Here is a 144,179-nt window from a genome sequence, read left to right on the forward strand (position 1 = left end):
TGGAAGACTACAACTCTGCATCCTGGTCTGAACTCTGGGTTGTCATGCTTTAGGAGTTCTAATAAAATCAGCCATATTTCTAGAAATGAGAGCTGCACCAGCCAAAGTGGGATGGATGCCGTCTCTCCTAATCAGACCAGGTTTTCCCCAGAAAGAGCTCCAATTGTCTATAAAGCCAACGTCGTTTGCAGTACACCACGTAGACGACCAGCGGCGAAACGATGCCATACGGCTAAACATATCATCGCTTGTCAGATCAGGCAGGGGTCCAGAGAAAACTACGGAGTCCGACATGGTTTTGGCAAAGTTACACACCGATGCCACACTAACTTTGGTGACCTCCGATTGGCGTAACCGGGTGTCATTACCGCCGACATGAATAACAATCTTACTGTATTTACGATTATCTTTAGCCAGCAGTTTCAAATTTGCTTCTATGTCGCCCGCTCTGGCTCCTGGGAGGCATTTTACTATGGTCGCTGGTGTCGCTAGCTTCACGTTTCTGACTACGGAGCTGCCAATGATCAGAGTTGGTTTCTCAGCGGGTGTGTCATTGAGTGGGGAAAAACGATTAGAAACGTGAAGCGGTTTGTGGTGTGCCGGGACAGCGGGCTTGAGCTTAGGACTACGTTTCCTACGAACTGTCACCCAGCTACCCTGACTTCCCGGCTGCTCGGGAGCTGCTAGGGTACGGCTAGCAGAAGCTACACTAGCAGCTATATTATTGCGGTCCGCACCGGCTAAGGGAGCCTGGCTAACAGCTAGCGGGGTGTTTTCCATGGTGCGGAGCCGCGCTTCCAATTCAGAGAGCCTTGCCTCCAAAGCTACAAACAGAGTGCATTTATTACAGGTATCATTATCACTAAAGGAGGCAGAGGAGTAACTAAACATGTGACACACTGAGCAGGAAAGAGAAGGAGAGGAAGAGGGAGAACCCATGCTAACTGCTAAGTGCTAGGCTAGCGGACAGAGATAACAGATTAACTTAGAATTAAGTACTGAGAGGGTGCGTGAAGAAAACGAGTGTATGTTACGATTCAAATATTACCGCTACACACAGATTTAATGAATATCAAATTAGATGGAGTGAATAAGCTACAACAGTCACGGAACACAACACAGCGCTACAACAGGAAGTGACGCAATACGCTCACCGTAACGTCAGACGTCAGCAGGGAGAAAAAAGTCTCTCCACATTATTTATGCAGTTTATTGTGAAAAGTCCTGAGTAACCTAAGTGACAATAAAACATTACAAAGCTTTACTTCTTTCTTGTGTTGAGATATTTTGGTCTGCACCAAACTGGAAGACCTAAACATCACCCAAAACCACGACTTGGAGACTCCCTCTGTGAAAATCTATTCTTTAAAATCTTGTTAGCATATTCATATAGCATTTATTTTGTGCTGAAAAACACATCATGGGGAAGATAAGTGGTCATGGTTGAGTTTTTCTGCTTTAAAACTGCAGTTTACTAACAGTAGAAAAAACAAAAACACAGAATCCGACTTCAAGGTTTTCACACAAAACAAACCAAAGGAACCAAATCCAGTCAACCTATAGGATGGACCTTTCTGTTTCCATATTCTGGTTCAGGATCAGTTCAGTGCAAACATGTTCACCTGAAATCCTCCAACAATACAACATACCACTGTGTGGGGTAAAGTACTTTCACAGTGTTTGAGTTCTAGGTGAGCTGGTGTGCTGGACCTGCATCTAGAGGGGATGAGTGTGTGGAAAGAGAAAGACGTGGACTTCCTTAAGGAAGCAACCCTAACCCTACTAACCCTACTAACCCTAAGAGTGCCGAGTTATCTAAGCTTATTTAAGGCAGTAAGGCATTTATTTTCATGTGAAGACTAAACGTCTGAATGTCTGAGTCTGATGAACAAAGATGAGTTTTTAGAGGCTTAATCAGTGAGTGGAGACACTTTAACCTGGCAGGTGTTCTATCTAAACCCTAAGTGTTCTCACCTGAAGGGTAATTCACATATTCAGGGGTTCAGGTGATGTACCTTTCATCATCTACCTCCTCTCTGGACGGACTGTCTGCACATCTGCCAAGAAAACAAATGATGTCCAAAACATTTGCTTGTAATGTAAGACAATAATCAGTCTGTATGTTTGTAATGTTGAGACACCAAGCAGAGAGGTCCACACCTTCAGACTTCATCATGAAAGCAGCTGTAACTGAATTAGACACTGGCAGACTTTGGTTTCTACAAACTTTCCATTGATGGAACAAACACAACAGGGGGCTCTGAATTCTCCAGAAATCCTGTGTTGTGTTTGCTCACAGTGCTGGGAATATTCATACAGCCAGCTAAAGCTTTTTAAAATGCAAAGTCACAGTTTTGCCTTCAGAAACCTCCTGAGGAGCCATGCATGTTTTCTTGTGTTTAATATGAGGGAATGCCACCGTGTGATGTGTGACTAACAATAGAACCACATGGACGTCACCTTCCAAAGAAACCTTGGATTGGCCTTTAGAAATTCCTGGGAATTATTTACATCTATTTTCTCTTGAACTGATGTTGTGGGTTTATCTCCTACAGCAGACTGTCATGGCTCTAAGACCATGTCTTCAGTCTGACTAACAAGAAGCAGCAAATTCTTACAGTTTATCAGGTGTAACCGGCTTTACCCGACAGCAAATCAAGAGAATTATGAATAAACTAATCATGGAATCAGTTAATTGGTAATTTGTGCTTGATCTGGCCTGTTCTGTTCCAGTTCTTTCTGATTCCTTTGCATAAGGACTGACTGTTCCTGATGACATGAAGCCAACTCTTTCTGAACCTCGTTGTGAATTTAACATATTCTTAAATGACATATTTAATGTACTGACAGAAACCAGAAAACGTCGTGTTCTTCAGTGTTTCGTGTCTTTAACGCTCCATTTCATTCCACAGCCTGGACGCCTGGTTTACTCCAAACACCTCTCTAAGTGTTCACAGATGGTGAGGAGCTGGCAGCAGGACAGTCTTCACCCAAATACCTTCTGAGAACCTGAGGAACTTCATGAGACGCTTTTTAAACATTCAGCAGCAGACATGGAGGAAATACTTCCAATATATTCATCTGTAAGGAATACAGTATGTCTTTGAGTGTCTCTCTGCTTCACTCCACCCTCTGTCTGTCTGTCTGTCTTTCTTTCTCTCCCTTCCTGTCTTTCTCTCTCTTAACAAGTTACTGAAAAAAATGTGTTTCCAATTAAGGCTGAGGGAAAAGAACAGCTCTAAGCTCTACTAGAAAATCTTCGCTTGGAGGACATTTGCATGGTTTCTAGTTTTACCCTCCACAAGATAAGTGAGAAAAGTATGTCAAGTGGTGGAGAAAAGTGCACTTGTTGCACATAAAGAGTCACCTGTTTGCACTGATAAGAGATCCAAGGACAAACTGCAGTTTTAACGATAAAGACGCTCTTAGCGCGTTTTTAGCAGCAAAGGACACATTTCTGATTCAAATAGCATCTATGTGCTGTGTGTGTGTGCGTGTGCGTGTGTGTGTGTGTGCACGCTGGTGTGTGCGTGTGCGTGACGTCATGCGCAGACAAAGGTCCCGTCCCGGGCAGTGTGTGCGGCAGTGGGTCGGTCAGAGGGAGCGGAGACGGAGCAGGACGCACCGAGTCAGCGTCTGGAGGGAAATTAGAGAAACTTATCGATTAAAAAACAACAAGAACAACGAAAAACAGCGACGTTCTGGTTGGAAAAAACTCCGCAGCAGTGTTTTTCTGCACGGACATACAATGAAAGGGTTACCTGGCGGCTGCTCGGATCTGGAGTCTCTTTTTGCGCCGCTGCGACTTTGACACTTTGAGAGTCTCTATGAGTTTTCTCTTTGGAGGAGTTTCAGGCAATCAGAACTTGAGTTGGACATTCAGGGAAGCAGTCAGGGAGTAAAACTAAAGCACCGAACCCACTGGAAGCAGGACACTGTAAGTATTTCATTTCTTATCCTCCTTCATTCAGTGATTCTTATAAACTCACATTAGGTGAAAAACGATCTTTTCCTCCCAGTGCATGCCTGATGTTGGCATCTTTACATAATCACAGTATACCTGCCACGTAGACGGTTAGAGGAGAGCATTGTGTCAGATAAAGCTCTGATGGCATTAGCAGATGGAGCTCTGAGCACCGTTATCCAGCAGGAGACGCGGTTTGTGCGCCGCAGGGTGAGAACTGGAATGAACCGAGTTTTATCCAACTCTAACGGGACTTTAGAAGGGAGAGAGGAAAAAAACACTCCAGCAGGCCGTGGGTCTGGGAGTGAAGAAAAAAAGTTGACATCTGTGTTGATTTTCCACGCTGATCTACAGAGAGAAGGAGCTCTGTCCGTTCCACAGAGTTGTACAAACATCTCATCCATCATCCAGCATCACTTCTCCAACAGGAAACACTGGTTGTTGACCAGAGCAGCAGCATAGAGATGGTCCTCAGACACCTCTTAGTGTTGGGATCTGCCCAGAGTCTTGAAGCTGTCTAGAGCTGGCACAAGTCAATCTTCTGCTGAGTTTTGGACTCCAGCCCTGAAATTCAGTGTTTCTCATGAACTTCTGGCTGCAGTCTGAGCAGCTGTGACTCTGGAAAAGTTGTAAAAGAAGATAAAGAATTGTAGATGCAGAGGTTTCAGACAGACAATGAGGTTAACCTGCATCACCTGCACCAAGGATGGAGTAAAGAACTCAGATCTGATCATAGTTTCCTAATGTCTCCAAGCAGACAGCTAAAGGGGTGATAAAGGAGAGACAAGAATTATCTTTGAGTTGTCATCATCTAATTCTTTATCATTTATTCCAAAAAGACATCATGTTCTCAGGTGGAAAGTCAGTCAAAGGTTCTAATCTCTTGTAAAAAAAAGTTTTCTTCTGGTTAGTTTCTGAGTAAACATCTGAGAGAACTCCTCAGTGTTAACCAGAGGTGTGACCTCTCCTTTACTGACACCTTTAGGACAAATATTTACCTCCAGTAAACACAAAAACACACCAAGTGGCCAGATTAACTTCAGATGTGCTCCAGACAGCCAGTTTGGTAACACTTGTTTCTTTTTCCACCTAAGATGCAGAATAAGACAACAAGCTGCCTTTAGTCTCCATCCTCCTGAACTGATGGTGAAAGTCCTAAAACTCCATCTGCTGCCTCCATCGGCCTTTTGATGTCTCCTCATTAACACTCATCTGGTGTGTGTGTGTGTGTGTGTGTGTGTGTGTGTGTGTGTGTGTGTGTGTGTGTGTTTATTAGTGTATTCACCACTATCTACCCCCACCTCCAGACCTCAGGGGGTCTCTGATGCTTCAGGGCAGCGGTAGTTCCTTTAACACTCCAGTAAATAGATCAGGTCAGCAGCTTCTCTGTAAAGACGTCACATTTGTTGACCTTTGACTGCAGTAAAGTCACTTTTTCTGGAGTTAAAGCATGAAAGCTGGAGAACACTTCTCATTTTTAGGCTTGTTTTCATGAGAGTGTCTCTAATCTGATGCATGTTAACGTAAGATAAACCCAACAGCTGCTGCTGGAGGTATGATAAGGTCAGCAAATATAAGAAACTTCACCTTTCACCTGAACCAAGGCCAGAGTGCTGCTTAAATATGTATTTCTTAACTCAGTCATTCTCACCACTTTTATCCAAAACACAATCACAAATGTGTAAGTGCACATATTAGAGACAATAAAACCATAAAATCCATTAAAATGGAAGTAATAAAGTTAAAAATCTGGTCAACCTGACGAGGTTTGACTTAAACAACAACTTAGCTTCATTTAAAATGATTCTTTTAAAACCCTAATAATAATAATAATAATAATAATAATAATAATAATAATAATAATAATACCTGCAGTTTCTCTGCAGTTTAGCTGCAACTTTCAGATGTCTGTTATGCAGCATTTAGTTCCAGTGGAAGGTCATCAAGGAGGAAATCTGTGAGAGACGGTTTTAATGAGACAAAACAAGAACAGAAACGCTCCTTATAGTTGCCCTCACATTCAAAACAACAGATAGTGGAGTAAACTGATAAAAACTGAGCTTCTTCTTCAACTATAGTTTACTTTAAGTGCAGAATGACCTTTATTTTTCTAAACTGTCCTAGCTGATTTAGCCAGAGGGAAGCCGTAATCTATCACCATGGATAGGACACCCCAGCCCTTCAGATATGAGAACAGGATGGTTCTCAGCAGCTCTGTGGTCTCCACAGCAACCAGGACTGTTAGTCCCTGAGGTTCTCTGGATATGAAGCGATTCCGCAACCTGTGGGACGCTAGACGTGAAGCTAAATATAAGAGAGTAGTGTCTGATTGCTGACCGTCTTCATTAAACTAAATAAACTCGTCTCCCCTGAAGATGACTGCTTTATGTTTCCCTCCATGAGCTCTGACATCCGTCAAAGAAGAGGTCCTTGAAACATCTGTTGTGATTTCTCTCCTCCCCCTCGTCTAAGGCCTGCATTCCTCCCATTCTTACGCCAAACGTCCAGATTGCTTCCACATTCATGCAGGTAGCAGAGCCACATTCTGCAGAGTTATTGAAATTAGATTTCTTTCAAATGCACGCGAGCATAGAAAAGGCAAGAAATCTACCTGTTCAGATATAAATATATACAAGATTGAATAAATGCTTTGCTCTGCATTCATGTCATTGATTATAGAAGTAGAACCGCTGCCCTCCTCAATGTTAAACCTGCATCACGTCTGTGGAAGTTATTTTCTTCCGTTTCTTCTGCCTGCTGATGTGAGTTTGTGGTTAAACCTCTACTTCACGGTTCAGCTGATCACGCTGGATGTTTAAAGCGTGATGAACCTCAGAGTCTCCAGCTCCGAGTCACACTGTTGGTTTGCTGGTTGCACACAGAGTCACTAAATGTCAGCTAAAATCCATCTGATGCTCTCAGTAGCAGAAACCAGTCAGAACGCTGCTGACTGACAGTAAATCTCCTCCGACTGGGTCCTTTCTGTAGATGAAGCATCTCTGGGTGGTCTGGAACAACCATCCTGAGGCTTTCCTAAATTTTATTTTGTCACGGAGAGTTCAGATGCGATGGGCCACACTCCAGAATAGTTTTATGATTTTAATCACGATGAATTACTGCTGTCTGCTTTTATAATAGCCCAACCCTCTGGGAACTGAAAAAAGCAACTAACAGATAAAACAAGAAAAACTGAGGAGAGATCTGCACCAATGTGGTAACAGCACAATGGAGAGAAAATACTGCAGACATCTGGAATAAAACCTGACTCATCTAATCAGAATGTGTAAACAAAACTCTAAAATTTAGATTTTTTTTCTAAAAAGCTGACTTCAGTAACTTCATTAGTCTCTAATGCAGCATCTAAAGTGTCCCAGTTTTCTTCACATACTGAATATTTTCTGTATTTAGTTGTGTTTTCTGTTGCTGAGGTTTTAATTAATGGTCTTTGCTTGTAACTGACCATTAGCAGTCAGTTTTCTGTTTTTCATTCATAAACTGTGTGTTCTGCTCCTGCACCACTAGATAAATCTGCAGTAAGAGACTTTCTGATGTTATCCTTTATTAGTTTATCTACTTTAAAGAGAAATCCAGTATTACAATGACATGTTTAGAAGCTGTTCCACATGCTGCATTTCAAGGTGCTTCATTTCAGGTATTAGAGGATATGTGAAGGAGCTGTTGGTGAGCTGGCCGTCAGAAAGTTGTGTTATTTCTGAATGCCCTGTGAGATCCACGTCTCACATCTGTTGGGTGTATTAAAGATCTCCAGATGGCTGCAGAAATGCAGACAGACGCTGAGAAACTCCAAAGACTATGAGAAAGAATAGAGGAGAGGAACAGGAAGTGAGAGAAGCGAGGAGGCCCTCATGTACACAGCTTTATAGCCATTCACAAATCTGCCTGTAAGGTCTGTTCTGAGGGCCGTTTGCTCCTCAGACTGTTTACTGCTGTCAGATATCAGAGTTAACATTACACTGTACTGCTGTGAATACTGCTGACGGATCTACAGAAAGCACAGCAGATATCCACTCAGAACATTTTATCAATGAAACACAGAATCATTTTAGTGCATCGGAAATGAACAAACAGTTCACTGCAGGGTCTTTAGTGGGAAACAATAATGAAATAATAATGTCTTTAAAGCATTTATTCCCAGAAACAGACCAGCGACTCCAGCTGTGTTCTGTATGGAACCTTCAGTCATCATGGAAAGATAAAGAGACTTTATTGTCACTGGGCAGAAGTGACAATACACTGATTCTGTTCTGCTTTACAAAATTTTTCATGGCCAAGCTCCCCCTGCGCTACAAGAATTTGTAAAGAAAAATTCCAGCAGATCAACCAGAGCAGGTCTAGAGGTAATTGTGTTGTACCTTTTAGGAAAAGTGCTCTTGGGCAGTCAGTTTTCTCTTTTCGTGCATCACAAACCTGGAATACTACACCAAGTGCCATTCGTGAACAACCACACCTCACCTCATTTACTAAACATCTCAAAGCATGGCTATTGGAAAATCAGATCTGTGATCATAATACTGTGTAAATTTGTTCGCCATTGATTGGGCTCGTCCCTGAAGACTCTGTGTAATTTGTTTTAAATGTGTAGACGTGAGCTTCGGGCAATATAGCCATGTGTAATAGTGCTTAAGGATTATGAGCGATGGTGATAATGGGATATGTGCAACAGTGTTAGATGGGACATGTATAGGGTAATTATATGTTATGTAGACGGGGATATGTGCAATAGTGACTAAGAGAAATGTGCAATATTATTATGTGCAATAGTGGCAATGGGAAATGTGCAATACAATTAAATGTAACAGTGTCAGAGGGATATATATAGCGGACCCTTATGTTATAGTGACAGAGGGATAAGTGTAGTATGACAATGTGCAATAATGTAGAGGGATATGTGCAATAGCAACAAAGAGATATTTGCAATATAATCATGTGTAAATGTTAATTAATTAGTGCTTGGTAGCTGCCTCGATATCTCAGCTTTTGTCTGTTATGTCCACTAAGTGTTATCGTTTTCTTTTTCATTTTATATATATATTAATGTGTTTTTGTTCTTCTTTGGTCTTATGTTGTTCTCTAATTTTGATCTGCCAATGGGACTTGAGATGGAAATTAGCCGTATGGCTACAATCTATCGTATTTACATGGAAATGTACATTAATACGAATTGTCCCATTTTAAAAAGAAATAAATGAATGAATGAATGAAAGTACAACGAAATTTGTCTGGAAGAACACGACAATTAGCAGCAGTATGTTTATATGATATTGAAACCAGATAAAGAAGCATAAAGAGGGTAGACCATGTTGGTCAGAGCGGCCAGAAGTTTCTATCAGGTGTCAGTCACACGGCGTGTGTGTGTGTGTGTGTGTGTGTGTGTGTGTGCGTGTGCGTGCGTGCGTGCATGAGGTGGATGTAGGTTAAAATCATTCAAAGTCAGTCATGTGAAAGACAGAAAGAGGAACCAGAGTCTGAACGAGGAAACCGTTTTCTAACTGTCAGTAATCATAAATCCGTATCTGAGTTCTGGATTATTGTAGTTTTTTGAAGCAGAAAATGAAACGATGACAGTAACAGAATATTTCTCCACTAAGGTCCGCTGGTGGAAACTTTTTTCTCCTGTAAATGTTGAGTAATGTAAAACTAGTTCCTCAATCAGCTGTTTTCTGCTTCCAGACTACTTTAGGGCAGCTTGAACCTTTTTCCACATTACTGTCAGGAGTTGATCCTGATTGGTTAAACTCAGAGAAGACAAGATGCAGCATTTTTAAGAAACCTCTCACCGTCTTCTCCTTTCATACATTTCCATCAACAATGTGAGATTCACCAAAGAGGCTAAAGCAGCACTCATCTCTCTCAGCATCACTGCTATCGTTGTTTTGGTGTCCCTAGAATGGACATTTTAGTTCAAACTCTTTAACTCCACTAACTCCTGAATGCTCCTCATGAATCAGATGCTGAAAGGCTGATTAGGGTTCAGTGTCTGGTACATTTACTCCACCTGTAGTGGAAAAGGTACCTATAAAGTAGCCCTATTCAATTAGCAGCCCGCGGGCCACATGCGGCCCGAAAGCAACCCTCGAGTGGCCCTAAAGCAACTGCCGAGTGATTGGCACTTGGGTCCGAGAAAAACAGAAAAACATCTTTCAGTAACACTGACAAGTTCTTACAAAAATTCCAACATTATTGCAAACATTGAATGCAACAATTACCGTAACCTAGCAATTATACCCACAATGCATTGTGTTGAGGAGACGCGTTTGAAAAGTTAACATTAGCAGTTCTATACAGGCGAAAATAGCAGCGTGTCTTTTTCTATCCTGAAACGACAAATCGGCGAGGAAAACCGTCGGTTTAATCCTGCGTGGACTGACAAGTATTTATTTATTTACCACCAAGTCCGAACGCCAAAACAATGCCTTTACTCTGCAACGAGTGCTTTGCAGCGCTGAAAGATTAGAATGTCCGAAGACACCACGTTGAAAAAACATGCCGCGTTTCGGACAAACTTTCCTCAGGGATGTCATGAGAGAGCGGCTATAATTCAGAGTTTGACTGCATCTTACAACCGGAGCTGTACTACAATGAAGCGGACCTGCACAGCTCAGGAAAGGGCCACGAAAAAGAGGCTGTTCACAGACTCAGAAACTGTGAAGGACTGCATGTTGGCTGTCGTGGATGAAGTTTTAACGGACGATAAAGTTAAGACGAGTGTGACATCTGCTATCAAACAGGTCTGACACGTCAAACATTCTCGCCACAGATGTCTTCGAGACATGGTAAGTGCAACAAAGCAGCGTGCTGTAGCAGACACTAAAGGTAGTTTTATGTATTTATGTGACTATTTTATGTTCACTTATTATAAGTTTAATATTTAAGAAAGACATTTTGTTTTGACAGTTATTTCACTTAGTTGCACTTTATTATGCACTTTGATGTCAGCTTTATTTCGTTTCAAAGGGATAGTAACTATCACTGTGCCTACTGTTTATTTTTTTGATTATATGCACTGAAGATGTGACTGTCTCAGATGAGACCAAATATGGACAGGGACAAACTCTGTTTTTTGTTATTTCAAAAGAAGAAAAATGTCTCAAGTTCTGAAAAGTTACTGTTAAGCAAGTTACTTTTTAATGCACTTTGAGATGTGACCAAAACAAAAGATGGTGTTTCTAATCGGCACTTAGTTTTTATGTTCACCTTAACCTGTGCTTATATTTACCTATCAAAATGTGTTGAAGTTGTGTGTTTGAAATGTAAAATTTAAAGAAGCAGTATTTCAGCACAGGTTTAGACTAAGTACTGCTCTTCTATTGTGTTTATGTCCTTTTGGATGTGGCAATACGTTAATAAACATCCAGTGTGTTTGTTATCTTATCTGTTTGTGTTTATTTTAAATGGTTAACTTTGCTCACTGTCTGCTAAAAACGTCCAGCCCAGCTCATGTTCTTAGTCTGAAAATCCGGCCCGAGTCCATTTTTAAATGAATAGCCCTGCTATAAAGGGATACACTGGGCCTATTTCACACTGAAATGTGTCATAGATTTAATTTAAAATGCACTTTTTTACCAATTAATCCAGAATCTAAATCCATTAATGACAAAGCATAATCATGTTTTTCCAAATGAGTGTATGAAACCTTTCATTTTAAAAAACTTCCTCAGTCCAATGAGGCAAAATGCAGCCAAACATCCCATAAAAAGGTTCAGATTGTACAGAAGCTTTGACTGGATGAAGGTTCCTCTATCAGACAACCAGTATTCAGCGCAGGACAAAGCTGGAATGGTTTTGGTTGGCCTGCTAAAGATCTCCAACCACTGAGAAACGTTAGTTCAGACCTGAGGATGAAGTTTAGACTCTGAGTCTGGATCATTGAAGTAACGGCACAAAGTTTACAGACTTTACAAAGATTTCAAAATGCAAATGCTGCCACAGGTGTTTCTACAAAGTACTGAATGAAATGAATTCTTTAACAAAAGAGATTTCAGTTTTCTATAAATCAAAATGCAGATCTGGTTTAGCTGTGATGGGTTGTTGAGTGGAGAATTATAATACAACAGAAATCTGAATCTATTTAGTATCTATCTGACATTATTCATTAAACTGTAAAGCGCTCCGTAGTCAGAGATCTCCCTTCCTCCTCCTTAAAGCTCCCAGTATCTCCTGTTTAAGTGCAGAATAAATAAATCTGTCGTGCTTTCTGCATGTTCTCTGGTCTGTAGCAATGAAAAGGACTCAGCTGGATGGAGAACGTTCCTCTGGCTGACTGTAGAACCTCCTGGGTTGTCTTCTCTGTTTTTAGTATCGTTCCACTGCGTTGTTCTCTAACCGAGGAGTGGGCAATAAGAAAGGAAAGAACGGGGCATCAACTGGTCTCCTGACCTCAACCTACAGCTAAAAACCTGAACTTGACCTCGTAGTTCTTCTTTTACTACAACTAAACTACAACAGCTACAAATAAAAACAGGATTCCTACAGACTGAAGGCATCACCAGAGCTTTAGAGTCAAGCTCTGAAACCTCTGAGGACCAAACTGATGTAATACAGATTCCATCTGAGCAGCGGTGATGTAATCTCAGGATCTGTCTCTAATAGTGATTTCATCAGAGAACATGTGAACACGCCCAGCATGAAGCTGCAGGCAGAGCTGACGGTGGAGGACGTTTATCTGGACTCATTTCTGGAGAGTTTTAGAATAATAATCACTCTGTAATCAGTTTCTACTCAGATTTAAATACATTAAAGCAGCTGCTACTGACTGGATCTTTCTAGGAAACATGAACATGAAACATGAACATGAAACATGAACATGAAAGTCCCTGATTCTTCCTCCTGCGTCACGTTGTGGTTTTTCTGAATGAAAACTGCTGATAACATCCACATTTAAGCAGGTGTTCTACATGTTTGGTTTCTCAGTTCCTCGGCTTTTGGGTTTCCTCTCATCACCTCCAGAGGGTTTGATGGTTAAAGAAGGTGATCATGTTGACGTGTTCATGTTACCATGTTCATGTTAATGTGATCATGTTAACATGTTCATGTTAGCGTGTTCATTTTAACGGACACTAGAATCAGTTTTCAGAAGGTTCTTCTTTATTTGCTTCATGTTTCTGAACTGATCCATTTCTGAAATGCTAGCATGTTGTTTTTAACATGTTCATAAGGGTGTTGCACAGTGGTTTAGTGGTTAGCACTGTCACTTTGCAGCTAGAAGATCCCCAGTCCGTGTCCTGGCCTTCCTGGGATCTTTCTGCATGGAGTCTCCATGTTCTCCTGTGCATGTGTGGGTTCTCTCCAGGTTCTCCTATCCTTTTGGGATAGACTCCACCCCCCACGACCCTGATGAGGATTAACCGGTGTGTAGATGATGGATGGATGGAAGGATGGACGGATGATGGATGGATGGATGGATGGATGGATGGACGGACGGATGGATGGATGTCCATGAGGGGTTTATATATACAGAAAGACAAATCATGAGCAAAGGAAGCAGTTGGTGTCATCACTGAACATTTCCACCTTAAAACTGCAGTTTAGGATCAGGATTAGTGTTTGGTTTAGGAATAGGAATGGGGTTAGGGTTAGGATTAGGGTTCGGGTTAGGATTAGGATTAGGACTAGGGTCAGACTTCCAGGGTTAGGGTTTGGATCAGAGAGTTAGGATTGGGGTTAGGAAATAGGGTCAGACTTCCAGGGTTTCATTCTTTACACATCTAAAGAACCAATCCTGTCAGCTTGCAGAGATTGATTTCCGTATTCTCCTTCAGAATCAGGTTCTGATGTTTGCCATGTTTGCTGAATCATTCTTAATCATGGCTTAGCGTAGTTTAGTTTTATGGTCAGAGATGAGCTGGAGTGCTGTAGGTGCAGTGTGTCGGGTGAAAGTGGGGAAATCTGTACATTCTAGAGGATAGAAAAGTGTGGAACTACATCTAAGCCATTTTAAGGTTGGAGGAGATTTAATTTTCATGGAAGAAGCATCTGAATATGAAACACACACATGAGTTTTTAGGAGTTTAATGAATGACTCTGTTGGGGAACCTTCATGTACAGCACTAAAAAATATTCTAGCGAGTTGTCAGGACAGCTCTACCAATCACTGGAAGTTTACCTGAAATATGTTAAATGTTAAATTATACCTACATTACTCATTGGTTGTCACAACTGTAGTATAAAAATTATCATAAAATACACCCCTAGATATGGATATTATTAATATTTAAAGCAGTAAGTGTTCATGTCAAGCTAAACCTCCCTGAAAAGGTGTTTACTTCTTCATAAAGGTTTACTATCAATAGTAATGAAGTTGGCTGGTAGTTTATCAGCAAACCTTATGGATGTGACCTAAAGAGTTAGAGTCATGTTGTTCTTGGTTGTTCTGTGTTTTTCCGTTCTGTTTATAGTTTAGTTCATGAGTGTGTTAATGACAATCCCCATGTTAGTCCAGATACAGTTAGATGCTCTCCTGACTGTTTAAAAGAAGCTATAAAGTTAAACTGAAGCTTTTCTCTCTGATCTCTATCAGGATGAGTCACCGCTCGCCTCAGTATTTTAATTATCACATTTATTATTGAGGACGGTTCAGTAATCGCTGAATATTAGACTTGACTGAATTCTGTGACCTAATATACTTAATATGACTCACTTTTTAGAAATAATTAGTAATGTCATATTTTAGCTGTTAATTTTAGGTCCTTTTCACTCAGCAGATGAAATCTATCCAAACAAACTGAGTGACGACTTTTTATCCGTTTAATTCACTAGATTCGTTCTCTAGGGTTCTTTACAGATTAAATAATCTCACATCACCTGCAGCCCTTTCATTTAACACATGCGTGTAACATGTTTTACTGATCATATATTCATCTATGTTGTAATAAAAACAAGATGCAAATGAAGCTGGGGTGGAACCTATAAATGTTTAGGGCACTTCTGTTCTAAACCTGCTGCATTTCTCAGAGCTTTCCAAGGATTAATATCATGTTTGTTCCTTGTTCTGCAGTTTAGCCTGAAAACCTGCTTTACCTAAACATGTGGAACAGATCATAGCAGAAAGTCCTGAAAGCAAAGAAGCTTATTCAAAGGACATTAGGAAAAAAAAGAAATAAAGGGTGCGTTACGCAGCTCCACGGATACTAATGATCTGGATTTTAGTTGTCAGTACGCTTTCCCAAGACACGATCCCTGGAAGAATTTATAGCCAAATTAAAATGGTTTTTCCATGTTGTTTAGGATTCCTGTTGGTATTTACACATCTTCCTCTGTAGATTTAGTCAGACCAGAAGCTGCTGAGAAACTTGATGGTCTGTAAATTCAGTCGACTCCTTCTCATTGGGGAAACACAGCATTATTTTACAGTAAACGCTCACAAAGTGCTGCTGTTGGTGGGCGATGATACGCCGCTTCTTGAACTGGCTGCACTGTGGTTCCCCATCAGTTAGAGTGAATATTATAGACGCAGTCATGGTCCGGTCACTTGGTGTTTTTGGCTTTTTCTGAAAGTAATACTGAGGACAAATTAAAGCTCTATTCTGTCCAAATACTGCCTGGATTCTAACACTAACCTCTCTATTCTACTGTCCTCTCAGTCACCAAACTTAATGACAGTTCAGGGCTTTGTGTGCAGAGAGGGAAGTGTTTAAGTGGTTGGAGGGGTATCATCCACCGACGATCCGTGAATCAGAACCACACGGCTGCAGTCATACATGACTCAACACCAGCTCTCAATCAGCCCTTGTCCTGAGCCCTGCTGGTGCACGGCAACTGTTGGTGTGTGTTAGTGTGTGTTCGTGTGTGTTAGTGAGTGTTAATGTGTGTGCATGTTAGTGTGTTTGCACTCGGCCGTGATTTTAAAGAGAAAATTCAGAGAATGAGAGCCTATGTGAGCGTTCCTGTTCTCTGGGCTGCAGAAGTCGTGTTTCTCTGCTTTCTGGGGTGAGAGTGAGGAAACAATGGGCACATTGTGTGGAGAGCTGGCAAAGACCAGAGAGGAGGAGGAGGAGGAGGAGGAGGAGACAGGGGAGGAAAGGAAAAGGAGAGATGACAGAAGATGAGTCCATGGGAGAGAGGAGAGGGTTTAAAGGGGGAAGGAGGAGGAATGGAAGGATCATTTAAAGTTCTAAGTCCCCTCAGTTTCACTCGACATACTTCTAAGATCCTCGCTGCCACTGCAGAGCCAATCTGTGGCTCAGACTCCTTCATTTAAACCTCTGTATGCTGCTGCAGAGCCAATCTGTGGCTCAGACTCCTTCATTTAAACCTCTATATCCTGGTTGCAACAGAGCAGAGCTCATAAATAATCTGAGGCTGCAGTGAGATGCGGGAAGTTGAACTTGATGAACAAACGTGAGTTACTCTGACAGCTTCAAACAACTGGAGGAACCGAGTCAGGACCATCAACCTATAGATCATGATCAGTTATTAAGCCTTTTAGTCAGTCAGTGGATGGTAGCCAGTCAAAAAATCACATATGCATGGGTTTCTAATATACTGTCAAACAAAGTTGAGGCAAACTTTTGGAATATTGCAATAAAGAAAAAGCAAATTAGACTCCGTTCCATTAACTGCATTGGAGTGAGTAAACTAGGATAGTAATGTACTAGTATTAGTAATGTACTAGTACTAGTAGTGTAGTAGTACTAGTGGTGTACTAGTATCAGTGGTGTACTAGTATTAGAGGTGTACTAGTATTAGTGGTGTACTAGTACTAGCAGTGTACTAGTATTAGTGTTTACTAGTATTAGTGGTGTCCTAGTACTAGCAGTGTACTACTATTAGTGGTGTACTAGTACTAGCGGTGTACTAGTATTAGCAGTGTACTAATATTAGTGGTGTACTAGTATTAGTGTTGTACTAGTACTAGAAGTGTACTAGTATTAGCGGTGTACTAGTATTAGTTGTGTACTAGTATTGGAGGTGTAATAGTATTAGTGGTGTACTAATACTAGCGGTGTACTAGTATTAGTGGTGTACTAGTATTAGCAGTGTACTAGTATTAGAGGTGTACTAGTATTAGTGGTGTACTAGTACTAGCGGTGTACTAGTATTAGTGGTGTACTAGTATTAGCAGTGTACTAGTATTAGAGGTGTAATAGTATTTGTGGTGTACTAGTACTAGCAGTGTACTAGTATGAGTGGTGTACTAGTACTAGCAGTGTAGTAGTACTAGTTACTAGTAGTGTGGCAGTATATAGGCCACAGAAAACAAAGCAGAAGAAGCAGCAAACAGACCATTTTTCATCGACTACAAAACTTTAAGACAGAAAATGGAGAGAAGTCTGCAGGAAGTGTTTTCAATCAGGCAGGTTGTAATTATTCTTGTTCAGTCCTAGATGAAGACAGCAATAGAAACAGATCGTCATGGTCATGTAGGATTTTTTGAACTAATACATGAGTGACTTTCTATTCTGCTTACAAACTGCTGAAGACTCCAAACGTGCAGTAAGTTGACATTTATGGATGTTGTGGATGAATATTACTGCCCAGCATGTAAACTATGTCCTCCTAGTGTAGCTGCAGTTCATGTAGATGCAAATGTTTGGCTGCACATGGAAGATTTTGGACAGATTCTCATGGACTTGAGAAAATGATTGAATTTACAGACCTCAGTGGGCTGGTATGCTGGTGGACGGGCAGCACTGGCCTTAGGAGACTTAAAGTGGGTCAGAAGTGACATAGAGCAGGTGTAATGTGAGGATCAAGCACTAGTTCTCTTTGTTTAAAGCCAATCCAAACCATACTGGCTTTAAATATTTATAAAAATATTATGACTCTGTTATTATAAAAAAGTGTGACGGTAAAGTTTAACTAAAAGCTGAGCTGCAGGCAGATTCCACTCATCCAGAGAAGACTTTCTATCACTTTCACGTTTTCACTTCAAATTCTTAAAAATGCTCTGGATTGATTCCATCTACCAGAAATAGTTCTACATCATACCCCAGCTGTGCTCTTTGGGGATCTTTTTTCTCTAATTTATGCATTGCTGCAATCACTCCTGCATGCTTCGTGACTTTTTATGAAAATGAATAATTCTTTCAAAGCTAGAAAAACCCCAAAGCCCAGAGCTTACAGCTGCTGATAAACTGACCTTTTCCTTTGGATAATAAAACATCTGCATCTTCGTGTGATCTTCAAAACATAAATGAGCTTCATATGATCAGAGTTTTTCTGAATCCTAAAGCCAGTAGATGCATGTTTTTCTCCATAAAATCCATCATGGAAACTCCCTGTGAAACTCTCCATCAGCTCACAGCTTGGAGTGCTTTTATTGAGCAGAGAATGGATTTGTGGACTAAAATAATTAATTTACAGGCTTTAATGCACCAGTGAGTTGTAGATCAATGTCTTATCAGTTCAGAAAGGCTAACAGTGCTACGCTTGGAGAGTTATCTAGCATTCGGTCAGTTATGTAGAGCTTTTTCTCAGCTCTCTGTGGGATGTAGCTCAGCAGAGAATCATGTGTCAGACTCACTAATAAATGCTCTCTAATACAGACTAAACTCTCTTTTAGTGTAAGAATAACATGTCAGCCAGGGGTGTTCCACTTAGAACTTCATTCCTCTTAAGACTGTATTAACCAGAGGAAGATGATGGATCACTGGGAGGCTGGAAGGATGGAAGGATGGGAGGCTGAGAGGATGGGAGGATGGGAGGCTGGGAGGATGGAAGGATGGGAGGCTGAGAGGATGGGAGGCTGGGAGGATGGAAGGATGGGAGGCTGAGAGGATGGGAGGCTGGGAGGATGGGAGGCTGGAAGGATGGGAGGCTGAGAGGATGAAAGGATGGGAGGCTGGAAGGATGGGAGGATGGAAGGAGGGGAGGCTGAGAGGATGGGAGGATGGGAGGCTGAGAGGATGGAAGGATGGGAGGCTGAGAGGATGGGAGGATGGGAGGCTGAGAGGATGGGAGGCTGAGAGGATGGAAGGATGGGAGGCTGGTGGGCGGCTGGTGGGAAGTGGGGAAGGATGGGAGGATGGGAGGATGGAAGGATGGGAGGCTGGGAGGATGGAAGGATGGGAGGCTGAGAGGATGAAAGGATGGGAGGCTGGAAGGATGGGAGGATGGGAGGATGGAAGGATGGGAGGATGGAAGGATGGGAGGCTGAGAGGATGGGAGGCTGAGAGGATGGAAGGATGGGAGGATGGGAGGATGGGAGGCTGGTGGGCGGCTGGTGGGAAGTGGGGAAGGATGGGAGGATGGGAGGATGGAAGGATGGGAGGATGGAAGGATGGGAGGCTGGAAGGATGGGAGGCTGGAAGGATGGAAGGATGGGAGGATGGGAGGATGGGAGGCTGGAAGGATGGGAGGCTGAGAGGATGAAAGGATGGGAGGCTGGAAGGATGGGAGGATGGAAGGATGGGAGGCTGAGAGGATGGGAGGATGGGAGGCTGAGAGGATGGAAGGATGGGAGGCTGAGAGGATGGGAGGATGGGAGGCTGAGAGGATGGGAGGCTGAGAGGATGGAAGGATGGGAGGCTGGTGGGCGGCTGGTGGGAAGTGGGGAAGGATGGGAGGATGGGAGGATGGAAGGATGGGAGGCTGAGAGGATGAAAGGATGGGAGGCTGGAAGGATGGGAGGATGGGAGGATGGAAGGATGGGAGGATGGAAGGATGGGAGGCTGAGAGGATGGGAGGCTGAGAGGATGGGAGGCTGAGAGGATGGAAGGATGGGAGGATGGGAGGATGGGAGGCTGGTGGGCGGCTGGTGGGAAGTGGGGAAGGATGGGAGGATGGAAGGATGGGAGGATGGAAGGATGGGAGGCTGGAAGGATGGGAGGCTGGAAGGATGGAAGGATGGGAGGATCGGAGGATGGGAGGCTGGTGGGCGGCTGGTGGGAAGTGGGGAAGGATGGGAGGATGGGAGGATGGAAGGATGGGAGGCTGGAAGGATGGGAGGCTGGGAGGATGGGAGGCTGGAAGGATGGGAGGATGGGAGGCTGGTGGGCGGCTGGTGGGAAGTGGGGAAGGATGGGAGGATGGAAGGATGGGAGGCTGGAAGGATGGGAGGCTGGAAGGATGGGAGGATGGGAGGCTGGAAGGATGGGAGGCTGGAAGGATGGGAGGATGGGAGGCTGGTGGGAAGTGGGGAAGGATGGGAGCAGACCGGGGGTTTGGAACCTGATTAACTTTAGTGAACTTCTTTACTGGACCCAGTCAGTTTATCTCAGCAGGTGTCAAACCAGCGGTAAGAAAACTGGATTTGAACAACATGGTGACTCTGTAACAGTAACAGATGTTTATTTAAAGTGACATGAAGAACAGTGCAGTAACAGGACATGGTATACTGAGGCATGATGAGGCTGAAGGATTGAGACTTAAAGCAGAGTACAGTAAGATCTGCTAACGTTGGGTAGTTCTGCTTCAGTCAGTAGGTAGATGGTGCAACATGTTCTGGAAATAGTAAAAAGATTGTTTGTCCTTTCCCTGCAGAACAACACAGGGTATTTTCTGTGTATTGTGTCTGATGCTCGTACAGGGCAGGACAACACTGTTATTTTTATTTTTTATTTTCTATTTTTCTCACGTGACAGCGCCGTAGTAAAGGTCTGATCAGGTGTATGCACAGAATGATTGTGGTTCATGCTAACAAATACTTTGTCACAATTAGGAAAACACTCTGGTTTGGTTGGTATTACATTTGATGGTTGGTGGTTGTGTGTAGTTGGACGTATGTTCCTCTGCTGATGGTTGAGTAATGACCTCACCGCTGTGGATTCCAGGGTGGTCCTTTCATAGCCCGTTACTGACACTTCCACACACACAAACACACTTTCACTCTCCCTCCACGCTGCCAGACTTTATCGCACATCGCTAACAAGCATGAAAAGAGTGTGTCGACACAGCGAGCATTTTGTTCTCCGTCTTTAACACGCTGTCCACACACACACACACACACACACATTTTAAAAATGAAGGTTAGCCTCTTTGGTGTAGGATTCCCTTTTTGTTTGCTTTATATTAGCTTCAGACAAACTTCAGGGTGAAATTTATGGAAGCTTTATGGAAACTGTGAACATTGTTCCTCTTCTCCTATATTGGAAATGCATCAGGGATGTTCCTGTACTAACAGAAGGAATTAAAACAGCAAACAAAAGCTCATAGAGGCTCCTGACTGTTGTTTTAAACCGTCCTGTAAATGAGGCTTCTCATCTTTACTGGTCTTAGTTAAAAGTTATAAAAATGATTTTAAAAACAGATTTACAAACACAGTAAAACATGCAATGAAATAAAATGTGGAACTGCTGCCATGATTAGAGCTTATTTTCCATGTCTACACTAAACACTAAAACATGAAGCTCCAGTGGTAGCAGTAGTCCAGCTAATAGAACGTTCTGCTGCTATCTGAGAGACTGAAACAACACTTTAACACCTCTACTAACAAACACGGCTGCAGATGGAGTTTCTTATCAGCCACCTCAGGAAACTGAAGAAATAAACAGAATCCAGATTTCTTTATTTAATTGATGAGGATTTCCTTCATTCTGTCAGTGATAGGCATGGATCAGAATGAAAGCATGAATGCAGAGGCTCCAATCCGGTCCTCAAAGTGTAAAAATTCCAGAGAAGACATTAACTGCAGATTGTAAATTAGTAAAACTATAAATTTAAAATACTTTCTAGACCATTCAAATTGTTTTGTTCAGAAAGTAAAATGAATGTTGCTGAAATTTATTTTTCTAAAGAAATTTCAGGTTGTTCATGATGTTTTATGAAAAGATAATTCCTTAAATGTGAACATTTTGCACTAAACCACAGGAACCATCAGGAGTTGTGGTTATTTCTATGTTATTATGCTGTGATTTTACTGGTCTGGTCCACTGGAGATCAGACTGGGCTGAATGTGGAACCTGAACCAGAATTAGTTTGACATCCCTGGTTTAAACCGCTTAGTTTCACTAAGATTACAGCTGAGGTTCAGGAGTCCAAAAAAATTTTAGGAAACGTCATCTTTCATCTCTTCCAACGCTGCTTCACTTCCTGAGAGGATCCCTGATGTTAGAGGTGAAGGTTGTGATAGTTTTATTCTTCTCCAAAACCTCACGTTGAGTGTTGGATTGGATTTTTGCTGAGTCACTGCCGAGAGGAATTTGGATGATCATCATAGAAGGTAAATGAAAGTGGAGGATTTCCAACAAACACCGGCCTCTGACCCCAAACCTCTAATAGCTTTCATTCTCTGTCCTCCTTTTCCCTCTCATTGTCTCTGCTGCTGCCTGAGGTCCTGTTTCCGGTCTGGATGTATGAGAGCGAATGGCCAGCATCTGTGTGGGAATACAGCTTATTACATGCTAACACGCGTGTTCCTGTGAGCAGTCTGTGTGTGTGTGAGTTCATGCTGAGCATCATGTTGCTGCTGTTTCTGCTTAGATTGCTTTTTTTCAGCATAAACTCATAAACCTTCAGCAGATGGAAAAAAACATGTTTCTAGCTTCATATCACAATGAGGTTTACTCACACACGCGCGCGCACACACACACACACACACACACACACACACACACACACACACACACACACACACACACACACACACACACACACACACACACACACACACACACACACACACACACACACACACACACACACACAGATGACTGCCGATCCAGTTGGGTCTAAATCCAAAGGGGATTTTGGTTTCCCATGTTTCAGTCCATGTTTCCTGAAGCAGCGCTTTGTTTTCACTGTTATGAAAGAGAAATATACGAACTTTCCTGAAAAGAGATTAACTCATTCTGGACCAAAGAATAAAAATAGCTCAGAGAGGTGAACACAGAGGCATTTCTGCTCACTACAGACAAGTTTTGTTTGGGCAAATCCATATATATTAAAGGTATAACAAGCTATTTTTAAAGGTGAAATATAGTAATAAATTACCATCTGCTACGTAGACATGTAGTGGCACAACAGCAGTGAGCTCCCACTCCTATATGTGTTGTAATCTGAGTTTCTCTGTTCTGTTTTAGCAGCCATGGCAGCCACAAGTACATGTTAGCTTTTGGAATTGAAGTTTTGGCCCTCTCTGTGTCCCCTAGAAATAAAGGATGTAAAAACCAGATATAAGGTATCTACCTTATTTATGTTGCTCCTCCAGTTGTTCTGCTCCAGTCTTTGTGTTTCTGTTTCCATTCATGGTTCTGCTGCAGTCCGGTGCTCGTGGCTTCGGCTGGATATTTTCTTGTTGTCTCGTACCCAACCTGTCTGTAAATAAAAGATAATGGAGGGGAAGATGTGGCTTATAAGCCTCTGTGTTTTTGTCTGAGATGGTGGTGCGACGGTGGTTCTAAAATGTTGTACAATAGTTAAAATTAAGTGTAAATTTCCTGTGAAAACTGAAGCATTTTCCATCAGTGACCTGTTTTGGGTGAAGTCAGACTGAGCATGGTATTAATGATCGTATTACTGGATAATACTATCAGTCTGAATGTATTGTAGATGTATACTTTATATATATATATATATATATATATATAAACAGAAGGTGGAGCTTTGAGGTGATTAATTTAAAATACTAAATGCAGTTGGGATGAGAGCGCAACCTTCAGGCCTCTGATAGTGTCTTTTCTCCTTCCAGTGAGCACTACCACCACCATGGATGAGGAACAGTGCTACTACAATGAGACCATCGCCTTCTTCTACAACCGCAGCGGCAAATACCTGGCGACTGACTGGAACACTGTCAGCAGGCTGGTGATGGGCCTCGGCATCACCGTGTGCATCTTCATCATGCTGGCCAACCTTCTGGTGATGATCGCCATCTACGTCAACAGGAGGTTCCACTTCCCCATCTACTACCTGATGGCCAACCTGGCAGCTGCTGACTTCTTCGCTGGCTTGGCCTACTTCTACTTGATGTTCAACACGGGTCCGAACACCCGGCGTCTGACTGTTTCTACGTGGCTGCTGCGTCAGGGTCTAATCGACACCAGCCTAACGGCGTCCGTGGCCAACCTGCTCGCCATCGCCATCGAGCGCCACATCACCGTGTTCCGCATGCAGCTCCACACCCGTATGAGCAACCGGCGCGTGGTGGTGGTGATAGTCATCATCTGGACCATGTCCATCGTCATGGGGGCCATCCCCAGCGTGGGCTGGAACTGCATCTGCAGCATTAGATCCTGCTCCAACATGGCCCCGCTGTACAGCAACTCCTACTTGGTCTTCTGGGCGGTCTTTAACCTGGTGACTTTTGTTGTCATGGTGACGCTGTACGCCCACATCTTTGTGTATGTGAGGCAGAGGACCATGAGGATGTCCAGGCACAGCTCTGGACCAAGACGAAACCGAGATACCATGATGTCTTTGCTGAAGACTGTGGTGATTGTGTTGGGTAAGAATCATCTATCTATCTATCTATCTATCTATCTATCTATCTATCTATCTATCTATCTATCTATCTATCTATCTATCTATCTATCTATCTATCTATCCATCTATAGTCTATCTATCTCTCTAGCTATAGTCTATCTATCTATCTATCTATCTATCTATCTATCTATCTATCTATCTATCTATCTATAGTCTATCTATCTATCTATCTATCTATCTATAGTCTATCTATCTATCTATCTATCTATCTATCTATAGTCTATCTATCTATCTAGCTATAGTCTGTCTATCTATCTATCTCTCTAGCTATAGTCTATCTATCTATCTATCTATCTATCTATCTATCTATCTATCTATCTATCTATCTATCTATCTATCTATCTATCTATCTATCTATCTATCTATCTATCTATCTAGCTATAGTCTATCTATCTATCTATCTATGTTTGTAGCAGTGAGTTCAGTTTCTGAAGTCATCAGCAGCAGTAGAACAATGAATGTGTTGATGGTTTATTTGTGAGGCTGTAGCATTCAGGCCCAGCCCAGCATCTGCCTAGCACCACTCCTATCCAGTCCTTCATCTTTACTAGTCAAGATTCAGTCCTATCAGTGGACATAGATGTTTTTAGTGAATATTTCCAGTATATTTAATAATCAGTCCATTTCATTTATGTTTCATCTTGTAGAAACAGGTAGAGAGGAACAGATGCAGTGATTTCTACCTCTCAGCTAGACGGGGTTTGTTGACTTTATGAGATTATGAAAGTCTGAATTAGATCAAATCTTCAGGGAATGAAGGGTGTGCACGTTTAGGTTATCAAAGGCTCAGTGCCTGTACAGAGATGGCTGTAATGTGTACGGTTGTATTTAAAATCCTCCATGTGTTCTCTGAGCACATCATTAGCTGCATGATATCATCCTGAGATCGCTATCTGAGCTGTCGTAATGTTATTTAAGGAACACAAACTGATTCCTCAGTATCTGAAGTTCTGATGAAGGCATTTCTGTGATTCAACACATCAAAAATTGTGAAATATTCTCAGTAAATCCAGTTGTTTCTGATAAAAACCAAGATTATCGGTAATATTTACTGATGCTTGCAGTATGATTCAGGCTGTGGTTTAGATACCATTCCATAATGGACAGATAAAGGCTTTGTTTCAGATTTCAGAGATAGAAATGTAGTTTCTGTAGCTATTAATACACAGCTACGCTGAAACCGGGCCTGTTTAATGTGTGAATTAAACAGTATGTCTGTTCTGGCAGGTTTATATCTGAGCATTGAGTAGAAATATGTTTCCTCTATACATCTCCAGGTCTCTGTGAATAAACAGAGGTATTGCTGTTATTTTCTCTGTACATGGACTGTCAGGACGGAGCTCAGCTGCTGATAAAGAGAGCTGAATTGTGGGAAAAGAGCTTCTTGGTGCCTGGAAGCAGGATGTGTTGGTCCTAGACAAAACACACCAAAGGATTCCATGTGATTTGTCTGCGATGTGCAGTTATCTCATCCTGCTGCCTCTGTTGTCTTTACTGCTCATTGAATTCACAGACTGGACAGCAGAATGTAAAAGTAAAAAACATAGAGATACTCTGATTATTTCTGCTTACTGAACCTCAGAGAGAAACTCTTCTGAGTCTCATCTGCTGACTTTTCCACACCATAAACTAAAAAAATTACTTTTTATGCACCTAATGATGATTATTCTGGGAGGAGAACTTCTAATCTGGTTATCTAATCTGATTGTTGTCACTGCCAGTAGCACTTAAAGATATCTCATGTTTGGGCTTCCTTTCAGCTGTATAATGCTATTAAAGCTCTATAACATGCATTAAGAACACAGTATATCCTCTGCAATGCCTTTTTCTTCCTATAATGGTTGAATGGAAAGTCCTTCTGTTGTTTTGAAATCAGAGTTCTACATACATTAGAGGAACGTCAGTCTCACCCAGTAATACCTGCTGCTATCTTATAAAACGTCTTCTGTGAATCAACACAAATATTTCTAAATGCTGATATGGACTTCATCTGAAAACCACAGAGGCTTATTTAGAAATTAGACAAGTCCTAACTCAAGTGTTCCTGAAATTCAGGTTCTGGCAGTAAGAACCTGGCTGAAGGTGTGACAGGTGAGCAGGATTTATCATCTCTACACCTGTGTGATAAAACCACAGTGATAAGCACCTGCCAGACACTCCTCACCAATAGAAATCAGAATATTGATTGCTGATATGTTTGATAGTTTCAGGTAAATGCATCAGGTGTTCCCTCTCCGGATCATAACGGTCTCTAATACTAAACCTCGGTACTAAAAATCCCCCCGAAATAAATGCTGACATGTTCTAAAAGCTGATGAATGACTTCATCTGAAAACAGCAGAGGATTCTGTAGAAATTAGACCAACCCAAGACTTTCTCTAAGTCAGGTTGTGCCAGTAATGGCCTGGAGTCGATCAGCTTGTTCAACTATTTACAGAAGGCTTATTGTCCCTACAGGAAGCCCAGGAAATAAAAGGATGGAGATAAATACCAGCAAAGGACAATTCATCAATAGAAAGAAGAAAATGTTTGATCGAACAGTCTGACTTAGATCCAACAACCTCCCTGACTCCTAGCAGCCTATCAGTCCTTCATACTGGAATCTCTTCACCCTTCCCTCTCTGCTGGCCTCTGTTCAGGTCTCCCCAGGCATGATAGTCAGCAGCCAGGCCTCTGATCATCTTGGCTGGACCTGAGGTTGGCTGTAAGTGGAAACCAGTGTAGGGTCTGTGTCTGGTGAAACCCAGTTCTGAAATAAAATATTTTGTCATGATAAATGTTTCAGATGTATTACCCGACCCTAATCTAGAAACTGACTTCAGAACAGCTAAACTGCTGCTGTTTGACTTTACAGTTTTTCTCAGTCGCTTTGGTACGTTTCTCGAATCATCCTCCACATTTGCAAAACAGTAAGTGCATTTCTCAAAACAATTCGTACAAATAGAAAAACACCACGGATTACCTGCAAAAGCCAGTCTCTTGATCACAATCCTCAGTTCATCTCTCAAAAGTAAATATTTGTGTCAATGAACATGTCAGTGGATCAGAATGACCAGTCATGGTGTCATTGTGTGGATCAGACAGTCAGATTCCTGAGTCATGTTGTCATTATAACTGTTCTCTGGAGGGATGTTCTGATGGAAACTATGGATAAAGTTTTGATGACAGTTATTGTAAACTGTAAATTCCACCTTAGTGATTCACATTTACGCTTTTACTGTTTGTATTGTAACCTGTTGACAGACCACGTCATTGTGATACAGAAAGGACAACAGCGCTGCATAGCACACAGAAAAAACAAAAAACTAAAGTAGAAATATGAACAGAGGACAATCTCCTGAGGGAAAACTGTACATGCAGCTGTAGGAATTCCAGTCCAGTCTTCCTACACCTCCTGACGTTCCTGTCTGTTGGGACACAAATTCTCATCCACACCACAAATATCTTCTCTTGTGTCTTTGAGCGATTTAACCCTTCACACATTTCCCTTCATTAGAGAAATTCAAGATTCACCTGGGACCAATTTACCAATTCAGGACAAATTTAGAAAAAAGTCTAATGGAAATGTATAGAAACATCCTGACATATTATGACAACTTGTTCAACCATTGTCCATGTAAAGACTGATGTGATGAACTAATGCCTAAATGTTGTGGAGGTGAGAATATTCAACAGAGACCCATTAGAATACATTTAGATCAACAGGACATAAGCAGCTGATAATGGAGGAAACAGCAGAGAATTGGACAGAATCATTCCATGGATGAACCAAAGCATTTGCAACTTGTTCAAAGAAATGAGAAACTGCTGTTTTGATGTGCACAAGTGACACAATGATGTGAAGATTGAACAAATAGTTTTGAGAATTTCAATTCTGATCTGAGAACTGAACCAAAGCGACTGAGAAAAACTAGTCCCAAATATATTCAGCTTCCTGTGGCGATTAAGGAAAGTCCAACAATATATAAAGAAAAGAATGACTAGTTGACTGTGACTGTTGCTTTGTAGTTTCATGTAAGGTGTCTGAAAACCTGTAAAAACAAGATGATTTGAGAGTCATCTTCAAATGTTTTATTATACTTTAATCAGTTTAACAAATCCCTGATATTAATCTGAAATCCTGTTTCTCTGAACCCCACATTTGTTCCTATTTAGCCGAACTTTTAGAGGGTAAAGTAGTCTTCTGAGCGAGGGTGTGATGTGTTTGGATTCTGTCTGGAATCTACTGAATGAGGTCATTCTGAAGCACTGAGGAGGATAGAAAGTACCAGGACCCTCCCTAGATCTCTGCCTCTCTCACAATGCCACAAACAAGCTCTTATTCACATCTTTAACCTCTTCGTATTTAAAAAATAAAAACAGAAAAGGTCAGAAGCTTGCGGTCTCTGGTGGGACAACGTTGCGGTGAAGCGCTGAATTCTGATGATGTGAAAGGTTAGAATGAGTTCAGGATTTGCTGCTTGACCCACAACACTCCCCAGAGCTGCTTCTCCATCTTCTGTCCAGATGATCCTAACTGCTCCCCTGGTTCCACTCTCAGGATAGGGTTAGTCAGAAATGGACGATTTCCTCTCAGAAACACACAATGGGATGGGAAAGACAAAGCTGGTTACGGACATTTGCACATATGCATGAGCAGAGGCAGATATACGTGCACTCATAAAGTCTCTTACAGTGGTAGAAGCCTCCAGGCTGGCTCCATTCACATAAACTCTGGTGCTGATGAGAAAACCACCATCTGGATGTGCTGCTGCTGTTTTTCTCTTTTTCTCTTTTTTTTGATGAAATAAGGACACAAGTGCACCTGAAGTTTGACAGAGACTTCCTTTGTGTACCTCAACAAAACTAAAAGGATAACAGCAGTAATAGGCATCACCAGGGGGTTATGAACCTTATTTATCTCAGATTTTCTTCTCAGGGACGATGTGTGTTCTTACAGAAAGGGCTGTTTAAGACATGATTGGAGAGGAACCAGGTAGTTATAATCGAGAGCTACTGTAATATAAACAGTGTTACTGCAGATGATGCTAAGACAGCAATGCTGCTAGAAAATTTGTAATAATTTAAGTTATTCTACAGAGTTATTCAAAAAGAATGATTACATTATGCAATATTTGAATAAGAAAAAGCAATAGAAAACTCCAGCCAAGTCACCAGTATTCTACTCACAATCAACTTTTATTTCCTGTTTTACAAGTGTTCAAAGTGGCCTCCAAGTGCAGCATCAATGGATCAGAGAATTCCTCCCAGACGTGTATCAGCACGTCACCATCCACTGAGTTTACCGCTGCTGTTATTCCATGTCATTCAATGACCTTAAACATCAAGTTGGTTATGAGAAGAATATTTGTGACATGGCTGGAGTTTTCTCTTCCTTATTAAAATATTGTGTAATGAAATCGGTTCATTCTTTTTGAATAACCCTGCATTTATTTTTCCAGTCAGTTCCCTCTGAATGCATCTTAAATATGTGCACATCCAACCTCTTAAATATTAAACTTCATGCATTTAAACACAACAAACTGTCCCATAATGAAGCATAGGTGGAAATGTCTTGAGTTTTTCTGTCAAATCAAAGTGAAATTAATGTTATTGATTGAATATCCTCATTAATCAACACCAACACACTGATCAGTTTTCTAATCGGAGCTCTGTTAGTTGCAGTAACAGTTAGTATAAAACAGGTTTTATAGCACCAAGGAGCAAAACATATTTATGCATCACCAACTAAAAGCATGTAGGTTCCCATGGCAACACAGTCAGCCTATAGGGAATCAGTAACTCACAGATCAGCAGGTTTGCAGGAGAAACTTTTATTGCTTCATTTTAAAATCTATGTTGCTCACAGAGAATATCATTAAGTATAGAAAAGGTTGATTTAAATCCTGAAATCTGAACAGAACCTCCCCAGAGCAGGTTAGCTGCATATCATAGGTTACCATGGTGATTTAGTCAAGCTAAAGACCTTCATTAACTCAGCATATATTATCATTTTATTAATCTGGTTTCATTGTGCACCTCTTTGGAAACAGCACTGATACACAAACACATACAAATAGGACTTAAATGTTATTTTGGTGCTTCACAGGAAATGTTTGACCATCGTTTTATATCACTGATGGAGCTCAGCTTTTACCATTTCTGTTTCTGAGCTCTTGTCCTGGTGGAGACTCAGACGGCAGCATTTACAGCGTGTCAGCAGAGACAGGGAGAGGACGGCGGCTGCATGGACTTAAACAATGCAGCTGTCAAAATGTTTTTAAAAACAAAAAACAAAAGCAGCTTCACAAATGATTGAGGAGGAAGGAAATGCATTCTTCATGTTTGTCAGACCTCCAAGATCATATTTTAGTGACACTGAAAGTAAACTGAAGCGTTGTTTACATCTGGAAACAGAAAATTTTCCAGAAAAGAACGTTCCGATATTAACTCACCCTTATATTAGACACATTTCAGAAGAGAGACATTTATGCTTTTTTATGTATTTATTCAGCGTTGTATATAGTTTGGAAAAGTTGAATTTGGTAAAAACATCCAAATTCACATACTGATACCTGAAAATCTACAATAATTAGTCTGCATTTCCCACTTCTAAGAAAACATACTGAAAGCTCTCTTTGCTCGATCTGAAGAACCAGAACTGATGTCTAATTTAAATGAGTGTTAGGCGGTTGGCCAGAGCAGGTTTCAGACAATGAAAGGATCATTTTTACACACATTTAGATCATTTCTGACCACTGAGAGTCATTTTGGAGACGTTCTTGTCATTTTGGGAAAAGCTGAATAATTTAGAAGACGTTTCTGATCACTGTGGGTAAGTTTTGGGCTCATTTTGGACATCTTTTGACTCATTTTGTGCAATTTTTGAGTAATTCTGAACAAGTTTAGGGAGAAAAAGGTTCAATCTGAGTAAACTTTAAGGCTCATATCAGCATGTGTGATGGTGGTTGGTCAGAAGAGGTTATAGACAATGAAAGGAGCATTTTTACACATATGGTGCAACTCCTCGTAAATTAGTGACACGGTAATTTCTAATTACTTCAAAAACTGCTGAACGCTGGTCTTCATAATCCTTGAACTTATAAAATAACAGTATCTAGTCTTTTCAAAATAAAATCCCTGGAGCATATCAGGTCTTAGACAGTCTTCCACCACTTGGATGAAAAAAAAAGGTTTGAATGAGCTGAACAGAGGAGCCGTGAGCCGACAGCTCGTCTAACTAAGCGTGACCCATGTTGGTTGTATGAGCGTCTCTGTCAGGTGTTGGCTCATGTTGGCTCTGCTGTGAATGATCTGATTATCTTAAAGCTCATGCTGCTGTATGAGGTCACATAGTCAGACAGCGAGGAGCACCAAGCCATACCATCTCCCAACACATGCACACAGATGAACCATCACCGGATTACACTGGTTCCTGAATAACCGGCAGAGGAATCACTGGTTTCCATATCTGCTGTAGATTTCAGAGGACAGACAGTAATACTGTACAGAAATACACCACTTCACTGTAATTCTACTGAATGTGTTCCTGGCTGAATGGGAGCAGAACCAATCAGTTTGAAACCACAAACCCAACGCTCCAATCAGCTGTCAGTTGAAAACACGCCTGTCGTTGAAACACGCCCGGTATGCAGCTCAGAGTCACCTGTTGTCTGAATCACTAAATGTAGCTTTTCTAATCACTGTGGCTGCATCTGTCCTTAGGAATCCTGCAGCATCAGTTGTTGCTTTCTGACTAACTCCAGCTCTGCTTAAACATTTACAGCGTTATTAAAGATTTCACATCCAAGTCATAGTCCTGTCTGTTTGGCTGAATTTCTCTCTAAGTGTATATTCAAAGAGGGGCGTTGCACCGTTGCACGTCACATTAATTAAATTTTCCAACCATGCTAGTTACTTGTTTGTGCGATAAGGTGACATTTTATCCACAACTCATTATTGCATAGATTTGTTAATGTCTCGATGTGGTAATATCTACAGTATCCAGTGGTATTAATTAATATATCACAAGAAGGAGTGGAACCATGCTGTTCATGACTGAATATCTGACTAATATCTGTTTGTTTCCTGGACTTTCCTGAGTCTTAGTGAATTTATAACCAAAGTAACAGAAGCTGGTGGCACCAAATATCCAAGAAAAGAGGAGAAAGATGGAATCAAACACAGCAAACAGAGCAGACGGGACCATTTTAAAGTCAAATCAATAAACAGCAGAGCCGAAGTGCTGCTTTTAAACAGATTCAATTTGAGCTAATTAGATTCTGCCCATCTGGATCTGATGGAAACCCTTACAGCAACCATGCCTGTTGTTTTGTCTTTTTAAGCCGAGGCAAAGAGAAAAAAAATCCACTTTACGACTTGAAACCTTAAGTCTCAGCACCTGGAAGTGAGTCACTGCTGATATATACCGGCTTCATGTGCTGATAAAGCAAAAGAAAAACAGAAAACATGTCGGCTATTCCACAGAACTCACTGTCCTTCTAGTCGGTGGTTGTTTCTCCAACCATTAGATCAGCTTCACCACAAACCTCTTTATCAAACACTCAGCTACTGAACGTGAACTCTGTCTTATCTCTAGTGTGTTTGGAAGCACTGATGTGGGAAAAAAATAAACATGCAGATAAATGGGAAAGCACTGGGCCATTTCAGAAATCAGCATCGTGACCACAGATGATGGTTGAGGTTTAGGAAGAAGGTAGAGATGGACAGATACAGAGAAACTGAGAGACATGAGGAGGCTGAGGGGAAGGAAGGCTGCAGAAACAATGGAGAAAAAGAAAGAAAATAAGAACTAGAGAGAAACCTGAAGGAGGAGAGGATAAAAAAGACAGATGGAAGAAAGAAGGAGTTAGGAGACAGACAGGAAACCAGAAAGAGATGGAAAGAATAGAGGGATTAACGGGAAAAAGACCTCGAGATGTAGAGAAGAATGAGAGCGGTAATTTAATATCGGAAGTTTAGTCATTTTTAAGGGCCGAGGACAAAAATGAGATTAGTGGAAACTTAAACCAGCTCGATGAGGAGTAATAGTAAATCCAACACAGCAGAAAGTGAAGCTCTCCATGACCAGAGTTTGTTCTACATGTGGAAAACATCAGCAGAGACTCTCCGAGGTGTGAAACCAAACTTACAACGATCTGAGGCTTGTATTTATGTACAGAAATATTTACACTACATCTCTGGTACAATTCTAAACGTTACTTTAAGCCATTCTACTTTTTCTACATTTACAGAACGAGTTATATCTCTTATGTTGTTACGACTCCTCTCTTAGGGAAGAGGTCTGGGTTGGTGGTTGGGCGTAATGAGTGACATCTCCGACTAAATAACATCTTTAACCGTCAGGTTTCACCAAAAAGTTTAATGTCTGGTTCAGACTGTCGGCTGTTGTTGAACTGGGAATGAAAATCACACACAGAAACGTGTAATAGCTACGTTAGTCCACGGTGCAAAACATATTATTTTCACAATAAGGGCTGTAAAATGTGATTGACCTTATGTTTTTATTTGTTCTTCTAGGGGGAGTCGACTCCCTGCAGCATGGGTCACGTTTCCTGAGTATATTTAACCCAAACCAGGACTTCTTTCCAAAACCCAACCAAGCAGTTTGGGATCTAAACTAAACCCAGTATGTTTGGAGCATAAACCAAAGTAAATGAGTGGAATAAATGCAGCAACAGAAAGCTGCAATTCGAAACAAAAGTACACTGAACTGAAAATGCAACAAAATGTAAAAGATAACACCCAGAAAACACGAAATCCCAACAGCAAAACCTCATGTCTGATCAATGCTGCTGACTGTCCAACCTCCAGTGTGAAGTCTGTTAGACTTTTCATGTGCAAAGTCAAAGAAATCTGTTAAAAACTGACAAACGATCTAGGAATCTCACAACTTTACAGTTTTTGTTGTATAAATGAGTTTGTTCTGTACTGTAAAAGAACCTAGCCATCAGGCATTCTGGCATTCAGATCGACATCAGTGGAAATCAACTGATGGAGAATCTGGGATGTCTGATGACGTCCTGATGAAAACATACTTACATGACAGACTTTTACCATGTGAGAATCTCTGGTGAAGTTGAAGAAGAATCCTGTCAAACAGTGACGTTGGTCCCAGAAACCAGATTTTAGTCACCTACTTTAGGGTTAGGATTAGTTGGATGTAGTCTGTTCTGAATTATGGGCAAAGCGACTTCCAATCAGAAAATACTTGAAGGTCATTTTGCATTAGGAAACATCATCCATCCATCCATCCATCCAACCATCCATCCAACCATCCATCCATCCAACCATCCATCCATTCATCTATCCATCCATCCATCCATCCATCCATCCATCCATCCATCAAACCTACATTTGTTCAGTTTGTTTTTCACTGGAATCCGATGGCAGCAGTAAATCAACAGAACATGACTTTCTCATTAAAGAACTAAACATGATCTAACCTGGTATTTATGCAGCTCTGTGGCAGTGAAAGCAACGCAAAAAAGGAAAAGAATAGAAAGAAAAAGAGAAAGTAGAGTCATAAACATCTTAATGATGACAAATGAAGAAACACGACACGTGAGCAATTACAGCCAACGTCTTTCCTCAGGGATCCAGAGAGGAATTAGGAGACAGATCCATTATTTCCTGATGTGAGGGAGGACAGACAGAGAACCCAAATGTCATCCCATAATAATCATTAGAGCGCTGATGGTCAGGCAGAGGAAGCAGAAGAGGAGTTTTATTTCCCAACAGCGTTCCTCCGTCTGTCTTTGTGTCGTGTTGAACTGTTTTGTGTGTTTTACTGGTCTGTGTGTGTCTGCACATGTGAGTCTTTATCGTTGTCTCTCTCTCTGTGTGTGTGTGTGTGTGTGTGTGTGTGTGTGTGTGTGTGTGTGTGTGTGTGTGTGTGTGTGTGTGTGTGTTGCATGCACGGTTGAGTGAGGGTTCATTGTCGTATTCTGGTCTCCATTATTTCCTTATTTTCGTTCCTATAGTCCTCTGTTCGGTCTCTATGGAAGCCCGTTTCCGCCAGAAAAAAAAGAGAAAATAAGAATGAAAGTTGGGAATGATAGTGAAGATAAATACAACTCTGACATTTAAGTGACTTTTTAGTCCAAATATTGAGATATAAATTCAATTCTTTTGTCTATTTTGCCCTTTTACTTTTGGATTTACTAAGGTAGAGTTATGAAATATTTCCCCTCTTTAACGCTGACCAGGAGCATCCTTTAATTTAATTTCTTTCCTTTGCCTTGCTGAAAGGAAAGTCCTCTGTCATTGTATGATGTAACCCAAACATAGGAGACTGAGCAGTCCTGTTTTAACTCAATTTGAAACCTCCTGGATTTATTTAATGTTCATTTTCCCTAGAGACTGAATTGAGTATTTTGGCATTACACCCTTCTGCCTTCAGTGATTATTTACTGCATCTTTGCTGTTGAAACATCATCCAGTATTGTGATGCAACACGCCTCTCATCAGCCTTTAAATCAATATGACAACATGTTGTTTTTTTGCTGTAGTAAGACACAATAATTCCTTTACAGTACATGTGTGTAACTCACTGAGGTAGTTTTCCAAACATTCCCAGGTTTTCCAGGCCTGCTTGTGTTTATTTCCTTTCCTCCAGTGACTTTCCATTTCTGTAGCCTCTTTTCCCTCCATGTGGCATTTTCAACTAGTGACAGGCTGAGAGGATCCAAAAAGCATTTGTTTCTTCCATAAACAGACGTTCTGGTTCATGGTGGGGCAGAAACCCTGCATGGTGGGGTGTTTTTTTATTTTATGGGGGATTCAGTGTGAAGAGGCGATGTTGTGATGAAGGCTGTTATGCAAGCAGCGATATAACTCCTGGATTCAGAGAGGAAATGAAACCTCTCAGGTCAGAGCTTCACATAAAGACGGTTTCCTGCCTCGTTCTGGGGGAAAATCAGGACAAACATCCTAGAAATATACAGATCTACCCTCATTTTAACTGGCTTGTATCACATTTCCATCAGCAGTAATGTAAAAGCAGGAAACACAGCATTTATAATGTTGGGCTGAAGTGTTTTTCTGGTTTTTCTGATTCTGATTAGGATGTTTTTCATTTCGCTGTTGTGTCCTGCTCAGAGTACGATGTTTCACTGGGAGATAAATAGTTGGGATAGTTTCTCTGCCGGGCTGTGAGCTGAAATCTAACGAACTCTGGAGACGCTCACATAGCTGGGAAGTGAGGTCAAGCCTTCTGCAGCTGCTGCCTGAAAACACGAACAGATAACACAACTGCCTGTTGCCCAGTTTCACATCCAGACCTTTTGTTTCGCCGTCTCCAGAGTGCAATGTCCTTCAGTTGTGTTAGAATTAGGACAAACAGCATCTGCCAGCTGAATTCTCAACACTTGAACATGACACTGACTAAGACACTTCATCTAATTGGAGACGTGATGCGCTGTTCTCTCTGCTGAGCTTAGAAAGTTGTAAATATCATGATGTAAGACTACAAATATGGCTGCAATGATGAGCTGGAGCTCAGCTGTCGTCCTGTCTCTGAGTTCCAGTCGGCTCAACTTTAACTGTCATATGAACCTTTTTTAATTTGAACTAATGCAGGAGTCTTAGAGGGCAGAAACAGAAGATCATATTGAACAGAAAAAATGCAGCTGGGAGTCCGTTTCCATCATGTTTCTTTATACAGCATAACTGCATTCTCAGTTACAGTTGTGCTCATAAGTTTACATACCCTGGGAGAGTTTATGATTTCTTGGCCATTTTTCAGAGAATATGAATGATAACACAAAAACCTTTCTTTCACTCATGGTTAGTGTTGTGTTCTAGTTTTTTATTATCAAACAACTGTGTTTATTCTTTTTAAATTATAATGACAATAGAAAGTACCCAAATGGCCCTGATCAAAAGTTTACATACCCTGGAGGTTTGGCCTGATAACAGGCACACAAGTTGACACAAACGGGTTTGAATGGCTACTAAAGGTAACCATCCTCACCTGTGATCTATTTGCTTGTAATCAGTGTGTGTGTATAAAAGGTCAGTGAGTTCATCTTTCATCCAGTGCTGCACTGATGTTTCTGGCTTCTAAATCATGGGGAAAGCAAAAGAATTGTCAAAGGATCTGCGGGAAAAGGTAATTGAACTGTATAAAACAGGAAAGGGATATAAAAAGATATCCATGGATCTGAAAATGCCTATCAGCAGTGTTCAAACATTAATTAAGAAGTGGAAACTCAGGGGTTCTGTTGAAACCAAACCACGGTCAGGTAGACCAACAAAAATTTCAGCCACAGCTGCCAGAAAAATTGATCAGGATGCAAAGAAAAATAGAAAGTGATTAATTCAGCAAAAATGTATTAACAATTATAATTTTAACTTGTTCAAGCTTTTATCCTTATCTGATTTAAAAAAATAAAAATACAGTTAATTTCTGGGTTTCCCATGGAATAAATAGTCTTCAAGTTTAGTTTCTTTTTTTTGTTTATTTTTTCTCAAGGATCCAGCACACAAGACATGCATCAACACCAAAGACATTAACAAGCTTCTCTTCCGAAATGTGGGGCTGGATTGGGTTGAAAGCTGACGAGAAGTCAACAAAAAGCAGCCTGGCATGATTCCTACTACCTTCCAAGTGCTTGTAAGTGAGGTGAAGTAAGGTAGCAGTAGCATCTTGGACACCCCTTTTAGCTCTATAAGCAAACTGAAGAGGGTTTAACAGGCACTCAGATTGTGAGAGTAGCTCTTCTTTGACTAGTTTTTCTAGTTGTTTCATCACCACTGAGGTTAAGGCCACTAGCTGAAAGTCATTCAGAGAAGAGTGGCAGCTTGTTTTAGCAATGGGCACCACTATGGACTTCTTCAATAGGACTGACACTCTCTGCTGGACAAGAGACATTAAAAATATCATAAAAAATGGGGTCTGAAAGCAATAAGTCACTTAGCAGCTTTAGATGTGGTTTTAGAGTGCTGTTGTTGTGTAGTCTGATGGTTTGGAGCTCGTTAAATGATGGTGGTGTGGTTCTAGAGTGACTTTTGTTTGTTTCAGAACAGACCCAGACTCTTTGGCTTCACCTTCATGTTAAATCATCAGTAGCTGTGTTGTGAGATTCATTTTCAGGGACAAAAGACCAATTTGTTTTATCGTGTTGTGTTGTTTTTGCATTTTTGTGGTTCCGTTTAGAGACAGGATGAAGAAACATCTGCCTGCTTCAGACCCTGGATGATCTAAACCAGTAGAAGTGAATCCTTCCTCTGTTGATATATTAGAGTTAAGCAGCTAATCAGGCAGAAATCTGGAATTACACAGAAAAGATCCAATTTTTTCAGGTCATTAGTAGTGAAACTTTGAAACCAAGTGACTCATTATTACTCAACAATGACTCAACAGAATTCACAGGCCAAGTACTGAGTCATGTTAACTGAATCTGCAGGTTCAAGGACGGCCAGGACTCTCCATGAGCTGCAACGCCAAATTCAAACTAGAAAAATACGGCATGTCAGCCTAATGGAAGTCAGCCTGAGATCACATTTCTGTGGAAGTACCTGAACCCTCGGTCCAAACGTGTCATCCAGCACATTAGATGAGGAAATCGGGTTAAATTAAGAACAAGAGCTGGAGTATGGATTAGTAACGAGAAGTCATGAAGACGAGCGAAACATTTAAGAAGGAAAAAGACTAAAAACTACATGAAGACAGACAAGAGTCTGAGCTGCTTTCATTTATGAACCTCTCACTGTTCAGGAGAAAAACTAGGTTTCATGTGGATTTCTGTTAACATGTATGTTGGATTTTATACAGTAAAAAATATCATTTAAAAAAATGCACTTAATAGGAGTGAAATAATTAAACAGAAACAGGATAAGAACTCTCAACATGTTGAATAATTACAGGATACAAGAAAAGCTCTCATAATCGGTGTTTTATGTAGTAGAATGTTAGGATTATTTTGTGGGCACATCAAGCATTAAAACTAGTTTAAATACTGGCTTTATTTATTTAACTCCAGATACACTCGGAGTTTCTGCTGCCATGTGCAGTAAGGAGTCAGTTACCTGTTTGATAGAATCATTTTTCTATTTCTGACCATTTCCTAAAAATAAATGTCCATTATAATTGATATGAAATGTTTTTTTTTTGTCTCAGTTCTTTATCATTTTGGCTGTGATGATGTCCTTCTGGTGAAACCAAAGACTCCCCTATGAATATGCATACAGTTTATAATAGAAACATATTTGTCTTCTATGAACATTAGCCTCTTCTTCTATCCCTGACCAGCAGATACTGACAGTCTTCTCCTTATTTTCCTGATGAACAGATACTGATAGTCTTCTCATTCACCTCCAGGTGCATTCATCATCTGCTGGACCCCCGGCCTGGTCATCCTCCTCCTCGACGTCTTCTGCGCCCACTGCAACGTCCTCACCTACGAGAAGTTCTTCCTGCTTCTCGCTGAGTTCAACTCGGCCATGAACCCCATCATCTACTCCTACCGCGACAAGGAGATGAGCGCCACCTTCAGGCAGATCCTGTGCTGCCAGCGTCAGGAGAACGTCAACGGGACGGCGGCGGAGGGATCCGACCGCTCAGCGTCTTCCATCAACCACACGGTGCTGAGCGGCAGCGGCATGCACCACCACCACCACCACCACAACGAACACTCGGTGGTGTAGATGGACACAGGTGGAGGTCCTGGAGATGAATCCATCTTCCTGAAGAGGTTGTTCTCTGAAGGAGACTAGGAGAAGGTGAATGGAGGTTTGTAAGAATCAGAGGGACATCATTCGGATTAAATTTGAGGATGGAGGTATTAGATGGAGCTGAAGATGAACAGGATCAATGAAGATCAAGAAAGATGGAAAGACTTGATCTGTCTGGCAACCAGTAGAGGAGTCTGATCTTCCAGGAATCTGATAGGCTGTTAGTATTTCTGTTTAGTTGTTTATTATTTTCTATTTGTGTTAAATGTGTTGCTACGGGCGACGATGACATGAACTATTTAAAAGTAATCTGTGAAACGAAGGTGATGCCAGTATAACCCTCGTCTTTCTCCAGGCTTCTCTAACCTTCTGACCTGTAGATCCCATCAGATGTCCTCATGCTAGTGTCCTCTGGACAGACAGCAGGACGCTACTGTCCACATTTCATTCAGTTATTTAAGTCTGATCCCAGATTTAGAACACTATAGCTTCCTCTTCACTTACATTTAGTGGAAAAGACTTCAAATCTGTGGATATTCAAAAAAAAAATGATAAAAATGTGTGACTGAATATTATTTCCTGTAGCTTTAAGTTTTAAAATGAGCCTTTTGGAGGCCTTATTGGATGAAGTTCCAGAGTTTTATATCCTCAAAAGGTTTCATCCAAAGTGAAAAATCCATTAATTATCCAACCAATGCTTCTAAATATAGAAATATCTGCATTTGCTCTGCAAACTACCAAAAACCTCCAGTACTGTTCTACCATTCTACATTTAACACAGTGTTTAAGAAGCCCTTAATTACCAGTGACCGTCCAGACGAGAACTTTACTCTACTGACTATCTTCACTGATTAAAAGGCTTTGGTGAATCCCCTCCAATGGTTTCTTGCTTTCATCCAACTTAAATATTCGAAGGGTCCAAGATTAGCAATAAGCCCTGAGTTGTTTGTTCCCTCTGAGGAGTTAAAGACGAGTAGTTTCAGGATCCAAACAGAAGTAGGATCGGGCTGAAGGTCAGATCTAAGGAGAGTTCATGGATTTACTCTCGCTGTGTCCAGAGGAGGTGAATGTGAAATTAGAACCAGTGTTAATATTTAGTTGTCTTCTGGGACTTTGACATTAAAACTACACATCTGACAAGAAAACAAGAAGAGGAATATTCTCCAGAAAGGTGGTGGCTCCTCTAGATCAACTATTCCATCTTCTCAGTCTGAACATGAAGATAAAATGGATCTTGATGAATGCCATGAAGGATTTCTCAACAAAATCCTCCAGTATGTCTTCTAGCAGCTGTCCAGAGCTGACCTGGGGACAGTTATGTGTAACTACAGTATGCCTCTGGGTCAGTTTAATCAAAAGAAGAACTAGAATGAGTCGTTTGAACTTTATTACAGTTTAGTAATAATCAGACGTCTAGATGACCATGGTGACAACTAGATCAGGAGCTACGGAGGCCTGGCAGTGCTTTAGCATGCTGCTAGCATGGCTCATCCCACAACATAACCTTACCCAACAGCATGTTGTGCAAAAATGATGTCAGAGTTCATCCAAAGCAGCACTCAGATGTACTTTAAGAGAGAAACTACGTCCATTTCAGAAGATGCTGAGTTTCTCTTCTTTCAGGGAGCCGTAAACTAAAGCAGCACAACCTTAAATGTGGCTTTTAAACACTCCAGGGTGTCTGCATCCTTCTATATGTCAGACATTAACTGACATGGACACAGTTTGTTGTTACAGTGTTATTGGTGATATGAAGTACTACAGATGTCCACTGAGAATATGTTTTAATAATGATGTTTACCGCGACATAGCAGGAAGTATTTCTGATAGTTCTTATTCACTGACGTATTATAGTATACGCCGATGATACTACGCTCTCAGTTGGGTGATTTCGTGAGATGTGATCCAGAACCAAGCTGATCCGATGTTGAATGGTGTCACATGTTTGCCTTCTGCCATTAACCAGAGATGTTTTGGTGCCAGCTGAGCATCAGCGTGGTGATGCGATGATGTACATCCTTAAAAACTGTCAGCTGAATGTTTTGTCATGACTCGAATCAAAACACTTTTTGGCCAAAATACATATTCCTGGTTCCAAGCAGCTGACAGCCACCAGAAACACAGCCAGATATTGTTCAGGAAGCCAGATGTTTGTCAGGAGTTTAAGCTGCAGTATGAACATGAAGTCAGCTGTTATTTCCAATGTTTTATCCAGTTTATAAAGCAACACGAGTTGTTTTATCCAGAAGAAGATCACAGCGCCTCCTCCACACCAATCACTCTGCTTTACTCTGTTTTCTGAAGAACTGTGGTCGAGGCTAACTAATAGACCACTGATTTATTTACTGTTTTGGTGCTTTTTAAAAACTTTACATTGTAAAAACAAACAAAAAAAAACCCCAGAGAAAATCTAAAATTTTAAAGAAAGAATCTGCCTTAAAATTCTTCATCTGATAACAGGATCTCAGAGTGTCATCACCAACTCCGGCCTCCTTATTAGACCATATCTTTATGAAGTATTGATTCAGGTTATTATAGCAAACAAACTGAATATTTCTGCCTTTGTGTGTCTCTGTTTACCAGTGTGTCCCTCTTTGTATTCTGTTGTAAGTACCTGTGTACAGTCTGTATATATAAAATATATTATTCAAGTTAATCACCAAAGGGATTTTAACTGTTATACTCTGTCCAGATGTACTGTAGGATTGTGTTTATGGTTGTTTTTTTTAATTAATGTCATTTGTATTGTGACCCTAATTAATGAATTACCTGTAGACACTATTACACCTATTAACACACATGTGAGCTGAACTAAATCTGTGTGAGTGCAGTGCCTTCCAGTAACTTAACACCAGACTGAACAGCAGCTTTCGCTGTTTTTATTTTCAAGTTTGAAGCTTGTTTCCCCACCAAGAGTACTCTAAAAAACAATGCTGCACCTCAACAACAGAACACAAAACACAACAATTTGTGTTAATTCTGTTAGTGTTCAGATAACTTCTAAAGAAATTACGTTCAAACAGTTTGTGCAATTATTTTTTTCCTCTAGAATCAGTAACTTTTAATTAGAATGTATTTATTTATTGGTTGCAGAAACACGGTGATTATTCATGACAATTACGTCATTCCAAATAGTAATTTATAGTGTTATGAACTTAATTACTAAAACTATGAATGCTAGTGACAAACATTTTAAAAATCAGGTCACTCCAATAAGATTTTCCTCAGTAGTGTTTTATTTCTTCATACAAGAAATGAATTCACTCAACATCAGTTTTGTTAATGTTTAGCAAATTATCTTCATATATTTTGTACAACTCTAGAAAGCAAAAACAACAAACACTAAATCTGAATTTAAATTTTAAATTGATGCAATTATTATTAGATCAGCTCTACCTAGCTGAAGTGTAAAAACATTTATCTAAATCAATAAATTAGAGGGTTTTTTTTATCTTGCATTCATGCATTTAAGCAGTAAATTGGTTCTCTGAGTGACTTTTTAGAGTTTATCCATCACTGCAGCACTATTTAAACCACCAGAGATCAGCAGAAACTCCATTTCAGACAGTGTTGAGTTGCTTTTTGAGCTTGTGTGTCACTAACTCAGTTGTCTTCTAACTGCGTTAAAGCAGAACAAACATCAGTGTTAGATATCTCACCACTAAACACCATCAACCTTCGCTTTCTGTAAATCCAGAACTGTCCTGTTTCCCACAGATGACAGAGGCCATTTTTATCACGATATCTCCTCAGATTAGAACATCCTGGCCGCCCTGATCACCTCTTATTTAGTCTCAACGGTGCTCCAGTGTTTAATGTGGCCTTCAGCTGCAGTTCAGGACTGATTTAACCTAAAGCTGTGGGACTACATCTGCACTGTTGGGTTTAAGACTGACTGTTGTTTTTCCAAAGTGAAGCTTTAAAATGTTTTTTTTTAAATGGAAAACCACAGATTTATCGAACCTTATACCAGTAGTTTTTAGAAAATGGCACAGAAATAAATGTGATTCCAAACTATCTATCCTTTAGAGGCCGATATCAATGGATGTCCAGCCAGAGTCAGCGCTGATATTCCAGCAACAATAAAAAAAACATCAGAAAAGTCTGAAATCATGTGTGTGTTTTCTGTTTGTTTCATTCTGCAGAGCCAGACAGTTCTTATATCTCTAACCCTGAGACCATTAAGCAGAAGATCTTCAACTAAACCCACGACTAAACCTGAATCACTGGAACTACTAAAAATGCGCAGAAAAGATTCTTTATGGACATTTTAAAAGTGTTTTAATACAGTCTACACAATGTCCAAGGACAGTGGGATAGATGTTAGGGGTGTTCAGACTCTCCAGGTCAACCCTTAGCTCCACGTCTGGGTTTGCTTCAGTAGATTCAGTGTTTAGTCTCGCAGGTCGTTCCTTCCTCTTATCTGCCGGTGTTTCTGTTTCTATGACATCAGCAGAGCTACAGACCCAATAATCTCTGAACCTTGAGCCCGTTCACACTTTCTGGATGCCCTTGACTGTCAGCAGATGGCCTGGTTTGACCTCGGGTTTATTTTCATGAGAAGAACACGTTTCCTTTCTGTCCGGTTGGACTGTTTTCAGGGCTGTGCAGGTTTAGAGGTGGGAAAACGCTGAATAAATTAAATCCTAACGCTTAATATGGTCTCTGGTGAGGCAGTCGCTCTGAACTTGGCTCACATGAGAACATTTTCCAGAGAAGGTCGGTTTGTATAAGTTTTTGCCATTAAAACAGGAATGCAGGCGTCTAGCAGCTGGTGTTGATGAGGAATTTATCAGCATAGCATGAAAATCACACCAGGATGAGTTCTCTACTGTTGGAAAGACTTTAGAATTGCAGTTGGTGCTGAATTATAGTTAGTGGTTTGATTTAACATAAAGAGCAGTTTGTGGAGGGATCATGGGAAAAACTCAACTTAAAGCTGCACAAATGTAACTTTTTTCATAGAAATATAAAGTGAAAGGTGTAAACCGACCGACGCTGCATGAAAGGCTGCACTGGTGGATGTTTAATGCAGCTGTAAGGACGGTCAGGAGGACGGTCAGATGGAGAGAAGGATGGTCAAAGGGACAGTCAGATGGACAGAAGGACGGTCAGGAGGACGGTCAGATGGAGAGAAGGATGGTCAAAGAGACGGTCAGATGGACAGAAGGATGGTCAGGAGGACGGTCAGATGGACAGAAGGATGGTCAAAGGGACAGTCAGAGGGACAGAAGGATGGTCAGGAGGATGGTCAGAAGGACGATCAGATGGACAGAAAGATGGTCAGAAGGATGATCAGATGGACAGAAGGACAGTCAGAAGGACATTCAGATGGACAGAAGGACAGTCAGAAGGACGGTCAGAAGGACGGTCAGATGGACAGAAAGATGGTCAGGAGGACGGTCAGGACGACGGTCAGGAGGATGGTCAGATGGACAGAAGGACAGTCAGAAGGATGGTCAGAAGGACAGTCAGATGGACAGAAAGATGGTCAGGAGGACGGTCAGGACGACGGTCAGGAGGATGGTCAGATGGACAGAAGGACAGTCAGAAGGATGGTCAGAAGGACAGTCAGATGGACAGAAAGATGGTCAGAAGGACGATCAGATGGACAGAAGGACGGTCAGAAGGACGGTCAGATGGACAGAAAGATGGTCAGGAGGACGGTCAGGACGACGGTCAGGAGGATGGTCAGATGGACAGAAGGACAGTCAGAAGGACGGTCAGAAGGACAGTCAGATGGACAGAAAGATGGTCAGAAGGACGATCAGATGGACAGAAGGACGGTCAGAAGGACGGTCAGATGGACAGAAGGATGGTCAGGAGGATGGTCAGGACGACAGTCAGGAGGACGGCCAGATGGAGAGAAGGACGGTCAAAAGGACGGTCAGAAGGATGGTCAGATGGACAGAAGGACAGTCAGAAGGATGGTCAGATGGACAGAAGGACAGTTAGAAGGACGGTCAGATGGACAGAAGGACGGTCAGGAGGACGGTCAGATGGACAGAAGGACGGTCAGGAGGACGGTCAGAAGGACGGTCAGATGGACAGAAGGACGGTCAGGACCACGATGTGACATGGATTAAGCAGCGGTCCTTCCAAATGTTTTTATAGGAAAGAATGCTCAGTGTGTGCGCGTGTGCGCTTGCGTGTGCTTGTGTGCTTGTGCGTGTGTCTGTGTGCCTGTGCACGTGTGTGGCCGTGTGCGGGCGTGTGTGTGTGCGCTTGTGCGTGTGTCTGTGTGCCTGTGCGTGGCCATGTGCGCGCGCGCGTGTGTGTGTGTGTGTGTGTGTGTGTGCTCTCTGCTGTGTTTACTGTTTCACAGCTTTCCCTGCAGTTGACTGATATATGTCTCCTTACATCCTGTTGCTCCCTAAATGGACCAATCAGAGCTGAGCAGCCACACAGGAAGTGAGGAGTGGTGTCACATCTCCATCACAATATCAACACCAACAGTTTGGTGGTTTCCATCACGGTTCGCTGACTGACAGATACGTCCCGGCGGTTAAACGATAATGATCTGAATGAATCCAGCTACATGTGATGGATGGAAACAGGAAGTTAAAAGCTGCTCAGAGAATCCCATCTTTCTCAGAAACTCAATTTCTGTGCTGCAAAGACACAAAGTGACCCAGCAGAGATAAAACAGGAAGCGATTCTTAGCTGTAATAATAAGCTGCAGTTTGGCAGGAAGGTTCCATTCAGATAAAGCTGCTGTTTGGAGAAGGGATGATGGACGGATCGACTGTGAATGAGGGAAACTTCCCAGCAGGCTTTGCAGCGCATTGTAATGAAAAAACATTTGAAAGGCAGAGCAAACAGAGAACATTAGAAGGAACCTACTGCAGATAAGAAAGGAAACAGTGGAGATGGAAAATGAGCAAAGAGAGGACAGATGGAACAACTAGAGGGAAGACTGAAGAGACTGAAAGGAACAAAATGCAAGATCAACGGAAAAAAAAGCAATGCTTGTCTTTATAATCAATACAGATATCTGCACAGCCTTCCTAATGACATTTCACTGTGTTTCACATCTATTTCAGGCCAAATCTCAGACTAGAATCAATTTGTTTGACATGTGAATAAACGTAAAACCTGCAGGGGAGGAAACTAACATGTTATTAGCTGGTGCCGAGGTTGAACAATTTCCAACTTTACTCATTTAAAGGGCATTTTTAAGGTAATTTTAATCAACATCACATGACAACATCCAAATATATGCAAAGAAACAAGCAGAAGTGAAATGCTGCTATATGTGCACTGTGTTCATGGTTCTACCTACCTACAGATACTGCAGTCAGCTCAGGAGTTTAGAAAATTCAAACTCAAACAAGGGACTATCAAAACCTGCATTTAAACAATTATTATTGTTAGTACATTACTGGTATCTAAAAATAAAAAGTGTCACATTGACATTGATGTGAAAAATAAAAAGCCGATAGAGAGGTGTCAGAAGTTGCAGTTCTTTAAATGGCCACTGGAGGCTGACTCCTTCAGTGAGTCAGCCTCCATAGACCTCCATGTTAAAATGCCTACATTTACAGCAGAAATAAACACGTGTACAGCCTGCTATGAAAATGGTTTGGGTTTCTCAAGCTAATTTTCCTTTTTAGAGCAACTGTATAAAAAAACAACAAAGAAATACAAAAAGGTACAACATAAGATGGCAAACATCTACAACTGCACAAGCTATGAAATACAATTTTAAAAAGAGCCTAGAAGAAATCAGCTCAAATAAAAGAAATGTCATGAATTCATAAAGGAAATATATAGATATATTTATATATAACTGTTTTGATGGCCCTCCACCTGGATAGGTGTGTTCCTGTCTTTCTGGAGCTGAGGGTCGTCAGCTGATGAGCATCACCTGGGATCACGTTACTCAGCTCCATATAATCTTCCTCAGTCCTCCTCCAGCTCTCTGACAGGAGCTTCAGCCACACATTTCTGGGTTTTCTGTTTGCACCTTTTGGATTGTTTGGTTACAGTAAAATTGTTTTTAGTCACCACACTGATTGTCTCTCTGTTCAAGTCCAGCCGTAACTCTGTGCAGATACACGTTCTTCAATTTCAAATCAGATAAAACCATATTAACTGATCAAAATTATTACAAAACAAACAGAAAAGGAATATCGCGCTGGACTGAGATGAATAACAGACTAATTTACAGCACCAGGATCAACATAACCAGTGATTAATACACTAAAGCAGGACTAGTTTAAAAAATATACCAGAGGAAATATTGATAGTAATTAAAAATATATAGCAAATAAAAAATAACAAGCACAAAAATGTAATTCAGTCTTCCACAGGTTGTAATTTTAGTTGAATCATTTAAAGCTATTTAAACTGAATTAAGGTTTAAAGTTATGATTGAGAGAGACAGAGGTTTGCTTGGATCATCCCCAGGATCCACTCACTTCAAATATCTGCTCATTTTTAAGAGTTGGGAGGAGGCAGGTACTACAGAGATGGTAATGGATACCACACAGTCTTTATATTAAACCTGTAGTTTTATTCAACCTCAGTGACCTCACTGAAGGCTTGTCCATCTTTATATTCAGTCGATGCTTAGGATTGGATTTAAAACCAAACTCTGTAGTATTGCTCACACCCATTAGACATCCAGAAAGATCTGAAAAATGCATCTGTGGCCATTCTAGGAGCTTCAGTAGAAAGCAAATGGACTTCTCTTTTAGGTTTTGAAGGACATTTCCTCTCCCATCCAAGAGGATTCTTAAGTTCTAACATCTTATGTCTCCAAGAATCCCAAAGAGAAGCCCAGTTCCACAGACATCTGAGCTGATTGTGTCCCATCCTGAATTAAATCTGGGAACAAAGATTAACCATAATTGATCAGAAAACATCAGGAAAGAGCAGCCAGAAACACAGGAGTAAATGTGGTCCGGATATCCAAACGAGTAGGAGGTGAAAAGTGGAGGAGGTGGGGGAGAGACTCTGAGTTTAGATGAAGAAGAGAGATGACCAATCCAAGGTCTAAACAGTTTACACTGGGCATCCCTCTGCAAACACACAGCAGACATCCTCCATAAAACCTGAATACACACACTCCTACACACACAGCATGTTGACAACGGTATACAAACCAGCACAAATAAATGACACACATCACAGCATGTTCTCAGTGAGACACACACAAATCCACAGTCAAAAATGAACTTTATTTTTCTCTGCATCCCGTCTGATCCCCCTGGTGGAAACGGATATCACAGCAGCCTCATGGTGAAATACGATGGAACATATTAGGATTCACCCTCCTGTTGTCTTCATTTATGGGCACCAAAAAAATATTGTTTCCTTGTCTGAAAAAATCCAAAAATTCAGCAAAAAATTCTCCAAATTTCTGAAAATTTGCAAAACCTTCAGGAAGAAAATTCCAATAATTCCTTCAAAGTTTCCCTTAAAAATTTTATTTAAAAAAAAATCCCCTAAATTTGGCAAGAAAATTCTTGTAAATATTTTCAAAAAATTAGTAAAAATCTTCCAAAAAATCTTAAAAATATCTGAAGTGATTCCATATATATCAGTAAAACTTCTGATGTTTTCTTTAAGAACATTCACATAAAAATCTACCAAAATCCAACAAATTTCGCTGGATTTTTTAATGAATGTTCTTAAAGAAACATTTTTTTTAGACATTTCTTTTTTCCACCAAAAAATGTAAAAAAAAAATCCCAAAAATGTTGAAAATGTGGAAATTTTACTGTGGAAATATATATTTTTTTCCCACATTTTCAAACCTTAAAATGGGTCATTTTGACCCACAGGACGATACGAGGGTTAAATAAACAGAGAGTAAAGGAAATGTTCTCCTTTCTCTCTGTGTAATCTCCCTCATTGAAACCAGTAAATTAATGCTCCTTCATATGTGTCTTCTATGTCTGCTCAGGCTCCTCTGTTTGGTTAAAAGTGGCTTTGAAATAACACTGAGGAAGTTGTGTTTTACGTGTCATTTGCTGTGGGTTTGACTTCTAGATTCCTGCTATAAAGCCAGAGCAGCCTCCCATTTATTCTCAATGAGCTGCAGCAGGTCCCGTATAAAGAGAAAGAAGATTTATAGGTCTGAGTGTTCTGATGTTTTCCTCATATTTGGAGCATTTTGTAATTTTCTCTCAGGACAAAATGTCCACTTTTACACAAGAAATCCCCAAATCTACCCGGAGACGGGGATGAGATTTATGGAGAGTTTTCCTGTTGTACTCTCCCTGTGCCTCCAGCATCTCCAGAATAAACCACGATTCATAATCAGGAGCAGCGTTACATCCCGAAAGCATCATGAAAAACAAAGAAAAGGCATTGGCAGACCCAATAGCATCAATTCCTGTTCTCAGATATATTCTTCTCATCGTGGCCGTTCCTTTTCATGTAATAGCTGTAATATTGAGACACATTTCCTCCAACCAGCTGTTGGTTTCCATGGTTTTATGGAATCAGAAGACTCTAGATGTTGTTCAGGATTTCTGTGGAACTTTACAGACATTCATGTTTTCTTTAATGATGTACTGATGTTTTATCTGGTGCCAGAATGATGCTAATATTTCTAGTTTTTTAGTGAAATAAGTCTTTTACATTGGATGGTGATGCTGCTTAGTGATAATTATTAGCATGATAACTGCTCATTAACAACATTTTAGAGCACCTCATGCAAAAACAAAATGACACATTTTCATTCCCAGATCTGAAATATAAATGTGTTGAATAATTCAGTTTATTTGCAAGCAATACAAAGAAATATCATAATTAATGCCAAGTAGGTCTGGCAAAAAACAGCATCATTGTTTATGGAACATAATAAAATATAACATCACACCAGATACAAATAAAACATTAAAACTTCTGATGAGGACTTTTCCTTTTCTCCTGGTTGCTGTAAAGTGTTAATGCTGAACTAATGATGATGTGTTGATGCTGAACCCACGCTGACCCAGGTTTTAATTTAACATACATGAAATGAAAAGTTTGATGGATTTCTTCAGTTTCTATCTTTGTGAAAAACTCATTAATGATTTAGTCCCTCACAGGGAGGATATATTTGCTCTTTCTTCTCTCACTAAGAGCCTATTTTAAGGCCCAGGAATGGATCCAGATAATGAAGCTCTGCATAATTTTAATTAAACTAAATGTGTGTCTGACTTATGAACACTAATGACAAGAATTCATCTGGAAATAAACCAGTATAACCTGTGCCTGCTGTCATTTACTTTTATGTCAAACAAGAATCAACAACAAAGAAAAACATCAAGAAAAATACAAGAAGAATGCCCCAAAATGGAATAGCAGTTTGTCTATAAAACAGTCGGTATAAAGTGATTGTGTGCCACTGTGGAATCAGCTCCAGTAGATGTGATCTGAGTTTAGTGCGATACAAGAACTGACTACCTTTACCTGACCTTATTACAGGAATAAACTTCAACATCCTGCATCTCTGGGACCAGTTGCAGCATGGTCATAGTCTAACTAGTCACACACCAAACCTGCTTTAAGGTTCATATTAACCCTGGTGTCGTCCTGCAGGTCAAAACTGACCCGTTTTAAAGTTGAAAATGTGGGGGAAAAAATTATTTTCACAGTGAAACTTTTGATGTCCACATTTTCAACATTTTTGGGAAATCTTTGAACATTTTTTGGTGGAAAAAAGAAATGTTAAAAATGTTTCTTAAGAACATTCACAAAAAAATCAACCAAAATCCAGCAAATTTCTAAGCTCTACACCTGCTGTACTCAACAGAATGGATTCCCTGGAAACATCTTTCTTTTCCCCAGAATGCAGCAGAAGTTAGAAGGTCAATACTTTACACAGATGATGCCTGACACCTTTACAGAGTGGAGCTTTTATCCAGCGGTCCAAATGTGGCAGGACCACTTGGAGCAGTAGCACAAGCTGACTGCCTTCAAAAAGGATGACAGATATAGTTTTTACAGCTTATAGGTGCAGACTTTCTGACTGCAGCTCGTACATCTGCATGGTTTACGTCTTCCAGAGTGAAGGGTTCAGGCTCTGGGTTGAGTTTTAGAGGCTGTTCATTCATATGTTTAACATCTCTCCTAATTAAAGAACACCAGTGTGACGATAAATGGTTAGAAACTGAAGTCCTGAATTACTGAAAGAGGACATACTAGTGAAACAAGCAGGTAAAGGTTACTTTTAAACCGACAACTCAATTATGAAAGTATGGTTTTAATTTGCTGACGTGTTTCGACTGCATCTGCAGTCTTCCTCAAAGCATCATCCGACGTGTGATGACGTGTCCTTTTTATCACCCTATTGAGTTGTCAGTTAAAAGTAACGCTATTTTCACGTAAGAAACGACAAAATGAACATAATCCAACTAGGTAAAGGTTCAGACTGAGTCACCTGAAGAAGAGGACTATCTTGTAACTTGTTCTTGGTGTGTTTGGGCTCAGTCTCAGAGTTCTTTAAAGGGTTTCCAGGAACCAAATCACAACCCACTGCTTTTATTTTCTCCACAGGAACAAACATGTCTGTTAAAGTCAGCAGTCAGCCTCAGGTTCAGTGTTCATGCTGAGTCTGTTCTGGTGCATTCGCTCCAGTATCCGATGGATGCTGCTGAAGCTGGGCCGGTCTGATGGGAGTGTGCTCCAGCAAAGCCTCATCAGGTTGTACAGCTCCAGAGGACAGTTCTCAGGATTGGACAGGATGTGACCGTCCCTCACGTAGTAGATAACCTCCTCATGACCCATACCGTAGTACGGCTGCATGCCATGGGAGAAGATCTCCCACAGCACCACGCCGTAGGCCCAGACGTCCGACTCTGTGGTGTAGCGGTTGTAGAAGATGGACTCTGGGGGCATCCAGCGGATGGGGATGGCATCGTTCTCGTTGGCTTTGTAGTAATCGGCTGAGTAGATGTTCCTGGAGAGGCCGAAGTCTGCAATCTTCACCACCATCTCCTCCCCCACCAAGCAGTTCCGCGTGGCGAGGTCACGGTGGACGAACTTCCGCTCTGACAGGTAGGCCATTCCTGCAGCGATCTGCTTAGAGATGGACAGCTGCTCCGAACAGGACAGAGGTCCCGCCTCCCCGTCCGAGGAGAAGCTCCGACCCGACAGACTGGCTCTGCTCAGGGTTCGAACCGACTGGGTGGGAGACCGGCGACGCAGGAACTCATTCAGGTCACCGTGGGCCATGTACTCAAACATCAGACACATGGGTTTACCCACCGCACACACACCTGAGGAGACAGAACACACTCAGCCTTATTCATGACTTTGGTGCTGGTTACAGACGTAGGGTTAGGGTTAGGGATGTTAGGGTTAGTAGGGTTACGGGTTAGGGTTTGTCTGTGATTCCACCACTGAGGTTTGAGAGAACAAACTCCAACGCTGAATCATGTAAACACATTGGTGACTTCACTAAAACCCCGTATTTCTACTCCTACAGGATCACAGAATGAGTTCATTCACTGTTTGAGGTAAATAAACGTCCAGCGAGACACAAACACCGATGGAAGCATGCGTGACGTGTTTTTGCTCACTAATAACAACTCCTACATTTACAACCCGCCATGTAAACATGCTGGACTTCTGAGCACAGCTGGTGTTTTTGGAGGAAATGCAGCAAATAAAGAGAATTTCTACACCTGGAACTGAACTCAGCTTGAGGCTGGATATCTTCTCAGATCTCAGGTGCGACTGGGAGACTCAGAAATAACGTTCTCCGTGTATCTGGAAGCTTAAAAACTAAACACGTCACGGAATTTACATTAAATGTGGTCGATATATAACCTTTGTTATACAGAAAACAAGTTGAGCTGCAGAACAGAAATCATTTCACCATAAACAGCTTGGAACACTGATGGAGTGTTTGGGTTTGACAGCAGATTGGCAGAGCTGACGGATCCGTTCTACTTTATTTACTACTTATTTACTTTGCCTCTACGAACACTGGCTGTCTGCCTGTTTATTTATGCATTCCTGTAGATGAATTAACGTGCACACTGTTCAGACTGTGCACGGCCCTCCTAGATCTGTCATTCACAGCTCTTTACAGCTCCGTGGAAGAAAAAATATTCATAAATCTCCAGATTTGCCAAAAAGAACAGAAATTCTCCACTGGAAACAAGCAGCAGTTTCAGTTTCTCTCTTTGATTCAGTGACTTGTTCCGAGGTTGTTGCTCCATACTGACTGGAATAATAATAACATAATAATAATAATAATAATAATAATAATAATAATAATAATAATAATAATAATAATAATAATAATAATAATAATAATAATAATAATATTGAGTCATGCTGGCTGGAGTCATTATAATAATAATACTAATAATAATGATACTAATACTACTACTACTACTACTAATAATAATAATAATACTGAGTCATGCTGGCTGGAGTCATCATTCTGACTGATAGAACATCATCGCTTCTGTTTTGGTGACACATCAGAAGCTGGTTGAGCCGCCGGTCGGCCTGGTGGTTTTAAATGCTTTTAAACTTTGTTCGAGTGCAAAGAAACATCTTGTGGAGTCCCAAAGCCCTCAAAATACTCAACATGTCAGGTTGAATTTCGTGCAAACCAATAGAAGACCAGATTTAGAGAATCATTAGACCGCTGTCTCCTGGACTGAAGCTGCTGCTCTCCATGGATCCACACTGAGAGCCAAAGGAACCAAGTTCAGCATCTCTATGACACCCAAAGGCAGAAATAGCAATAATCTTCATTAAAATGTTTGTTTTCAGTGTAGTTCAGCTCCAGGTATGAGAAAGCGTTGGGGTATTACTCTAAATATTGGTCCAACAATTATGATATGATAATATTTTGCATAATTATTAGTATATTAGGAGGTCGGAATGAGTTTGTGGGAAACAAACGGGATGAAGGAACATAAAACAAATTAAAGCCATAAAAACACATATGGCAATCTATGAAGAGAGAAAACAGAAGGTCCAGCAGGTAGAGACAGTGTTTAACACTGAGAAAGAGGAGTTGGTGTTTCTATCTTCATTAATGATGAAGTTTGACAGGAAATAACGCCGTAAATCAAACGAACATGAGAAGGTTCAGATGGTGGCTTATTTTTCCAGTCAGATGGAGTATTGCAACATGCTTCCTGGGATATTTTGGCATAAAGACGGAGGTCAGGCTCGGTTGGTTCATGTCCTGTGGGTCGCTGCTCTGATTCCTGGAGGTCAGTGGAGGGAGAAGATCCTGAACAAGCTGGAATCCAACAGTAGCAACCTTCACTGGAGGTAAGATAAGATAAGATAAGATAAGATAAAGTTCTTTATTTCTCCCCACTCCAGGGGAAATTTACATTGTTACAGCAGCTTTATTTACAATATATACAAGGGTGGCAAAGTTTTTTAACAGAAAAAATAAAAATAAAAATAAAGTTTAAAAGTGCAGAGATGTGCAGTGCAAGAATGTCAGTGCAAATTTTATGGTTTGGGGTGGTAATGATGTAGTCCAGTTTATGTTAACATCAGCCAGTGATGCTGATGTTGTAAAGTCTTATAGCAGATGGAATGAAGGACCTGTGATAGCGCTCTTTCTTGCAGGGTGGATGTCTCAGTCTGCTGCTGAAGGAGCTGCTTAAAGACCCCACAGTGTCATGCAGTGGGTGAGAGGGATTGTCCATGATGGATGTGAGCTTTGACAACATCCTCCTCTCACCCACCTCCTCTATGGAGTCCAGGGAACAGTCCAGGACAGAACCAGCCCTCCTGACCAGTCTGTTTAGTCTCTTTCTGTCCCTTTCAGTGCTCCCTGCTCCCCAGCAGACCACTGCATAGAAAATAGCAGACGCTACCACAGAGTCGTAGAATGTCCTAAGCAGAGTCCTGCACACTCCAAAGGACCTCAGTCTCCTCAGCAGGTGGAGACGACTTTGGCCCTTCTTGTACAGAACCTCTGTATTGTGTGTCCAGTCCAGTTTATTATTGAGGTGAACACCCAGGTATTTGTATGTGTCCACCATGTCAATGTCCAAACCCTGGATGTTCACCGGTGCAGTCCGGGGTGTCCTCCTCCTGCGGAAGTCCACGATCATCTCCTTCGTCTTACTGGCGTTGAGCTGCAGATGGTTTCGCTCACACCAGTCCACAAAGTCAGAGATGACCATCCTGTACTCCCGCTCGTCCCCTTCAGATACGCACCCAACAATGGCTGTATCATCGGAGAACTTCTGGAGGTGACAGCTCCCAGAGTTGTAGTGGAAGTCCGATGTGTCCAGGGTGAAGAGAAAGGAGGACAGACTGTCCTCTGTGGACCTCCATGCTGCTGACTACCACATCAGACACACAGTCCTGAAGCCTCACGTACTGTGGTCTGTTGGTGAGGTAGTCGATGGTCCATGCAGCCAGGTGACAGTCTACTCCTGCTCCTTCAAGCTTCACCCTGAGCAGAGAAGGCTGGATGGTGTTGAAAGCACTGGAGAAGTCAAAGAACATGACCCTCACAGTGCTGCTGGGGTTCTCCAGATGAGTCAGTGATCTGTGCAGCAGGTAGACCACTGCATCATCCACTCCAATGTTCGGTTGGTAGGCGAACTGCAGTGGATCCAGATACTGGCTCACCTGGGGACGGAGGTTCTTGAGGACGATCCTCTCCATGGTCTTCATCAGGTGAGAAGTGAGGGCCACAGGTCTGAAGTGGTTAGGCTCCCTGGGGTTCCTGGTCTTAGAGACAGGAACCAGGCAGGAAGTCTTCCATAACAGAGGAACCCTCTCCAGACTCAGGCTCAGGTTAAAGATGTGCAGCAGCACCTGACAGAGCTGGTCTGCACAGTCTCTAAGGAGTCTGGAGCTGATTCCATCAGGACCTGCAGCTTTCCTGGTCTTGATCTTTTTAAGTTCACTTCTCACCTGATCAGCTGTTATGGAGAGGCAGGGGGAGGGTGGCAGGGGTAGGGGTGATGGTGGTGGTGGGGGGTGAGAAGAGGAGGGGTGATGGGGCTGTATGTGGAGTCCGGAGGTGGTAGAAGACGGGGATGGGAGGAGGGGTGCTGTTGGTGGTGTTGGTGGTAGAGAGCTGAGGTGTGAAGAAGGAGCTGGATTAAAATGTGGCTAAATATAAGGAAGATCCTGCTCCATGGATCAAACACATGTTATCTCTAATTCTACTACGGATGGAGCATATATTTTTACACATGTATTTTTAGTCCGGAAGGTAATTAGAGCTTAAGGGAATAATCTAATCAGGTCTGGTTTCATGAGCTCCACAGACTTTACTGTCAGTGTGTCTTCAGATGAGTCAGACTGAACAGAAAACATCATCTCTGAGTTTTTAATGTTGATTTATGGTTTGACATCCATCAGAGCTGTAAAAGTCTTCCAGTGCTGCTGTTTACTCTCTGGAGGATGTCGTATCTGTAAATGTCTTCCTGGAAGTATGTTTGGACGTGAGCTGTTTGCCTTAGATTAGATTATGCTGTATTGCTGCAGATAAACTTTAATAGAGCTCATTTATTTTACTCATGCTGTCAGCTTGTTTAGTAGATAAGATAAGATAAGATAAAGTTCTTTATTTCTCCCCACTCCAGGGGAAATTTACATTGTTACAGCAGCTTTATTTACAATATATACAAGGGTGGCAAAATTTTTTAACAGAAAAAATAAAAATAAAGTTTAAAAGTGCAGAGATGTGCAGTGCAAGAATGTCAGTGCAAATTTTATGCAAACAGTCCTATCTCAGTCTGTAGTGGTTTTATAGCACCACAGTAAATAAAACATCTCAACAATATGACTTCATTCAGGATTACTGCTGTAGGTTTGTGGAAACTAGGTCTTCATATTTTTTAAAGTAGGGGAAGGTGCAGTTCTTTATTTTAAGAAGATTTCTTCACAGTTTTGCAACATTTTGGCTGCTTTTGTCTTCAGGACTGAGGGAAGATGTGATGCAACTGCACAAATTAGGCTAAGAAGTGGATTTTTAAAGAGTTTCTCCACCTTCAGGCCACATTTTTGGATTTATTTACAAGCTTAAATACCCCGTGACTTAATATATGTGGGTATAAATGAACTGACAATTGAAACACAGCTTGTAGAAAGCAATGGTTCCACTGCTGGAGACAAGCTCTAACTTTAAAACATTTTCTGGAATATATTAGTATATATATTACTAATATAATCAGTATTTAAATTTAAGGCACTGAGAAACTGAAGGTGGAATCCTGTATGTTTTTCTTTTGGATAAAAACAAACATCTTAGATAAATAAACTGAAACTCTAACACCACACAGAATTTAATATTTAAGATATTTTCTCATCATCTAACTTAATGTCCCTGGCTGTTGATGACAACATGATGGTGTTAAAGTGGGAAAATAACATATAATGATGAATATAAGAACTTGATGACACAATGATGAGTCAGCCAATAGGATGCCTTGAATATGCAGAATGAAAAGGCATAAAATTGGCTGTAACTCATCACTTCTGTTGGTGCCTGATGGCAGGATGAGCTCAGTCATTCTTCAACATGCTGTTTGAGGAAATATGAGTTAACATGATTTAAAATAATAATAGTAATAATAATAACGGGTCTGGGTGTGTGGTTCTTGGTCTTTGGTTTTGTTATAGCAACCTAAATTTCCCTGTACAGCAGGTCTCCGACTTACAGCGTTTTGCCATTATGTTGGAACTAATTATGGGCCAGTCCTCGGTTTAACGTACGGCGTTTCATCGTTACGTCGGAACTGGTTCAGTGGAACTAGTTGATGAGTGGATGAATACAGTATGTACAGTCGTCACACGGCGCTATCAGACGGCTTTGTTTACATGGGATTATTCTACATTCACTAACTTCATTATGGCTCCCAGCATCAGTCAGACTCTTATGTTTCAGTGTGATCTAATGACGGTTTTTTGTTTCTGTAGTTATATAAATATTGTAAACTGATCCATACCGTGATGCACGTGATAGCTTTGTTTACATTTTCACCGGAGTTCCGAGATTCCATCATATTTGATGTTTTTTTTCCCCCCAGAAACTAACAAACAAAGTGTTCACATTAAATAACTCCTACTGTGTGTTTTTGGCTGTTTAACATGTTTAATACCTGTTTTTATCTGTTATATATTGAAGCTCTGTTTCTCCTTTGCTGTGTTTCTGTGTCTGTTTTTGTACTTTTGTTCTCCCTGAAGCATCACATGGATCCAGCAGCTGTCCAATGGAAAACCCAGCTGGGATACAGGTCTCTTTGGAAATCTGAGTTCAGACTGCATATTATTTCTCCCTCACACACACACACACACACACACACACACACACACACACACACACACACACACACACACACACACACACACACGTAAACACACACTAACCGAGCAGTCGGACGATGTTGGGATGGTCGAACTCGGCCATGAGCGCCGCTTCTCTCTGGAAGTCATTCTGCATGTCGGCTGAGGCCTCCTCCTTCAGCATCTTCACAGCCACCATGGTGAAGGACTCCATGGGCAGCAGGCCTGGAGCTCTGAGACACACAGAAACATCTCAAAGATCATTTTAATACCCATGAAAACATCCTAATATGATGGTGAAGGACTCCATGGGCAGCAGGCCTGGAGCTCTGAGATGATCAGAAACATCTCAAAGATTGTTTTAATCACCATGAAAACATCCTAACATGATGCATTTTAACATTACATTGGTTTCTATTTCCCAGATCTCTGCAGCCGTGTGTTTATAACATGTTCTTTAACTCCTTTAACATATCAGGTAAATGTTCTGAGAATGTCAGTTAGCGGGAGGAAACATGCACGCACCCAACACACATACATACATGCATAAATACACTTCCTGTGTCAGCTCACAGGGCCAAACGAAAAGTGAAGATGTTGTTTCTCAGTGTAGGTTATATATAGTTTACACACACACTAACACATATACACACCAGGAAACTACACTTGAAGCCCATCTGTCAGGGACAAAGTTATTTACTCCTCAGGTCTATTTAAGCTACATGTGCTAACTGCATTTATATGAATGGTTTCTGTCCCCTGGAGTTCAGACAGGAAACAGCCTGTACCTGCACTCAGGTAAGAGTTTACATGTGAACATGGAGTTTATGTGTGAACATAGAGTTTACATGTGAACACAGAGTTTATATGTGAACACAGAGTTTACATGTGAACATGGAGTTTATATGTGAACATAGAGTTTACATGTGAACACAGAGTTTATATGTGAATGTAGAGAGGTGAAAATAATTGACTTCAGAAATAAAGTAGGAAGTAAAATGAAATGTTCAAACTGATGAAGTGAAAACAGGCACCCCTATTGTTTTTTTTTTTGTGTGTGTTTGCATCGTTTCTATTGATTTGATCACTCCTGTGGTTTCAGTGCAGTTTCACTTACTGGAGCGCTATCGCACATCCAGCCGGTAGAGGGCGCTTACCGCGCTGGTAAAGAGTAGTGTTTTGGCACACAGAGGAAGAATAAACCTTCCTGTTGTGAAGCTAACGTCAGCTCAACGTGTGTGCCTCCTCTATTCTTTATCACAGGTCAGTAAACATGCTTAAAATGAGCATACATTGCAGACTTTAAGAGTAGAAAATGTCGCTTATTAAAGAGTGAACATGGCGGTAAAGGAAACGGTTTGTTAAGAGAATTGTGTGTGAGAAGGGATTTATTAGTCGTTCGCTAATCGCGCTAATGCTAGCGGACTTGACTAGTGTGGAAGCACATGTGGGAAAAGCTAGTCCAGTACAGTAAATTGTGTAGCTAAATGCAAATTTATGAAGTTTAATGGCAACACCAGAAGTGATATGTTGTAAAGTTACATGCTGAATCATTGCCAGTTGTTTATGTGCTTAGTTAGTGTCATTGTAAATGTCATTAAAGGAGCATTGTACTCTTTATTTAATTGGTTATGAGATGAGTATGTTGTTTTATAGAAAAGATGCAATTGTTTTGTAATGAATGAAATAAGAGTAACAGAGAGTATATTGTTGGTATGTTAAAAATACATTTTATATTGTTAGAATAACACTGTAAAAAACTGTTATGTTAAAAAAAATGGTTAAAACTAATTCATTTACTAGTTTTCATGGACAGTGTTAAAAATCAATGGATTTAAGAACAAGAGAGCACATAGTTGTTTCATTTTTTCAAGAAAATGTGTTGAATTAAACTACTGTCATTGTATTATTGGTTATTCAAAGAAGAATAAACCTTCCTGTTGTGAAGCTAACGTCAGCTCAACGTGTGTGCCTCCTCTATTCTTTATCACAGCATCACACGTCGAGAGGACAGAAAACCAGCTGCCCCCTGTCTGCGAAGTCAGGGAGGCAACAAATTTGGGGGCTCGTCCGGGATTAGCGCCTCCTGCTGGACAGGTGCTGATCATCCAAGAACCGTGGGATCCTGATTTCCTGTTTCCTGAGCCGATGACCTAAGCAACGGACGTTTCACGTCTGTGTTATCCAGAGATGGCTACTCTACATGATCTGCAGTGGGAAATCCAGCAGAGGCTTCATCAGCTGACCAGGGAAGCCAACAGAGACCTGCTCTACAAGCTTGCAGTATCATGCCAAGATGAGGTGGTGGAGGATTTGCCAGGTGACGACTCAACTGAAGTGGAACTCTTTGACATCATTGTTGACTTTTTGAGAAGTAAGCGACTGAAGAGCCTCGAGGACCAAGGGATATCCCGCTTGCTTGTCTTTCGTGACCTCATTGATGAACTGCAATTGCCCCAGGAAGCTGAGGGACATGGTTACACATCTGATGAAGATGCCGCAATGATGTCAGAGACTGAACCAGTAGTAGCAGCATCTGAGAAGAGTAGAGCAGCACCAACACCAACACCAGTGGTAGCTGATCAGGTAACTGGGTTGTTGAGACTGGCAGATGTTGCAGCCTTGTTACCACGTAGAGAATTCAAGATCCACGGTGGTCACATCTCGGATTCTGATTCTGATTTTAGTTTCAACAGTCTGTGTAAACAAATTGATGAAGGGTTAACGGAAGGTTTTACCGAGGCTGAGATTATTAGGACAGTGCTTAGAATAATTAAGCCTGGTACCTTTAAAGACATGCTCATTACCAAAGATAGTCTGACTGTAGCTGAGCTAAAGCGTTTCCTGAGAGCTCACCTTCGGGATAGGAGCAGTACTGAATTATTTCAGGAACTGAGCAACGCAAAACAACATGACAAAGAAAGCCCACAACAGTTTATGTATAGACTAATGGGATTAAAACAGCGTGTAATGTTTGCATCCAAACAAAGTACAGGTTTTCAGTACGACAACAAACTAGTGCAAGGGGTATTTCTCCATTCACTGTACCAGGGCATGAATGAAAAATGCTCATATATCAGGCGAGATCTTAAACCTCACATTTCAGACATGAGTGTTACTGATGACTTCATCCTAGAAGTGATAACCAGATCACTGAGTGAAGATACAGAGAGGCAAAACAGGTTGGGTCAGACACCCAAACAAAAAGCGATCAGTGTCAGTGCAGCACAGCAGGATAGGGACAGGCAGAATGCAGTTCAGATGCAGATAGAAGTCCAAGCTAATCGCACTGCAATACAGGAGCTGACTGCACAAGTGTCCTCCTTGACCAAGAGTCTAGAGAAAGCTCTCACACCCGTAGTGAGTGCAGCCACAGGACACATAGGTACCCCTTCACCACAACCAAAACAGTCAGCCAAGCCAGAGATTAAAGGGAAATGCCACCAGTGTATCGCTCAAGAAAAGGACAACTGCACACACTGTTTCCGGTGTGGAAAAGAGGGACACAGAGTTATTGGCTGCCTGCAGAAGAACAATCCATCGGGAAACTGGGTGAGGTCACTGGGGAGGGACCACCAGTGACCAGACAGGGTGTAGTGTCCCCCATCACAGAAAAGCCGCATTCCAAAGAGAGAACCTCATCTTTTACTGAATCCGTCAAAAAAAACAGTGTGTCAAAAGGGAAACGTGTTGCCCAGTTGATTGGTGGTAGGTGCATAGTAACTTGTCACTTAGATGGGGCAGAACTCCCGATGCTATTGGACAGTGGGGCACAGGTTAGCATAGTGGAGAAGTCTTGGGTGCAGAAAGCCTTGCCGAATGTAAGAATCCAACCCCTTGAAAGACTACTCCCAGACCACCCACTCAAAGTTATTGCGGCTAATGGGACAGACGTACCATTTGATGGGTGGATAGAAGTCCTTCTTGAGATAATAAGTAGCAAATATGGTTCGGTGGCCCTCTATGTCCCAATACTAGTCAGTCAAGAAAGTATTAGCAGCCCATTGCTAGGCTTCAATGTAATCCAAGAGATCATCATGGGGAACAGTCACCAAACTGATAACATGACCTTGGTGGACTTATTGTCGGAGGCCTTGAAGATCCAGAAGAGCAATGCGGAAAGTCTTGTCTCTGTCATTCACACAATGCCTTCCGAGGAAGATTCTGAAAGCCCAATGGTGAGAGTTGGAAAAAAGGGACTCACTGTCCATAGCAGCCAAATCCGCGAGGTGAAGTGTCGCATTAGAGCTTTCCCTGGAGGAGGAGCAATGCTATTTGAGCCAGGGGTAGATTGCATCTTACCAGATGGGTTAGAGCTATTTCCTGCTCTGGTGGATGTGCCTGCTGGTGCCTCTAAAGTAGTGAGAATCCCAATCCAGAACTTAACAAAGCATGACATCTTTCTACCTCCAAAGACAGTTCTAGGAGTCATTGAGGAAATTGTTGACTGTAAACCTACAAATATTTGCCCCACTCCTCAGAAGCCAGCAGACCCACATGGTGATTCTCTCCTGTGCTCTACTCATGTAAGCTCGACTGATGAAGGACAAAGTGAGGTAAATGGAACTCAGAGAACTGCCTCCTCACAAGAGAAGTGGCATCCAAATGTCAATCTTGACCATCTGTCCGAGCACGACCAGGAAGTGGTAAAACAGATGCTTTATGAAGAATCAGATGTGTTTGCTCGAGAGGAAGGAGACATTGGATGCATTCCTGGTTTACAGTTGAAAATCAACACAACAGACAACACTCCTGTTCAGAAAAGCTACAACTCTATTCCAAGACCACTGTATAAAGAGGTAAAGGAGTATATTCAAAACCTCTTAGACAGGGGATGGATCTCTAAGTCAGTGTCGGCTTATTCCTCACCAGTTGTGTGTGTGCGCAAAAAAGACCACAGCCTGCGTCTGTGTGTTGACTTTCGTGAGCTCAATCGCAAGACCATTCCTGATCGTCATCCACTGCCACGGATCCAGGATCTGCTGGACAGCCTGGCAGGCAATTCATGGTTCTCCATCTTGGACCAAGGGAGTGCATACCATCAGGGTTTTGTGAGCGAGGAGTCAAGGCCCTTGACAGCGTTTAGCACTCCCTGGGGACTCTACGAATGGGTCAGAATGCCCTTTGGTTTGACGAACGCACCAGCCGCATTTCAGAGGTGTATGGAGGGAGTACTCGAAGGCATCAGGGATGAGTTTTGTGTGCCGTATTTAGATGATGTCTTGTGTTATTCAAAATCTTTCGCAGAACACGTAGACCATCTCAGACAAGTGCTCCACCGGATGCGACAACATGGCATTAAGCTTCGTCCAGCCAAATGTGAACTCTTTAAGAGGCAAATCCGATACATCGGGCGGATGGTGTCAGGTGAAGGGATACAGATCGACCCAAAGGATTTGGAAGCGGTCATTGCTTTGAAGGATAAGAAACCCCGCACAGTCGGAGAGGTCCGGACACTGCTAGGATTTCTTAGTTATTACAGGTCCTTTATTCAAGACTTCTCACGACTGGCAAGGCCCTTGTTCGAACTCCTCCAGAGCCCAGCTGCGACAAGCCATGCCACCAAATCCCAGACCCGCAAGGGAAGAGGTCAAGCAAAGAATAGTGACAAAGGACAACTTCCCTCTCGCACACCCATAACTTGGACTATGGAGCACCAGAATGTGGTCTCCAGGTTTGTGGAGGTGCTCACGAACCCTCCAACTTTGGCCTACCCAAATTTTGATAACCCATTTGTGCTACACACGGATGCTTCGAATGAGGGCCTGGGAGCCGTATTATATCAGTGCCAAAATAACAAACTTCGTGTCATTGGGTACGGATCGAGGACATTAACACCAGCTGAGAGGAACTACCACCTACACTCTGGCAAACTCGAGTTCCTGGCACTAAAATGGGCTATCTGTGACAAGTTCCGTGATTATCTGTATTATGCGCCAACCTTCACCGTCTATACAGATAATAACCCCTTGACTTACGTCCTGAGTTCTGCAAGGTTAAACGCTGTAGGTCACAGGTGGGTTGGGGAGTTAGCAGACTTCCATTTCGACATCAAGTATAGACCGGGGAAGAGGAATGCTGATGCAGATATGTTATCCAGGTACCCAGTGAGCCTCCCAGAACGGATCAATGACCACACAGAGACAGTGTCACCAGAGGTAGTGTCTGCAGTGTGGCAAGGAAGCAAAGTGACCCAAAACAATGACATTCCATGGCTGGCTGCATTGCAACTTACCAGCGAGGATGGAAATGCGGTGCTATCAGACAGCGTTTTGAGCATCATGCCTAAAAACATCAGAGCCACACAAGAAGAAGATCCAGCTATCAAAGAGGTTGTGTCTTTGAAGTTGAGAGCATGGACTCCTAATGGAAAAGAGAAAAGATCAATGAGTAAACAAACAAGAAGACTACTCTATGAGTGGAACAAGCTAGAGGTGGACAATGGACTACTTTACAGGAAAACCAGTAAAAACAGACAACTGGTTCTTCCTGAACAGCTTAAGCCAATGGTGTTAAAGAGCTTACATGATGACATGGGGCATGTAGGTCCTGAAAAGGTGATCCATCTTGCTCGAGAACGGTTCTATTGGCCATATATGCAGAAGGATATCGAGGAGTATGTGACAAAAAAATGTTCTTGTATTAAACAAAAACATCCCAATGTTCCACAGAGAGCTCCAATGGGATCCATCAGCACCAGTGCACCATTTGAGTTGGTCTCTATTGACTATATGCACCTGGAGCCAAGCAAGGGAGGTTACGAGTATATCCTTGTTGTCGTTGATCACTTCACACGCTTCGCGCAGGCCTACCCAACGAGAAACAAGTCAGGAAAGACAGCAGCTGAAAAGATATTTCAGGACTTTGTTCCTCGTTTTGGGTGCCCTGAGAAGCTGCACCACGACCAAGGACGTGAGTTCGAGAATAACCTGTTCCAAAGATTACAACAACTGTCAGGTATTGCTCACTCACGCACCACTCCTTATCATCCACAGTGCAATCCAGTGGAACGGCTAAATCGCACACTGCTTCAAATGCTGCGCACACTACAAGAAGAGAAGAAGAGTGAATGGAAAGACCATCTGCCTCAACTTGTGCATGCATACAATTGTACGAGGCATGAAGCGACAGGATACTCCCCATTCTTCCTCTTGTACGGCAGGGCTCCACGGCTACCTATCGATTTACTTCTCAGTCCTAGGGAAGAAACAGAAGCACACAACCATCAAGACTTTGCACAGAGGTGGGCAGATAGAATGCGAGTTGCCTACCAAATAGCTGCCGACAACAGTCGCCAGTCCTCAGCTAAGGGCAAGAAACAGTATGATAGACGTGTTAGAGGTGTCACTCTCCAGCCAGGCGATAGGGTATTGGTGAAGAATCTCTCAGAGAGAGGAGGCCCAGGGAAATTGCGTGCCTACTGGGAGAAAGTGGTACATCGCGTGGTGGAGAGATTGGGAGATGGACCAGTCTACAAAGTACAGCCAGAGAGAGGTAGCAAGGTCATCCGAGTGCTTCACAGAAACCTCCTGTTGCCAGTAAATGATCTACCTTTGGAAGGAGAACTTCCTGTGGAAGAAAAGAGGAGACAGAAAAGACCAAGACAACCTGAAAAAAATGTCAACCAAACAGTGATGGATAGCTCTGATGAGGAGGAGTATACCTACCATCATGACCTCCGGAGCAGAATCCCCTGCTACAGACTTGCAGATCCTCAAACTTCACAACCAGAACCTACTATTCCACAGCAAAACTCTCAGCAACAAGGGCCCGTCATGCCCCAGCAGAATCAGCCTAAGCTACGTGTGACAGCCAGAGAATTCTGCCCCTCTAATAGGCAAGAACCTGAGAGAATGCAGGATGCTGAGGAGGCTGAGGATAGGTTAGAGTTGGTTGAGGGAGAGCCTGATCAAGTGGATGAAATGGATGTTGGGAACAAAGGTGAAAGTGATGAGGTGAGAAGGTCACAGAGGAGAGGGAAACCAACTGAAAGACTCACATACGACACTCTGGGTCAACCCTCATACCACTGTTGGAGTGCAGAAGTGAACCCTCTCTTACTTCACCAACCCCTGGCAGTCCCTCAGAGTTTCCTGCCAATCCTCTATCCTATTCATTCCCAGCCATACTACCACAATTGGTACACTCTTGTACACTAAAAGGTCCACATACAAAGATAGCAAATGCCAGGAGACATTCATTTAAGTGGGGGAGAGTGTAGAGAGGTGAAAATAATTGACTTCAGAAATAAAGTAGGAAGTAAAATGAAATGTTCAAACTGATGAAGTGAAAACAGGCACCCCTATTGTTTTTTTTTGTGTGTGTGTTTGCATCGTTTCTATTGATTTGATCACTCCTGTGGTTTCAGTGCAGTTTCACTTACTGGAGCGCTATCGCACATCCAGCCGGTAGAGGGCGCTTACCGCGCTGGTAAAGAGTAGTGTTTTGGCACACAGAGGAAGAATAAACCTTCCTGTTGTGAAGCTAACGTCAGCTCAACGTGTGTGCCTCCTCTATTTTTTATCACAGGTCAGTAAACATGCTTAAAATGAGCATACATTGCAGACTTTAAGAGTAGAAAATGTCGCTTATTAAAGAGTGAACATGGCGGTAAAGGAAACGGTTTGTTAAGAGAATTGTGTGTGAGAAGGGATTTATTAGTCGTTCGCTAATCGCGCTAATGCTAGCGGACTTGACTAGTGTGGAAGCACATGTGGGAAAAGCTAGTCCAGTACAGTAAATTGTGTAGCTAAATGCAAATTTATGAAGTTTAATGGCAACACCAGAAGTGATATGTTGTAAAGTTACATGCTGAATCATTGCCAGTTGTTTATGTGCTTAGTTAGTGTCATTGTAAATGTCATTAAAGGAGCATTGTACTCTTTATTTAATTGGTTATGAGATGAGTATGTTGTTTTATAGAAAAGATGCAATTGTTTTGTAATGAATGAAATAAGAGTAACAGAGAGTATATTGTTGGTATGTTAAAAATACATTTTATATTGTTAGAATAACACTGTAAAAAACTGTTATGTTAAAAAAAAATGGTTAAAACTAATTCATTTACTAGTTTTCATGGACAGTGTTAAAAATCAATGGATTTAAGAACAAGAGAGCACATAGTTGTTTCATTTTTTCAAGAAAATGTGTTGAATTAAACTACTGTCATTGTATTATTGGTTATTCAAAGAAGAATAAACCTTCCTGTTGTGAAGCTAACGTCAGCTCAACGTGTGTGCCTCCTCTATTTTTTATCACAGCATCACACGTCGAGAGGACAGAAAACCAGCTGCCCCCTGTCTGCGAAGTCAGGGAGGCAACATGAACATAGAGTTTACATGTGAACACAGAGTTTATATGTGAACATAGAGTTTACATGTGAACATGGAGTTTATATGTGAACATAGAGTTTACATGTGAACATGGAGTTTATATGTGAACATAGAGTTTACATGTGAACATGGAGTTTATATGTGAACATAGAGTTTACATGTGAACACAGAGTTTATATGTGAACATAGAGTTTACATGTGAACATAGAGTTTATATGTGAACATAGAGTTTACATGTGAACACAGAGTTTATATGTGAACATAGAGTTTACATGTGAACACAGAGTTTATATGTGAACACAGAGTTTACATGTGAACATGGAGTTTATATGTGAACATAGAGTTTACATGTGAACATGGAGTTTATATGTGAACATGGAGTTTACATGTGAACACGGAGTTTATATGTGAACATAGAGTTTACATGTGAACACAGAGTTTATATGTGAACATAGAGTTTACATGTGAACATGGAGTTTATATGTGAACACAGAGTTTATATGTGAACATAGAGTTTACATGTGAACATGGAGTTTATATGTGAACATAGAGTTTACATGTGAACACAGAGTTTATATGTGAACATAGAGTTTACATGTGAACATGGAGTTTATATGTGAACATAGAGTTTACATGTGAACACAGAGTTTATATGTGAACATAGAGTTTACATGTGAACATGGAGTTTATATGTGAACATAGAGTTTACATGTGAACACAGAGTTTATATGTGAACATAGAGTTTACATGTGAACACGGAGTTTATATGTGAACATAGAGTTTACATGTGAACATGGAGTTTATATGTGAACATAGAGTTTACATGTGAACACAGAGTTTATATGTGAACATAGAGTTTACATGTGAACACAGAGTTTATATGTGAACATAGAGTTTACATGTGAACATGGAGTTTATATGTGAACATAGAGTTTACATGTGAACATGGAGTTTACATGTGAACATAGAGTTTACATGTGAACATGGAGTTTATATGTGAACACAGAGTTTACATGTGAACACAGAGTTTATATGTGAACATAGAGTTTACATGTGAACACAGAGTTTATATGTGAACACAGAGTTTACATGTGAACATGGAGTTTGTATGAGTGTGTTGGTGCTTTTGTTCTATCTTTGTAAGGACCAATAAGACCATCAGACTTTCAGAGTGAGGATAAAGTTGGAAAGTGAAGATGTTTTGGTTGATATTCAGGTCTTTAACAAGGTTCTAGATGGTGAAGACTCGACGGTTAGTAGGTTGGGTTAGTAACTGTTTTATTAAATATAATTGGGAATCTGTTGTTTTAGCTAAACCTGCAGATGTAGACCTACAAACTGTTTTTGGGTTGAAACCTGGAGAAATCTGTGCTTGTCAATCCAAAATGGTATTTCTAAACTGCACAGAGGTTTTATAATGACAGTCAGACACAGATTAAATGATTTTAAAAGATCTGTCTTCACCTACAGTAAACTGACACACTCGGTCTAAAGCAGTCTAAAGGAACACGCTAAATCCAGACGTGTGGAGTGACACTAACATGCATTTATCAGGCAGTGTGTGTTTTAAGTTCCCAGGGGTGTCCATTTTCTGCACCATTCCTCTCCTCACCCAGGGATTACTAGCTGACCTTCAGGACATCATCTGATTGGCTGCAGACTGCAGGTGGTACCGTTAAAATACCACAAACTGTTATAGCACCGAGCTGGGATGAAGCTAGCAAACGATCTGTCCCTGGATCTGTCCCTGGATCTGATCCGAGATCTGTTCCTAGATCTGTTCCTAGATCTGTCCCTGGATCTGTCCCTGGATCTGTCTCTGGATCTGATCCGAGATCTGTCCCTGGATCTGTCTCTAGATGTGTCCCTAGATCTGTCCCTGAATCTGTCCCTAGATTTCAGGAAACCCAGCTCCCCTCTGACCAGCTCTATGTTGGTTCAGATCAGGGATCAGTTTGAGTCTCGCTGCGTTCAGGGTCAGCAGTGGAAGCGACACCTGGATCTGTTCTGCTTGTGACCCTGTGGATGACGCAGCAGAACGACCAGTTGTTTAGTCATGCTATCCTCCTCCTCCTCCTCCTCCTCCTCTCTCAGACCTTCTCCTCTTCCTCTGACTGACAAATATCCACATCATCACAGCCATTATGATGATGACAATTCAATATTAAATATTACAATGTGCCTATTTCTACATTCTCTCTGCCATTTGGTGAGGAAAGCTCTTCTCCTCCATCCAGTCCTTGGTCTCTCCTTCTATTGGACAGATGAATCGATCTTCTACCCTCTTCTTAGTCTCTCCTTCTACTGGACAGATGAATCTATCTTCTACCCTCTCCTTCGTCTCCTCTTCCTACCTGGCTTGGAACACCCGTCCAAACGCTCCCTCTCCAATATCTCGGACATATTGGATGTTATTCCGGGGATACTCGAGGGCCAGCAGCTTGGAGTTGAGCAGCAGAGGGACTCGCTGGTACATGGGGTTTGGATGGAGTCGATCCAGAAGGAGCTCGGATGGAAGAGTGCTCAGCGTGGGGGTTTCTACCACCCTTTAGAGAGAACCACAGCATTAGAAAGGGTCAGAAAGAAAAGTACCGAGCATCACCGGTTCACTTTTACCTTTTCCGGTTCCTCCACTGCTTCCTCCGTCTGCGGCAGGTGAGGATGATGATGGTGAGGAAGACAGCAGCAGCGAGCGAGGTGAGGAGGATGACGATGACAGACATGGAGTAGGCTGGAGATGATGTGGTGGTGGGAGGGAGACGAGGAGTCTGACGAGGACCTGGAGACTCAGGCTTCATCACTGGTGGAAACATTAAAAACATCCAGAATATTACAATAGATTAGAGAGAAACGGATAATTCAGGTTATTAATAAGTACTAAAATACCTCCACATAACTCCACTGTGGCAGGAAGTCCAGTGAACAGCTGTGTATTAGCGGCTGGCTGCTAAAGGAGTGTGTTGTTGTGAGTTTTGTTGTGAGTTTGTGGTTTTCAGTGACAGATGACCAGAAGTTGTACCTGACGCTGTGCTGATTTCTCCACACTGAGGAACAGCGCAGTATTCCCAGCGGATGTTAGGATTAGAAGTGTAACACCACGGCTTGTCGCTGATTCCTCCTGGGTTCCTGCAGTGGTTCTCCGAGTTCTTCAGCTCTGGAATGACGTCCACAGACAGGCGATGCTGGTGAGGAAGCTGCAGGACAACATGGGATGGAATGAGGAGAAGAACTACAAAAATAAAGAAAGCAGCAACATAGTACCAAAGAGGAATACACAGAACCAGCTACAAAATGGTACAGGAATTTCAGGGGAATTTTATGGAAATCTCTCCAGAAATTTATGGAATTTTTCCTGGAATTTTATGGGAAAGCATTTCTTCCACATTGTCTTAGTCTCTCCAGCAGTTTCTCTTTTAGTGTGATCCAACGATGAAACATCTACATCTAATTATGTTAAACCACAGTGATTAGAGGCAGAGGTCTGATACACCTGCTGATAACACCTGATGTCCTTTCATTGATCTCCATCACAGGTTTGCTGTTGCTTCATCCATGTCTTTAACCGGTCAGATGAAACCACTAGACTCCAGCTCATGTGTCCAGATGTGTTCTGATGTTCTGTTCTGACATGCGCTCCTATAATACTCTTAAGGGGGTAATGAGTAAACAACGCTGACTAAAGTCGGGTTATTTCAGGCTGATTTTGATGGACAGAGTTCTTACTTTTCCTGGAAGTTAAACTTAGACGACCTTCCAAATGATTTCACACTTTTTTCAGGCCTCATGTTGGATCTACAGGAAGGTTGCAGCCATAAAGTCTTCTGTTGTGATGATTGTCCGTGTAGTCTGCTCTGCCAACTCAAACACTGAGCATCTGGTGTCTTTGTGTTCCACAAACTTTAATCATCAAAGGGGCAATGGTCAAAACTTTCCCAAGAGACATGGAGATACGAGCTGAAGAGGATGAGTTTGACATAATCCAACTGTTAATGTGACGCCGGTGCCAGGAATGTTAGGAAACACAAGAAATGACAAGTTAAGCCGTTCCACACTGAATTCCAGAGTAATCTATTGACTCCTGGCAGGAAATGAGATGCAAACCCAACCAGCCATCCCTATCTTCTTCCTGCAGATCACTGCTACACCCCAGAGAACAGTTAGTCTGATGACCACAAGACAAAAAATATAAAGGTTGGTAAAGACGCATAGACAACCCAACAATGGTGGCATTGTTCTACTGAGACCAGCTGTAATAAATGGCAATAAAACCTGCTGTAATCACCATTAGTTCACTGTAGGAATGTCCAGCTGATGAATGGTGACAACATTTCCTACCAGGATGGTAATTAAACATGCCAGATGTAATTATTATTACGTTTAATGCATGCAGCAGTTTGACTCATTAAACTATCAACATGAGCGTACATTCTAAACTCATTGCTAATATTTTCCATGTCTCTGTAATGAAACTGCATCAGAGTCTGACTCCAGAGCTTCTCTATGACTCAGCACAAAGTGACAGGGCTCTCCTCATACATGTAACACGGACGGTTTACACGCTTAGGCTGAACAGACATGTGGAGGATAACATGTGGTATGTGCTGCTTATTTCCTATTAAACTGATCTATGCAGGATATTTTATATCCGTTGTAAAAACATTTAGTTCAGACATCTGCTCCATGATGTGCAGGAGATGAACTTAAAGCATCACAGATCTGGAGTTCAGCTCTTTATGAATCCTGACACTGAGTGAGTAAAAGATGTTGAACAGCTGCTCTTCTTGTGACGTCTCGATGGATGTTTTCTAAATCCACCATCCCAGATTCAGCAGTGATGCAGAGTTTTATGGATTAAGGATTAACACACACCGTATAAAAGACAGATTTTAATATTGGTTTGAAATGAACCCCAAAAGTAATGAAAGAAAAATCCAGTTCCACACCAAACAATGAGATAAATGATGAATTTGAAAGAATTAAATGATGTTTTGCATTCCTGAATGTTTACCAGGTTTATCCTTTAAAAACAAAGGAAAGTTTTCATGTTTCATAGAAAGATACATCTTAAATAGCACCATTTTAAACTTACATTTGATTTAATTTCATGTTAACATTAGGTAGACAGCATTTAGTTAAACATAATTTGAAAGTTAACATGCTTTAAACATGTTATTGAAAAACATTTGATTATTTATCCATTAATTATCCCCTTAAAAGTACATAAAAGGCAGGTGAATTAAAACATTATTTACAAGTATTTTTACATTTTCACTGTAAAGTACATAAAGTCATTGTTTCAGATTTAAGTAATTTTCTTCTACCAGCTACGTTCCGTTGTATTATTATTATTATTATTATTATTATTATTATTATTATTATTATTATTATTACCAGGAAGTCATGAGTAAAAACTAACTAAAAATGTCCAGAAGAAGACACATATCTGAACATTCTGAAAACACCACTAACATGGAACCAGAACCCTATTTTGTTCACTTTCCCAGTATTTTGACAGCTCATCTGATATCTGATGTTATGATCCTGCTCCAGCTTCTGCCCTTCTTTCCCCTTCTTCCCCATTTTTCCTCCTTTCTCCCTTGGGTTCTGATCTGTTTCTGTTCTGTCCTGTCTCTTTGGTTCACTCTGTCTGTCACCTCTCCCTCATGTCTCTCTCTCTCTCCCTGTTTCTCCTGCCTGCATTCTGCCATCAGTTAATTACTGCAATGAGTTTCAGCTGCAATAATCAGATCACTCCATTCACCTGTTCTCCACCTCACCTCCACCTATTTAAGCTCTGTCCTTTCATTCACTCCCCGCTGGATCATAGTTACCCACATGCCTTCATGGACTCTGTTTTCGGACTCTGTTTTCCCTTCCACTGGATTTCCCTCACTTGGACTCAGTTCTTCTTTTGGATTCTTGCTAGCCCTGCTTCAGTCTCCAGCCTGTTTTTCCTGTCGTGTCTCAGTCTGCCCCCTGGATTCCTTAAGCCTGTCTTTCCCCACCCCGTTGTCCGTTCCTCCATCTTGTGAGTAACCCTCTTAGCTTAGTGTTGTTAATTCACTTTAGTTTTGTAGACTTCTGTTTTTGCAATCTTAGTGTTGGTTTTAGTACTGTGACTTATTTAGCATAGATTTGGTTTAGTTTCCCCCCTGTTCAGTTAACCATTTTCTGTACTGGTTTAGTTCCTGTTTTGTTAAAATAAAAACCTCTTTCCCTTGAACCTCCTGTCTGCCACTATCTGTGTCTGCGCCTGGGTTCTCTGACCCCGTCCCCGTAACATCTGAAGCCTTCTACTGTGTAATGTAACCTGTTCTATGAAGGACATATCCCCAGCCTCCTGGTCCATCTCCTCTCCTAGAACAGATCTGCCTCGTGGCTCCAGCACGGTGAACCAGATTAAGGTTGTGTTCTGGTAGAGCACATCCAGGAGGTATTATCCCACTTCTGCTATTTTTATACTTACAAGCAGGAAATGAAAGCTTTGGTTCTGCCAGGAGATGAAGAATAACCAGCATCCTGTATTTAACAGGTACCTTGTTTCTGACTGATGCCCTGCCAGCACATTAGATCAGGAAACTCCACTCTTTTTCTGGTACATCATATTCAAAGTTTCTGATGTCACTTTATTCTCTCAGTAACTTTAAATCCTGTTGGTCCAGTGTAGAAACACACCACCATGCTGGAACCCTAAACCCTGCTACATTTACAGCCTGCTGTTCCTGCACATGTCAGGTTTATATCAAATTTTTGAATCAGTGGTTCCAAGATTTGAAACAGTGTTAGAAAACAGCAGAATTCTCCTTTCTGTCCACTGACTGGACGGCTGTTTCCTGCTGTCATTAGTTAGCTAATTAAACCACTGAAATAATCTATAAAGAAATCTGGCTGGAGATGAATATCTAATATTTCAAGCCGTTTGTTTTTCTGTTAAAGATCTTAAATATGCACTCGGTAGATAAATGCATGATATTGTGGTCTAAAGGTTCACCCCCTGATCCAAGACATGGATTTATGGTTATTGCTTGTATTTTCAAACGGCATTCTTATTTTTTTAAACGAAAAAAACAAATGATTTTAAGATGAGAACTACCTATATATGATGAAAATGGTGGAATCTCCAATAACCAACTATTCTCCAGTGGGGTTGATAGAGTCTAAACTTCCTCCAATACAGCAGGAATAACTTTAGGGTTAACATGTGGAAGAGCCAAAAACCTGCAGTTCTTCAAATGGCCACTTGGGGCTGTCTCTAAATGTGAGACAATCCTCATAGACCTGCATGTTATAATGTACAGCTTTTTGTTTACAGCCTAGTAAGAAAAGAAACCGTTCTGGTCTCTACAGCTTATTTCTATGCATTTTTACAGAACTGAAGTTTAAGAATGTTTATTTAAGAATGTTGCAGATGCGTTCTGTTGTCTCCAGCCTCACAGTCCACCACTTTGCTTGTATTAGTTGTATTAGTTGGATGGAGTTATGTTCTGAACCTCCACACTGAGCTTCACACTCATCCTTCAGGAAACCTGTAGGTGACTTCATGAATTGTTTCTCCATCTGTAGGAGCTTCTAATATTAGCTTAACTAACAGCATTCATGGTCAGTTCCTAAACTGTGCAGAGATCCTACAGAGTAAAAGTGGTGGGTATCTACAAACCGTTTTTTTTTTTTTTTTTTTTTTTTTCTTATTAAATTATTAACCAGACCTTTGAAGTAAAACTAGCTTGGTTCCTCCTGCATGCGAACATCTGCAGCTCACTTTGTTTAATCCACTTCTTACTGCTGTGCTCTTGTATTTTTGGTGAAACTTTGTTCAGCTCCATACATTGATTCAGTAGAGAGATAAATCCAAAGCCTTGCAGGACTGTTGTCTGTAGTTCAGATAGAGAACAGTCAGTCACAAGTCTGACAATCTGAAAAACTTTGGATTTTATATGATGACACAGTCTGAGAAAGCATAAACATGTCTGATGTGTTTTCTAGGAATTATGGGCTGTTTAGGAGCAGTGTGTTTCTTTTCTCTAGTTAATAACGGCTAAATTAAACCAGAAGGTGATGTCATGTCACAACTTTAATGAATGCCTTCGATCAGTTTTTTAAATTCTCATGCACTCAGACAGCATCTCTGTCAGCCAATAGCAGGAGAGGCTGATCTGTAAACGGTAAACATGTTTCCCAGAGAACATTGAGAGCTGAAGATAATAGTCTCAGAGCTAAACCAAACCTTTGTTGTATTTTTCTGCTTTCTGTGATCTCATGTGGTTTAGGGTGTGAAGAAGAAGAAAAACATTCATTCTGAACTTAAAGTGCATCAGAAAGTTATGTAGAGGCAAATAATGAAATATAAAGCTGTGAACTGCATTCTGTTTTCTCCAGTAAAGGAATAAATCTGTATAAATGTGAGGGAGTGTAACATGTTAGAGTTCCTCAGTGATGGAGGCTGGAGAGCAGCACATGCATGTGAAAGCTAATTGCTTCCAGAGGCAGGATGTGACATGATGAGCCCCTCCCTCTCTGCTGCCCTCACACACACACACACACACACACACACACACACACACACACACACACACACACACACACACACACACACACACACACACAGCAGTAACAGTTCACCCAAACAGACTCTCTCACTGAGCAAAGCCATAAAAACATGAAGGGGCTTTTGGGCCACAGGGTGTGTGTGTGTGTGTGTGTGTGCGTGCGTGCGTGCGTGCGTGCGCATTGTAAGCACTTTTGTGTGTTGTTTTCTGTTTGAGAGTCGAGGTCAGGAAGGTTTGATATAAAACCGAACATCTCTGATCTAGTAAACATTCATCAGCTGCTACCAAACAGCTCTGATCCTTTGTGTTCTTTAATTTATGGTGATAGACATTAATTAGCTACTAAAGGACTATTTCTGTTCTACTGGCTCCAAGCAGCAACGCGATGTTGGCGTCACTAATTCAAGCTGCAAAAATTTTAACAAATAACTTTTCAGAGTTTGGAGAAAAACTTCAAAAATGGCTGCATTAAACCAAACATGCAAAACCTCGACCTAAACCCAGACTTTTCCATGTGCACGTGTTGCCTTCACACGGTTTTTTACATCTGGAAAATGGTCGACGCTTTCAGAAACACTCAGCAGACGTCTGGACGAACCGTCTGACTGCAACTGTCTGTCACACACGCCTAAAACACGCATGTAGCCGCCAGTAAGTCCTCATAGGAGGCCTCTGATTGGCCACTAACTGTGGACTGATCACACAGCGTCATGATCTTTCTCCAGAGAATCCAGCTGCTTCATTAGACAGATCAGTTTGAACTGAGCTGTATGCAGTCTGCTGGTCAGTAATCAGATTCATCTATTTCATCATTCCATGAGGTGATTTTGTACTTTGCTTTTATTATATATATTGTATTTCTTTTAAAACAGATGTTGAGTTGAGGTGCTTTTCGGTAGAGAAATAGGAAGAATTTTACCTGAATAATTGAAATGCTGAGCTCATGCTGTGTTGTGTATGAACAGGAATATAAAGACAGAAACACAGCATCCACATACTTGCTGGTTCCAGGCCTGACACTGAATCCCAGACCTCGTCACATTAACGTCGCCTTGGTAGAAACGACCTCGGTCACTGTAGCACGTTGCTGGTGATTCCAGATAACAGAAGGGAGATGATTAGGAGGTTATTTCTAATAATTACTATTTAATAAATGATGCATTAATTGATTATTAATGTTTGATGACTGGGTATAAACACACTTACTTGTAATTTGGTCTTTCTTGATGACTGAAAACGATCACATTTAAAAAGTTAAATATCAACAGGAAGCAGAGTTATTAAGTTATTTGGACAAAAAATAAATTAATGCAGCTCTGAAGGTCAGCTGAGTACAACTAAGATTATATTACAGAGGAAACACACACACACACACCTGCAGCTGTGTATTCTGGCTGAGTTAAAGCCTTAATGACCTCATCAGTATCTTTATTTCTGCTCACACCGAGTCCTGCTTCCTGATGTGCTCAAACTGTGACTCAATTAAAAATGTCATGGATTTAACAGACGGTAATCAGGCTTAAAGATAACATTGGTATTCTCCTGAATGCTTCAGCAGACGTCTTTCACAGCCACCAATAAGATCCTTCATTATACACACATCTTCCACTAATAACTAGGGATGTCTGATGTTATCGGCCCACCGATATTGTCAGCCTGATACTGGCATAAAAATGTAATATCAGTCAATATTGTTATCGGGTTTTTGCCTATCATGAAAATGATGAAGTAATGCCTGGATTTACTGGCATTTACCGACTCATAGAGGGAGGGAGGGAGTGAACTGTTGGTTGAGGCAATTAAAAAAATAAATAAATGGCATAAATATGTCATTTTTTCCATAACTTCAGTTGCAGTAGTTTTCTTATTTTACAGACGTTTACATCTGAGAATGCATCCAATGGGGCTTCACAATAAAATGAGGTGTGATGTGCTAATTCCACCACAGGAGATATGAGATGTGACCTAGAATTAGTTAAACAGCCCACAGATATTGGTACCGGTTGATATTGGAATCCGAAACTGAGAGTTGGACGATATCGGCTTATTGGTTATTGGCAAAAAAGCCCATATCGGACATCCCTACTAACAACCACCTGAGCTGTAACAAACTGAGGGATCATGTAGGATTACATGATGAACCTCCAGACTGACTCGGTGGAAGGTTTCTTACCTACAAAAGGAACGTATGTGCAGGCTTCAGGGTCGGTGTGGAGGCTGGGTAAGGCCTGGCAGTTGGGCAGCAGAGAATTAGGAGCATGAAACCCAGAGATGAAGAGGCCATGTTGAACCGAACTGCTGCCCTCCAGCACCAACCACTCCTTATGGCAGTACAGCTCCTTCACTGCCAGACAGTGCTCTCTGTTTGATAAGGAAACATAATGATGCTCCATGATTCATTCATTTATTCAAACATTCACTGATTCAGGAGGAGAAGCGGAGCTACCTGCAGACGGGTTTGGGAGCAGGTCCTAGCCCTGATGTGTTGCAGTCGGGGAAGGAGAAATGACAGAGCAGAGATTGTACAGCAGGACTACACATCCCACTGAGTCCTTCCAGCTCCGCCCACCAGCTCTGGACCAGGTACTCCTGCATGTCCTCGGGGTCCGAGTGGGAAGAGTTAAAGAACACCAGCGAATCATCTTGCAGGATTGAGCGGCAAACATCTCCACGATATGCACTGCAGTAGCCCGCTACCCCCTTATAGAGTCTGGAGGAAGGAGACATACAGGACTTTAATGGTTAGAGAAATTCCTACTGATTTACAGCTTTTATAATATTTATCTGTGAGAGAGAGATATTGAACGATGAACAACAAAGATCTATTATTATTCAGTAGAATCTGCAGTCTGTTGGTTTTATAATGTCTTCTCCTTTCATTGCTTCTCAACACTGAATAAGAGTCCATCTATTTTTGGCTTTTTTGGCAAGAATTTACAAAAATAATTATTTTTTTCTAAGTGGAAACAGAATTTAACTAAAAACGTAAAATAAGTTTTTTCCCCCTTTCCCCTGTGTATTACTGATGCACCTTAGAGCCCAGGTAAATAGTTCTCTTCAGCCTTAACATCTGGACGATGCAGTTTCACCCTAATATTCTTTCCAAACTCCTGAAACTCTGTCAGGTTACACAGCAATTGAAAGCGAGCAACCTTTCCAAGTCCAGCTGTAAATTCTCCATTGTTTCTGGGTTCTCATTGACCAGTTCTTTACATGCACCTTGTTGTCTCATACTGTCAAGTCAAACTGGGAGAAGCTGAAACCTCATAGAAAGAAGAAGCTGAAATCTGATAGAAGAAGCATTCACACAGGTGCTCCACTCAGCTGGGGCGGAACCAATCTGCGGCTGCAGGTTTGCTACCTGCAGCATAAAAAGGGACACACGCAGCACTGAGGAGGAACGGAGAATGAATGAGCTCCTCAAACTGTGCAGGACTGCTTCATCTACAGAAATCCGGGTAGCAGCAGGTAAGAGCAGAACCATGAAAGATCTGGGAGACTGTTTAACCTGCAGATGTGAGCCGCTGCAGAATGTGTTAGCATTAGCATTAGCCACGGAGCGGCGGGTTGTTAACTTTCTGATGTCTGTATGCCAATAATTGCTGTGTGTTTGTAATTGTTCAGTTGAAAATAAGATTGCAGGTTAATTGGTGCTTATTAGAGCTTTTCCAGCTAAGGTTAAAAACCAGTTAATTCATTCTGTTTGTAATGGTGGGTTTGTACTATGCACTTTATTCTATTTGTTTATTTATTGGATCTGGAACGGAATGCACTTTAAAAGTCACTTTATGCACTTTAAATAATTTTAAAAATATGAATTAAAAAGTATAAAAATAGTTTAAAAAGTCTGATAGAAATGTTGAGTAAAATTTGTTAAAATGTGATTAAAATCAACTCTTTAAAATGCAGGTAAATTCATATGCGGCATGGGATTTGTTTGAAAATTGGTCATGCCATGATTTGTTGCTTCACTTATTTGATGTTGAGGTTAACAAACGTAAATTGAGCAGCATTTACTAATGAGGTGAAATTGTACATGGGGAATGGCTGTTACTATCTGCTGAATGCAATAGTGTGAACATTGTTCTTTTGTGTTTTGTTTAAAGGTTTTTCACCTAAATCTGTCAACTAAACCTATCACCTAAGTTGCCATCGTTGTTTCCATGACCTTGCAACCATTGCAAAATAAAAGAGGAAGAAAAGAAAGCAACTGTTTGACTCATGAGTGGAGTCCAGCTCATAACCCGGGTAGATGAAACGTCCTTTTTCAAGTGGGGAAACTGCACACAAACCCTCAAAAATCATCAATGATATTCACGCGTCATTGAAAGTGGGAGAACACTTGACACATACGCTTTGGGTCATCGTCTTCTTGAAACTATTCTTTTCCCAAGTTCCAGTTCTCTTTCCATCAGGTGCTCTGCACAATTTCCCTGTATGTTTCTGCATGCACTTGAGTTGCTTTGAGCTTTCTTGAGTCTTCAAGCTGTAGTTCTATCCAGGAGTATGATCCACCAGTGTGTGGACCTTCAGCATACATGTGTATTTGTACTACATTCACTGTATTTAAATGATCCCATTTCACTAATTGTGTGACCACAAACTGGCTGCACGTGTGTTGAATTAGATGAGTCACTTTAAATACTTATGCAGTCATTTATTTCAGATTTTTAATATTAGACACACTTTGTTTTCAACATGAAAGATTCTTTTTTGTTTTGTTAAAAAAGCCAAATTAAATTGACCATGATTCCATGTTGAAAATCAATAGAAAGGTTACACAACAGGACTGCTCTGTACGTATTACACCGCCCTTTGTCTTTAATACCACTGCTTGGATCCTGTAGTAGTTTGTGTATTTTGCATATTATCTGTATGTTTTATAACAGTTTTTAAGAGTAAGAATTAGACGCTGACTCCGGGTCCCCAAAGCAACCAGTTTTACTGCTGACAGGTCGTGAACATGTGAGGTGTGTCTACTGAAAAAGTAATAAGAAATGGTCTTCCACCTGAAATATCTCCTTTAACATCCTCCAGATGTTGCTCAGGAAACAGGTTTTGGAAGGTTTGTGTGAAATGACATCCTGTCTGCCTCCAGAATGAGCAGCTTCATCAGACTTACTGTGTACCAGACTGTTTGCCTGCTTGTTTTTTACATCTGTTAGTCCTCCGGCATGAATAGGATTCACATTTCTCTCTCTGACTGCCTGTCCCTCCAGCAGACCTCCTCTCCAGCTTTGCCTCTCCACATTTCAAACCTTACCAACTCCAGATGTGGCCTCTCAGGGAGGTTGGTGCTCCACTTCAAACCAAACCATCAAACCTAAAGGTGACCTGTAAATCTATCTACTCCACCTTTTCTTTATTTTCTCTTTCTTCCTCACCAGATCTGTGTTCCTGTAATCCAGATGTGGTCATGAGTTGGCAGATTATGTTCAAATCGAGCCATTAAACCTGTTTATGACCTGCAGTCTGATGTCTCTTATGTACCTCATTTTTCATCAGGATGCCCAAACTGCCAGTGTTTCTGTTCCTTATTTTATTTCTTTCTCTCCTCCCTCTGCCTCTCTCTACTGATTCTGTCTTTCTCTGCAGTTACAGAGTCCAGATGTGCTAACAGCTGCTGTGGTTCAGAAAGGTTCACATATGAGTGATTGAAAGACAGACTCCCTTTTGGCAGAGCAGCTCCACTGGTAGAACCAAACAGTTGGATTCAAAAGACCCAGAGGAACCGCCCTCTGACGGTTCTGGTGTTCACATAACAACCAGTGGCAGGCAATGAAGTGTGAAATTATTCCTATTCCAATAGGTTAAAGTATTTCTTCTAAACTCTGTACAGTTAAATGATCACTGGACAGAAAATGTGATGCCGCAGATAAAACAACCAAAGAGACAAAGCAGAGACGGCTTCATAGAAACCATTCGTCTTACCTCCACTCTACGGGGAAGCGGCAAAATCCAGAGGACACCGGATGGATGAGTGAAACATAAAGAAGTGGGAGACACAGAAGAGAAATACAGCCGTGATGCTTCTCTCTGCAGCTCATAGCTAAAAGACAGTGTGTGTGGTCAGGATAAGACATGTAGGTATGTGCTTTAAGGTGGCTGTGGTCATGCATGTGTCTGGGTGGGACCAAATGGGAAGACAACAAACAGCTGAAGACACACTGACAGCTAGAACAACACAAAGCAGTAGCAACAACAACACAACTATACAAAGCTACTAGAACTATTAACGTTTCTCTAAATCTACAGTGAGTCTGGCTATCTGATGAGGAAATCCAACATGTTCACCTGCTACTGTGACTCTTGCCGTTGCTTTAACAGTGTTGGCTCCAGCACTGTGTTTGTTGGAGGCCAGACAGGTGAACAACGCTGGCTTATTGACCGTCACTTTAAGAACGGACAGAATCACCTCTCCTACTAAAGTCTCCTCCACTGATGCACCTAAAATCTGAAAACAAAGATGACATTAGACAGAAGAAAGTGAAATAACACCTGAAGCTTCACTATGTTGTTTGACTGTCTGCTGCATTTAGAAACAGTTCAGATGCTAAAACTCCTGCCTGGGTGGTGATTCACAGATTCCTGATCATTTGTTCATAGAAAATACTGATAAATATTGAATTCACTATAGTTATTTTGCTTATAGGATCAAAACTGTGCCCCCATGGCTGACACATATCCTGACCCTCACAATAACTTCTATGAACCTACTCTGGGACACCAGAATGTAGAACTTCCAGATCTGCTGTTAATGGTTCCACTGAGAAAGCGTAATATATCTGAAGCTCAGTATTCATAATGCTGCTAACTGGAGCTGAAGCTAAAGATCTCAAAACAGCAGCCCAAAAACAACATTTGCATTTGCAACCAGGGTAACCTGATTCAAACGGCTCCCTGCTGGTTTTAGAGTTGATTTTCAGATTTTATTGATGACTTTTAAAGCTCTATTTATGATCTGTTGACCCCCGTATGATCCTGCTACAGCCTCAGATCCTCAGATGGACCCTTCTGGTCGTTCCAAAGTCGAGGTTTAAATCTAAAAGCGACCGAGCGTTCTCCATCAGGAACTCCACTTTGGAACGACCTGCCTGAGGAGATCAGACTTGCAGAGTCACTAACTTCTGCTAAATCACTTCTTAAACCCACTTTTATGGATTTGCTTTAATGTGAGGTTTACTTTTAGCTTTACTTAATTTTAGTGTTTCATTCTGTATTATGTCCTGTTTATTTGAGATGTTCTCTCTGGTTTTATTGGACTTTTAGAAGCCTGGTTCTTTGCTGTGATGTCTGTTAAATTCTCTGACTTTTTTGATTTTTAACTTCTAACTTTAACCTCCAGTCTTATTCTTTAATTTTTAAACTGCCTAGTGCCTTTGTCTGTTGTGAGTGCTAATTTAGCTAATTATTCATTTATTATCATTTTTACTATTTATTTTAACTGACTGCTCTGACTCGTCTCTTATAGCTTGTGTGGTTGTCTGTGTTGCATGTTTTAACTGTAAAGCTCTTTGTGAACGCTGTTCTTAAGGTAGCTATATAAATATAGTTGTTGTTGTTGTTATTATTATTATTATTATTATTATTACTACAACATTCAGAGTAGCTGTTCCCTTAATTATGCATAATTTTAAGCCTTAGCTAATGTAAACAGGTGAGTTATATAGGTAGGGTTCGGCTAAACGGGGAAATTAGGTATAGAGACCAAAACCAGGTTTGTACCGGCCTGTAAACATGTTTATTTCTTTTACAGAGTCCAGCATTTTAACAATGGATTGACTCACTTTCTGAGTCTCAGGTGGCCATTCAAGGAACTACAGGTTTTGGCACTTCCTCCTTTGCCTTATTTTCCAGCCTTGAGTTTGTCCTTACTCTAACTGCTCTCTTTTTCAGAGGAGAGAGGAAATGCTACACTGAGATTCAGGGAGATTTGACTTTTTTGGCTCCACCTGACTACAATGGTGAAAATTTTGAAGTAGAACAGAAGTGATTCTTATAGTTTCTCCTGGCTGTAATCATTAAATCATTGAGATATGCTGATTATAGTCGTGGCTCTGAGGTAATGAAATTAAATGCATATAAATGTGTAAACGATTTGAAAACTCCCCAGTATTCACACAATGTAAATGGAGCCGATTAATGAGTCTGTTGTTTTTAGGTTCTCTATTCACACTTCCATGCTTCTAAATGATAAATGGGAGTGTGTGCAGTGTGTGTGCAGAGTGTGTCCAGTGTGTGTCCAGTGTGTGTGTGGTCAGTCAGGTGCTGATATGTGACTATGTCTATATTTGAAGCTGCGTCTCACACCGTCTGTTTTTAGGACGAGCTCCATCCAGCTGAAATTAATGACCTCAACAAGCTGCCAGAAAAGCAGCTCCCACAGTCATTTTAATCAGCACACACTATTTACAAGCATCATGGGCCCGTAATCACGTTGTAGTTGCACCCAGGACCATTAAATACCCAGACGTTATGTGGTATACGTCGACCGCAACACGCCTAAAAAATGTCTGCTGCCTCGATGAAAACATGTTCAACATTCCTGAGGTGGATTTCTGGTTTCCATTGTTCCTTTAACCCTCGTGTCGTCCTGGGGGCAAACTGACCCGTTTAAAAGTTTGAAAGTGTGGAAAAAATATATATTTTCACAGTGAAACTTCTGATGTCCACATTTTCAACATTTTTGGGAAATCTTTGAACATTTTTTGGTGGAAAAAAAGAGATGTTAAAAATGTTTCTTAAGAACATTCACATAAAAATAAACCAAAATCCAGCGAAGTTCGCTGGATTTTGGTTGAATTTTTTGTGAATGTTCTTAAAGAAAATATTAGAAGTTTTACTGATGTATATGGAATCACTTTAGATATTTTTAGGATTTTTTTTGGAAAATTTTTACTCATATTTTGAAAATATTCACAAAAATTTTCTTGCCAAATTTGGGGTATTTTTTTAAAATAAAACTTTTAAGGAATTCTTGGAATTTTCTTCCTGAAGGTTTTGTAAATTTTCAGAAATTTGGGGAATTTTTTTGCTGAATTCTTGGATTTTTTTCAGACAAGGAAACAATATTTTTGGTGCTCTGAAATGAGGACAACAGGAGGGTTAAAAAAGCAAAAAAAACCTACAGGTATATTTGAGGTTCCATCAACACCTTCAGAGTTTAAGAATCTTAGTCTAAATGGTTTTCCTTCATCACTTGCTCTAAAAAAAACAGCCCAATTAAAGCTGATAACAATGTGTATTATTAGCTAAATGCAATCCAATCTCTTCAATCCTCGGTCACGATAATGAAAATTCCTCCGCTGTTTATTCCTCTGATCCCACAGCTGGTCTCAGTGCACGTTAACTGGTGTGTGAGTGCACGTGTGAAGCACAGAGATAGACACAGACAGCGAGGGATAAGTGGCTAATTTCTTGTATATGCATTACAGTATCCCGGATTTGTGCTCTGCAGTCATGTCGTGGTTTCTATTTTTGACTTTCTAATTGTTTTGGTGATGGAGCCTGATGGATGCAGATGAACAGGATATCAGTGAAAAGACTCTCAGAAAAGAACGTGATAAAACCACTTAGGAAGAGAACATATTGCTTCTGTAGGCCAAGAACAGGGAACGCAGGGGGACACTATGTACAGCTACTGTGGATGAGCAGCTGTATGTCCGACACGCCTGGACAGCTGGGGACGGATTTGATTCCAGATGTTCATTCCTAGGCTACTGCATTTACACAGAAGCTGGAGAGCTGTGTCTGGAAAATGGTCTGGTTAGAGCTCTTTATCATTCTGCTTTAAGGTAAAAAAAAAAATCCCCCGGCTTGTTTGTAATTCTTTCAACGGATGCTGAGCCCAGGATGCAGCACTGGTGCCCCTCCAGAATAGAGCCAATGGAGTTTGTTTGGAGGAATATTTGCACAGATAGGCAAGCTCTGTCATTAAAATGGATAAATCACTGAACAAATAACAATACAGGACTCTTTGGAGGCCCTGTAATTGGAATGAGTACACTTTAAATCCTTTAACGAGGATCAATTTGAGGGCAAGTCTGGTGCCAGCAGCCAATAGCGTATCTTAAAGTTGCTGCAGTTAAAAAGCTCGTAGTTGGATTTTGGGATCGAGCTGGCGGTCCGCCACGAGGCGAGCTACCGCCTGTCCCAGCCCCTGCCTCTCGGCGCCCCCTCGATGCTCTTAGCTGAGTGTCCTGTGGGGTCCGAAGCGTTTACTTTGAAAAAATTAGAGTGTTCAAAGCAGGCCCGGTCGCCTGAATACCGCAGCTAGGAATAATGGAACAGGACTCCGGTTCTATTTTGTGGGTTTGGTTTGTGGTCAGGTTGTCACTATTATATACTACTATGAATAACTGCTGAGCTTGTGTGACTTTGGAGATGAAGTATATCTCACAGACGTTTGCAGACTCATGGATGCAGAAAGTATAACACAACCCTCAACAGACCATGATAATATGTGAGTTTTAGGCATTAACTACTAGAAGATGAGATGATCTAGAAGTCCATCTGGATATAATGTTTAGAACGCTGATGCTCTTTTATAACTTCATTACTTTTGACATGTAGATTTCATACATAAAACTTGATTATTTCATTCCACTGATGACTTTCTTGTCCATCTACTCTATTATTGTCTCTGCTCTCTCATTATGTAAGGCTCTACAGCTGAAAATGCGTCACTATGTTAGCTACGTGCTAATATTCCTCTAATGCTGGCTGTGTTCGCTGACATTTGAGCCTAACTCAACCACTGGACTGAGAAGACTGAAACATTCGGGTCAGATCAGAAGCCTTCATAGGAGGCAAGAGGATGAGAAACACACATGGACAGAAGGAAATTGGATTTGATTTGGATTTGATTCCAAAATTCAACCCATTTTCATCCATTCTTGAATCTGAACACTCACAGTATTCCCGTTTTCCAGCCAGGTGATGGTGGGGATGGGATTTCCTGTGGCGTTACACTCCAGTGAAACCTGGCTTCCATACGCTACTCTCTTCTCCTTTGGAACCCGCAGGATTCGAGCTGGAGCTGAACATGTAAAACCACACATAGATAAATGCTATAAACTTCAACAGAGCCACACTGCAGCCAGTAGCTGGCTGAATTTCAGTGCCTTAAACTCTGTGTACATTTAAGAATAGAAAGAGAAACTCCTTTTAAATACGTACCCTGTACCTCTATGGTGACAGGCTTTGAAAAGGCCAAACCGAAGCTATTCCTGGCCACGCAGCGGTACTGTCCTGCATCCTCCTTCTGGATGTTATGAATTTTCAGAGCACCATAGTCCAGGATGGTAACCCGCTCACTGACCTGGAAGAGAATCAAGATCTTAGAATTATAACTATTACTCTGATCTAAGGCAATGAGATGAATAAAACCAAGTCAAAGGGTGCAGTTGAGCTGTTTTATGGTAATGTGCTGCAGCTTTTATGCCTCTGGAGTCTTTGACTGTCACAGATTAAAAAAACCTATTATTAATGTAGGCCATGGGTCTCAGACTCGCAGCCCTCGGGACAATATTTTGTGGCCCTTTACTTGACATCAAAGTATAGTATTAATGCGACCTGCCCGCTTTTCTTATATGCTTCCACATATTCGATAAGACAGCACTGAGAGAAAGTGGCGAAGGACCGCGGCAAAGCACCACGAACTGGATTCAAGCTCATGACGACTGTACCAGGGTCGGCCGCTCAACCTCCATGATACATCAGCCTTCAGCCAACACAGTGGCAGAGCGCATTTCTGACCTGTCAGGTAAGATCTATGAGCAACTGCATGAGAAAGCAGAATGTTTCTGTGCAAACTCAGTCCTCCTGATGAGAGCACAGACACGGTACATCTCGCAATTTGTGTCCGTGGTGTGGATGACAGTTGTGAAGTGATGGAGGAGTTGCTCACAGTGAGTCCAATGCATGGCCAGACCGCCGCTCAGGAGATGTTCCAGCTCTGTGATGCCGTTGTGGATGCCGGTTTGCCATGGAAGCTGTTTGTTGGAATAACAACCGATGGAGCGGCATCAATGATAGGGAGGAAAAATGGACTGGTGGCTTGTTCAAAGAAAACTGGAAGAGGAGGGTGTGGAGGAGGCCGTTGCTCTGCACTGCATTATCCATCAGCAGGCCCTTTGCAGCAAATGCCTTCAGTTTGACAATGTGATGTCTTTTGTTGTGAAATGCATCAACCATACCAGATCCAGGGCCTTAAAGCACCGGGAGTTCTGCACCTTTTTGGAGGAAATACAGTCAACATATGAGGACGTGCTCTACTTCACCGAGGTACGTTTGCTCAGCAGGGAAACGTCTTGAAGAGGTTTTTAGAGTTGAGAGCAGAAGTGAAAGCCTTCATGGAGAAGGATGGGATGGCTGTTCCTGTGTTCAGTGATCCCAGATGGCTGTTTCTGTGCTCAGTGATCCCAGATGGCTGTTTCTGTGCTCAGTGATCCCAGATGGCTGTTCCTGTGTTCACTGATCCCAGATGGCTCATGGACTTAGCTTTTCTTGCTGACATCACCCAGGAGAATGTACAGAACAAGAAGCTACCAGGCCAGGGGCAGCTTGTCAGTGCTACCTATGACAATGTGAGAGCATTCTGCACAGAACTTGTGTTATGGAAACTCCAGCTCTCTCAGGCAAACCTCCTCCATTTCCCAGCATGCAAGGCACTCCTGGATGCAGGCACCCCATTCAGTGGTGAGAAGTATGCTGATGCCGTTGAGAAGCTACAGGAGGAATTTGATCACAGGTTTGCAGTCTTCAGGACACACAGAGCCACTTTTCACATTTTTGCTGACCCCTTCCCCTTGGATGTGCCAGATGGCCCTGTTGTGCTTCAGATGGAGCTCATTGACCTGCAGTGCAATTCTGAACTCAAAGCCAAGTTCAGGGAGGTGAGTGGAAAAGCAGACAAGCTTGGACAATTTTTGAGAGAATTGTCCCCCACCTTCACTGATCTTTCCAGGATGTTCAATGACCATGTGTCTTTTTGGGAGCACTTATCTGTGTGAAAAACTCTTCTCCACCATGAACTTCAATAAGTCCAAGTACAGGTCCAAGCTTACTGATGAGCATCTTCAGGCCATACTGAGGGTCTCAACTGCTTCCTCCCTCAAGCCAAATGTGGGTCAGCTGTGTGAGAGGAAGCACTGCTAGGTCTCTGGCAGCAAGGAGTAGGCAAAAGAAGCCTATGTACTGAAGAACCGTTCATGTTCAGCAGAACGGTTCACGTTCAGCAGAACCGTTCACGTTCTGAAGAAACATTCATGTCGAAGAAGACTGGATCAGTTGTAATTTTCTTTGGAATACCTGGAACTCATTTTTGTGGAATACTCGATGCGGCCCAGCCTCACTCAGACTCTACCTCCAGTGGCCCCCAGGTAAGTTAAGTTTGAGACCCCTGGTGTAGGCAGTCATTATGAACAGAGAAAAGTCAATGAAAAGCTTCACGCAACTGAAAAACCTCCAACAACTTCCTGCTGTTGTTGGATTTTATTGCTGTCGTTGGATTGTGTTGCTGTTGTTGGATTGTGTTGGACCGTGTAGGATTTTGTTGTTGTTGGATTGTGTTGCTGTTGTTTAGATTGTGTTGGATTGTGTTGCTGTTGTTGGATTGTGTTGCTGTTGTTTAGATTGTGTTGGATTGTGTTGCTGTTGTTGGATTGTGTTGCTCTTGTTTACCTTGATGAGCTCATCGTCCTTCAGCCAGGTGACGTCGGGTTTCGGGTTGCCGAGGGTAACACACGGCAGCACGGCTTTGGATTCTATCAGGAGGGTCAGGTTGGTGGGATGTCGTTTGATCTGAGGCTCTGATGGAGAGGCAGGAGAAGACAGCACAGTGGTTTGGACTTTAACTCTCAACATTCAGGACCAGAGCTGTAGAAGACTCCAGCGCTACGACCTTGGAGCTGTAGAAGACTCCAGCGCTACGACCTTGGAGCTCTAGAAGACTCCAGCACTACGACCTTGGAGCTCTAACAGACTCCAGAGCTACGACCTTGGAGCTCTAACAGACTCCAGCGCTACGACCTTGGAGCTCTAGAAGACTCCAGCGCTATGACCTTGGAGCTATAGAAGACTCCAGCACTATGACCTTGGAGCTCTAACAGACTCCAGAGCTACGACCTTGGAGCTCTAACAGACTCCATTGCTATGACCTTGGAGCTCTAACAGACTCCAGCGCTACGACCTTGGAGCTCTAGAAGACTCCAGCACTATGACCTTGGAGCTCTAACAGACTCCATTGCTATGACCTTGGAGCTCTAACAGACTCCATCGCTATGACCTTGGAGCTCTAGAAGACTCCAGCGCTACGACCTTGGAGCTCTAACAGACTCCAGCGCTACGACCTTGGAGCTCTAGACGACTCCAGCGCTACGACCTTGGAGCTCTAACAGACTCCAATGCTATAACCTTGGAGCTCTAGAAGACTCCAGCACTATGACCTTGGAGCTCTAGAAGACTCCAGCACTACGACCTTGGAGCTCTAACAGACTCCAGCGCTACGACCTTGGAGCTCTGGAAGACTCCAGCGCTACGACCTTGGACCAACTAGACGTACTCATCTTCAGCTGCAGGGCTCCACAGCTCTTGGCCGGCTCTCCGATGCCGTTATTGGCGAGGCAGCAGTACTCTCCGTTATCCGACTCTCTGACATGAGGGATGACCAGCATCTGACCCTGTTCCCTGGTCAGGTAGCGGGTATCGTAGTACCTGGAGAGGTGAGAAGGAAAGGGGAGTATGGTTATCAGCAGGATTGACCAATGGATGCTTTCCACTGTTGCTAGATGTTGGTATTCACTAATGTTACCAACATTTTATCCAACTATTAGCTCTGCAAATACCTGAAGATGTCTCAGCATGGTTGTCAGCAGTAGCTTGTATAGTAGGTAAAATACCCTAATGATAGTTTTTAATCCTTATGCTAGCCTTGTAATGTCCATAACATTTAAATCTAGCTCTGCAGTGACCAGCTAGTGTTTGTTTTCAGTGTCTGCTGTCACCAGGACAGGTTTACAGCCCTTACATCCTCACTTTAACCCTCCTGTTGTCCTCATTTACGGGCACCAACAAATATTGTTTCCTTGTCTGAAAAAAATCCCCAAAAATCCAGCAAAAAAATTCCCCAAATTTCTGAAAATCTTCAAAACCTTCAGGAAGAAAATTCCAATAATTCCTTAAAAGTTTTATTTTAAAAAAAAAATATATATATATACCCCAAATTTGGCAAGAAAATTCTTGTAAATATTTTCAAAAAATTTGTAAAATTCTTCCAAAAAAATCCTAAAAATATCTAAAGTGATTCCATATATATCAGTAAAACTTCTGATATTTTCTTTAAGAACATTCACAAAAATTTCAACACAAATCCAGCGAAATTTGCTGGATTTTGGTTGATTTTTTTGTGAATGTCCTTAAGAAACATTTTAAACATTCATCAATTTGACCCGCAGGACGACACCAGGGTTCAAGTAGAGAGAATGGCTAGAAATTCTCCAAAAGAAACGCTGCAGTTGTTTTGTGTCTCTTTTTCTTGAGTATTTTCAGTTTGTATCATCATTTGCACTTAAAGTCTTAAAGTTAAAGTCTCTTTGGGGTGCATTAAATATTCTTCTATTCATAAAAACTCTGATATCCAAAGCTATCTTCAGAAGTACTGACAGAGTTTCAGCACTAGTCGGTCTAGGTTACAGTAGTAAACTTACATTATGGGATGGTTATTCTTGGTCCAGGAGATATCAGCTGGGGGACGAGACTCCACCTCACAGATGAAGGTGGCGTTGTGGTCCAGCAGAACATCCACCGTCTCTAATAAGGTGATGATACGAGGCGCTGGGTGACGAAGAGGCAAAGAAAACATGGAGACTTTAGTTACAAAGCAGCAAATCCAGTAGTTTTTATGGAAAATGAGATGTGACTGAAGAAGGTTTTTGGTTCACCAGAACACATGGCAGAAATGCAGATGAAGAATTAACTGCTAACTTCATCACTAATGCACATTATTCTAGAATATAAGATAGTGTCTGGAAATAAAACCTGCGACATCTGAGAAGATTGGACAGCTGCATTGTTTCAGCACAATTCTTTGCCATTCTTTGCATTCCAGTATAAGTCTGAATGTGTTTTAGTCGGTTAGCATCCCTCTGCTGACTAATGAAACCAGATCAGAGGGTTTTTATTAGGTTTGACAGGTTTCAGAGCAGAGAAATGACGGCCCTCAGGTGGCTCATTAGAACAATTGGAGGAAAGGGTGGATGGTTGAGATGGAGATGGAGGACAGGTATAGAAGCTGGACGAGCATTTTGAAAGCTTTTTAAAGCTTTGTTTCTTATTCAAGCAGAAGTTCATGCAAGGACAACACAAGAACATGTTATTTTCAGCTTCAAGGACAGCCTCATTGTTTTCCACTATCTGCTTTCAACAGATGGTCTGTGTTTCGAGGAACGTAGATAAATATACCAGGTCTGTGTACGCTGATTATGCAGATTATTTATGTATATCTGTGGCATAGATCAATCCGAGGTGATTGATATTTATCTCATCAACATATTCAGCTTTAATCATGAAGGGAAAATGAAAAGAGGGATCATTTTCAGACAAGGGTAAAAGGGAACCCAGTATCAGTTAAATAGTCTAATATTTATCCATCGTTCTGGGTGAATGTATGAAGGAGTAGAAAACAAAAAGGGGGAGTAAAATCAAAGGAAAATGAGGAGAAAAGATGGAAGAAGATAGCGGTGGCAGCAGCTGTTTGTCTGTGGACTCAGATCAGAGACGTCGGGTTGCTTTAAACTTTGCCTGAACTAAGGAGAGGAAGAGGAGAAATAGAAAACAGGCAACAAGCAAAGAGGAGGGTAGAGAAAGAAAGTAGAGTAGAGGAAAGGATTAGACTTTAAAGGACACTGAAGCTTGAAGGAATATTTCACAACAGAAAGAGCCACATCTCCACCCTTAGCCGGAGCTCACTGCTGCTGTTTGAATCATGAACGGCTGAAAAAGTCGCCATAAATCAGACTGAGAGCTGACATGAGGGTAGAATATAATCCAAGGTCAAAGGAAGGTTAAAATATTCTACTTGTACCTACGTTTTTTAGTTGTTTTTGCATGTGGAGTCTCATGTTTAGCCGTGCTCTTTGGCTCTTTAATGGAATATTATCCATAAAACCTGCATGGGTTCCTGTGTGATTCTGTATTTTGTAGACATTCATGGACCCCAGAGGATAAATCCTGATGACTTCCTGTAACTATCATCTCATTGTTTGGAAGTTTCAATGTATATCCTGCTGCTGCATCACTAAGACGGACAGCTAACAGATTCAGCATAAAGTCAGGAAGTTTTTCCCTTTAAGAAGTTTCAGAAGTCTGATGCTGAGTTGTATATACAGTATCAGGATTGGCTTCATGTTGGAGCAGAGTTTGCAGAAATGTTTGCATTTTGTTTCCTGTAATATCTCTCTACTGCCAATACTAAGTCTAAACAGATGGATAACATCTGAAACAGTGAGTCATTATTTAGATCCAGAAAGAGTCTCTGTGGGTCCGACCTGGTCAGAGGTTCTTGTTCTGTGTTGTTTGGACACCAGAGGTTCGGTTAAAGCCCTCTGGCTTCATACAGTAAAATCATCTCATATTAGAGCCAGCCAGTGACCAAACACAGCCACTCTATCGTTGTGTAATCAGAGTTCAGCTCCACCACTTCTGACTTTTACAGCATTCTTGTTTTCATTGCTGATACTAAAACCCACTGAATTTTTTCCATCTTTTCTACTTTTATCTCCTCCAGGATCCATCAGGTCTCTCTGCTTTCTAACTCAATCCTTTCCCATAAAAGTTGTCTTTCTGCAGAGCTGGAACCTATAACCTCTGCTCCCTTTGGTGTTTGCTTTGATTTGCAGTTTATCCTGCAGGTTTTTTTCTATACTTGCAGTCAGATTGTAAACAGTATTCTTCTTCTTTCTTCTTATTTTTCTCTCTCACTCATGCACACATATGCATGCAGACCAGTTCCTGACTTCCATTGTGGTGGAATGAGAACAAACACAGAAATAGGATTGTTCTGCTGCATGTCTGGGGATCAGATGTCCGTAGAGGAGTCATTTTGTTTGTACTGGATCTGTTCGCAGCAACATGAAACACTCTCTTTAACCTCTCATAGAATAAGAGGTCCTGATTTATCCAGCTACAGTATAATGACTGGTTTATTCTATGGGTGACTAAAAAATGTTCTTTACACAGATCTTATTGGTTCTTGACCCTTGTAATATTGTTTTGGCTAATTTACAACGCTGCCGCTGCTCAATAAGCCTCAGAGGAAAGACGCTAAACGTGTTTTTAGGGACACATTCATAATGATTAGCATGCTTTTTATTTGTTGGCTTGCTGTTATTTCAAATTAAACACAGATAATTAAAGTGAACTAATCCCAGCAGAACACATGAAAGTCAGTCTTTTTGTGTCATCCATCTTTGCTTTGTGTGTCTGACTCATGCCCCAAAACCACAACTAAGAGCCAACAGATTCTAATAGCACACTTTTACTGCACTGTCAGTCTGGAGTTGCTAAATGTTTATTTGCAGGCACAGCTTGGTGAACTGTGGTGGAAAAATCTGAAACTTGCTAACATTTCCTTCAAACAGCTGTCAGAAAGAAATGTTAGGCCTGTAGTTTAGCATAAAAACACACACTTTGGATGTTTTATAAGCAGGATTTACAGCATTAAAGAGTCACACTCCATATAACAGATCCAGGAGCTGCTGTAAGTATAGAAAGCTGCAGAGATGACGCTGGGTTTCACTTTGTATGATGAATGTTGTAGCTTTAGAAGGAGCTTCGTCTCTTTTATTCTTATCAAATACCACCAGTAGAATGATGCCATCCATATTTATTTTATCCTTTTAATCACTGACATATTCTGCAACCCCAACCATACCATAAACAGATATTTTCTAATAGGATTTTATATCTGGAACTTTTAGTAATATGAATAATATTCAAAGCAATAAAGAGTCACATAATACAGGTCCAGATACTGTTGTAAATCTATAAATGTACATGGATGATGATGGATTTCACTCCGTAGGGTGAAGGTTGTAGCTTTAGAATGAATTCTGCTGGCATCACAAAATATCATATACGTTTGTCTTATTTGTAAAACATGATAGCATCCACATTAATTTCTTAACCCTACCATAAAAACACACATATATGTATCAGCAGGAGTGTCATTTGGATCTTTTACTAGTGAGATATTCAAAGCATTAAAGAGTCCCACTCCTTACAGTACAGGTCCACATTAATACTATTGTAAGGATAGAGTTTTACATGCGTGACGATGGATTTCACCCTGTGGGACAAATGTTGTAGCTTCAGGAGGATTTCTGTTGTTTCTTCCACAGTGAAACACCATTGACTTTACTGGTATTTGTAAAGCATTCCCAGTAGCAACAAGAATGACACCATCCACATTTATATCAGCTTCAAAAACAATGACAGATAAGATGAGATGAGATGAGGTAAGGCAAGATAAGGTAAGATGAGAAGAGATGAGATAAGGTAAGATGAGATAAGGTAAGATAAGATGAGATGAGATATGATGAGATGAGGTGAGATGAGATAAGATGAGATGAGGTAAGATGAGATGAAATAAGATAATATGAGATAAGATGAGATGAGACGAGGTGAGATGAGATTTTGATCTGCAGCTTATATTCTGGAATATGTATAAAAATAGATATTTCACAGGATTTTTGAAGAGTAAAATATTAATATTTCACAGAAGTCCAGCCTTAAAACACATCATCCCAACCCACTGCAGCTCACCTGTTACCCTCCAAAGCAGAGGGACAGCATCAGCCCCACCTGTTCCTCTAAACCAATCAGCATCGCTGTTTATCTGAACCTATTAAACACGTCTATGTCATGTATGTTACTGTTCCCATCTCACGTGTCCTGATCCTGGACTCACAGCAGACTTTACTGCCTCAGCAACAGGTTGGATGTCTGCTCACAGTGGTGGAATCATTAGAATCTGATTTATTAGACAGAGAAACACAGCAGAGGAAGTTCTAGACCTCCTCTAGCTCCTCTAGTTCCTCTACCTCCTCTAGTTCCTCCACCTCCTCTAGTTCCTCTACCTCCTCTAGTTCCTCCACCTCCTCTAGTTCCTCTACCTCCTCTAGTTCCTCTACCTCCTCTAGTTCCTCTACCTCCTCTACCTCCTCTAGTTCCTCCACCTCCTCTAGTTCCTCTACCTCCTCTACCTCCTCTAGTTCCTCTACCTCCTCTAGTTCCTCTACCTCCTCTAGTTCCTCTACCTCCTCTAGTTCCTCTACCTCCTCTAGTTCCTCTACCTCCTCTAGTTCCTCCACCTCCTCTAGCTCCTCCACCTCCTCTAGTTCCTCTACCTCCTCTACTTCCTCTAGCGCCTCCACCTCCTCTAGCTCCTCTAGTTCCTCCAGCTCACACTGCACAGAGAGGAAACACCAAAGTGTAGGAAGGATATAGATTTAGTCAGATTGACACTATGTTGGCCTATAAACACCTTCTCCTTTTCCTTGCAGGATGGAAGGTAGAAACAGGTGGGAAAGTTCAGCTGCATTTTGTTTAGGAAAGAAGGAACGTAAAACTCAGATGCTAGAACAGAAGGATGCTGTTTATTTTCTCATTTATTTGTGTTTTAGTGTAGATTCTTTGGTTTACTGCTCATTTATTGACTCATTTAGAAGTTGGAATAGGATCTTCTTGGTCATATTTCTTAAAAATGAGGCAGCAGCTTTAAAGGATTGACAGAATCTGGAGAACTCGCTGAAAAAGACACACTTTACAGATCTCTCAAGTGGACGTGGCTCTTACCTCTTTGCATGCCATAACTGGAAGTGACCAAAACCAGCAGAAAGACGAACACAGTCACCATTCTGGCTCTAGAAGGATCCATCTGAGCAGAGCTTTAGGTCCGGTTAGAGATAAATCCAGTGTTTAGAGCTCCATGTCAGCTGAGGAGACGTTCCTGACGGTTCTGTTGGCGTGTCTCTGTTTGCGTCTTACCCAGGGACAGCCATGAGCTCTGAGCTGAACACCAACCAGCTCCGTCTCTGTGTCTCTGCTGATGGACAGAAGCAGCTGCTGGCTGTCCTCATGTACAGTCACTCAGATCCTGCAGCTCTAGAGCTCTGAAGGCTCCAGAGCTGGAGATCCGTCCACGTTCAGAGTCAACAACACCGACAGCCCAGTGGTTATTAATCATACAAGCTGCACACATATTTCAACGTAGATATACATAAAAAAAAACATAGTTAAACACACAAAGAGCCTAAATTCCTTTATTAAATATATAATACAGATCTACTTCTCATTTTATTTGCACAAATTGGCCATTGGGTTAATCGAATCCAAGGTTGGAGCTAAAACAAACTGTATAATGAGAAAGTTAGTGAAGTTACATCACCAAAAAAAAGACAAGAAAAGTTTCCATAAGAGAACTTTCTGTGTTAAACAGACCACCAGCCACATTCTGAATGTGTCTCTATATCCTCTGTTATCATTAATATGCAGACAAACAACATTATTAGTGCACGCTTAGCGTGTCACATCGCACAGGCGTGTTCCAGCTCGCTGCCTAACATGTAATATACGGTTACACAGCGTCCATGAGGAGCCTTTTGTCCACCTGTTCCTCTATGTCCTGTTTTATTTTAGGAAAGGAATGGCATTTCATCTGCTCCTCATCCATTCTGCTGGATGGTCTATTGTGGTCCATCAGAGACAGTTTCCTCCCATTTCTGTCTTTAACCAGGTCTGGTAAAGGTTTAGTGCTGCAGTGTGTGGTTGTGTTGCTGCTCTAAGTGATGTTTTAGTTCAGTTTTAGCAGCTTAAATAACCAAAGCAGGTCCTGATCAAACTTTCCTTCATTTTAGGATGCCTTCTGTGTTCCTCATCAACCTATCTGACTCCATCTCCCTTCCTTCCAAAACTCAGATAACAGAGTTAAACAGCATAGAACAGAACATGCTGTCAGCGGTTCCCACCACTAGGTGGTGCTGTCTGCATGGAGTGACTCAGCTTTTTATTTCTGCTGTACAGTCATCTTTACTGCCTCTAATGAAGGCGACACACTGCAGAAGTATCTCAAACACAGCACAGAAAGCTGTTTTACTGCAGGCTGGATGGAAACCATCCCAGTGTTTAATGGCCTCAGTCTGCCAGGAAGCTCTGAGTCACAGATCCAGGATGGTTCAGCTTTATACCGATGCTTTGGCTCCCTCTGCTGTAGAGGCAGTCCAGCTACAAAAATATGTTTAGAAAGTAGAGACAAGTTAAAAGCATTCCCTAAAACTGGGGCCTGTGGACGGCATTGTTGTGTATATGAAGCTGACAGTTGTGCCAGATTTTCTCCCCAGAGTGTTTCTATGACACATCATTCTGTGACTTCTTTAACTGAGCAGTATTTTGTTGTGACTGAAGCAGGAAATAAACCTTTGTTTCACTGCAGTTGAACTAAACAGCTGTTTTCTCCTCAGAGCATCAACACTTTGGCCTCATGAGGCTCTGGTGATGTTAAACTCTACCTGGATCGACTTTTATTCATGAAAACTGTGTTGAAAAGTAATTTTCCTGTGAGTGGTGATATTTCCCTGTTTCATCAGGACCTGCCACATGTCATGTTGTTCTCGTCTCTCCATTGTTAGGAGCTTTTTCATACTTTTTAAATTGGCCAGAGGTGTGTTGGCAGCTCCCTGTCATATGCAGCCTTCCCCCTCTTTCTTTCTGTTCAGGCAAACACTGAAGTGGAGTCATATCTGGTGTCAGCCGCCACTCCCTCCCAATGCTGCCTCAACGTGTTCTGCAATAATTAACCAGCTGAAGCTCACCTCCACCAAACTGTACTCTGGACCTCAAACACTCTCATACGTGCACACAAGACCTCAAACATGGACTTGATTCATTAAAGACTGGAACACAGACTGGTCAGGTAGGAGTGGAAGTCATTTTGCTCGTGTTTATGTGTTGTTTCAGTGTGTTTTAGGGCTTTAAATGAACCAAACGGGACCTCGTTTGAAATAGAATTTAAATCAAGAGAACAATGAAGTTCAGGTTAATATTCTTCATATTTAGTGAAGGAATACAGGAAGTTCTGTCATTCTTTAACCACAGGAGATGGAGACTAGTTTCATTAACATAATTAATAAGAATAAAATGATCCAACGCTCACTTTCTCATAGTTTAGATTTAGTCTCACAACTCAAATACTAGAAATATTCAGAGTTAAGTGATTTTAGTCCAGAGAAACTGAGCTCCAAATAAGAAATAAGAAAAAGGAGCAGAAGGATAGAGTCAGCAGGGGGCACTAAACTGAAAATTACATAATCAGGTCAAATCTACTTGAAAGAGCAGATATCACTTTTAAAGACACAACAGGAGAAAGACAGGAAGCAGCAGGAGGGGGTGGAGCTACAGGAAGGCAGGTGTGTCATCATCTACCTGGGCTGTCCTCCTGCCGGCTAAGTTTTCAGAATAAAATCAGCTTGTATTTGACTGTACAGGTCCAGAGATGATTACTAATATCTGACTGGAAGTAAAGTAAAACAGTGCAGTGAACAGGAGGAAGCAGCTCCAACACACGGCTGTAAAACCTCTTCCAGAGGGACTGTGTTCTACGTTAGGGATGGATTATCGTCTTCCTTTCTGTTAATGATGTTTAAATGGAGCTCCTCTTAATGCAAGAATGCATTTTATTTCTTCTCCTGCTTGTCTGTGTTTTACTGCAGGATGATGTATGTCCAGAGTCGGACTCAGGAGGAAGGTTTCACATTTATCTGCTGAAATGGAAAGTTTCTCCATGTTGCTCACATGTTAGATGAAGGTGTGTTTCTGGGACGTTATAACTCTGAAGGCCATGTCTGGTCTGATTAGCTTCTATAAGTGAGATGTGGAAACTTGAAGCTCTGCACAAACAGTGAAAATGGATTTTCAGTAAAGAGGGAGACTCCTGATATCCTGCAAATAAATTTCTAGAGGGGAAAAAGCATATTCATGAATTCTGGATTTATTATTGAGGAAGAAGGTATAGATTTCATTTGTAAAATTACTAACCAAAGGCCTTTTTAAATGAAAAAAGAACTACATAAGAGGCTTTTTATGTCTCCAAACATACCCGGAGGATCTTTAAAGGTTTAATTCAGTTTTATTTATCCAGCAGCCATCCAGAACTCCCAGAGCACCTCTTTTACAAATGTCAAAGCCAGAATATACACTACCTGGCCATAAAAAACAGTCTCCACCAGGATTTAATGAAGCTAATAGGTAAAATCCTTCCACTGAATAATTACTGCAGTGATGACAACTCATTTAACCCTAGCTGATGCAGTGAGGAGCTTCTCATTTCTGAAACAACCATGTAGGAAAACATATCCTGTGGTCATGGAAAGGATGTTAATCTGTCTCAGAAGGGTCAAATTATTGGCCTGCATCAAGCAAAGAAAACAACTAAGGCGATAAAACAACTAAAATCAAGTTAAGAACCGTCCAACGCATTATTAAAACCTGAAGGATAGTGGAGAACCATCATCTTCAGGAACTAATGTGGTCTGATGAGTCCAGATTTACCCTGTTCCAGAGTGATGGGGGCAGTAGTTTAGGTTTGGTTTTGGTCCCGACTTTGTGCTGGTTTTTGACTTTTTTAGGACTGGTTTCAGACTGTAATCTGATTGGTTCTAAACATTTTTTGGACTGGCTTAAGTTTGATTTTGGTCCTGGTTTTAGACCTTTTAAGGACTGGTTTTACAATGTCTTGGACTTTTTTAGGAGTAGTCTAGATTAGAGCTGCAACAACAAATCAATAAAATCAATAAAAATCGATTATTAAAACTTAAACTTAAAACCAGAAACAAGTTGGAGTCACTGATGAGGATGAAGGAGCCCAACAGCAGGTAAGTCACTATAGTATCCTATGTTTGTTCTGTTTTACAGTCAGGAAACGTAACGTTAGTCTTTCTGGTAGCTCTCCTGATGCTAGTGTTTGTTTGTTAGCTGATTAATGACAGTGATAGGACAAGTGTGTGTGTGTGTGTGTGTGTGTGTGTGTGTGTGTGTGTGTGTGTGTGTGTGTGTGTGTGTGTGTGTGTGTGTGTGTGTCTGGGTGTGTGCGTGTGTGTGTGTGTGTGTGTGTCTGGGTGTGTGCGTGTGTGTTTTATTTCACTTTAATCAGTTTAAGCAGGGTTTGAATATGATTTATAAATAAATGTAACTTGCATACAATGGTGATGAAAATTTAAAGATGAAGCCTAAAGTTTTAATTTTCTCACAAAATCTGAGTGAAGACGCTGGTCTGTGTTGGAATGAAGCAGGATGAACTGCATTTAGACCAAACAGAGGTTAAAGTAACTTCTTACATCTCAATTTATGTAATGAAGCATTGTTTATGGTGCTTGTATGTATGTATGTATGTGTGTGTGTGTGTGTGTGTGTGTGTGTGTGTGTGTGTGTGTATGTATGTATGTATGTATATATATATATACACACACACACACACACATATGTGCGCACGTGTGTGCTTGCTTTGTGTGTACTTTGTGTTTTGCTCTTTGGACTACTTACTTGCCTTAACCTAATACTGCAAATAAAACCAGATAACTACTGAGTTGTTATAAATTGTGCTATAATACATACTATACTATCTTTCTCATTTCATGAACAGCAAACAATGACAGGCTTCATGATGAGAAAGACATCATGTCCACCACAGCAAGCATCTGTCCTGACTGAGAGCATCCTCAACATGATGCTCACTGACATGAGGCCTCTGTCGATGGTTGAAGACGAAGGCTTCACTTCAATGATCTTATTTGCTCTGTCAGTCCAAATCTTCTCTTTCTGAATAAAGCGGCGGGAATTAAAAAGGTGTTATTTTTTTTATCCGATTCATTGACTAATCGAAAAAATAATCGACCGATTAATCGATTATTAAAGTAATTGTTAGTTGCAGCCCTAGTCTAGATTTGATTCTGGTCCTGGTTTCAGACTTTTCAATGACTGGTTTCAGACTGTCTTAGGCAGGTCTTGGACTTTTTTTTAACCACAAAAAAAACCAAACCTACCACCAAGCATGGTGGTGGCAGTATCATGCTCTGTGGAACTGGAGCTTTCCACAAAGTAAATGGAATAATGAAGGAGGAGGATCACCTCCACGTTCTGCAGGAAAACCTAAAACTATTAGCAGAAGGTTGATCTTGGACACAGTTGGATGATTCAGCAATACAATGAGCCCAAACACACATCAGACGTGGTAAAGAAATGGTTCCATCAGGGTGAAACGAAGGTTCTAGACTGGTCTCCCCAAAGTCCTGACTGAGACCCATAAAGAACCTGAAGAACCAAGTCAGTAAGATGACACATGTAGTGTCACTACATTTGTTGTCTTTGTGTCTCAGCCTTGAGTCAGTTTAATTGACAGTCTAATGATACTGCCACCTCTATGCCTGGTGGTAAGTATAGAATCCAGAGGAGTCAAAGATAAACCAGCAGATGGGGGCATCAGGGTAAGAAAAGAGGCAGATGAAGTGATGCCCTCATCATGGCTAGTTCCTACCAGCCTGTGGAGGTCAGGGTTCTGATCTGGAGTTGGTCAGGTTCAGCAACGTTATGTTCCCAAAGAATGAGGTCAGCTGACTACCTGAAGATACTGAAGGACCAGATCTACCCATCAGTGGAGGTTTTCTTCATGTTCCTAGATGACGATGCCAGGATTCATGAGGTTCACATTGAGAATGAGTGGATCAGGGAGGATGAGATGGATTGTCCAGATCTCAGCCCCACTGAGAACCTCCGGGATCTTCTGGAGAAGACTCTGGTCCAACTCTCCCATCATCAATAGAAGATCTTGGTAGAAAATTAATGCAACTCTGGACAGAAATTAATGCTGTGACATTAGAGAAGCTTATTGAAAGGATTCTACAGTGAATGAGTGCCGTACTCAGAGCTAAAGGTCCAATGAAATATTAGAGTGAGACTTTTTTTTTTTTTACCAGGCAGTGTATTATATTACAGAGAAACCAGGTAGCTGTGTTTGAGTCCAGATTATTGACTTTATAATGTTGGCCTCTGATCGGTGGTTCTCCTTTTTGTTGGCTTTTGTTTGCCCTTTTCCTGCCTGTGATTTAAACACACAGCTCTGATAAATGAGCTGCAGGAACCTTAAAGCAACAAGTCCAGGCTTGAAGAACATTCAGCAGCTCCGGTCAGAAGGGAAAGCTGTAAATCTGTGGACTTTCTGAACACGGTGTACTAAAACAGCACAGTAGGACGTTTAGTGCTGCTGTCGCTGTTTAAACCTACATTAAACGTGATCATGCTTCTCCAGCATGTTCAGGCAGAGATCGGGAACAACCAGGATTATAAATGAGTCAGGGAGCAGTTTCCTGCTGTGGTCATGTGACATTCACCTGGTGAGGTGCTCCCAGATCCTTGTTGAGAGCTAAAAAAGAAGGAGGATTAAAGTGGCTTTCAGACAGATTATGTTTTTGTTCAGGTATATATAGATATATTTATATATAGATATTTTTATAAAGCCTCCTGACTTCCTCTTCTTGAGGTAAGGAGGAAATGAACACAGAATAAAATGTACTACAGCATCAGACATTCATTTATTCTAGTATCACTGTTTAATTTTTATTTTTTTCTCTCATTTATTGCTTATAGATAGAAAGACTAGATAGATAGATAGATAGACAGATAGACAGATAGACAGATAGACTATAGATAGACGATAGATAGATAGACTATAGATAGATAGACCATAGATAGATGGATAGACTATAGATAGACTAGATAGATGGATAGACTATAGATAGATAGATAGATAGATATACTATAGACTATAGATAGACTATAGATAGACGATAGATAGATAGACTATAGATAGATAGACTAGATAGATGGATAGACTATAGATAGACTAGATAGATGGATAGACTATAGATAGATAGATAGATAGATATACTATAGACTATAGATAGACTATAGATAGACGATAGATAGATAGACTATAGATAGATAGACTAGATAGATGGATAGACTATAGATAGACTAGATAGATGGATAGACTATAGATAGATAGATAGATAGATATACTATAGACTATAGACTATAGATAGACTATAGATAGACGATAGATAGATAGACTATAGATAGATAGACTAGATAGATGGATAGACTATAGATAGATAGATAGATAGATAGATATACTATAGACTATAGATAGACGATAGATAGACGATAGATAGACTATAGATAGATAGACTATACATAGATAGACTATAGGTAGATGGATAGACTATAGATAGATAGATAGATAGATAGATAGATAGATAGATAGATAGATAGATAGATAGATAGATAGATAGATAGATAGATAGATAGATAGATAGATAGATAGATAGATAAGGAAACAATGTGAAAAAACAACATGTAATTAACATGCTAATTGTGCTGGTGGAAGAAATAGAAACATGGTGCCAAAAATGATGTTATTTACAAAAAGGTGCAGAAAAATCTCAGTATTTATTCCATATTTTCTTGATGTGTATTTAAGGATGGAGTTGGCTCTGATTGCACAGCTTTCATGTGTTTTACTTGTCTTTCTGTGTGTAAATCTGCATATTATGTAATTATCTTGCTGTTTTGCTGTGTGTGGAATACAGTTTCATGTGATAAATTCCAGTGATTTTATGTGTTTTAAAATGATATAAGATGTAAGACATCACTTGTAATACGATGTATTGTTTTAGTACATATCATTGGTGATAAATTCACCCAAGGTTTCGTGTTAAAACATGAACCCAGAATCATCCCTTTTTTTCTGCTGAACATTGTATTCAAAGTAATGCACCTTGTCATTGCTGGTTTGTCCTTCAGTAAAGAGGATCTGTCAGTCAGAGAAGGGAGTGTTGTGGCTCCTGGGATGAATACCTGAGATATTTCTAACCAGCTAACAGGCTGAGGCAGAGAGAGTGAAGGAACTGAACACAGACGGCTGTTTTCAGGCCGTCATTTACCATAATTCAGACAAAACCTGAAGGAAAAAGAGAAGCAGCGTTGGATGTTTCAGCAGTGGCAGGCTGAAGGATCAACAAACGCTGGGTGTACGCTGTCATCACCGGTTACTGGGTGGAGGACTGTTATTAACTCTCTTAGACACAAGCAGGAAAAAAAGAAAGAAAGTGAAAGAGTCAAGGTCTGGCTGCTGAGAGAGAGAGAGAGAGAGAGAGAGAGATAAATATAACACATAAACTTCAGAGAGAGAGGGAGAGACAGAAAGGCTGGAGAGAGATATTTAAAGCACAAAGAAGAAAGAAACAGATGATTTACCATGTTGAGGAGGTAAGACTGAAAATATCAGCTTATTTCTGGAGGCAGTGACAGTGACTCTGTGTTGGTCGTGTTAGTTCAGTTTTATGGTCATTCTTTGCTTAGAGTCGACTGGAAAGACATGAACTCTGGATTCATCAGCAGCTTCCAGTCTGCTTGTCTTTAGTTTTACAGAAGATGTTTGTTTTCTTGGTTTTGTCTTTGCAGTCTTTGACTGGAGATGAATGAAATTCTGCTCCCGGTGGTCCAGGCAGGAGGCGGGAGAACACTGTCCAGGTGAGTCTCTCTGCTCTGTTTTCACTTTTAAATAAATCAGCAATTCCAGTGTAACTTAAAGGTTGTTGTTTTTCCTGATCTGGTATAGAATATAAACTCAGCCTGACTGTATTTTACTGTTGGTTCGTTCCAGAGCAGAGTTCCTGTCCCTGCTGAACACCTATAACTGCTTCCTGAAGGACCAGACCCAGCTGCACCTCAGCTGCTCTCAGGTAGGATTTAATCAGAACATTTCCATCTATTTCTCTTCTACCATCACAGGTTCTCCCTCTAAGTCCTGTTATTGTTGTTGGATCAGTCATGACTCTGCAGCTTGACTGAGTCTAAATGGTTCCAGATATGAGATTTAGAACATTAGAACTTGAATCTAGCAGCTAGCAGCTATTAGCTATGTAAAGATAAAGTAACGAGAGACAGGAAAGGAAGCAGCAGAGAATAAAGTTATATTCTGTGTGTTGTAATGTAGAGGTCAGTGCCCAAACCTTAATAACTAGTCCCGGCCTACTCTGGTAGTATCCACCAATCAGAGCAGAGCGTCCCTCCCACTGTGTCCCTCTGGATTATAGAAACTAACAACAGAAACTCTCCAATCACTGTGTGTTAGTGCATGTGAGTCCCTCCTATTGAGACCATGTCAAAGTTCATTAAGCGGATTAGAGCGATCTTCCACTGGAAAAGTAAACCTGTTCCCTAGAAAACCCCCACAATTTAAAAACTGTGTTTTATTATTGACTAGGGCTGGGACCTTAATTTTAATTAATTACAGAAAAAAATAATGCATTTAATCACACCTTTCATGCCCACCGCTAACACTGTAGAACACTCCAGCCAGTAGGTGGTGCTAATGAACCTAAAGTCTGTTTTCCAGTCGTGAAGAAGATCCACAGGAGGCTGTGTAGTGGAGCACTAGACTGTATAATTTATTTATCTTATTTATTCAGTCTATGACTGGGCCATTAGCTGGTCACATAACAGCGTTTAGCTTCAGATGAGCAACCTCAGAACAACAAACTTTCTCTTTTATCACACAAACAGTTCAGTTAAAAATATTTCTGAAAGTATTTGAGGCCAGAAATAATCTACTGAATCTGTCCTGGTTTTAGTTCAACCACGGCTGGTTTAGACATTTAACGGATATTTCATGACCTCCGCTGCCTGCACTGGATTAGCATAAAGTAGAAGTCAGGTCTACTTTATGCTAATGAGCTCCAGGGAGACGCACCAGAACAAAATCAGCATGCACTATGTTTCACATAGACAATGAATGGGATGCTAGAAGCCAACAATCCTGTGGACACGTTAGCTACGACAGTCCTGGTACCAGCTAACGGTGGAGACATCCCATAATAGACCACTTTTCAAGATAGTGATTGAGTTTACAAAAAGTCTTAAAATGTTGAATATAATCGCTATAATGTCATTTTGAGTTTGCAGTAATCTGTGAATGTAGCAGACAGATGAAAAATGCAGATAAATAGAAATTAAACAAACATTTTAGTTGTTTAAGTTCCTGTATATGAATATTCATCCATTTAGTCTCAACCAATATTTATCTGAAATGAAAAATTTTACTTATTGTGTCAAATATTGATATTTGAGTAAAATGTGACTAATTGTGATTAATTAATTACAAAGCCTCTAATTAATTAGATTATGATTATTTATTTATCTTATTTATGTGCACCAGTTTTTATTTGAGCTCCCTGTGAGAGTTTTTACTGCTGTTCTGTGACTCTCTTCTTCTGGTGGAACAGACTGACTGGACTGGAGCAGAGCATGCATGAGTTTAAAACATGAGTTTAAATGTTCCTGCAGTCCTTTCATGTGTTTTATGAAGCTAGTCTGGGCTCATGGTTGTGGTTGTGTTGTGTTTTTGTTTGCTCTTGTGCACACAACCTTTAGTAACGTAGAGGGAGCAGCTGATGTTTGTTCTAGTCTCAGATGTTCTCATATTCAACAACAAAGAGCTGTCATCTGTCAGCTACAGCCCAGCTCAGTGGTATCATGATGCATCTATGACTGCCTTCATACAGTCATGGACGAAATTATTGGCACCCCTGAAATTTTTCTTCCAGTAATGGTTGCAATTACAAATGTTTTTGGTATACACGTGTTTATTTCCTTGATGTGCATTTGAAAAACACAAAAAAGTAGAAGAAAAAAGGCAAAATTAACATAATTTTACACAAAAATCATAAAACGGGCTGGACAAAACTGTTGGCGCCCTCAACTCAGTATCTGGCTGCACATCCTTTGGCGGAAATAACTGAAACTAGTTGCTTCCTAGAACCATCAACAAGCTTCGTACTCCTCTCAAATGGAATTTTGGACCACTCTTCTTTTACAAACTGCTCCAGGTCTCTCAGATTTGAAGGGTTCCTTCTTGAAACAGCAGTTTTGAGATCCCTCCATCGGTGTTCAATGGGATTTAGATCTGGACTCATTGCTGCCACTTCAGAAGTCTCCAAAACTTTGTCTCCAATGATTTCTTGGTGCTATGTTTGGGGTCATTGTCCTGTATTGGGCCCTATATTGCGGCCCAAAATATTTAGATAGTCTCCAGATTTCATGATTCCTTCACACCGTCAGCAGAACAACCTCAGAGCATCTTTGAACCTCCACCATGTCTGTCGGTTCTGTGTTCTTTTCTTTGTAGGCCTCATTCCATTTTCTGTGAACAGTAGAATGACATGCTTTTCCAGAAAGCTCCACCTTAGTCTCATCTGTCCACTAAACATTCTCCCAGAAGGACTGAGGCTTACTCAGGTACATTTTTACAAACTCCAGTCTGGCTTTTTTATGTCTCTTTGTCAGCAGTGGGGTTCTCCTGGGTCTCCTGCCATAGATCTTCTTCTCATTTAGATGATGACGTATGGGCCGAGCTGACACTTTACACCCTGATGATTCTGCAGGACAGCCTGGATCTGTGTGGAAGTTGACTGAGGATGTTTATCCACCATTCAGACTATCCTGGGTTTCATTCTTTCATCAGTTTTTCTCTTCCGTCCCCGTCCAGGGAGATTAGCCACAGTTCCATGGGTTATAAACATCTGGATTATATTACACACAGTGGACAAAGGAACTTCCAGATCTCTGGAGATGGTCTTGTAATCTTAAGATTGTTCATATTTTTTCACTGTTTTGCTCCTTAAGTCCTCAGAGACTTCTGGGCTCTTCTTTCTCTTCTCCATGCTTGGTGTGACACACATCGACACACAACACAAAGGCTGAGTCAACTTTTATACTTCTAACTGGCTTCAGGTGTGATTTCTACCTTGCCAGCTCCTGTTACTGCCACAGCTGAGTTTAAACAAGCATCACATTCTTGAAATAAAATGATTTAGCCACAGTTTTAAAAGGGTGCCAACAATTTTGTTCAGCCCATTTTTTGAATTTTGTCTAAAATTATGTAAATTTTGGCTTTTTTCTTCTGCTTTTTTGTGTCATTCCATTGCACATCAAGGACATAAACATGCATACAACATTGTATACAAACAACATTTGTAATTGAAATAATTTCTGGGAGAAATGGTGTATTTTCTGGAAAAATTCCAGGGGTGCCAATACTTTCATCCATGACTGTACACTAGGGTGATGACTTTTTTACAACCTCATATCCCTGTATCATAATTTGATGAACTTTTATTAAAGATTAGATAAAATCTTACTTTTAAGGTGATTTGATAAAAAAAAAACCTCACGCACAAAATGATTTTAAAAATTTTAATTATCAGCTTTTTGGCCAGAATTTATCAACTTCAAAACAACTACCAACACTTAGATTATCTTTTAAGGCATTGAATCATTTACTTTTCTATGGTTGGTGCATTTGGTACTGTTTGTGAATGTTTCTTTGGACTTAACGAATTTAGTCCCATTGATAGTAATAGTGATTTTTTCAAAGTGGTTTGTGCCTGACCTTTTTCAATATTTCAACAGAATAAATGTCATTTTAATCATTAATAGGCAAAAGTTCATTCATTAGTGCTACAGGAAATAATTTTTGAGAAAAAAAAGTCAAAAAGTCATCACCCTACTGTACACCATACAGCGTCTGTCTCTGTGACAGGAGGACGATGGAGAGGTGGTGGTGGAGGGTTTCCTGAACATCTCCTGGGGAGTCCGGAGACCCATCAGGCTGAAAATCCAGGACGACAAACAGATGCTTCCCTTTGCTCCTCTGATCTCTCCTGACCCCAGCAGTCCAGTCAGCCCTCTGGGAAGCAAGAGGTTCATTCAGACTGTGGTTAACACTGTTATCAACCCATCAGGACTCAGACATACTGGAGGTTACCTGGTTCTGAGATGATGGCTGTGTCTCTGCAGGGGAATGACTCGATGGGGAGAATACGCCGACCTCCACCAGATAGATGAGATGGCTGAAACGGCTCAGGAAACGGTGGTCAACAAACCTCTACCTGGTTGGTTTTAATGCCTTTTTATCTCCACCTCCAGCTTTTGATTAAATTCCAACATCTTGTATAGATGTTTTTCATAAAATCTGACTTAAATCCTAATAAAAAGAGCTTCATTTATTGTAGTTGCACCTTTTTATTGGTTTTATTTGTCTTTTTGGTTGCGTGATCTGATTTCTTGTTCTTGTTTCTACCACATGTTGAATCTGTTCATCCATTCCAGCTGTTTATGAGACCACCACCCTGCGTCCAGCAAGGCAGAAGAACCTGGAGCTGGAGGCCGAGTCCAACTTGTTCCGCTGCATGAGCGACGCCTCGCTGGTCAAACGGAGGAGAGGGAAGGGAAAGACAGCAGCTCAACGAGAGGAAGAACGACAGCATCGCTTCTCTATTAACGGACACTTCTATAACTATAAAGTATGCATCATCACCACTGACCCTAACCCATCCTAAATCAGCCAATGACTGTCTTTGTTTTAACATCTCCTACAGACCTCCATCTTCACTCCATCCCACGGTACTCCAACTAAAGTCCGTATCTCCAGCAGGATGACCACAAACCAAGTTATTTCACAGCTGCTAAACAAGTTCAAGGTGAGTTTGGAGCATTTTTACTGCAACTCCCTTTGATCTGGCGTTCCACAGAAATCCCTCTCCTGCCTCCAGCTGGTCCAGAACCAGCAGCTCAGCTTCTTACTGGTTTTAACAGACGACATCACATCTGGCTTCCCTCCACCGGCTCCCTGTCCGTTTTAGAAGTGATTTTAAGATTTTACTGATTACTTTTAAACCTCTGCAGGGCCCCTGACTATATTTAGACCTGTTAACCCTGTACATCCCTACAGCAGCCTTAGATCTTCAGGTGGGTCCCTCCTAGCTGTTCCAAAGTTGAGGCTTAAATCCAAAGGTGACCGGGTCTTCTCCATCAGGACCTCGGCTTTGGATCGACCTGCCTGAGGAGATAAGGCTCACCCAATCAGTAGATTCTTTTAAATCACTTCTTAAACCCACTTTTATAGACTCACCTTCCAGTAAAGTTCTCTCTAAGTTCTCTTTTATCACTATGTTCTACCTGTCACAGCACTTTGTGAATGTTCTTCTGAAAGGTGCTACACAAATAAAGTTATTATTATTATTATTATTATTATTATTATTATTATTATTATTATTATTATTATTATTATTATTATTATTATTATTATTATTATTATTATTATCATTATTATTATTATTATTATTATTATTATTATTATTATTATTATTATTATTATTTTCTGAAGAAAGAAGCAATGAATAAGATCTCACAAATATCAGTTAGATTTATGAACCTGTGAGGCCTCCATCAGCAGAAGATATGAAACAGAGTCAGTGTTCACATGGTCAGAGTTATAAATAATATAATAAATACATTGTGTTTCCGTCAAAACAGACCTAAAATACAAACTGTGAAGAGTGACTTGTTAGAAATAACAGTATTAGTAGTTCTGTATTTTTCCTCTGTATTTTTCCTCCTCCAGATAGAAAACGATCCCCAGGAGTTTGCTCTCTACTGCATCCACCAGAGTGGAGGTAGGATCTGGAACCGGAGCAGAAAGTTTACTGTAGATGAGACGAGAACATGCTCCACTAACGAGGTGTTCTTGTGTTTGGTCCAGAGAAGAGGAAGCTGAATAACAGAGACCAGCCGCTGTGGGAGCGAATCCTGCAGGGACCATCTGATGACATCATGAAGATCTTCCTGATGGACATGGATGAGGAGGAGGTCAGCAATGATGTGAGTGTTTCCATCCAGACCATCACTGACACGGTAACACCTCCAGATGTTATACTGAAGATCAGGTTTACTTTAGTGTTTGCTCTTCAACGACGCTGATGTTTAGAAATAACATAATAGAATCTAAATCTATACAGGAGGCTGACTAGACATGGAAGTATCTATTCTGTCAGGTTTTTTACCTGTAAATAGAGATTTAAAGTGTATGGAACTGTACAATTGATATCTTTACAAGTCATTTTCTAATACTCTGAGCTGAAATCTGACATGCACCAGACTTTCACTTTTATTTCTGTCTGTGTTCTAAAGTTTTTAACACATCAGTAAAGGTCTGATTTATAGAACTTTATAATAACTGTATTCCTAAAAAACATAACCTTATGAACCATTGATTCTAACATGTTAACAAAATGATTATTTATTTCCTTTTTTTTATTGGAAATTGGTGTAAATATGCACACATTTGGATAGATATTATGGCATTTAAACATACATGAAAAATAAGAACTTGAAGTTTTTAATGGGGACATTTTATTTCAGTGGATTTTAGTCACAGTTTTTCTGCCCAGACAAGAAGCTTTATTCTCTATTGTTTTTCAAACTGAAGGAACTGAAGAATGGATGCAGACTTCTATATGACAGGAGAAAGCAGACATCTGACACCTTTGGGTGTAAACCTGTGATTTTCTGCTGTTTAGATTAGAGTTTTGTGTGTTTTGTGATGTTAACATGTTATTTTAACAGCCTGAATAAAGAGAAGCAGCTGGTCTGAACAGCTATAGAGCTCTACTGGTGCTTTCTGATTCATAAATCACATAAACCTGTTTATATCCACATATACAAACCAACATATGTTCACATTTAGAGCTTTTTGTCTTAAATTTGCAAACTTTTCAGATTTAGAGAGTTGCAACAGACCATTATGAATATTTCTTGTTATTGTTGTTGTTGGTGTTTTGGAAGAACAAAAATGTTTTCTGTAAAGTGACTAACCGTCATGAGTTATTTCAGATCCAGAACTCCTTCTGCTCAGAATGTTAGAACTTTTATCATGTGATCTTCAGCAGATTTAAAGCATATTTCAGTTGATCTGTTTGTGATTTGTTTCTCATTAAATCCTCTTTTTTCTCCTCTCAGGTAGCCAATTATCTGAATATTTCAGTTGACATGCTCCTTATTGTTTCTAATTGAATCTTTTTTTTAATCCTCTTCTGAGGTCGGTCAGTATCTGAATATTACAGTTCATCTGTTTCTGATCTGTTTCTAACTAAATCTTCTTTATTTTTCCTCTCAGGTCGCTCAGTATCTGAACCTGGAGCTTCCGATCCTGGAGCAGGTTTTACTGAAACTCAGAGAGGAAGAGAACAGAGAAATCCAGAGAGTCATCAGCAAGTCAGTATCTGAATACTTTAAATACTTTCTATGCTTTCTCAGTGCTGTAGGATTCATTAAACTCTGTTTTCTGGGCTAACTACTGACAGACGTCTGTGAAAACGATGTAACTGCAGTAACACATCCAGGCCAGGTAGTGGCGCCAGGATTTAATGATGATTATTTCTCTGTTTGTGTCAGATACCACCACCAACACAGACTCCTGTCTCACATGCTGACCTGCAAACTATCGCCTCATGTGGAGACCAGCGTCTGACAGCAGATCATCTACTGGAACAGAGATCCACCTCAGAACTTACAGGATGGAAGAACAGCTCTGGAGAACCCGGAAAATGTTATTTCATTTGTTTTTTACATCTTAATGTTATTACAAAGACAGAAAGGTGAAGGATCTGGAGAATAAAACATTCAAAACTGATATCATTACAGGAAAACAACCCGAAAATCCAGAAGAACCCAGCAGTCTTTAAGTCTGACACATGTATAGTTTATCCACAGTAATTCCATTTTCTTTATTTCTTTGTTGCTTTATTTTTTGTAAAATAAGTGCAGGACATGATTGTAAGTTCTGTTGTCAATAACTGTAAATCAATGTGATCAGGAATAAATATGGGACCAGCAGGACTGTTCTGATTTATTTCTGTTTGCTGGGGTTGAACTGTGCAGATAAATACATCAACATCCATCATCTAAACACAGTTTAATCCTCTTTAGGGGGCTGGAGTCTGTCCCAGCTGACTGAGGGTGAAGGCAGGAGACACCTGGACAGGTAACAGTCTATCACAGGTTCACCTGGACAGATAACAGTCTATCACAGGTTCACCTGGACAGGTAACAGTCTATCACAGGGCTACACATAGAGACAAACATTCACACCTACAGACAGTTTAGAATCACCAGTTAACCTCAGCATGTTTCTGGACTGTGGGAGGAAGCTGGAGAACCTGGAGGAAACCCACACATGTAGAGGAGAACATGGAGACTCCATGCAGGAAGATCCCAGGTCGGGACATGAACCAGGGATCTTCTAGCTGTGAGGTGACAGAACTAACCACTGAACCACAGTGCAGCCCTGAACAAACTGTACATATTTATTAATAAAACTGTTAATAATTCAGTTAAATTATCACCATTTCCAGGGCTGTTTATTCCTTCAGGAATTAAATAAAAACTAATACAGTTTAGAAAATGAAACGATGGATTTAGATAAATGTATATTTTTTGCATTTGTTTTTGTTCTAACCAGTGTTTCCTGGTTGACTTTGAGCAGTTTTATTTTTTATCTTTATTTCCCTGGTTTGTGATTGCTAGCCATAAGGACAGTGAGGGTTAGGGTTAGTTAGCCTGTGAAGTGATGTATGCTGTTTATCATGAGGAGAACATTTCTTTGTTCCTCCCTTCAGTCTAGACATTTCTCTTCCAACAAACTCTCACATTTAGAAAGGAACCATGAACTTTCCATCCACTTCATGTCCACATAGTAAACCAGGATGTTTCCACGTTCCTGTACGGAACCTCCTCAGCTGCACCTCATTCCCTCATTATTCTTTTATTTAACGTCATCTTTCTGCTGTAATCAGCTGTGATTATGTCACCCAGGCCTGTGTTCTGGTTCTCTGCCTTCCTGCTGCCTTGTTTGGTTTTGTTTTCCTTCACTGACCAGCTGTACATCCCCACACAAACCCTCCTAACCCTGATCCTTACCCTACTAACACTAACCCTAACCCTAGAACCCTAGAACCCTAGAACTCTAACCCTCTACTACAGAAACCTCACTTACAGATTAGCTGCTCATTTCAAAGTCAAAGCAAACTTAATGTTAATGTCTTTACATGTGTCTCAGTGTGCAAAAAAGACAAAAACATGTAGAAATATATTGTAAAAATACAATATAAAATACAAATACAGTGCAAACAGTACAAAGACTGTTTCTGTATTTATTTATATGCAGTCTTGCTTTGCTGGATAGATGTATTTCAGGCTGAATGTTGGAGAAACATATGAACAATTATTCATAATGCAGCCATTAAATAAAATCATATCAACTAGTTCACCCAAAGTGAGTAGATTAACCCTGACTAAACTACTTTAAGTCAGATCATTTGTGGTTCTGTTATACAGGAAGGTTTATGTTTTTTGTTTTTTTGTTTTTTTTTACTGCTAAAGGTGTGTTTCTGCTTCTTTTATCTATTCAAGATATTCTAAACTGTTCTCATGTCAAAAATTATGGTTTTCAATATTTTTTATGCAAAAGAAGTTAAAAACTCCATGAATTAGTCTGTTTCCATCTGGGCATTAAGTGTCTCTAAAGGCTTCTGCTGCAGGAAATCTTTCTACTGAAGGTTTTTAAACCACGATCAACTGTAAAACATTAAAGTATTATGAGTAGAATTGGAGAACTACAGTAAACCCATGGCCTACAGTGTTAAAAATACATATATACATATCTTATACTTTACTTCATGAAGCGCTCACCTGAGGCTACTTCCCGGAGCTAGAAGAGGAAATCCAGAATCCAACCCTCTGTTTGTCATGAAAGAAATAAAACCAGTAATACTGACTGAGGTAATCCAACAGCAGCTCCAATGTGCTCATTCCTCAGCCCATCGCTGTGATCCTAAACCTTCTGGAGCCTCCACAAACCTAACGTTACCACAAACCACGTTACCTCAGCAGCTGGAGGAGGTTTGTCTGGAGCCAAATATAAAAGAAACACATTTACATCCAGTTAAACACATCTGTAGAGGACTAAAAACACATTTACATCCAGTTAAACACGTCTGTAGAGGACTCTGAAGCCTCTGTGTTCGAACGTAATACTGGAATGTGCTGTCATTAAAAACAGCCTCCATAGAGCTGCTAATAGTCAATAAAACAACATCCAGTCTCCAGTTTGTTTCTCCTTTGGAGCTGCTGAACTTTCCTCACTGTGGGATCAATAAAGTTTATCTTATTTTAGTTTCAGCTCTCTGTCTTTACGTGGGTTATTGTTTGTGAACAACAGGAAAAGTCTGTCATCCTCAGATAATGCTGCAGGGAGAGCAGTTAGTGGCCGGCGTTTAAACCAGCCTCATATTACCCAGCAGTGAGTCCAACTTTCCTCCAACATGATGAATGATGATGAATGAGCATATATGGCCTCTGGTTGGTTCCACTGGAGGAGAGAGTTTCCATGTTGGCTTTGAATAAATGGAAAGACTGTAGCTCAGGGTGGAGGAGACGCTGGATGTTCTCATCTCAGGAGAAAATAAAATCTAACTCCTACTGAAAAAGACATGGAGGTTATTGGTGTGATAGAAGCAGATCTGATTCTCTTCTTAGTGGAATGAGATAAATTAACTTGTTAAGATGTACAGTTTTTATATAATCACTGCAATGAAATGAACTTCTGTCTGTAATTCTGAATGCTAAGAAACTTCTTCTCTATTGTTTTTCAAACTGAAGGAACTGAAGAATGGATGCAGACTTCTATGACAGGAGAAACAGACATGTGACACCTTTGGGTGTAACCCGGTGATTATGAACTGTTTAGATTTGAGTTTTTGTAGATTTTGTGTTGCTAACATGTTATTCAAATAGCCTGAATAAAGAGAAGCTGCTGGTCTGTACAGTTATAGTGACTACTGGTGCTTTCTGATTCATAGATCACATAAACCTATTTATATCTACATATACAAACCAATACATGCTCACATTTGGAGCTTTTTTTGTCTTAAATTTGTAAACTTTTCAGGTTTAGGGAGTCGCCTCCTGCAGCTTAACCTGGCCTTAAGGGCTCTTTGTATTTCAGTCGAAGGTTTCCTCCCTTTTCTGCCATTTAAAAGCAGGATTTCATCCTGACCAGCATCTTCCTGAGCTCCAGCATCCTGAGTAGTGTTTGTTGACAGGAATTTCTTTAATGAATTCCTTGTTTTCTTTCTCCAGGACTGCCTTTTCATCAGAGTTTGGAGCAGAAACCATCACTCCCATTCCAGATCCCTCTGTACCGATCGGACAGAGAGAAGACATGTCAGATACCGATATCCTCAGAATCAACAGGTTATATGAATGCAGTGAGTAGAGAAAACACTGAAGATATCATCCACTGTGTTTCTATAAAAAGTATGTTTAAGATTGACTGAATGGAAGAAAGAGACATTCGAGGACAGAGTTGTGCAGAAATACCTTCATGAGTCTTCATTCCTTATTATGATTGATTTATTTTAATTCTTTTCAGACATTGAAAGATGATGAAGACAAATCCACCCAATCAAGACTCCAGGAGACAATATGTGTCATCTGGGTGATTCATCTGCATAGAAATCCCACCAGTTATATAAATATTAATATAAAACACACAAACCTTTCATTTCTTGCTTGCATTTACCCACATTTCATTTCATCCACTTGTTTTTCCATTTTAATTGAATTATATCAGGTTTTAGCACTCAGAAATGATGTACAAATACTTCAAATCTTCAAAAATAATAAAACACCGAGATATAAAACACAACTCCAAGCCATACACCACAATGCATCTATGGTTACACAAACCATCAGAAGTTCATTTTATTGTTTGATTTGTTCGTTTTTATACCAAACCACACATCCATCACATCCACCAATTTAAATCAATTTAAAACAGTAAAAAATGTGGAAAAAGAAAACAGTAAAGAAGGCATTCAAAGCTCTAAAAAATCAAGCCAAGTCGATGAGAAAGTTAGGCCTTCTCTGCATGTTTCCTGCACTTGCTTTTCATCAGCTCATGTTTGCTGTTCCGGGGGTTGAATGACACAACGAAGTGGCACCGGACATGCTGTGGAAGACAAAAGAACAGAAATATCAGGAGGAGAAACAATCCTGGATGCCTCAGAAGATAGCTGGACTTTTATAGCATCTTCTGAGGAATCCTAGCTGTCAGAGTATTATTAAAAACAGGAAAGCATGGATGGAAGTGACTGAACTAGTCCTGATTAAACTGAACATTTTGCTGAGCTGGATCTAATGTTCCAGTATAGATACACAGAGAACAGATTTACCCTTTTTGCCAGACTGCAGCTCTCCAGGTCGTGGTTTTCAGACTTGAGACACTTGGTTTTTCCCAGGACTGCATCAATCTTGAAGTTGATCATGTTGGTGGCCTACAGAATGAGCAGACAGGAGGGAGCTGTTAGGCAGAACAGATAGAATACTGGGATGGGTTGTTAACATGAGGGTCTTGGATCTAGCCTGAGTCTAAGTCTAACCTGAGTCTAAGTCTATCTAACCTGGCTGTGAGCGCTGGTGACGGAGACCAGCTTGAAGGTCTTCTTGCTCCTGGAGTCCTTGTTAAAGATGTTGACGGCGTGTTTGGCTGCTGCCTGGACGTCAGCTGACTCTGGACTCCTCTCAGACCAGCCACCCAGAAGAGGAACATTTTCTAAGAGGAAATCAAACACAAGCAGACACACAAACTTTAATAACTGCATGACGATTTTCCACTGGCAGGACGTAAATAATTAGCTGTATGTTCTCTGCGTGATTACAGACACAGCATGGTGCACACACACACACACACACACACACACACACACACACACACACACACACACACACACACACACACACACACACACACACACACACACTGATTTACATGAATGAACTGTGTAATTGTGCTGTTGAAACCACTAGCTCTCCTGTTTCAGTCCAGAACATCATTCAAAGACCACCAAACGCTGGACTGAGCTGTCAAACCAACCACTGATCATCAGGGTTCCCATAAATAGAAGATCCACCTCTTGTACCCTGGGTGGCCCAGCCCATCAAAAATGCTGCTGGTTTTGTATTATTTTGTATTTTTTGTGTGTGTTTATGCAGTGTTAGTGTTTAGTACTAGGTAATGTGTCTAGGAGGAACTACCGGTTGGTCCATTCACATCTTTGGTTCAAACTGCAATATTTCAGGAACTATTTGATGGATTCTGATGGGATTGTGTGCAAACATTCAACACCCTCAGATGATAGATCCAACTGTAGAATGGTCTCCATAGACTGGTGGATGTAGATGTAGATGGATGTAGACTTCATGGATGGACCTTAAACCTGCATTCTTCCTAAAAGCCAACAGGTAGTGACACCTCTGGGTGTAAATAGAAGTCCAATTTGAAGAAGTATGTGAGAAAATGAGCTTGTTCCTTCAGTAAACACTTTCCTAGTGTGTTTATGGTCTGTTACACCCTCTGGTGGCCGTGTGTTTGGAAGTGGACTTCGTACAGCCTCCAAGTCTCGTGGGGAGGTGATTGATTCCAGTTGGATGAAGACGAGCTCCAGATCCCACCTGGCACTCATGAGGAGTGATTATCCTGGAGCTCCAGACCTCCTCCTAGCCCTGGTCCTCCACACCTCGGATTGGTCCACCACCATGACTCCTCCTCGAAAACTTCCCAGCAATCACCACACATGAGTTTATCTGCAACCAAACTCAGTCTAGGCAGCTGGTTTGATGTGACCAGTTCTTGCTGGTGCCCAGTTGTGCCTCGTATTCTGGTGTGGTCCATCGGTTCTGTAGCCACTGAGGGGTGACGACAGACATTTAGAGCTTCTGTTGGCGGCTGATGATTCGATGAGGAGCTTCCAGTCTTAGTGGAAGCTGTAGCTCCTGTTAGCAGTCCACTAACTTCGTGAGAAACTATTCACAACTTGAGTCTTTGCATACTGTGTATCAAATGTGTTTAGTGGCACCAGTTTAGTTTAGTTCGGTCTGTTCACTGTTTGTATGAGTTTCTGTTACTGGTGGTGGGTGTTGCTGTTGTGTTTAAGTTGCCTAGGGAGTTTAGTTGTTGTGTTTGTGTGTTAGCTAGGTTAGATACCCCGTTAGCCTTCATTTGGCTTATTTTATTCTTTGATTTGGTAACACCCACTTGTCTTGTTTTCTTTGTTTGACCACTTTTATGTTAAATTAGCTACTGAGCAATAAATTCCTTTACCTGAACTGATAACATCTGGTGATTTGGTTACATCCAGCTGACCCTAGAGGTTGGATCCTAACATGATTTCAGATGCACATTTAAGGATCTTGTTAATGTAGGAAGGTTTTCATTTACTACCTTATGGAGCCATTTAGAGTCAAATAAATGATAAAGCAGAGTCATTAAGAAGTAGCATCATTAGTTAGATCCACCATTCACATCAGATGTCAAAAGACCAGATGACTCAGATCAAAAGCCAAACATGAGACCTTGAGAACTGTAGTCCACAAATGAGAACCAACACAGTTCCTTTGTCCATCTTTTATATTCAGTCTATTGTCAGTCCAGTAAATACTTTGGTTCAGACTGAGATATCTCAACAACTACTGCAGTGTAATTGTGTAGAAACATCCACGGTCCTCAGAGGATGAACCTGATGGACTTGGTTGTTGAAGGCTGTGATTTCAGGGGAACGTCTCAACAGCTACTGAAAGGACTGCCATTGAATTTAGAGCTAATGTTACGGCTGTGGCCGTATTTTGTAGTGCTGTGTTTGCAGTTTGATTCTGTTTTGTTGCCTGGGAGTGGGTGTTCTGTCTTGGTGTGTAGATCTTTGTGTTGTGCAGGAGCAGTAATTGGTGGCCAGGTGGACCCAGTTGCTGATTGGCTGCTCCCCATTTTAAAATGTCGGCGGCCGGCAGTGGAGGGAAGCCTCTCTGACAGCAGCACCCTTATTTTTTCCCAGACTCCAACCTATTGTGCTTGATACCTGTGTTTTCTTGTTAGATTAAGATAGCGTGGTTTTTGTTTGTTAGACTTAGGTTTCTTTTTGTAGTAGTTGTAGCTTTGTTGGATAGGTTTTTTTGTTTGACGCCTCTTTAGTTTGTATCCAAATTTTTAGTTTGTTGTTTGAATGAATAGCCCATATAGTGGCCTTTTATTTGTTAAAAAAAAAAAATGTATATAAACCTTTTGTATTTAGCTTAGAACCTGTTAATCGTTGTTTTTTTGGGGACTGGGAAAATATTCGGGTTTTGTTAAAACATTTTGCTACACACCTTCCCCCTAGACGGGTGCGTAATAGCTAAAGATGTTAGCATCCTAAAAAGCAGAGCTCTGTCAGGCACGATGAACATCACAGCTTCTAAATACTTTACATGAGGCTTGTTGTGATCTCTCTCTAGAACGTATCAGGTGCATCTAATTTATTTCAGATTCACGTGGACCTTAAATGCCGGAGGAACTGCATGAGCTGAAAATCCTGTTTGTGTTGGCATCCAGTTGCCACTATAAGTGTTCCATCCACACCGATTATGCAAAGAAATTAAAAACACATCAAGCAAACATATCAAACCTCAACAATACTCTGAAATGCAACAAATACCACCCAGCAGTGCACCAGAGGTCACCATGGAAACACACACAGAAGTCAAAGCAGCAACGCTTTTCCTCCAGAAATACTGGATGTGGAATTATCCTTTAGAAGGATCTTATGTAAGATTCTGACTCTACTGTGTTCCATGTCAGAGAGAAGGCCTCTGACTAAACTCTCCCCATGTTTACATAACGGTAATTACAGACTGAATTCTGTTACTAAATGATCCTGATGGATTATTTTTTATTCCTAAATACTCACAACCCAAACTAAAACCAAGCCAAATGAAACTGCACTGGAAAAATGATGACTTTACTGGACCTGAGACTAATCCAGACATTCTGACTCACTGTTCCCAAGCAGACGTCACCATGCAGTCACCATCTGCACACCAAAAAAACACACCAAGTCCAGAAACACACTCATTCTGCCGTGGCATCAGACAGACACTCTGTTCCAGCTAATAAATGTAGTTATTATACAGTTTTTTTCAGTGTTTAGGATAATCTGAAGTTTTCTAAATGTAATCTGACACTGTTAACACCCGAACTATTCTGATTTTAATACTAATTTAATGAGCCATGATGTTTTTCAGTATTATTTTTCCTCTGTTCCTGTTGTTGTCTGTGTGTTCAGATAGGATTAAACCATCTGATGGGGAAAAGCTGATTTCCTCATCATTCCTTTGAGCTGCCATCTATTTTTGGGTTGTTATTTTACATTTTTGTCTGAAATTTAACAGTTACTTCTTTTATTTGACTACACAACTGTCTGGATCTAGACAAACATATTTATTCATTTTAAGTCACCAGAGCTGCAAATGCTTTTCCTCAATAAAACTCAGAAACTATTCCATATATTCCATATATGCAACACTGCTATTTCTTATCTCTGCTTACTGGTTGTGATGACTTCCTCCACAGGCTGATCTCCCAAACATATCTGGATGACCAGCAGACACAGCAGCACTGGCAGCGGCACAGACATCTCCTGTCGACCAGCAGCAAACTGTAAAGATCTCTCACTTTAAACTGGTGTGTCCAGATCCAAAACAATAGCAGAATAACCCTCCTGTTGTCCTCATTTACGGGCACCAAAAATATTGTTTCCTTGTCTGAAAAAAAATCAGCAAAAAAATTCCCCAAATCTCTGAAAATTTGCAAAACCTTCAGGAAGAAAATTCCAATAATTCCTTAAAGTTTCCCTTAAAAGTTTTAATTAAAAAAAACATCCCAGAATTCTGGCAAGAAAATTCTTGTAAATATTTTCAAAAAATGAGTAAAAATCTTCTAAAAAAAAAAAATCCTAGAAATATCTAAAGTGATTACATATATATATCAGTAAAAGTTCTAGTATTTTCTTTAAGAACATTCACATAAAAAATCAACCAAAATCCAGCGAATTTCGCTGGATTTTGGTTGATTTTTTATGTGAATGTTCTTAAGAAACATTTTTAAAATTTCTTTTTTTTCCACCAAAAAATGTTCAAAGATTTCCCAAAAACGTTGAAAATGTGGACATCAGAAGTTTCACTGTGAAAATATTTTTTTTCCCACATTTTCAAAGTTTAAAACAGGTCAATTTGACCCGCAGGACGACACAAGGGTTAAAGAGATTATTGGGAAAATGAAACATACAATAGAGTCAGAAAGTAAAGCAGCAAAGAAGGAAGATATTTACCTTCTAATTCTGTAGGCCTTCCCCTGCTGGATGCTGGACTGAAACTGAAGGAAACCCCGAGTGAGGAGCGGAGCAGGGCAGAGGTGGTGTGACTGTTCAACATTTAAACTCTGCTATGTTTAACAGGCTGGTGAAGGCCACACCCTGCTGCCTGCAGTGACGCCATGCAAGCATCTAACAGCCATCAGCGGCTTGGTGTGAAAGTGGGGAGGTGGGAGGGTGAGAGTGGGAGTGGGAGTGGGAGGGTTTGTGACAGTGGGTGGGTGGGAGTGGATGGGCGTGCTATTGTGAGCGTTTATTGGTGTTGCTGGGCTCTTTGTGTGTTTGCATTCATGTGTCATGCGGGTGTGTTGTCTGTTTGTGTCAGGACATCCATCTAGTTTGGTTTTACACCAGTGAACAAGCCACTGTTCTTTTCTTTTCTCTTCTTTCTGTGGGGATCTGAATCAAGTTGTCAGATGTGTCGGCTGCCAGTGAGTCACGGTGAAAGAACCCAGATGAACCACATCAGCTTCATGTCCGCAACATGAGTTATCATGTGATCAGCTGATAGCAGAGGATAGAAACACTAATGTGAGTAAACGGGGTTCCCTAGTTCTAGTTCATCACTTTAACATGCCCTCTCTGTCAGCTTTAAGACATACTGATTGTTAATAATCTATTTTTTCTGCATAGTGTTCCCAGATATGCTGTTTTCCCCATTCTAGTGTAAAATTTAAGAGCATTTAATAATTGAACTGAAGTACTCATAGAAACACAGTACTTCTCTAATCATGTTAACATTATGGCTAAGTTAGCATCACTTTGATTCACAATGAAATATCACCAGCTACTACTATTAGATGGATTTTCTGTTAAAGATAAAAAAGATCCTCAGATGTCCTCTGACTTCTCCTCTAGCGCCACCTGCAGGTTAAAATGTCCACTCTAGTGACAGAGAGGATGAATTGGCACAAATCATCAGGGTGCAGTGGTTTAATCTGGATTAGAAAGATGTTTTTATTCCACAGTCTGTTATATGTCTATTGGGATTGGATTGGAGTTTTCAGGACAACTAAATCCAGGTTACATTTCATAATGTGGGGAAGTAGCTCCATAAACAACACCAGGTAGAATAACCAGCATGGATCACAGTAAACAATGCAGACATCCCATATTTTCAGTTTCTTTTCAGCAGCCAGACCTGTCATCTGATCTACAACAAATAAATATCAACAAACAATACAATATGTATTATTCACAAATACACTGTGCATAATTTAAATATGTGTTTATAATCATAGGAAGACTAAATGTCCAGCAGTTAATAAAACACAGAATGTTCAGAGAGTTTTCTACATTTTAGTAATGAGCAGCTTTCTAAGCTCTGATTCACACTAAAGTCTCTGATAATTAATAAAAAAATAAGATACATTATTTTTGTTTGATACTGATAGCTGTTTTGTTTTTGTTTTTTTAGTTTGACTAAGGCTTAATGTCTTCTTTATCTGCTTTTTCACTACAGTCAATAATAATAATAATAATAATAATAATAATAATAATAATAATAATAATAATAATAAAAATAATAAATTTTATTTTCAAAGTAATCAGAGACACTTTACATAGTTACATATAAAATCAGCAAACATTCAAACAGAGGAGCATCACAAAACAGAACTGTCATTTGTCATTTAACATTTCAATTTTCCCCCTGTATTTTCTTTCATTGAAAGATACAAAAACATGTATTTCTATGACATTCCATTAGATTTATTTTTGTCAAATTCATAGTTTCTTTTTATTTATCATTTTGCTCTTTAAAATCCCTCTGAATCTTGGTTCTGCTGGGATCAGGACCATCCTGATGCTTTGGATCATATTTATCTGAGTTCTTCTAGAAACATCTGAAAAACACATCCTGAAGGTTTGATCCAGATCCAGTCTATCTGATCCAATCTGATTTCAGAATCCTGTTACACCTTTTAAAGAACCCCAGTTGTAAAATCTAATCAGATCTGATTAAAGTACTTCTCCTCCCGATGACCCTGGTGGTGGAACCAGGCTGCAGCTTTAATAACCGGTTTGCTTTATGAGCGGTTTTCCACACGTCTCATGAATACTGGAGCAGTTAATGGCACACCTTAAACTCAAACAGCTCTGGGCTCAACCGTAAACTTTTAGAAGATGTGTTAAATCTGCTCTATTTTAATCCCCGTTGATGTTTTTGGTTGTTTGTTTTGCTCCTCGTCCTGAGCAGGTCTGGGTGAGGCTGATGTGGTCGACATCTGTTTGCTGAACAATTACTGGAAGTTACAGAACAAATCTGATAACTGCAAATAAACTGACGTGATGTCGTCTGAGAGATAAATGAGCTTTTGGACATACATGTAAAGGCACATATTCAATGCATACAGTTAAAAACCCCTTCATCTGTAATCTGTCAACACGTCCAGCAGAGGGAAGCAGCACCACAGGACTTCATGCAACAGGTGGTTAAAGCACCAAATGACTGGAATTCAAAGCCATGAACACAATGACAAGGTTTTTAATGTCGGAAAAGTCATTGTAAAGTTCGAACTGTGAGTGATCACTTAAATCTGAGATCACAGCGTCCTGATGAAGGAACCAAACGTCTCAGAAAATGTGTAGAAACAGATTTTTCCTCAATAATCACTGCATCTGTTGGTGTCCTCCCATAAAACAGTGAAACCTCAAAGATAGACTGTATGTAACTTAAGACACATAAGAAGGTAGATCAAGCAGTTGCATTATCTAGATTTCTCTTTTTAAGCTTTAGTCAACCTAAAAAACAGGACTATCATACAGTATGATAATATAAATCTACATTTATTGTAAAATTTCAATAACCAGCCATCATCACAGCATTACTGAAAGTAATGCCTGTTAAACAGAAAGGACATTTATAAATATACAATATGCACTGCTTCTTAACTGGACAGAAGTTCAGTTGAATTCCTGTTACTCTGTGATGATTAAGGGTTCCTTTTTTTAGCAGTGTATATAATAGAAGCAGAACTTTAATTTCTAATTTGAAGCCTAGAATCCTGACATGTAAAAACAGACGTGTCATAATAAATGGGTTTAAAGATAAAAGATGTGGAAGTCAGACGTAAGACAGCAGAAACAGAGATGTTTCAGTGACCTATAAAAGACCAGACAGCTCTCAGAGGAGGCAAACACAGACAGCGAACAAAAAAAAGACTATCCAGATGGGGAATGGCAGGTAGGTTTCCTCACAAAGAGTAGGAAAGCAGATGGACAGACTCATAAACAGAAAACCAAACGACGGCTGAAAAACACGAGTCATGCAGATGGACCATCAGAAAAGAAGAAGCAGGTGCTGTCCCGCCTGACAAACTGCTGCTTCTAAGATTACAAAAGACTTTAATGAACACGTCTCAAACCAGCAGAAAAACAACAGACTGATGCTTCCACCAACAACACGAGGCAAATAGGTCAACTCTACGGGCAAATCTGCTTCACGGATATGAAGAAACCTGCACAAATTAGAGAGGAGATGAGCAGCCAGACTCAGTGGGTCTTCATAGGCCTGGATGATGATCACTGACCTCCTAATGAGACGTTCTACTGTAACGGTAACGGTCAGTATGTTCTACTGTAACGGTCGGTATGTTCTACTGTAACGGTCGGTATGTTCTACTGTAACGGTCGGTATGTTCTACTGTAACGGTCAGTATGGTCTACTGTAACGGTCAGGGTCAGTATGTTCTACTGTAACGGTCAGTATGTTCTACTGTAACGGTCAGGGTCAGTATGTTCTACTGTAACGGTCGGTATGTTCTACTGTAACGGTCAGGGTCAGTATGTTCTACTGTAACGGTCAGTATGTTCTACTGTAACGGTCAGTATGTTCTACTGTAACGGTCAGTATGGTCTACTGTAACGGTCAGGGTCAGTATGTTCTACTGTAACGGTCAGGGTCAGTATGTTCTACTGTAACGGTCAGTATGTTCTACTGTAACGATCAGGGTCAGTATGTTCTACTGTAACGGTCGGTATGTTCTACTGTAACGGTCGGTATGTTCTACTGTAACGGTCAGTATGTTCTACTGTAACAGTCAGTATGTTCTACTGTAACGGTCAGTATGTTCTACTGTAACGGTCAGGGTCAGTATGTTCTACTGTAACGGTCAGTATGTTCTACTGTAACGGTCAGTATGTTCTACTGTAACGGTCAGGGTCAGTATGTTCTACTGTAACGGTCGGTATGTTCTACTGTAACGGTCGGTATGTTCTACTGTAACGGTCGGTATGTTCTACTGTAACGGTCGGTATGTTCTACTGTAACGGTCGGTATGTTCTACTGTAACGGTCAGTATGTTCTACTGTAAGAAGGTCAAAGATGCCTTAGGAGGAAACAGAACAAAACAGAACAAAATAGATCAAAACAGATCAAAACAGAACAAAATGGAACAAAACAGAACAAAATGGAACAAAACAAAATGTAACAGAACGGAACAAAACAACAAAGCAGATCAAAAGAGATCAAAACTGAACAAAATGGAACAAAACATAACAAAACAGAACAAAGCAGATCAAAACAGAACATGCTTTTTCTGTTTCTGTGGTTCTGATATGAAAAAGAAGCATTTTTAGTGTTAAATGTGGTGTTCATATGTTCATTATTAGTATCATTATTGCATTACATTCAACTTTTAATAAGTAAACCCTGGTGGTACTGAACCATAGAATGAAAAGTGCAATGTGCATAAAAGATGCACAATAAAGCATGATTAAAATATTTTATCAGCATGATGAAATCTGATGTAATGCGTCAGGAATAAACCCTACCTTTTTGCAGACTAGTTTTTTTTTTTTAAGTTTCTATTATCACTACACCAGAGAGATGTCTGCCATGTGATAACTGTGATGCTGTATTGTGATTTTTTTTTAGTTTCTATGAACAACAGATGATGTCTGCCATGTGATAACTGTGATGCTGTATTGAGCAGTGGTGTTCTAATGAACCACATCACTTTGACAGATGTGTTTTTCCATCTGCATTCATGAGGGAGGCTGGAAGGTCACTGCTTGGGGTAACGAGCTAAAGCTCAGAGCACTGGGCTCGTTAATGGATGTAAGGGGTTTATGTATCGGTCACAGCGCAGGTATGACAAATAAATACAGAAATATGGCAGTCCAGGTTGTATCTGGGTCAGATTTTTACCTGTTCAACCTAGAAAACCTGGAAAAGCTTGTTTTACTTCCACCCACATGGGAAGGGATTAAGGGTTTTAGTCAGTGGAGTTCTCTAGATTATTCACTGTAGAGCTCCTTTGTTATGATCTGTATAAGCTGCAGTGTGTATGAAATAGTGATGGATTATTTCACGTATGTCTTCCCTTATTTATTTAAAAAATAATTTTAAAAACTCAGTCCATTCATCTTGACACAGAATGGTCTCTTCTTCACTTAAACATCGGCAAAACAATTAATCTTGTAAAGTAGGTCAAATTAAACCAATATAAATATTTTAAACCAAGTAATTAATAAATAATTTTAAACATTTCAAGTGAGATGATGAATCTCTTGGTGTATAATTTTCTCTTCTTAACTTCAGCTCAGACAAAAAAGGTTGAGACAAATGGGCCTAATTAGATCAGTAACAACAAACAAAAATATTTATTATTATTGTATTAATAATATTAAATACATTTAAATGTTACAAATATTTAAATAAATTTATCATTAATCCAATGTTTTAAATAGATAATAAAATAAATAAATCATTAGTTTACAACATTTAAGCTGAAATAATAATTTGATCTCAGTTCAGTTATCTTGGCTCAGAATTTTATCTCCCTCACTTTAACTCTGGGAGAGAAAACAAAAAAAAATTCATCTTGTAAATAAAAATTCAAGGAAAGTACGCCAAATTAAATCAATGACAATAATTACAAAAAACCCACAGTTAATTAGTTATTAAAGTAAATCATTTAAACTGAGATAATAATAATAATTGTGATCTTAATACTAATTTGAGTTCGCTTAAAAAGAGTGAAGTAGTCCAAATTAAATCAACGTCAATAACTTAAACAAATTATCAATTCATTCATTTAAGTCATATTTTAAAGTAAACCCAGGGCTGCTTGCATATCTGAGTTTAGTTTTTTGCTCATTAATTTAATCTTACAATAGGCACTTTTACATATATTTTGTCATTTTCAGACACAATGCAATCCCTGTTTGATGCCAGAAAAATAAAGAAATTAATCACAGGCTAAGTGATGCAAATCATAACTATTGTAATCCTGTTTGTCTGTTGTTTCCTCATTCCTCAGACTTCAGAGCATAGACTGTATAATAAAGATTAAATTTTTTACAGTCTATTCTAATCCTGTTTGTCTTTTGTTTCCACATTCCTCAGACTCCAGCTCTCAGTGCTCTATGAGCTGCTATCAGACTCTATACAGTCTATGATAGCAGCTCTATGACAGCAGCTCTACGACAGCAGCTCTACGATAGCAACTCTATAGCATCTCTATGATGGCAGCTCTATGACAGCAGCTCTGACAGCAGCTCTATGATAGCAGCTCTATGTGATCAAACTCTACAGTTTATGATAGCTCTATGTGATCAGACTGTATAGAGTCTATGATAGCAGCTCTATGCTATCATAGACTCTATGCAGTCTATGATAGCAGCTCTATGCTATCAGACTATACAGTCTATGATAGCAGCTCTACGACAGCAGCTCTATGACAGCAGCTCTACAATAGCAGCTCTATAGCATCTCTATGATGGCAGCTCTATGACAGCAGCTCTGACAGTAGCTCTATGATAGCAGCTCTATGTGATCAGACTCTATACAGTCTGATAGCATAGAGCTGCTATCATAGACTGTATAGAGTCTATGATAGCATAGAGCTGCTATCATAGACTCTATACAGTTTATGATAGCAGCTCTATGCTATCAGACTATACAGTCTATGATAGCAGCTCTATGACAGCAGCTCTACGATAGCAGCTCTAGGACAGCAGCTCTACGACAGCAGCTCTATAGCATCTCTATGATAGCAGCTCTATGACAGCAGCTCTGATAGTAGCTCTATGACAGCAGCTCTATGACAGCAGCTCTACAATAGTAGCTCTATGACAGCAGCTCTATGATAGCAGCTCTATGATAGCAGCTCTATGACAGCAGCTCTATGATAGCAGCTCTATGCTATCAGACTCTATACAGTCTATGACAGCAGCTCTATGATAGCAGCTCTATGACAGCAGCTCTATGATAGCAGCTCTATGCTATCAGACTCTATACAGTCTATGATAGTAGTTCTATGTTATGAGACTATGTCTATACAGCCTGTGAGCTACTACTAGCCCCGCCTCCATAATCCCTTTACAGTCAGGCCCCGCCCACTCCGCTGCCTGATTGACAGCCCGCTCCTCCAATGCTGAGGCCGCCGCCAGCCGTCTGGGCCGCCTCTCTCCTCCGCTGCCTCGTTACGACTTTGTCGCTCCGCTGCCCCGCTATAGTCCCTCCAGCCTCCCCAGCGAGCCGAAGAACAACCCGTTAGAGCCCCAGCCATGGAAGAAGACAACATAATAATGCCTGCTTGACTCGGGGAGAGTTTCCAAGGTAAGTTTGGTGATTTTGAGTGTTTCTAATGCGGTAGGAAGGCGGGATTTTGTTGGCCGGGAAGCTGCGTGTGTCTGTGGGGGGAGCGGAAAGTTTATCCGCCTCAGCGCACCGGACGGGACGGGACGGGAGGGAACAGAGGGAACCATAGACGGTCTATGGAGGGAACCATAGAGGGAAATACTCCAGTGTTGTTCACATGCTGCTGGCTCACAGGCTGGCCTGTTTTTAGCATGTGTAGCACCCTAAAAACATCTATTATAGCGTTTTATTTCATCCATATGCTTCCTAATTACACTCCTATAAATAAATCTACTTATTTTAATTATAATCTGATATTTGTGAGGTGACATTAGCTCATGTTGCTGAGGTGTTTTAGGCTAAAATCATTATTTTTTGTTAGTTTTAGTGAAAAAGTAATCAGGCTTCATTTAAAATATGTCATTATAAATATTAGATTTAATAAAACAAACAGCTGATCTGGTCTGATAGCAGGATGCAGCTCTGGGATGGAGTTTATTCATGTTTGTGTGTTTATTTATGTTTATATGTATATTTATGTTTGTATGCTAACACAGAGAGCACAACATGTCAGAAAAACAAGAAAACGACAGTCTTTCATTCAGTTGTTTTGCAGAAAGTCACTTGGCAAAGTTTAAATGAAGCACTTGTTGCTGGTAAACAGATCCATGGTGTGTATTTATGCTGATAGTAAATGTGAGCTCTGATGGATGGACGGACAGAAGACGGAGAGACAGATGTGCATTCCTGCAGCCAGCGCACTGATCCAGCCTTTAAATAGAGCTCAACAGGAATGCAAACACACCAGAGCAGAAAGAAATGAAGCCTGGGGGCGTCTGAGGAGTAGAGAGGGAAGGTAGGAGGAAAACATAAGCAGCTTTAAATTAGTTGGTCTCTTTCCTCAGATTTCTCCCCGTTAGGAGGAAAATGTGGGTCAAGGTTCATCGCTGCCCTGGAGCTGTTCAGTGGAAAGTCAGAATATTTAGGAGGAAGGTTTAATCACTTAATAATAATGTGCTGGGGCATTGGAGGCAGATTTTCAACCAGATCCTGTGACGTCAGCTGGTGTTTATCCTCCAGAAAGGTCTGTCGTGATAGAATGAAGGATGAGAACCTTTTTCTTAACCCTCCTGTCGTCCTGTGGGTCAAATTGACCAGTTTTAAAGTTTGAAAATGTGGGGAAAATATATATTTTCACAGTGAAACTTCTGATGTCCACATTTTCAACATTTTGGGAAATCTTTGAACATTTTTTGGTGGAAAAAAAGAAATGTTAAAAATGTTTCTTAAGAACATTGACATAAAAATCAACCAAAATCCAGCAAATTTCGCTGGATTTTGGTTAATTTTTATGTCAATGTTCTTAAAGAAAATGTTAGAAGTTTTACTGATATATATGGAATCACTTTAGATATTTTTAGGATTTTTTTGAAGATTTTTATTCATTTTTTGAAAATATTTACTAGAATTTTCTTGCCAAATTTGGGGGATTTAAAAAAAAAAAAAAACTGTTAAGGGAAACTTTTAAGGAGTTATTGGAATTTTCTTCCTGAAAGTTTTGCAAATTTTCAGAAATTTGGGGAATTTTTTTGCTGAATTTTTGGATTTTTTTCAGACAAGGAAACAATATTTTTGGTGCCTGTAAATGAGGACAACAGGAGGGTTAATGGATTTACTCATATAGCATAAGAACTAAGTTTAAGGAGACAAAGTCAAATCAGATCACACTTTATTGACATTTTAAGATATGATAAGATCTACTTTATTCATCCCAGAGGGAATTATTTGCCAGAGTACAATAAACAAGGTTAGTGGAATAAACACAGTTACACAGAGGTTAGTAGTAAAATATAAATAACAAAGAATACAAAGTACAAAATGCAAGTTTCTAGAAGTGTTTGTGTGAAGTATTTCAGTGTGTGAAGTATCTAGGAAAAATAAGAATATAAATAAGAAAAATAAAATAAGATAACAGAATTACAAGATGTAAACTGTATGCTAATACTAATAACAAGAAAGATTAACATAAAATGAACTGAAATAAACAGATTTTTCCAGACTTACAGGAGAAAACATCCAACATTGACCAAGTACACAGTGAATAAAACACAACCAGAGCACTAAAAACAGGCTCTAAAATGCTACAGTGACGTTTATTCTAAACTAGGTCAGATATATGATGATGAGATGTGAAACATGTTGAGGTGGACATGTGAGGAGATGTGCATTTTTATGTTAAGTTTGTGGAACTATCGTGTGTCTGTGAGTGTTTTCAGTGCTTCAGTTTACTGTGTGCTGTATAAAGTTGTCTGTTTGCTGTGGATCACAGTTTTCTGTTTCTACTCCTCTGGTATAAAAGTTGGGCTTGTTGGTTGCATCAGAGCTGGAAGCTGAGGTCCTGCTGGGAGAGCTTCATTTGTTGGCTGTCAGTTGACCGATAGAAGCCCGTTTTTCTGACGTCCTCCCATGTGGCAGCATGAAGGCAGCATTGCTTCAGTCCTGTGATGTTAATACGTCCCAGGATGCCAGTGGTTTCTCTGATTGCTGTTTATTTATTTGCTCTAAAATCCATCCAGCTAATTGTGAACAGAGAAAAGGGCTAATTGCTGTTTTGTGGAGCCAAACACCTGGCTGTCGACTACAACAGGGTTTATTGTTGGAGGATTTCAGAGTCAGGGTGATCCCATCAGGACGATGTCTCTCAGTCTGAACATCTCCAGAAACTAAACGAACACAGAGGAAGAAAACCTGGGAGCCACCGGGCAGCTCGCTGCTGACCTCTGGTAGCCCACATATTAGAGGCTTCTGTCTCTATTAAAGGAAAACTTGGCTTTATTTTTGCCTTACAAACATGGTGACTAAAAAAGTCTGTAGAAAATAGTGTGAACAAATTTGCTCTTTGGACGTTGGGGGCTGCATATCCAGAAAAGAAAGGGAACTCCAGGGAGCTGAGAGCGTCTGCATGGCTGCTTCAGTTGTCCTTTAAAGTTGGATCTGCTGTTTAGGTTAACTTTCTTCAGCTTTGCTTCGTTTTTCTGTGCAGCTGAATTCAGTTAAATCACCTCCAACACTTGGTTCAGGATTGAGAAAGGTACTGTTATTCTCCTGATTCCCTGCAGACGGATCGCTGGCAGTCCCATCTCTGCAGCAGCTCCGGCCAAAAACCACATGCACACACACACACGCACACACACACACACACGCGCACACACACACACACACACGCACACACACACACATGCACACACACACACACACACACACACACACACACACACACACACACACACACACACACACACACACACACACACACACACACACACGCACACACACACACACACGCACACACACATGCACACTGACTCCGCATAAACCTTGACAGGGAGCTCATGCGTGCACGTATACATGTATGGATGCAGACGGTCCTCTGCGTACTTGTATAATGGCACGCACACTAAAGCTGTCCAAGCCTCTTCTCCACTCATATTTCACTGGTCCCTCTCACAGGGCCCACAGCAATCAACTTTAAATTAGAGAGAAAGCTGCTCCAAGAAGCCCATCTGCTGCCAACTCTGAGGCCGAACACAGACAGAACTTCATATTAAACCAGCTCTGAGGCCGAACACAGACAGAGAGAGCTGCTTTAACCCTACTGTTGTCTTCATTTACAGCCACCAAAAAATAGTGTTTCCTTGTCAGAAAAAAATCCAAAAATTCAGCAACAAAATTCCCCAAATATCTGAAAATTTGCAAAACCTTCAAGAAGAAGATTAAGTTTCCCTTAAAAGTTTATTTAAAAAAATCCCCCAAATTAGGCAAGAAATTCTTTGAAATATTTTTCAAAAAATGGGTAAAAATCTTCCCAAAAAATCCAGCAAATTTCACTCGATAGAAAGAGAAATATTGAGAAATATTTTTTTAACATTTCTTTTTTTCCACCATAAAATGTTCAAAAATTTCCCAAAAGATGTAGAAAATGTGGACATATTTTCACAGTGAAACTTCTGATGTCCACATTTGTAACATTTTTGGGGAAATTTTTGAACATTTTTTGGTGGAAAAAAGAAATGGTAAACAAAATATTTCTTAAGAGCATTCACAAAAAAAATCTACCAAAATTTGCTGGATTTTGCTTGATTTTCTTCTGAATGTTCTTAAAGAAAATATTAGAAGTTTCACTGATATATATGGAATCACTTTAGATATTCTTAGGATTTTTTGGAAGATTTTTGCTCATTTTTTGAAAATATTTACAAGAATTTTCTTGCTGAATTTGGGGGATTTTTGAAGTAAAACTTTGAAGTGAAACTTTTAAGGAATTATTGAAATTTTCTTCCTGAAGGTTTTCCAAATTTTCATAGATTTGGGGAATTTTTTTGCTGAATTTTTTTCAGACAAGGGAACAATATTTTTTGGTGTCCGTAAATGAGGGTTTAAGCAGCTCTGAGGCCATACAGAGCCAGCGCTGATATTATTCCAGCGCTGATATTATTCCAGCTCTGAGGGGCCTGGATTGGGGTTTTTCTGCTCCTCTGTGCTGCTGTTCATGCAGTTTATCCCCTCTTAAACCTACCAGCAGATCTGCTCTATTCTGCACTGGAGAAGCTGGTTTATTTCTTTCTCTTTGCTTTATGATCGTCTACGTTCGACACCGTTCCCTCAGCTCCCAGGGACAGGTTCAGCCCTCTTCAGTAGGTTTGACCTCGTGGTCTGGAGATACGAGGTCCTCTGACCATCCAGGGCAGCGATAGTGTGATGATAGCAGAGCAGCGCTGCAGTGTTTGTAGACAGTGAGGAAGAACTGAGGCCTGTTCTCCTATAAATATCTTTCTGTGGGACGGCTGGATGATGGCTGAATAATGAAAGAGAAACCTAAACTCACTCTGATAAATGGGACCTGATGTCAAGAATGTAAAGTTTGCTGCAGCATCTGTTTTAAATAGAAGGACTTATTTTTGACTTTGGCAGAGTTTCAGCACTGTTTAGTTCCATTATATAATTATATATCCAGCTGTTAGGGAACATCAGGAGATGCTAGAAGTTATAGAAGTTTAACAGAAGAGCGTTAAAGGGTAAGTTTTTAACTTTCACAGTAATATTAAAAATGAAACCTACAGAGCGTGATCGAGCCGTGAACTGGGTTAGAGAAGAGAAAGCAGCTGAATTAAACGTATTATTATTATGGTTTAACCGTCCTGTTGTCCTCATTTACGGGCACCAAAAAATATTGTTTCCTTGTCTGAAAAAAATCCAAAGAAATTCAGCAAAAAAATTCCTGAAATTTCTTGGAAAACATTTAGGAAGAAAATTCCAATAATTCTTTAAAAGTTTCCTTTAGAAGTTTTATATATATAAAATCCTCCAATTTGGCAAGAGAATTCATGTAAATATTTTTCAAAAAATGAATAAAAATCTTCCAAAATAATCCTAAAAATATCTAAAGTGATTCCATATATATCAGTAAAACTTCTAATATTTTCTCTAAGAAAATTCACATAAATATCAATCAAAATCCAGCAAAATTTGGTAGATTTTTTTTGTGAATGCTCTTAAGAAATATTTTGTTTACCATTTCTTTTTTCCACCAAAAAATGTTCAAAAATTTCCCCAAAAATGTTACAAATGTGGACATCAGAAGTTTCACTGTGAAAATATATTTTTTCCCACATTTTCAGACTTTAAAACAGGTCAGTTTTGACCTGGAGGACGACATGAGGGTTTTGTGTCACAGTGTCCTTTCTCTTTTACTTCTCTATCGTCTAAACAGTGAAATGTTGTCCTTGCCTCTATAGTTTAACCTCAGATTAATGATATTTGTGTCTCTGGATAACCTTGTTTTACATTCTTTAACGTTAACATCCCATAACAGCAGCAGTAAGAGAAGACGCTGCAGAGGATGAAGTTTCACGCTGCACTCCTCTAATGGATCGGTTTCTCTCAGGATGAGTTCTCTGTTATCTTTAGTTCATTGTGGTCACATGTAGCCATTAGCTTCTTGTTTAGCTGATTCCATAAACAGTCATAGCTGTTGACTTTATCTGTAGAGGGCATTTCCGTTTATGAGCGATGATGTTTGTTGGATTGTGGTACGATCTGCCAGGATGAGGGAAGACATTAGACATTATATTAGATTATTACATAGGTCATGTATTAGTGGTGAGAGAAGGATAACCAGAATAATAATTAGTGCTGCTGGTTTGCAGACGTTAATATGGAAGAATCTGATCTATCTGTTAGCATAAATGTGTGGGAAATGTTTAAAAATGTATGTTTGTGGGATTATGGAAGCAACTCATCAGGGCTTTAGGTTTCCTCTACAGCAAGGGTGTCCAACATGAGGCCCGTGGGCCAAAAGTGGTCCTCCAGAGGGTCCAATCCGGCCCTCAAAGTATAAAAATTCCAGAGAAGACATTAACTGCAGATTGTAAATTAGTAAAACTATAAATTTAAAATCATTTCTAGACCATGACAAGTTGTTTGGGTCAGAAGGTAAAATACTAGATTGTTCATTGTTCTTTTGTCATTTGGTGTCTCATTTTTGTCACATTTTGTGTTGTTTTTGTTCTTTTTTGTCTCGTTTGTCCATTTTTTTGTCGCTTTATAACTTTTTGTCTCTTTTTGTTTTGTTCCATGTTGTTTATCTCATTTTTTATCTTTTTATGTCTCATTTTTGTCATATTTTGTCTTGTTTTTGTCGTGTTTTTTTGTCTTGCTTCTGTTTCTCTACTTTTTTGCCGTATTTATTTCTTGCTTTTGTCACTTATTGTCTCCTTTGTGTCATTTATGTAATTTTTTTGTCTGGTTTTGGCATTGTGTCTAATTTTGGTCACATTTTGTCTTGTTTTTGTAGTTTTTTGTCTGTTTTTGTCAGACTTTTGTCGTTTGTCTCATCTTTTTGTTGTGTTGTGTTTCCTTTTTGTCTCGCTTGTGTTGTTTCTATACTTTTTTGTCGTCTTGTTTCTTGCTTTTGTCATTTTTTGTCTCGTTTCTGTTATTTATGTAATTTTTTCGTCTCGGTTTTGTTTGTTCATTTTTTTGTCACTTTGTAACTTTTTGGTCTCATTTTTTGTCTCTTTTTTGTTTTGTTTCGTGCCGTTTGTCTCATTTTTTGTCATTTTGTGTCTCATTTTTGTAATATTTTGTCTTGTTTTTGTTGTTTTTTTGTCTCTTTTCAGTCAGACTTTTGTTGTTTTGATCATAAAATAAAATCCTCTATGGTTCAGTTCCAGGTGACTAAATGTTGTGTTCCTTTGTCGACACTCTGTGATCTGGAAGTTGTAATGTATAAATGATAAACTGAGGCTGAATGTTACTGAAATTTATTTTTCCTAATAAATGTCAGGTTGTTCATGATGTTTTGTTAAAAGATAATTCCTTATATGTGAACATTTTGCACTAAACCAAAGGAACCATTAGGAGTTGTGGTTATTTATAGTTTATTATGCTGTGGTTTTACTGGTTTTACTGGAGATCAAACTGGGCTGGATGTGGAACCTGGACTAAGATGAGTTTAACACCGCTGCTCTGTATGATGGTAGCTCCTGTTTAGAGGCTTCTGTGTTTCAGTATTGAGGCTGGTTCATTGGAGGATAAATGTTAAAGGATGTACTTCCTTCCTATCTACTGAATGAGCCTCTGGACGTCCACATCTTCCACTCAGGAAACTGTTTTCTATCCGTAATAAACCCTCCAGCCTGCTGAGCTGATGCTGTGGGAGGTTTCCATGTGTGTCTGGCTGAGATGGACATATCTCTGAAGTAATGACCAAGTGTGTGAGAAATCAGCTGGACGTTTCTGACATCTAGCTGCCAGTGAAAGCAACATCTCTCAGGTTAAGTGTAGAAACTGAGCTATCCTGCCCAGCGCTGTGTTGACTCAGAAAACAGAGTTAACTGGAGATTATTAGAGGTGGCAGAGTGTTGGTCTGTGCTGGAAAAACACGCATTGATTGATTTGGTATAAAGTTCTGCCTCCAGATCAGGGGTGGTTTCTGTGGAGAACACTGAGTGTTGATTTACAGGCTGAGCTTTAGGAATGCTGCAGAGTTCTGGCTATCAGGATCCACTCCCAGCCTGCAGGCGTTCATATTTACCGTCTCAACAATGTCGTCTGAAATATCACCAAAGCGGTTCTTCAGCTGAGCTCATAGATCCACCGGCTGGTTATTTAACCCTTCTAATGTCTTCATTTACGGGCACCAAAAAATATTGTTTCCTTGTCTGAAAAAAATCCACAAATTCAACAAAAAAATCCCCCAAATTTCTGAAAATTTGCATAACCTTCAAGAAGAAAATTCCAATAATTCCTTAAAAGTTTCCCTTAAAAGTTTGGCAAGAAAATTCTTGTACATATTTTTCAAAAAATTAGCAAAAATCTAAAGAGAGTAATGTGAAGAGCAAAATTTGCTGGATTTTGGTTGATTTTTTTGTGAATATTCTTAAAGAAAACATTAGAAGTTTTACTGATATATATGGAATCACTTTAGATATTTTTAGGATTTGTTCGGAATATTTTTATTCATTTTTTGAAAATATTTACAAGAATTTTCTTGCCAAATTTGGGGGATTTTTTTAAATAATATTTTTAAGGGAAACTTTCAATGAATTATTGTAATCTTCTTCCTGAAGGTTTTGTAAATTTTCTGAAATCTGGGGAATTTTTTTGCTTCATTTTGGGATTTTTTTTTTTGGTGCCTGTAAATGAGGACAACAGGGGGGTTAATGCAGAAACAACAGTCAGTAATCCCCTCAGTGTGACTTGGCAGGCTTGGATCTAACCTCTCCAGTAGGTTAAAGCTCAGACAGGTGGATTACTCTGTTCTCTTCAGGACACTGAAGCGTTGGGAGATTAAGGTAAAGTTTGCAGACTCTAATGTCCATACAGAGGGGAAACATGGAGCTATCAGCTGTCATTAAAGTTCACAGTCACATCCTCTGCTGTGTTTGAAACAGGACATTTCCTGGTTTAATAATGAATGTGTTGCTTTGTGTTTAGTCATCCAGCAGAATCCTCCACCGACTCTGTGTGTTCAGTTATTTTACATCATGGACTAACCAACACTGGTCAGGGGAAAGTGCTTTGAATACTTAAATCTTCAGATACCGTAACTATTTATTTATTTGAATTTTATTTGCACCAGATGAAAGTCATTGTGACACTTGTGTTTTTACTGGAATCGAGCTGAAACCGTTGTTTGATTTGTTGAGCTGAAACTATTAAAATAACCAACCAGTCTCTTTATTGAATGTGATATTGTGATGCTCTTGTCTTCCATATATGATGAAACCGTAAATATTTTGGTTCTTGGGCTGCTGGTCAGTTAAAACTACACCTTTGGACCTGTTTTCTGTAAATATAACGGCCAGTTTTCTACACATTTCAGACCTTAGTGTCTGAAATGTGTTAGTGTCTCTAAAGAAGTGATTTATAGTGATCACAGTATATTCTTCACATTTTTATTTAAAAAAGCATGTCTGGGTTGTTAAGAAAATTATAGCCACTCTTACTTCAGGTGCACTAATAGCTTTTATTGCGGTGTAAATCCAAAGTCAAAACAACAAAATAAAAATACTAAACGCACACTGGCAGCATTTCGAATCCATTCTTTCCTCAACTCTTTTGATAACCGATTAATCAGTTTGAGTCTAACTCTCTGATTCTAGCTTCTTAAGTCTGAATATTTTCATGTTTCTTTGCTCCTCTGTGACATTAAACTGAATATCTTTGGGTTGTGGACAAAACATGACATTTGAGAATGTGATTTTGGCTTTTGGGAAATGCTATGTGACATTTTTCTCTGTTTTCTGACATTTCATGTAGTAAACAGCTCAGTTTTAGTCTGAAAATAAACAGAAACATTAATCAACCAATGAAGTAATTGTTAGTTTCAGCCCTGCTCATGACAAAAAGAGAAAACTTTGGCAGTCTTTTGGAGCTTGTTCTTCATCCTAACCTTGATCCATCTGACTGTGCTTTGTGGAAACACTCAAAGAAAGATGCTGAAAGAGAGGAACTAAGATGGTTTAGACCAACTGAAAACCTTCCTCTAACTCTCTGTAACGGTGGATGTTCTGAAGATCACCTGGGGTTGGTCACCACTCAACGTCTTAGAGCCTGAAAGTGTGAAATGAAAGTTTGTGATGCAGCAGAGAGAGTTTGACCACATCGTCTTCATGTGTTTCTGCTGCTGAGAGGCGACTATTTTTACTCGTCTGTCGTCCATAATTGATAGACGTGTCAGTTTAAATTAGGAGGCCATCGCTACAGATGTGGACAAACTGTCTCCTGGGAAGAAAATAAGTTTGGGTCTACTCCAGGGTTTAACAAACATCTCTCTGTTTCTTGTCCTCCTTTCAGTTTTGTTTTTGTCTTCCTCTACCTGTCCGACTTTCCCGTTACCTGTCCATTTTATAGTTTTATTTCTGCTCTCCTGGCGTTCCCTCCCTCTGTGCTGGTGCAGGTTTGTTGTCTTCATGGAGTGTTAGCATCTTAAAGCAGGATAAATGTGTGTTATGGAGCATGAGGATCATATCTGATCTGGCAGGCAGGTGACAGCAGCCAATGAGAGCGAAGCGTAGATACTCCAGCTATATTTCTAGGACTGCAGCTGATGGTGTCCCATTTTTAGAAAGTAGTTAGCTGTTATTTCCTTCTTATCAGTGCAGGATTGAATGACGGCTGTTATCTTGTAGTTTTATTGCTTTATTTTGTAAAACCCAACCAGCTTTCAGTGTCAGAATGGAATCAGAAGGAGTTTTATCAGTTGGGCGTGAGGTATGGCTCATATGTGATGATAACAATATCAGCATGTGCATTTTAAACATGTGTTGTAAGACTGAGCTCTGATAAGGCGTTATATCATCTGCAATCAAATGATCCCGATCTGATCCATGGAAAAGAGGAAGGAGGTCACTGTAAAGAAGACTGGTTTTATAACAACTATGTCAGTGCATTTTAATGAGAAATTAATGTTAATATCAGATGTAAATCAGTCCTGTTATGGCCACAGATGTTAGACAATCATGTACTGTAGCTGTATTTTAATTTATTTGTCTACTTAACCCTCGTGTCGACCTGTGGGTCAAATTAACCCGTTTTAAAGTTTGACAATGTGGAAAAAACTACATTTTCACAGTGAAACTTCTGATGTCCACATTTTCAACATTTTTGGGAAATCTTTGAACATTTTTTGCTGGAAAAAAAGAAATGTTAAAAATGTTTCTTAAGAACATTCACAAAAAAATCAACCAAAATCCAGTAAATTTCACTGGATTTTGGTTGATTTTTATGTGAATGTTCTTAAAGAAAATATTAAAAGTTTTTCTGATATATATGGAATCACTTTAGATATTTTTAGGATTTTTTGGAAGATTTTTGTTCATTTTTTGAAAATATTTACAATTTTTTTATTTTAATTTTTTTGACAAATTTGGGGAATTAAAAAAAAACTTTTAAGGGAAACTTTTAAGGAATTTTTGAAATTTTCTTCCTGAAGACTTTGCAAATTTTTATGAATTGGGAATTTTTTTTTGCTGAATTTATGGATTTTTTTCAGAGAAAGAAATAATATCTTTTGGTGCCCGTAAATGAGGACAACAGGAGGGTTAAGAAACAAAGTTAGCTGTGTGCATTTTTAAGATAATTTAAAATAGCCTATTAGCAGTTTTTAAAATCATTTTAAATTGTTGGATATTCTGGGATGTTTATTCTTCAGTCAGTGCAGAAAGGCTAAACTCAGGTATTGTTTGTCTATCACCTACTAGTCTAATGAGTCTTTATTAAAAGCAGGTGAGCAGTTCTAAATCTTAATTCCTCTGGGTCTGAATCATGTCTAAGTTTGGACTCACTTTCCTGTCCGGTCCATCAGAGTTAGCTGAATATGGAATCGACTGCTGACTGCAGTTTGATGGAACTTTTCTGGCAAACTAAAGGTTCTTTTGAAGACGGTTTTATAGTCTGTGTTCAGGTTGATTGCAGTGAGTCAAGCAGGCGATGCTGACGTCAGTGGATTTAAAAAACAATCCACTTCCAAAAATTGGTTGGCAAGAAAGACTGAACATATCTTAGAATGTGGAGTAGATAGATGTGATAAATGTTCCTTAGATTTATTCTGCCAAACACCTGGCGTTCAGCATCCTGAGGTTGTTTGTAGATGACCATCAGGTGATAGGAGAGCATGAAAATATGCTGCTTATCACGTTTCATCTTCCTCATTTCTATTAT

At 40.5% G+C, this 144,179-nt stretch overlaps 6 protein-coding genes and 1 long non-coding RNA gene across 13 annotated transcripts in view; 4 read left to right on the forward strand and 3 right to left on the reverse strand.

The window, feature by feature from the left end:
- Window positions 1-3,594: 3,594 nt before the first annotated feature.
- lpar1 (lysophosphatidic acid receptor 1) lies at window positions 3,595-44,128 on the forward strand. Its single transcript, XM_023289849.3, has 3 exons — window positions 3,595-3,937; window positions 23,550-24,305; window positions 39,666-44,128. The coding sequence occupies exons 2-3, from the start codon at window positions 23,567-23,569 to the stop codon at window positions 39,989-39,991; spliced, it is 1,065 nt and encodes a 354-aa protein (XP_023145617.1). The 5' UTR covers window positions 3,595-3,937; window positions 23,550-23,566; the 3' UTR covers window positions 39,992-44,128.
- LOC129347305 (uncharacterized) lies at window positions 18,570-20,556 on the reverse strand. The gene is made up of 3 exons (XM_055004021.1): window positions 20,499-20,556; window positions 19,021-20,046; window positions 18,570-18,919 (listed from the first exon to the last, which is right to left on the reverse strand). Exons 1-3 carry the CDS (start codon window positions 20,554-20,556, stop codon window positions 18,570-18,572), a joined length of 1,434 nt encoding a protein of 477 aa, XP_054859996.1.
- A 5,053-nt stretch (window positions 44,129-49,181) lies between the features above and the next one.
- On the reverse strand, window positions 49,182-98,232 carry musk (muscle, skeletal, receptor tyrosine kinase). The gene is given in 18 exon segments (XM_023289846.3): window positions 49,182-52,534; window positions 52,537-53,232; window positions 59,333-59,481; window positions 70,935-71,126; window positions 71,197-71,380; window positions 71,600-71,774; window positions 78,125-78,213; window positions 78,333-78,356; window positions 79,300-79,487; window positions 79,573-79,836; window positions 83,058-83,064; window positions 83,421-83,580; window positions 88,040-88,164; window positions 88,305-88,446; window positions 90,810-90,937; window positions 91,690-91,841; window positions 92,834-92,960; window positions 97,980-98,232. Coding segments are annotated over 18 exon segments (3,084 nt in total). The 5' UTR covers window positions 98,062-98,232; the 3' UTR covers window positions 49,182-52,334.
- LOC118471587 (uncharacterized) lies at window positions 80,460-83,440 on the forward strand. Its single transcript, XR_004848921.2, has 3 exons — window positions 80,460-80,594; window positions 82,346-82,455; window positions 82,722-83,440. It is a non-coding gene; the product is annotated as an uncharacterized LOC118471587 (long non-coding RNA).
- Window positions 98,233-99,937: 1,705 nt separating the features above from the next.
- On the forward strand, window positions 99,938-114,965 carry rassf6 (Ras association domain family member 6). 5 transcript variants are annotated; one of them, XM_055004076.1, is made up of 13 exons: window positions 99,942-100,095; window positions 100,892-100,986; window positions 102,820-103,022; window positions 106,695-106,763; window positions 106,897-106,975; window positions 110,833-110,993; window positions 111,090-111,184; window positions 111,402-111,595; window positions 111,671-111,772; window positions 112,696-112,747; window positions 112,834-112,952; window positions 114,247-114,344; window positions 114,525-114,965. In XM_055004076.1, exons 4-13 carry the CDS (start codon window positions 106,708-106,710, stop codon window positions 114,598-114,600), a joined length of 1,032 nt encoding a protein of 343 aa, XP_054860051.1. In that variant the 5' UTR covers window positions 99,942-100,095; window positions 100,892-100,986; window positions 102,820-103,022; window positions 106,695-106,707; the 3' UTR covers window positions 114,601-114,965. The 5 variants fall into 5 exon arrangements, with proteins under 5 accessions (XP_023145619.1, XP_054860051.1, XP_023145620.1 ...); XM_023289852.3 differs by lacking the exon at window positions 102,820-103,022; XM_035957069.2 differs by lacking the exons at window positions 99,942-100,095; window positions 100,892-100,986 and adding an exon at window positions 101,031-102,052.
- Window positions 114,966-118,862: 3,897 nt separating this feature from the next.
- Window positions 118,863-124,485, reverse strand: si:busm1-57f23.1 (uncharacterized protein LOC368621 homolog). 2 transcript variants are annotated; one of them, XM_023289858.3, is made up of 5 exons: window positions 124,328-124,485; window positions 123,547-123,637; window positions 119,591-119,742; window positions 119,363-119,464; window positions 118,863-119,139 (listed from the first exon to the last, which is right to left on the reverse strand). In XM_023289858.3, the coding sequence occupies exons 2-5, from the start codon at window positions 123,632-123,634 to the stop codon at window positions 119,044-119,046; spliced, it is 438 nt and encodes a 145-aa protein (XP_023145626.1). In that variant the 5' UTR covers window positions 123,635-123,637; window positions 124,328-124,485; the 3' UTR covers window positions 118,863-119,043. The 2 variants fall into 2 exon arrangements, with proteins under 2 accessions (XP_023145626.1, XP_023145627.1); XM_023289859.3 differs by having other exon boundaries at window positions 123,547-123,655.
- Window positions 124,486-131,783: 7,298 nt separating this feature from the next.
- The window catches only part of il11ra (interleukin 11 receptor, alpha), a 61,563-nt gene continuing 49,167 nt past the window's right edge, over window positions 131,784-144,179 (forward strand). For both annotated transcript variants that reach the window (XM_023289855.3, XM_023289854.3), the window contains exon 1: window positions 131,784-131,933. The gene's annotated coding sequence lies outside the window, so the exon portion shown is untranslated. The remainder of the gene's footprint in view (window positions 131,934-144,179) is intronic.

Source organism: Amphiprion ocellaris, chromosome 17 (genome assembly GCF_022539595.1).
Source record: "Amphiprion ocellaris isolate individual 3 ecotype Okinawa chromosome 17, ASM2253959v1, whole genome shotgun sequence".
Lineage (NCBI taxonomy): Eukaryota > Metazoa > Chordata > Actinopteri > Pomacentridae > Amphiprion > Amphiprion ocellaris.

What these genes read in the sequence shown, in the direction of transcription:
- rassf6 (XM_023289851.3), top strand. Translation starts at nt 106,708, where the DNA reads ATGAATGAAATTCTGCTCCCGGTGGTCCAGGCAGGAGGCGGGAGAACA. An exon ending in TGCACCTCAGCTGCTCTCAG is followed by an intron (nt 106,976 to 110,832) that starts GTAGGATTTAAT and finishes TCTCTGTGACAG; the next exon opens with GAGGACGATGGAGAGGTGGT. An exon ending in ATCCAGAGAGTCATCAGCAA is followed by an intron (nt 114,345 to 114,524) that starts GTCAGTATCTGA and finishes TGTTTGTGTCAG; the next exon opens with ATACCACCACCAACACAGAC.
- si:busm1-57f23.1 (XM_023289858.3), bottom strand. Translation starts at nt 123,634, where the DNA reads ATGTCTGTGCCGCTGCCAGTGCTGCTGTGTCTGCTGGTCATCCAGATA. An exon ending in GGAGGAAGTCATCACAACCA is followed by an intron (nt 119,743 to 123,546) that starts GTAAGCAGAGAT and finishes ATTTCCTCTTAG; the next exon opens with AAAATGTTCCTCTTCTGGGT. An exon ending in GCTGCAGTCTGGCAAAAAGG is followed by an intron (nt 119,140 to 119,362) that starts GTAAATCTGTTC and finishes TGTCTTCCACAG; the next exon opens with CATGTCCGGTGCCACTTCGT.
- LOC129347305 (XM_055004021.1), bottom strand. Translation starts at nt 20,556, where the DNA reads ATGAACCACAATCATTCTGTGCATACACCTGATCAGACCTTTACTACG. An exon ending in CTTTACTACGGCGCTGTCAC is followed by an intron (nt 20,047 to 20,498) that starts GTGAGAAAAATA and finishes ACTTCCCACCAG; the next exon opens with CCTCCCATCCTCCCATCCTT. An exon ending in CCCATCCTCCCATCCTTCCA is followed by an intron (nt 18,920 to 19,020) that starts GCCTCCCATCCT and finishes ACTTCCCACCAG; the next exon opens with CCGCCCACCAGCCTCCCATC.
- lpar1 (XM_023289849.3), top strand. Translation starts at nt 23,567, where the DNA reads ATGGATGAGGAACAGTGCTACTACAATGAGACCATCGCCTTCTTCTAC. An exon ending in GACTGTGGTGATTGTGTTGG is followed by an intron (nt 24,306 to 39,665) that starts GTAAGAATCATC and finishes ATTCACCTCCAG; the next exon opens with GTGCATTCATCATCTGCTGG.